Below are 144,179 nucleotides of genomic sequence, written 5' to 3' on the forward strand. Positions count from 1 at the left end.
ATTATTTCACACATTGTACCTGACCGGTTGCATCATCGCATGGTATGGCAACTGCTCAGCATCCGACGGTAAGGCGCTACAGAGGGTAGTGCGTACGGCCCAGTATATCACTAAGACCAAGCTTCCTGCTATCCAGGACCTCTATACCAGGCTGTGTCAGAGGAAGACCCAAAATTGTCAAAGACTCCAGCCACCCAAGTCATAGACTGTTCTCTCCACTACCGCACGACAAGCGGTACCGGAGCGCCAAGTCTAGGTCCAAAAGGCTTCTCAACAGAAGCTTCTACCCCCAAGCCATAAGACTGCTGAACAACTAAGCAAATGGCTACCTGGACTATTTGCATTGACCCCCCCCCCCCCCCACCCCCTCGCTGTTTATTATCTATGCATAGTCACTTTACCCCTACCTACATGTACACATTACCTCAACTAACCATATAGCCTAGTTATTTTATTGTGTGACTTTTTAAAAAACTTTTGTTTATTTAGTAAATATTTTCTTAACTGCATTGTTGGTTAAGGGCTTGTAAGTAAGCATTTCACGGTAAGGTCTACACCGGTTGTATTCTGCGCATGTGACAAATAAAATTAGATTTGATTTGGGCTGCCACTCAGAAGAATTTAAAGAAATAACATTACAAAAGAAACATAACTACAAAGTATTGATCCTTTCGATCATATAAAGTTTAAGAAATAATATATTAAATATATAGAGGAAAAGAAAACAAAAAAAGTTTTTTAAAAACAAAAAAACAATCCTATTGTAAACACACGGGTTCCCCCTAAAACATTCTGCAACGAGTGGTCAGTCTCCACAGGTCATAAGGTAGTGGGGTCAGATATCAAGTAAAAAATGTAAAAATATCTGTATTTTCAGGAGTTGTATAACAATTGAGGATAAGGATTTGTGCCTGCTTGGAGTTGTGATCATAGCTTGGTCTTGTGACCACTTGACTCCTCCTTTGTCAAGACGGCACTTTTAGAGCGAGTTCCTTTCCTATCGACCAAGCCCCGCCTCCACAACCCCTGAGGGCCCGTGGCGTCCATGGCAATATCTATGAGGCGGTCTGGGAGGAGCCAGCGGAGGAGGAGCAGGAAGAGGAAGTCGAGAACAGCAAAGAGGGCAAAGATGGAGCCTGCCACGGGGCCACAGTGGGCCCTCAGTCTGAGCAGCCGTCTTTCCAGAGGAAGAACCTCCTTCCCAGCGACGCAGTCATACACCTGACAGAACAGAGAGAGCATAGACACAGTGTTAGTATCAATGAATTAGACCTCATCAGTATCTCAGTCAGTGTCAATAAAAGGTATTATGAAAGTGTATCATAGTGTAGATTTATGAAACATAATAAAATAGAGAGTATGTAAGCATGTATGAGCCTACCTTCTCTGTTCTCTCTGCGACGTTCCTCCAGGTGTACAGGGTGCGGACGTGGGCGTGGATGGTGGCGGGGGAGGCAACGCGGCCCGATAGTTGCCTAGCGATGACACTCTCCAGGCCGGCACACAGAGAATGCACAGTGGGCTCGCACAGGGTGATCAGATGCTCAGGCAGAACCTCTGGGATCCCTCCAACACGCGTACTTACCACCTACACGCACACACACAAAATTATCAGATCTCAAACTCCCTCACATTACAAGCATACTCTACATCTAAACACCCACATATATGCAAAGTTCACCTCGTTGCCCCATTCATCTTAATGGACAAACACCCACTCAATCCACCATGCTTCTCATTAGACTATCCCTGACTTACACCCAACCAGTCCCAGGTTTCAACCACTTTATCTCAAAGTGCACCAGCTAACGTATACAGTACCTGGCCTGTGTTGTGATAAGGGATGAACCCACCTGTAGTCCACAGCTGGCTCCCTCCACTATGGCCATGCAGAAGGCCTCAGTCAGGGAGGTGTTGAGGAAGATATGTCCCTGGACCAACACCCCACGCACATCCTTATGCTCCAGGGCCCCCAGGAGATGCACCCTTGGGAGAGAAGCAAATCAGACACATGTAGTACATATAAACACATACAACCACATACATACACACACACCACTGTATAATTGTACCTGTCGTGTAGTTGGTATTTCTCTCTCACTTCCTCCAACACGATTCTCTTAGGTCCCTCTCCACCAATCAGAAAATGTAGATCTGGATGTTTCAGACAGAGCTCTGGGATGATCCTTCCCAGAAGATCTATTCCTTAAAAAAGGGAAAGAGCAGGGAATGACACTTCACACTCCTACAATCATACCTACAGGAACTGTATGTAATAATAAATGACATAGATCAAGTTTTTGCTACATTTATCATTATATACAGTATAGTCTCACCCCTCCCTCCCTACCTTTGCGGTAGACGAGACGGCTGATCACAACGATGGTGATCCTGTCGTCATGCCGTTGGGAGGGGTCGGGGGTGAAGTCTCTGGGGTCGACAGCATTGGGGATGACAGAAACAATCTCGGGGTCAAGCCCTGCCCTGAGCACTGTGTTCTCCTTACTGGTGTATGACACGCACACAATGTGATTGGTGTCGCACAGAGATACAGTCAGCAGCTTATTGGTCAGCACCGAGCTGACGTCAGCAAAACCGAAGAGGGAGTGGTCAGTGAACACCTGTAAACAGAAAACAACCTTTAGTTATTTATACTAGATGGACACATAAAAAGCTACTTCAGGAATGTGATATGTTACTGCCTTGCCGTAGGTTGCGTCTGCAATGGCAACCTATTCCTATAGTGCGCTACGTTCGGTCAAAGGTAGGCTTAGTTTCACCACCCAAAACACCCTCTCTGCTAGACTGATACCCACCGTGTTGAGGCCCATGGTCTTGGCGTGGAACAGTGCATCGTGACCCATGGCGGAGAAGGAGCTGTGGGCGTGCACCACGGTGATGCGCTCCCTGACGAACACACAGCGCAGTAGTGGCAGGCTGTGGAAGCAGGTGGTGACGGTGGACTGGTTGTACATCACCTGCAGGGGCAGGTAGTAGACCTTGAGCCCGTTGGTCAGGTAGCGGACCCCCTTCCTGCAGCCGTAGGTGTGGGTGGCGATCACCACCTTGTGGCCCTTCTCGATCAGACACTGGGATAGTTGGTAGATGTGGCTCTCCACCCCTCCCATGTTGGGGTAGAAGAAGTCTGACACCATGCAAATGTTGTGTTTCCTGGTTGGGGCCTGGGGAGTTACTGTGAGCCCGTCAGGGTGTCTGTTTGCTTGGGGGCCCCCAGGAGATGCAGCCACCCCCCTCCTTCGCTGGCCCATGGTGGTGGAGTGCTGTGGTTGTGTGCGTCACTCATACAGACGTTTCACATGTAGAGCAACAATGCACCTGTGTAAATAATAAAATATATATTACAATGGCTAGCTACAACAACACAATCTGCTCAGACTAGCCTAGGACTCAATTTAATTACTATATCATACACTTTGGTAATGAAGCTTATAGAAAGATGATCTTATGAATAAGCGGTTGCAAGCTAGCTAGTCGAGATATCATCTTTGTAGTGGCTTATACACTGAGTGTACAAAACGTTAGGAACACCTTCCTAATATTGAGTTTCACCCCCTTTTCCCCTCAGAACAGCCTCAATTCGTCAGGGCATGGACTCTACAAGGTATTGAAAGCGTTCCACAGGGATGCTGGCCTATGTTGGCTCCAATGCTTCCCGTAGTCGAGTCAAGTTGGCTGGATGTCCTTCGGGTGGTGGACCATTCTTGATACACACGGGAAACGGTTGAGCGTGAAAAACCCAGCAGCATTGCAGTTCTTGATGCACTCAAACCGGAGCGCCCGGCACCTACTACCATACCACGTTCAAAGGAACTAAAATCTTTTGTCTAACCTATTCACCCTCTGAATGGCACACACACAATCCATGTCTCAATTATCTCAAGGCTTAAACATCATTATTCAACCTGTCAATCTACACTGATTGATGTCACTTGTTAAATCCACTTCAATAGGGGATCATAGCTTTCACCTGGTCCGTCTATGTCATGGAAAGAGTAGGTGTTCCTAACAGTGGCGGTGCGTGGGTAAGATCACTGAGGAAGCCAGAAAAAAAGGCCATCATACAACCTGTGTAGTGACAATTGCGTTGTTTGCTCTATAACCTGTTAATTCATATGCCTTGCGACCGTGATATTTAGGCCTAAAGGCTGAAACAATTAGACACAGTGGTAGAATAAATTCAAAGAAACCTTTGTTTTATCACAAAACCGGATAGCAACCTCTGTCCAGTTTAGTCCACAAATCATAAACTTTTTCAGGACCCTGTCTTTCAAAGATAATTCATAAAAATCCAAATAACTTCACAGATCTTCATTGTAAAGGGTTTAAACACTGTTTCCCAAGCTTGTTCAATGAACCATAAACAATTAATGAACATGCACCTGTGGAACGGTCATTAAGACACTAACAGCTTACAGACAGTAGGCAATTAAGGTCACAGTTATGAAAACTTTGGACACTAAAGAGGCCTTTCAACTGACTCTGAAAAACACCAAAAGAAAGATGCCCAGGGTCCCTGCTCATCTGCGTGAACGTGCCGTAGGCATTCTGCCAGGGGGCATGAGGACTGCAGATGTGGCCAGGGCAATAAATTGCAATGTCCGTACTGTGAGAGAGAAGCCTAAGACAGCGCAACAGGGAGACAGGACGGACAGCTGATCATCCTTGCAGTGGCAAACCATGTGTAACAACACCTGCACAGGATCGGTACATCTGAACATCACACCTGCGGGACAGGTACAGGATGGCAACAACTGCCCGAGTTACACCAGGAACGCACAATCCCTCCATCAGTGCTCAGACTGTCCGCAATAGGCTGAGAGAGGCTGGACTGAGGGCTTGTAGGCCTGTTGCAAGGCAGGTCCTCACCAATCATCACCGGCAACAATGTCGCCTATGGGCGGGCACAAACCCACCATTGCTGGACCAGACAGGACTGGCAAAAAGTGCTCTTCACTGACGAGTCGCGGTTTTGTCTCTCCAGGGGTGATGGTCGGATTCACGTTTATCATCGAAGGAATGAGCGTTACACCGAGGCCTGTACTCTGGAGCGGGATCGATTTGGAGGTGGAGGGTCCGTCATGGTCTGGGGTGGTGTGTCACTGCATCATCGGACTGAGCTCGTTGTCATTGCAAGCAATCTCAACGCTGTGCGTTACAGGGAAGACATCCTCCTCCCTCATGTGGTACCCTTCCTGCAGGCTCATCCTGACATGACCCTCCAGCATGACAATGCCACCAGCCATACTGCTCATTCTGTGCGTGATTTCCTGCAAGACAGGAATGTCAGTGTTCTGCCATGGCCAGCGAAGAGCCCGGATCTCAATTCCATTGAGCACGTCTGGGACCTGTTGGATCGGAGGGTGAGGGCTAGGGCCATTCCCCCCAGAAATGTCCGGGAACTTGCAGGTGCCTTGGTGGAAGAGTGGGGTAACATCTCACAGCAATAACTGGCAAATCTGGTGCAGTCCATGAGGAGGAGATGCACTGCAGTACTTAATGCAGCTGGTAGCCACACCAGATAGGGGGAGTCAAAATCAAAAGTAACAGTCACTATGTTCAGGGACACAGATTCATACATTTCTGTTAGTCACGTGTCTGTGGAACTTGTTCAGTTTATGTCTCAGTTGTTGAATCTTGTTATGTTCATACAAATATTTACACATGTTAAGTTTGTGGTAAATAAACGCAGTTGACAGTGAGAGGACGTTTTTATTTGTTGCTGAGGTTATTACATGTAACAGACAGCAACAACAGCATGGTCAAGCAAGTTAATGTTTCCGGATTTTACGGACCACTAAACAACTATTGATTTAGAACCACAGAGAGTTACCGCAAGTCGCAAAGAAAACAGTAGCTGCCTCCACCATTCCAGCACAATTTCAACTTCAACATGATCAAATCACCTCTGCTTAGTCTAATACAGTGACAACTAAAAGATACCAAAAACAATTTATTCCAATCAACGTAAGCAAAATAAAATGTGGCTGTCCATGGTTCTGTCTGCGTGAGTATGTGTGAACGCAAGTAGAAAATATGTTGACTCACCCTACTTGTAGAGAAACGCCAATGCCATCCTCCTCTCTTTCATGTTGACGAAAAGGTCTATCACTCAGCCATACAGTACACACTTTTATTTTTTGTTGTCCTAGGCTACCTGGCTAAAATGCTTACTTGCTAGCCTAATTCCATTCACGGGCAACTTTAGCCTGTTACATGCTGAATGTCCATCCTCTCAGGCCAGGGGCACAACAGTGCATTAATTAATCAGAATCGCCATTATAATCATTGGCTGGTATGGAGAATTAAGTAAAACCACAAGACCAAATACCTATCTCCATCCATGGATAATTTAGGAAAGGGACAATTTTAGCTAGCTAGCCACCAGAGGGCTACAACACAACGAGATACAACAATTCAAGTTGTTTCTGTCAATGATGTATGCTCTCAATGCGATTTGATAGGAGGGATGCCAAAATCCAAGCTGGCTATCCTTGACACTTTTGAGCTTGCTCAGTTTAGCTTAATAATTAACGCTGTTAAAAAAATATATTTTTAAAGACCGATCAATCGAGGCCAAATGCTCGCTGGCTTCCGTTGCATTCCAATCAACGTTATGGGCTGCAACAATGTCATACTGGTTTGGACCTGACAGCATCAGATAGATGGCATACACGTAGAGAGACAGATGTTCGCTGTTTAGTTTGCGCGGATGCTTTTTCCGGTGAGATGCATTTTCCGGTGAGATGCATTCAGCTTCTTGCGAATTGAAGGACAATTATGAAACACAGAGAAACGAAATATACATTATATGCATTTTTCTCAATTTTGGGGGGGAAGCCTGGCTTCCCTTGGCATCCATGAATACAGCCATGGCTCCTAATCTTTGTACAGTGTAGATAACCCATTCGTTTGTAACTTGGAGGTAACGTTAATTACTGTAACTTTTTAGCTGGCTAGTTAACGTTAGAAAATAAGCTAGGTACGCTAGTATGTTTGCTATGATGCTGCAAAGGACATTGAGGGTTCAGACTTGAGACTACGACCTTACCTTCAAAGCAAAGAGAAATGTATTTTTGTTTTATATAAATCAACAATTTTGTCCCAGTGTATCGTCAATCAAAACAACACACTTCCTGCTTCGCGTCATCATGTCACAGATAGAACAATAAGACAGATATTTCACTGGATGTATTAATGTGAAGCATCCGGTTGGCGTTTCCACTCACTAGCAAATATGGTAGTGAGAGGTGCTTACTGGCGCGTAGTGGGAGAAGAGGGAACGAGATGGATTTTGGCCGACATTCTGCTAATTTTCTCATCGATTAAACATTTGATCACAATACACTTGTTATGAAGTGTTATTCTTTGCAAAAATTGTTTTTAAATCGCGCTGTTTGGGAGTGCAAATCCGAATTGAGTTACTGCACAAGGGACTTCATCGTAGATGTTCCCTAACGAAAAATGCAGACGTCTACTACAACGCGCCAATAGGATATCGCTAACGCGTGCTTGGCCCTGCCCACCTGCTTGCTTGTTCTGCCCACTATGACTAACGACAAGCTGTGGTCTATCTTGGTTTCGTTATAAAATATTTGATCACGTCTTCTTCTTATAATTATTAGTCTTCTCGTTGGATTTATTGGCGAGCTACATGCAAAAATGTTTGTCGCCTCTAACTGGACGGGGGTTAAATTCACAAAATAAAAGTTTATTCCACTACAGGGAAAAGAAAATGAACATTAAAACACAAACTACGAAAGAATTTACCCCCCCTCCCAAAAAAAACTATTTATATATAGGGTTGGACTGCACGAGTCAGTAATCCATGTAGCTCCTCAGATGTTAAAAGGAAAGGTTCACCAATTTTGAAAGTTATATGTTTTTGTGATCTATCGATTTCCCTGGGTCATTTAATGTTTTCCTGTGTATCTGAGTTTTTGGGTCTCTAGCAGGCAGAAATGTGGCTGGTATGACAATGCACTGTGATAAAGTCACTCTCACTACCCTATAAGTTATTAGGAATACGACTTTTACATTGCAAAGACGTCTATCATACATGCCAGATTTTAATATTCCTACCTCGAGGAATGTGGAATTTAACATCTAGCACATTTGTCCTATGTGCCTGCCTCTTTACGCCTCGTTCACACCGACAGCATTTTGGTACACCAGAAGTACATTTCCAATGGAATGCTGCGTTTGCCTTGCAGTACTGCATTGCAGAGGCAGAGTTCTCCTTCCTTCCATTGACCAAACAATTAATCCTACAAATGTCGACCACTCCAGGAATTTTCTTTAGCATGTTAATGTCAACATTCTCTGACACTCCAGAACTTACTCCTTTGACAGGTACCCTGCTCCGTAGGTCAAAACATGACATAGGATAATCATTAACTCGATTGAGGCCCAGAAAATTATCCTTCTGATCAGCATAAACACACAAAATCAATACAAGCGCACCCCTTGTGATCTTCACTAACTGTACTGTACTCAAGGCTTTCTTTATCATTTTGGATACTCCCCACGGATCCACCAAATCGGGACCCAATACTCCCAGAAAACAAACTCCTACCAGAAACAATGGGGTAATACCAACACTAGAAGTTTCCTTTCCTACATTAGTTTAACTTATTTTTCCATTATTTTGGACATTCATACTTATTTCCACCATCATCAGATTCAAGCTCCATCTCGCATGACCTTCACATAGAGATAGATAGAGGACTCATCTTTGTACTGTATCTGTGCCATTTTAGCGCCAGACTGGAATATGTTCCCGGGATTTTTCCGATGACATTGAGGAGTACACAACACCAGTCACTGGCTTAATAAGTGCATCAATGACGTCGTCCCCACAGTGACTGTACGTACATACCCCAACCAGAAGCCATGGATTAAAGGGTAGAGCTGCCGCTGTCAAGGAGCTGGACTCTAACCCGGAAGCTTATAAGAAATCCCGCTATGCCCTCTGATGAACCATCAAACAGGCAAAGCATCAATACAGGACAAAGATCGAATCGTACTACAATGGCTTCAACGCTCGACAGATGTGGCAGGGCTTGCAAACTATTACAGACTACAAAGGGAAGCACAGCCGCGAGCTGCCAGTTGACACGAGCCTACCAGACGAGCTAAATTACTTCTAAGCTCGCTTCGAGGCAAGCAACATGGAAACATGCATGAGAGCATCCACTGTTAAGGACGACTGTGTGATCACGCTCTCCATAGCCGATGTGAGTAAGACCTTTAAACAGGTCAACATTCATAAGGCCGCAGGGCCAGACGGATTACCAGGACGTGTACTCCGAGCATGCGCTGACCAACTGGCAAGTGTCTTCACTGACATTTTCAACATCTCCCTGTCTGAGTCTGTAATACCAACAAGTTTCAAGCAGACCACCATACTCCCTGTGCCCAAGAACACCAAGGTAACCTGCCTAAATGACTATCGACCCGTAGCACTCAGGTCTGTAGCCATGAAGTGCTTTGAACGGCTGGTCATGGCTCACATCAACACCATTATCCCAGAAACCCTTGACTCACTCCTATTTGCATACCGCCCCAACAGATCCACAGATGATGCAATCTCTATTGCACTCCACACTGGCCTTTCACACCTGGACAAAAGGAACACCTATGTGAGAATACTATTGATTGACTACAGCTCAGCGTTCAACACCATAGTGCCCTGAAAACTCATCACTAAGCTAAGGACCCTGGCACTAAACACCTCCCTCTGAATCTGGATCCTGGACTTCGACAGGCTGCCCCCAGGTGGTAAGGGTAGGTAACACATCCGCAACGCTGATCCTCAACACAGGGGCCCCTCAGAGGTGCGTGCTCAGTCCCCTCCTGTACTCGCTGTTCAATCATGACTGCTTGGCCAGGCACGCCTCCAACACCGTCATTAAGTTTGCTGATGACACAACAGTGGTAGGCCTGATCACCGACAACGATCAGACAGCTTATAGGGGGGAGGTCAGACACCTGTCCGTGTGGTGCCAGGACAACAACCTCTCCCTCAAAGTGACCAAGACAAAGGAGATTGTGGACTACAGGAAAAGGAGGACCGAGCACACCACCATTCTCATCGACGGGGCTGTAGTGGAGCAGGTTGAGAGCTTCAAGTTCCTTGGTGTCCACATCACCAACAAACTAACATGGTCCAAGCACACCAAGACAGCCGTGAAGAGGGCAGGACAAAATCTATTCACTCTCAGGCGACTGAAAAGATTTGGCATGGGTCCACAGATCCTCAAAAAGTTCTACAGCTGCACCATCGAGAGCATCCTGACTGGTTGCATCACTGCCTGGTATGGCAACTGCTTGGCCTCAGACCGCAAGGCCCTACAGAGGGTAGTGCGTGCGGCCCAGTACATCATGGGGCCAAGCTTCCTGCCATTCAGGACCTCTATACCAGGCGGTGTCAGAGGAAGGCCCTAAAAATAGTCAAAGACTCCAGCCACCCTCTCTGCTACTGCACGGCAAGCGGTACCAGAGCACCAAGTCTAGGTCCAAAAGGCTTCTCAACAGTTCCTACCCCCAACCAATTAGACTCCTGAATACGCTGCTGCTATTATCTATGCATAGTCACTTTAAATCTACCTACATGTACATATTACCTCAATTACTTCGACTAACCGGTGCCCCGCACATTGACTCTGTACCGGTACCCCCGAGTTGACAAGGTAAAAACCTGTTCTGCCCCAGAGCAGGGCAGTTAACCCACTGTTCCCCGGGTGCCGAAGACGTGGATGTCGATTCAGAGGGGTTGGGTTAAATGCGAAAGACACATTTCAGTTGAAGACATTCAGTTGTACAACTGACTAGGTATCCCCGCTATTGTTATTTACTCCTGCTATTGGCCAGTCTCAGTTTTTGCCATGATGCTCCTGTACTGCCAGCATGTGAGCGATTGAAGCGGGGAGAACAGAACATGGCTTGGGTGGCTGGGGTCCCTGATGATCTTCTTGGCCTTCCTGCAACACCTGGTGTTGTACGTGTCCTGTAGGGCTTTGCGGTCTGCGGCGGCGGAGGAGTTGCCATACCAGGCTGTGATGCAACCCAACAGTATGCTCTCGATGGTGCTCCTCTAGAAGACTGTGAGGGCCCTCAGGGACAGGCCAAATCTCAACATCCTGAGATTGAATAGTCGCTGCCGTGTCTTCACTACGGTGTCCGTGTGGTTAAACGATTTCAGCTTCTCTGAGATGTGACGACGAGGAATTTGAAGTTAATAGGGAGGTTGTTTACCTGGCACCACGCCGTCAGAGTGCCTACTTCCTCCCTGTAGGCAGTCTCGTAGTTGTTGTTGATCAGGCCTACTACTGTCGTGTCGTCAGCGAACTTGATGATGGAGTTGGAACTGTGTGGAAGTCTAGGACCCAGTTGCATAGGGAGGTGTTCAGACCCAGGGCCGTGAGCTTTGTAATGAGCTTATAGGGCACTATGATATTGAAGGCCAAGCTGTATTCGATGAACAGCATCCTCATACAGTATATGCATTCATTTTGTACAGGTGGGTAAGGGCAGGGTGCAGTGCGTCATCCATGGATCTGTCAGGACGGTAGGCGAATTGGAGAGGGTTGAATGTGTCTGAGAGGGAGGAGGTGATATGGTCTTTGACTAGCCTCTCAAAGCACTTCATGATGACGGAAGTGAGTGCTATTAGTCGGTAGTCATTCACTTGTTACTTTCCCTTTCTTGGGCACGGGGATGATAGTGGACATCTTTAAGCAGGTGGGTATAGAGGCCTGAGCTAGGGGGAGATTGAAAATGTCAGAAACACATGCTCTGAGGGCACGTCTATAGATGTCTTCTAGGCTGGCAGCCTTGCGAGAGTTAACACGTTTGCATGACTTACATACGTCCTCAGTGGAGACTGAGTGTGAAGCCCATGTTGTCATAGGGGGCTCTCCTCAGCAGCTCAGGGTCATTGTGCTTGAATCTTGAGAAAAATATGTTTAGCTCATCCGGTAGGGTGGCGTTGGTAACCGCAATGTGGCTGGCTTTATTTTTGTAATCCGTGATCGTTAGGAGCCCCTGCCTCATATGCCTTTTGTGTCCGACCCGCTGAATTGCTCCTCCACTTTGTCTGGAGCCATCTTGATCAATATGTTTGACCAAACTATTGTCCCAGTCACCTTGCCCTGTTTATAAGCAGCGTCTTTCTTTCAGTTTTCCTACAAGGCTGCTATCAGTCCATGTTAAAAAAAAATAATAATACATTTGCCCCCTTTTTATCCCCAATTTCGTGATATCCAATTGCAAACTTTTCTCATCGCTGCAACTCCCCAACGGGCTCGGGAGAGGCGAAGGTCGAGTCATGCGTCCTCTGAAACATGACCCGTCAAACCGCGCTTCTTAACACCCGTCCCCTTAACCCGGAAGCCAGCTGCACCAATGTGTCGGAGGAAACACTGTTCAACTGACGTCCGAAGTCAGCCTGCAAGCGCCCGGCCCGCCTAAGGAGCCCCTAGAGCACGATGAGCCCCCCCAGCCAAACCCTCACCTGGGTCAATTGTGTGCCACCCTATGGGACTCCCGGTCACGGCCGGTTGTGACAGCCTGGGATTGAACCCGGGTCTGTAGTGACGCCGCAAGCACTGCAGTGCCTTTGACTGCTGTGCCACTCTGGAGGCCTCAAGTCCATGGTTTTTGATTTGGGTACGTTTTGAAAGATACTATCGGTGTCACGTAATCTTATATGCTTATAGCACCTCATTGCACTCAGACACTTAAATCACAACAAACAATCTGCAAGAACTGTAGGTAGCATCCTGACAGACAGACAATGAGAACCTCCCCCAAGTCTACAAGGTAAGGAATGAGACAAACAAACAGTAGGCTAGAATTACCAACTGTAAATGCTGGCCCTCAATTTAATACTGCCATAAAGTGACAGATTGTTATTATAAGGTTTATGGATAAAGGCTGAGAGATCAGTAAAAAATATATATATATATTTTGCCTTCAGTCAAAAGCCTTTCAGACAGCATGACACCAAATCCCTTACCCAAAAATTTCCTTTCATAGAACTCCTATAATTGATAGCAGAACTACTGAAAATACTTACTCTTGTCACTGGTGCATATTGTGATATGGGATCAGAGAGAATTATTTCTGGTGAAACTTTGAATTGATCTATTTATTTAATTTTTATTTTACCTTTATTTTACTAGGCAAGTCAGTTAAGAACACATTCTTATTTTCAATGACGGCCTAGGAACAGTGGGTTAACTGCCTTGTTCAGGGGCAGAACGACAGATTTGTACCTAGTCAGCTCGGGGATTCAATCTTGCAACCTTTCGGTTACTAGTTCAACACTCATCTAGGTTGATGAGTGATAGGATTGACAGTTTAGGGCCAGTTTCCAACAATTATCAATTCATGTTTTTAACGCAATACACTTTTGATGTGTGAGACAAAGTTGTGACACACCCTGAGCAGATCAGATCTCTGCATGTTCAAACCAAATCCTCCCATGCTTGACAAGTAATGTAATGAAAACAACAAATATCCTATCTGTACCCAACATTATTGACAGGGAAGGTTCAAACACTGAGCATAGCAAACATGAGGAACACCTTCCCATTATTCAGTTGTATCCCCCCCAGCAGAGTTGCAGTTCTTGACACAAACCATTGCACCTGTCACCTACTACCATACCCCATTCACAGTGTGATTTATTTGATTGGTGCTGTAGATCAGGGTTGGGCAACTGGTGGCCACCACCAAAAATAACTTTCTCTGTGTGTAGTACCAGTCAAAAGTTTGGACACACCTAGACATTCAAGGGTTTTTACTATTTTCTACATTGTAGAATAATGGTGAAGACATCAACACTATGAAATAACACATGTGGAATCATGTATTAACCAAAAAAGTGTTAAACAAATGAAAATATATTTTATATTTCAGATTCTTCAAAGTAGCCACCCTTTGCCTTGATGAAAGCTTTGCACACTCTTGGCATTCTCTCAACTAGCTTCACCTGGAATGCATTTCCAACAGTCTTGAAGGAGTTCCCACATATACTGAGCACTTGATGGCTGCTTTTTCTTCACTCTGTGGTCCAACTCATCCCAAACCATCTCAATTGGGTTGAGGTCGGGTAATTGTGGAGGCACTCCATCACTCTCCTTCTTGGTCAAATAGCCCTTACACAGCCAGGAGGTGTGTTGGGTCATTGTCCTGTTGAAAAACAAATGATAGTCCCAATAAGCACAAACCAGATGGGATGGCGTATCGCCGCAGAATGCTATGGTAGCCATGCTGGTTAGTTGTGCCTTGAAATCTAAATAAATTACAGACAGTGTCACCAGCAAAGCACCCCCACACCATCATACCTCCTCCATGCTTCACGGTGGGAACCACACATGCAGAGATCATCTGTTCACCTACTCCGAGTCTCACAAAGACATGTCGGTTGGAACCAAAAATCTTACATTTGGACTCATCAGACCAAAGGACAGATTTCCACCAGTCTAATGTTTATTGCTCGTGTTTCTTGGCCTAAGAAAGTCTCTTCTTATTATTGGTGTCCTTTAGTAGTGGTTTCTTTGCAGCAATTCGACCAAGAAGGCCTGATTTCAAGTAGTCTCCTCTGAACAGTTGATGTTGATGTGAACTCTCTGCAGAATTTATTTGGGCTGCAATTTATGAGGCTGGTAACTAATAAACTTATTGGACAGGATTTGGAAAGGCACACACCTGTTTATATAAGGTCCCACAGTTGACAGTGCATGTCAGAGTAAAAACCAAGCCATGAGGTCGAAGGAATTGTCCGTAGAGCTCCTAGACAGGATTGTGTCGAGGCACAGATCTGGAAAAGGGTAACAAAAAAATTCTGCAGCATTGAAGGTTCCCAAGAACACAGTGGCCTCCATCATTCTTAAATGGAAGAAATTTGGAACCACCAACACTCTTCCTAGAGCTGGCTGCCCAGCCAAACTGAGCAAATGGGGGAGAAGGGCCTTCGTCAAGGAGGTGAGCAAGAACCAGATGGTCACTGACAGAGCTACAGAGTTCCTCTGTGGAGATGGGAGAACCTTCCAGAATGACAACCATCTCTGCAGGACTCCACCAATCAATCCTTTATGGTAGTGGCCAGACGGAAGCCACTCCTCAGTAAAAGGAACATGACAGCCCACTTGGAGTAAAGGACTCTCAGACCATGAGAAACAAGATTCTCTGGTCTGATGAAACCAAGATTTAACTATTTGGCTTGAAAGCAAAGCGTCACGTCTGGAGGAAACCCGACACCATCCCTATGGTGAAGGATGTTGGTGGTAGCATCATGCTGTGGGGATGTTTTTCAGTGGCAGGGACTGGGAGACTAGTCAGGATCGAGGGAAAGATTAACGGAGCAAAGTACAGAGTGATCTTTGATGAAAATCTGCTCCAGAGAGCTCAGGACCTCAGACTGGGGTGAAGGTTCACTTTCCAACAGGACAACAACTCTAAGCACACAGCCAAGACAACGCAGGAGTGGCTTCGGGACAAGTCTCTGAATGTCCTTGAGTGGCCTAGCCAGAGCCCAGACTTGAACCCGATTGAACATCTCTGGAGAAGCCTGAAAATAGCTGTGCAGCGACGCTCCCCATCCAACCTGACAGAGCTTGAGATGATCTGCAGGGAAGAATGGGAGAAACTCCCCAAATTCAGGTGTGCCAAGCTTGAAGCGTCATACTCAATAAGACTTGAGGCTGTAATCGCTGCCAAAGGTGCTTCAACAAAGTACTAAGTAAAGGGTCTGAATATTTTCGTTTTTTATTTGTAATAAAAAGGGTCCTCAGATCCTCAAAAAGTTCTACAGCTGTACCATCGAGAGCATCCTGACTGGTTGCATCACCGCCTGGTATGGCAACTGCTCGGCCTCCGACCGCAAGGCGCTACAGAGGGTAGTGCGTATGGCCCAGTACATCAAGGGGACAAGCTTCCTGCCATCCAGGACCTCTATACCAGGCGGTGTCAAAGGAAGGGCCTAAATTTGCCAAAGACTCCAGCCACACTAGTCATATACTGTTCTCTCTGCTGCCGCACGACAAGCAGTACCGGAGCGCCAAAAGGCTTTGTTTATTATTTATTTATTTATTCCTTTTCCTCCCCAATTTCGTGATATTTAATTGGTAGTTACAGTCTTGTCCCATCGCTGCAACTCCCATACGGACTCGGGAGAGGCGAAGGTTGAGAGCCATGCGTCCTCCAAAACGCGACCCGCCAAGCCTCGTTACTTCTTGACACACTGCTCACTTAACCCGGAAGCCAGCCACACCAATGTGTCGGAGGAAACATATTCCAACTGGGGACCGTGTCAGCGTGCATGCACCCGGCCCACCACAGTAGTCGCTAGAGCGTGATGGGACAAGGACATCCCAAGGCCAAACTCGCCCTTAACCCGGACGACGCTGGGCCAATTATGCACCGCCTCATGGGTCTCCCGGTCGTGGCCGGCTGCAATACAGCCCGGGATCCAACCCAGATCTGTAGCCTTAGACCGCTGCGCCACTCAGGAGGCCCAAATGGCTTCTTAACAGCTTCTACCCCCAAGCCATAAGACTACTGAAGCTGAGCTAATCAAATTCCTACCTGGACTATTTGCATTGACCCCCCCCCCCCTTTTTTTACCCTGCTGCTACTTGATGTTTTATCTATGGATAGTCACTTTACCCCTACCTACATGTACATTTTACCTCAAATACCTCGACTAACCTGTACCCCCGCACATTGACTTGGTACCAGAACCCCCTGTATATAACCTCATTATTGTTATTTTATTATTGCTCTTTTATTTTTTACTTTAGTTTATTTAGTAAATATTTTTCTTAACTGCATTGTTGGTTAAGGGCCTGTAAGTAAGTATTTCACGGTAAGGTCTACCTACACCTGTTGTATTCTGCGCACAATTTGATTTGATCCCTACTGTAGATAAGAGGCACCTTGTGGTCAACTCCTGGTGCTTCATCATTTTGGTAATCAGCAGCAGGGATGTAATTCCTGTCTTTTCAGATCTTCTTTTAGGCCCTGTGTCACACTAAAGAGGAGGAATGCCTCTTCATTTTCAGAACCTTCAACCTTCATACATTGTTGTTATGCTACTTTACTTTGCATTAGCGTTATTTGCCAATGCGGGTATTGAGTGTCTGTAGGCCTATGCAACAGCCCTAATTTAGTCAGACACAATCCATCATTGGTGGTGTCAATGAAAATCACCCACTGGGCAAAAACTGGTTGAATCAATGCTGTATCCACCGTCATTTCAACAAAGAAATTCTATGAGATGACGTTGAATCATGGAAAATGGATTGAATTTGAAAAAAGTAATCAACGTTAAGGAATTTAGTATTTTTTTCACCCAACTTTGAACCTAAATGACATGTTATGTTGATTTCACATTGAATTCACTTTAGTAGACAACTCAACCAAATTAAAATCAAAACTAGACGTTGAACTGACGTCTGTGCCCAGTAGGCAGTGATTCCTAACTTGTTCTGGGAAGTTGGACTTAAAACAGATTTCTTCATGTGAATTAAATGTATAAGTCAAATAACTTTGACTTTGTTACATACTTTTATTATGCCTCTGTAGAGACATTTTCTCTATGATCTTTTTTTATGGCCCTTGTATATCGAATTACTCAATGTATACTGAAGATGTCCTCTGAGGATTGCACAAACAGGCTTGTCTGGGCAGAGAGAGGGAATTTTATGTTCTAATGACAGTTCCCTCAACAATACTGGACACGCAGGGATTTTTCCCATGTCCCACGTCACTGTTCCAACAGATGATCAAACTATACAAACCAGGAAGTGGCTAACACTCTCACATCCACCTTTTCAAATTCGATTATTGGATTGTATCTTAAACATAGTCTCTCAAGAGACAATGTATTTGATCATGAAACTGCCAGGACATATACAAATACATCTGTCAAGGATGTATAGATTTTAAGTTATTATTAGTGGGATATTTAGATTTAAAGCACATAGTAGATGTACAGTATGATGATCCAGTTAATACAATCTATGGCCTTTAGCCCATAGAAACGCTTTGAATAACGCATTTATAAATGGCAAAAAAAGACAGTCAAAAAATGTATCACAAGGAATAAGGTTTTGAAGTATCTGCCCTATATCTAGGAGATATAAGAAATGTCAGGAAATATTTTAGTTTTTTTTTTACATATATTTAACTCCTTATTTTTGTTAGCACAAAACTACCACCACACTTCCATTCATTTGTATGTGTTACCTTCAGACGAGTCCCGTGACACTTGTGGAGTTCATAGAGCAAAACAGATTATTTATTATGTTACTTAGATTGGGTGCGTCCATAGACTTAAGGACACGCCTTTGATTACTGTAACACGCAGATAACCTATTATCAGTATGAGTGTGCCCGGCGCTCCGTGTACAATATATAGCTACATCGTTTAATATCTATCAATCAGACACACATGCCCATTATAATAATAGTAGGCTATAGATACAATTATATCTATAAAACTTGTGACCAAAATGTATAGAGAGCTCCTTCTTTTGCAGCTTTTAGTCCATAGTATTGCTTAACTTGAAACCTTTATCTTTGTGAACAAGAATACAATATACCCATCTACTCTAGTTGAAACCATGCCCAAAAAAGCTCAGCAAGGTTGATTTGTGACGATGAGTAGGCTGAGATACCCACGGCATGACTGCATATGGATGGCATGCCACAGGTAAGTCAATCATTTAATGAGATTTTTAATGGTCTCAAAAAAAGTACATATCTAGTGGAAAATATGTCTTAACTGTATTGAGGTAATCTCAGACAGAGGGATGATTAGAATGTATCATTTAACACAGCATTTATGTCATTTAATATAATATATTATGGCATTTAATATAGTGTTTACTTCCTTAGAGTCTAAGACAATGGAGGGGGGGGGGGGGGGGTGGGTGATGGTTGCTGATAATGGGCCTCTGTACGCCTATGTAGATATCCCCCCCCAAAAATTAAAAATCTGCAGTTTCCAGCTACAGGTCATTTACAACATTAACAATGTCTACACTGTATTTCTGATCAATTTGATGTTATTTTAAATTGACAAAATATTGCTTTTCTTTCAAAAACAAGGACATTTCTGAGTGACCCCAAACTTTTGAACGGTAGTGTGTGTACGTGTGTGTGTATATATACAGTATATCACAAAAGTGAGTACACCCCTCACATTTTTGTAAATATTTGAGTATATCTTTTCATGTGACAACACTGAAGAAATGACACTTTGCTACAATGTAAAATAGTGAGGGTACAGCTTGTATAACAGTGTAAATTTGCTGTCCCCTCAAAATAACTCAACACACAGCCATTAATGTCTAAAACGCTGGCAACAAAAGTGAGTACCCCCCAAAGCGAAAATGTCCTAATTGTTAAACAAATTTGTTAAACAAATCTAAATATATTTGAGATTCTTCAAAGTAGCCACCCTTTGCCTTGATGACAGCTTTGCACGCTCTTGGCATTCTTTCATCCAGTTTCATGAGGTAGTCACCTGGAATGCATTTCAATTAACAGGTGCGCCTTGTTAAAAGTTATTTTGTGGAATTTCTTTCCTTCTTAATGCGTTTGAGCCAATCAGTTGTGTTGTGACAAGGTAGGGGTGGTATACAGAAGATCGCCCTATTTGGTAAAAGACCAAGTCCATAGTATGACAAGAACAGCTCAAATAAGCAAAGAGAAACGACAGTCCATTATTACTTTAAGACATGAAGTTCAGTCAATCTGGAAAATTTCAATAACTTTGAGAGTTTCTTCAAGTGTAGTCGCAAAAACAATCAAGTGCTATGATGAAACTGGCTCTCATGAGGCCCGCCACAGGAATGGAAAAACCAGAGTTATCTCTGCTGCAGAGGATATGTTCATTAGAGTTACCAGCCTCAGAAATTGCAGCCCAAATAAATGTTTCACAGAATTCAAGTAACAGACACATTTCAACATCAACTGTTCAGAGGAGACTGGGTGAATCAGGACTTCATGGTCAAATTGCTGCAAAGAACCCACTACTAAATGAAAGTCTCTTCTTATTGGTGTCTTGGCCCAAGAAACATGAGCAATGGACATTAGACCGGTGGAAATTTGTCCTTTGGTCTGGAGTCCAAATTTTTGGGGTCCAACCGCCGTGTCTTTGTGAGACGCGGTGCGAGTGAACAGATGATCTCTGCTTGTGTATTTCCCACTGTAAAGCATGTAGGTGGTGTGGGGGTGATTTGCTGGTGACACTGATTTATTTAGAATTCAAGGCACACTTAACCATCATGGCAACCACAGCATTCTGCAGCGATACACCATCCCATCTGGTTTGGGCTTAGTGGGACTATCATTTGTTTTTCAACAGGACAATGACCCAACACACCTCCAGGCTGTGTAAGGGCTCTTTGACCAAGAAGGAGAGTGATGGAGTGCTGTATCAGATGACCTGGCCTCCACAATCCCCCCAACCTCAACCAACCTCAACCTGCTGGCTTTCCCCACCACCACAGAAAGCACTGAGCTGGGCTGAAACACCTGCATTTGGGAGCTGTCTTACTCAAGAAAACAAAAAAAGAGACCATGTTTGTATCCGGCTTTATTAACTCAATGATACATATATATTTTTTACATTGTTTGCAAACTGATATGTGACACGTATTAATGCCAAAATAACATGCAGATCAGGCAAGCCCCCCCAAAAATGTGTGGCTCAAAAGCTCCACCTGCCATGAATGACGGGTCGGCACTGGCTACTGTTATCATGCAGTTTTGGTGTAGCCACTTCGCTGTTGTTGGTAGAACAGAATAATTAATGCCGTGGTCTTCCAACATGACCGCCAGGAGGCATCGTTTACATGAAAACTAATAATTTGGTCTAACATAAAACCAAATTGTTTGAATCCTCAGCATGATTCAAATGGTTCAGCAAAGTAGTCACTTCCTACTGCAGCTTCCTTATGTGACCAGTGACATTATAAGGGGTTTTAATAGCACAGTAGGGGCTCCCCCATTCCAGTTTGACATTTACATAGGGATATCTTGTTTAGACCAGACATATCTACATTAGACCAACACCAGGAACATGCAGTATACAGTGACAATCATGGGCATTTTTACAGTATTCTCTTTGAACATCAAGTCAGAACCGTAGAATAAATAACGGGGCCAAATAAGCAGACAATAAAAGCTCTTATAATATTCTATGATTACATTTCTAGGCTACATGTGCACCACCAAGTCAGAACAGTAGGCGAAAGAGGGAAAAAGGGACCAAATTATTAACGTGAGGCACATGGGCTACTAACAGCTTACTACACAACACACACGTAATATTACTTTCTTAGCTACAGTATACATATCTCCCTGGCATATTACATCATTTATGCATCAGTATAAAGTATCACCTGGTTGTGCTCACTTCCTTACAAACCACTCATTGTTGAATTTGCAATTTCCAACTTCTTGTGTAATGTTTATGTCCAATGGCCGACGAGCACCGATACGTTTGATCTGTATTGGAACACAGGAGTGATGGTTGCTGATAATGGGCCTCTGTACACCTATGTAGATATTCCATTAAAAATCAGCCTTTTCCAGCTACAATAGTCATTTACAACATTAACAATGTCTACACTGTATTTCTTTAAAAACAAGGATATTTATAAGTGACCCCAAACGTTTGAACGGAAGTGTATATTTAAAAAAAAAAAAAAATGTTGACATTGTTTGCAAACTGATATGTGACACGTATGAATGCCAAAATAACATGCAAAACAGGTGTAACAGTTTAACTTTACGTCCGTCCCCTCGCCCATACCCGGGCGCGAACCATCAACAACAGTCACACATCAACAACAGTCACCCACGAAGCATCGTTACCCATCGCTCCACAAAAGCCGGGAACCACTACTTCAAGGTCTCAGAGCAAGTGACGTAACCGATTGAAAGGCTATTAGCGCGCACCACCGCTAACTAGCTAGCCATTTCACATCCGTTACACCTCACCCCCCTTCAACCTCCTCCTTTTCCACAGCAACCAGTGATCCGGGCCAACAGCATCAGTGTAACAGTTTAACTTTACGTCCGTCCCCTCGCCCGTACCCGGGCGCGAACCAGTGACCCTCTGCACACATCAACAACAGTCACCCACGAAGCATCGTTACCCATCGCTCCACATAAGCCGCAGCCCTTCCAGAGCAAGGGGAACCACTACTTCAAGGTCTCAGAGCAAGTGACGTAACCGATTGAAAGACTATTAGCATGCACCACCGCTAACTAGCTAGCTATTTCACATCCGTTACACAGGCAAGCCCCCCCCCCCCCCCAAAATGTTTTTTCTAAAAATGTGTGGCTCAAAAGCCCCACCTGCCCTGAATGATGGGTCGGCACTGGCCACTGTTATCATGCAGTTTGGGGTAGTCACTTGGCTGTTGTTGTCAGAACAGAATAATTAATGCCGTGGTCTTCCAACATGACCGCCAGGAGGCATCGTACGTCAAGCCCTCTATAGGCTATGCAGAGCCTTGGTCGAGACCACTCAGGTCTATCATCTGTGCTTACATAGACCCGACACCTGATGACAATCAAACAGGACACGACCCAGACCAGAACGAAAAGTTTAAAATTTTGGACCTGGTCCCAAGTCAGGTCTGGAGTATTCAGGTGGACCTGTGAAGACCTCTAAACTGGAGTTACCAGAATTTGCTTGACATTTGTAAATGGAATAATCCTTGACATTAGTCATCCCATGACATGGTCTCTTAGTTCACAGCAAGCTACATAACAATAAGCAATTAACACAATTCTCATGTCCAATTCTTCACACAGAGAATTAAATTCACAATTCTAAGTAAAATAACATTGACTATTTACATGAAAACTAATAATTTGGTCTAACATAAAACCAAATTGTTTGAATCCTCAGCATGATTCAAATGGTTCAGCACAGTAGTCACTTCCTACTGCAGCTTCCTTATGTGACCAGTGACATTATAAGGGGTTTTAATAGCACAGTAGGGGCTCCCCCATTCCAGTTTGACATTTACATAGGGATATCTTGTTTAGACCAGACAGATCTACATTAGACCAACACCAGGAACATGCAGTATACAAAATGCATAAAGACAACGATGGCTGTTCAGTCATGTATCAGCTGTATAACTACAGTAGTCTGGTTTGATTCTGCTACTCTTCTTAGAAATATGAAAGCACCTGTACTTTAAGAAGTGAGTAAACTCTACAATTGCAATACACAGGCTCCCTTTTTTGGGGGGGGGGGGGGGGGGGGGGCTTCGTTCACTGAGTCTAGCTCACGTTCGGTCCATTGACCACAGTCATTTCTCCCATCATGCTGTTCTTCTCTTCTCTTTTAGTTCCTAAACCTTGTCTCCATGGCCACATTTTGTACTCTGCTCTCGTCATCATATTCGGAACTCAGGGTTCAGTTCAGTGTCACTGAACTAGGGAAAACCATGATTAACCACTTTCAGGCGCCGTTTGCCTCGTTGCATAACACCCAAAGAATAGTTCAGACATGACGGCACAACACATTGCTCAATGTTGCTCCAAGTTCTACATTGAACATTGAACACAGGCCTTATTTTAAGTTTCAGTTCCTCTTATCATCATCCCTCCATTTTGTTGTCTGCCAGTTGAAGAGAGATTGTTGCATCAGAGGGGGAGACGCTTCACACATTCAGGCAGAGTCATCTTCATACACATTAAACGACTGGGTCACGCCTCTTTCCTGCCTCTCTGTGTCTCTGCTTCTTCAAGAGAAAAACAAAAAACATTTCTCACACACAAAGTCTGAAATGCTTGTTCAATTCACAACTCTATTCAATCACTATTTAAGAACTATTTTATTAGTACGTTTTATTTCTAACTCAAACACAATGGATTAACTATTGAACTTTGCTCTCTGGTTTGTTACCAGACGCTGTTTTTTTCCTAGATCCAAACAGCATTAAACACTTGGCCAGAAATCCTGGCAAATAATGAGGGGAAGGGCTCACCGTTGACCTTTCACGTCGGCAACATCTAGTTAGTAAGAACACCAGCAGGACTCCCACAATAAACATCACAATCAGGCTGACAGCCACAACTGCTGCAACCTCTACTTTATAATGACCACTATGTTCCATGGGCACTGGAAAGGAGAGAGGAAACAGAAAACATATGAATAGTGAATATAAACTATGACACGCTCCAAAAACATGTTTTAGATAAGAGAAGGTGAAGCCAAAAAGCTGTCAGAGGAAGAATTTGAAAAGTCAGACCTCTTGGTGTAACTTGACCTGTGGTGAGAAGGCTTTCCAACAAAAACTCACACTTCCTCCCAACATGCCACAGCAGTGTAACTTCTTTGTTGACTTACTCGTCAACACATCACTGTGGATTCTAGCTCCTTCATTTTTTATCCAAACATTTTGTTCAGTCAGAGGAAACACTGTTCCCTACTCATTGGTAATGCTAATAGAGATAATACTGTTGTTTCTCTGTAGTTTCACTCTAGCAGAGTTAAGGGTTTTCCCTGTTGTGTTTTTATGCCTGGGCTTTCCCTATCTTTCCCCCACCCTCAAGCACCCACTCCTAGCTTTTCATTCTCATGTATTCCCATGCAGATGTTTTAGGACTTTATGTACAAGCCGAGACCCAAATCAAAATCATTCAATGTATTCACCCTGGTGGTGAAAATCCAGACCCTGACTACCATGATATACTGCTACTGGTTAGTAGATCTACTGGTATCACTAGTCTCCTGTACTCACTAGGTTTTTGATTGCAGCTGGAGTTGGAGGTGAGGTTGGAGGCCAAGGCTGTGTTCTCCACCACACACTGCAGTTTTTCACCCTCACTCAGCTCGATGGTCAGGTTGCTGGTCAGGCTGTAGAGTCCTGTAAAGTTGTCCAGGTGGGTCACATCCCTCCTGGAGGGGTTCACCAGAGGATGTCCTTCCAGCTCCCAGTGAATCTGGCCCTCTGGATAGCCCCCAGAGGCTTTACACTGGTACACCCCCGACCCCTCTCCCCCTCCGGAACTCACCGAAGCCTGGTCTGAGACGAGGTCCATACAGACACTGTAGCTCGCTGAAGAGGAGAGAGGAGATAATCAACTACAGCGTACCTGAAATTGAGTAATTTTTTAAGTAGAAAAGAAAGGAAGGGAAGTAAACAATGAAATCAACCGATGGCTGAATGACTGAATGAACAAACAAACCAAATGACTTACCAGCCACATGTAGAATGACTTTTTGGTAGACAAAAGCGTTGGCTGTAAAGGAGCATTTGTATGTCCCGTTGTCTGCCACAGTGATGCCTGAGAGGAGCAGCGAACAGTTGTCCTTCTCTTCATTTAGAAAGAGACTGACCCTGTTTTCATATCTCGTCCCTATGGTTGTGTGGTTATTACTTCCATCATGATAGAAAACGGTGGTATGCTCTTCTAGCTGCCAGATAATTGTCTTCCTCACATTTCTATTTACGCAGGGGCAATGCAGGAGGACCTTCTGTTTCACAATTCCTTTCAAACCTGAGAGGGCTAGAAGACAAAAAAACAGGCCTTTGAGTAGTTTCAATTTCTCAAGGTTAATTTCCAATAGTTTTTGCCAAGTTGTACTTGTCTGTAACAAGTTGGAAAATGGCAACAGTGGCTTAGAAAAACTCCCCTTGGAACCGAGGAATATAGGAAACGAGAAGAGCCAGACTCTTAAGCAGCAATGGGCAACTTTGATGGGGGTGGGGGCCACAAAAAAATCTGAACTCATCATAAGGGGCTCACGGGTCTGCATACCCACATCTATACCAACACATGCAGTCAGAGATGGCCCTAGCCTTTTGGGGGCCTGTCATGCAAAATAGTGTCCCCCCCGCATCACAATGGCATTTGATGAGTTATAGCTTCTGTTGCTAGAACTTGCAAAATTCTGACTGGATTACGTAATGAACCAAAGCATCCGTTGCTATGCTGGATGCTTGGCTCTATTTTACCTTGTAGCGGTCGCGAAGGAAGTAGGACGCAGCCTGTACCTCAGAATTGCTTTCCAAGGACAGTGTTTTTAATGGTGACAACCTGCTGCTTCAGAAGACCGAAAAGACTGGAAAGAGAATACTCTTTCTTTACCATATCTTTGTCTTTATATAAGAAAATATGAAGAAATATGAGAAATAATTTAAGCTGTTTTTGGATTGACGTTGCTAGCTACTGTACTTACCTCAGCCTGCCTAGTCAGCTAGCCAGCTACAGTAACTAGCTAGCCAGACAGTTTTATTTAGTTAACTGTAACTGTTATTGTAGCTTTTTGTTTGTATGTAGCTTGCACTTCAATGGCATCCCTCGAGGAGATTTTCTTTTATCTTTCCAACCAGGTGAAGTACTATGAAGGCACCACTGATCGACAAGAGGCGCCACATTCAGAGAAATTCACAATTCAGAGTAACGTTAAGCTTAGGGCTAGGCCCCTTTTTTCCTCCACTTCCTGTCTGAATGACGTGCCCAAAGTAAACTGCCTGTAGCTCAGGCCCTGAAGCCAGGATATGCATATAATTGGTACCATTGGAAATAAAACACTTTGGAGTTTGTAGAATTTAAAAAAAAATAATGTAGGAGAATATAACACAATAGATATGGTAGGAGAAAATCCAAAGAAAAACCAACTGGATTTTTTTTTTGAGAGAGAGAGACCATCCTCTGAGAAATGTCATATTGAAAATTAGCTCCCTGGATGCTATTCCTATGGCTTCCACAGGGTGTCAGCAGTCTATGTTCAAGGTTTGTAACTTCAAAAACGAATAAGAAATATCAGTTTTAGTAGAGGGACACAATCTTGGAAATTAGTGATTGAGCGCGCCATGTAGTCATTACCACCTGCTAAAATCGGTTTCCTATTGAACATACTTCTTTCCAAAATAAATATTATAGTTTGATTACATTTGAGGGTATCTGAGAAGTAAATAGAAATGTATTTTGACTTGTTGAAACAAAGGGGAAGATTTTCGGATTCCTTTCTCTGCATGTTGAACGAGTGGATTACTCAAATCGATGGCACCAACTAAACAGACTTTTTGGGATATAAAGAAGGATTTTATCTAACAAAACGACACTACATGTTATAGCTGGGACCCTTGGATGACAAATCAGAGGAAGATTTTCAAAAAGTAAGTGAATATTTTATCGTTATTTATGAATGTATGAAACCTGTGCCGGTGGAAAAATAGTTTGATGTGGGCGCCGTCCTCCCCAAAAAATTGCATGGCATGTTTTTGCTGTAATAGCTACTGTAAATCAGACAGATTAACAAGACTTTAAGCTTTCAGCCGATATAAGACACACATGTACATAAATGTTTAAAATCCATAATATTTATGATTATTTATTTGAATTGCACACCCTCCAGTTTCACCGGAAGTTGTCCCGCTAGCGGGACACCGATCCTTAAGAAGTTTTAACTGGACTGATTTAACTATGTACAACCATTTTCCATCTAGCTAGTTGGTCATCTACATTTTGCTAGATATACATATAGTAGTTACACGTCTGTCATGTTGAGGTATCTAGCGATAAGTTAAACCTAATCAATCAACTGGATAGGTGTAAGCAATTAACGGTAATTCCAAATGCCCTTAACTAGGTGTCATCGCTAAAAAGACAGAGAGCAAGAGGGAGAGAGGAAGAAAGTGAGAAACGATGAAAGTGAGAGAGAGGTTGGAAGAGAGTGGAAGACAGACAGAGAGAGAGAGATGTAGAGAGAAAGGATGAAAGTGAGAGAGAGGTTGGAAGAGAGTGGAAGACAGACAGAGAGAGAGAGATACAGTGGGGCAAAAAAGTATTTAGTCAGCCACCAATTGTGCAAGTTCTCCCACTTAAAAAGATGAGAGAGGCCTGTAATTTATCATAGGTACACTTCAACTATGACAGACAAAATGAGAAGAAAAAAAAATCCAGAAAATCACATTGTATGATTTTTAATGAATGTATTTGCAAATTATGGTGGAAAATAAGTATTTGGTCAAATACAAACAAGCAAGATTTCTGGCTCTCACAGACCTGTAACTTCTTCTTTAAGAGGCTCCTCTGTCCTCCACTCGTTACCTGTATTAATGGCACCTGTTTGAACTTGTTATCAGTATAAAAGACACCTGTCCACAACCTCAAACAGTCACACTCCAAACTCCACTATGGCCAAGATCAAAGAGCTGTCAAAGGACACCAGAAACAAAATTGTAGACCTGCACCAGGCTGGGAAGACTGAATCTGCAATAGGTAAGCAGCTTGGTTTGAAGAAATCAACTGTGGGAGCAATTATTAGGAAATGGAAGACATACAAGACCACTGATAATCTCCCTCGATCTGGGGCTCCACGCAAGATCTCACCCCGTGGGGTCAAAATGATCACAAGAACGGTGAGCAAAAATCCCAGAACCACACGGTGGGACCTAGTGAATGACCTGCAGAGAGCTGGGACCAAAGTAACAAAGCCTACCATCAGTAACACACTACGCCGCCAGGGACTCAAATCCTGCAGTGCCAGACATGTCCCCCTGCTTAAGCCAGTACATGTCCAGGCCCGTCTGAAGTTTGCTAGAGAGCATTTGGATGATCCAGAAGAAGATTGGGAGAATGTCATATGGTCAGATGAAACCAAAATATAACTTTTTGGTAAAAACTCAACTCGTCGTGTTTGGAGGACAAAGAATGCTGAGTTGCATCCAAAGAACACCATACCTACTGTGAAGCATGGGGGTGGAAACATCATGCTTTGGGGCTGTTTTTCTGCAAAGGGACCAGGACGACTGATCCGTGTAAAGGAAAGAATGAATGGGGCCATGTATCGTGAGATTTTGAGTGAAAACCTCCTTTCATCAGCAAGGGCATTGAAGATGAAATCAGCATGACAATGATCCCAAACACACCGCCCGGGCAACGAAGGAGTGGCTTCGTAAGAAGCATTTCAAGGTCCTGGAGTGGCCTAGCCAGTCTCCAGATCTCAACCCCATAGAAAATCTTTGGAGGGAGTTAAGTCCGTGTTGCCCAGCAACAGCCCCAAAACATCACTGCTCTAGAGGAGATCTGCATGGAGGAATGGGCCAAAATACCAGCAAGTGTGTGAAAACCTTGTGAAGACTTACAGAAAACGTTTGACCTCTGTCATTGCCAACAAAGGGTATATAACAAAGTATTGAGATAAACTTTTGTTATTGACCAAATACTTATTTTCCACCATAATTTGCAAATAAATTCATAAAAAATCCTACAATGTGATTTTCTGGATTTTTTTTTCTCATTTTGTCTGTCATAGTTGAAGTGTACCTATGATGAAAATTACAGGCCTCTCATCTTTGTAAGTGGGAGAACTTGCACAATTGGTGGCTGACTAAATACTTTTTTGCCCCACTGTATGTAGAGAGAAAGACAGCAGTGCAAATGTAATTAGACTTTAGTATTTCAACAACTCTTCTCTTCCAACTTGTTAGGCAATCATTTGTACCTACAGGGAAGAATGGCCAGCCACACGGAGGGTGATTTTTACTAAGGAGGAGAAGGAGGCCGTGCTGAGCGAGATGCATGCTGGCCATTTCAAATCAAATTGTATTAGTCACATGCGCCGAATATAACAGGTATTCACCTTACAGTGAAATGCTTACTTTCGGAGTGAAGTGCATGATTGCGAAAATCAACCTACGCTTCTTCTGACAGGGAATTGTCAAGGAGGTGGACAGTGGGGCAAGTTAAATAACCTTTTGTTTATCAATCACATTCTATTATATCTGAAATTATGATTTCAATGAATGTCATATCAGAGAACACACAACGTTTCAATTTGTCACTTTTTGCTTAAAAAGGTCAGTACCTGTCTAGCCTGCCAGAAGTTTGAGAGGGTGAAGACTGTGGCGCTGCAGTTGCAGCCCATCAAAGTTGTTTCACCATGTCATATGATCGGTAAGTGTCCCAAATCAAATCTTGCCCTGATAAATTGTTTTGTAATGGTTGCTTTATTTGACCAAAGCAGAGTTCAATATTATAGAATGTGTGTGTGTGTCAGTATCCTTACAAATATGAACATCTGCATACTGTATGACACAGATAAGATAAAAGCAACCTTCTCCAACACTTTAAATGTTAGGGGTGGACCTCATTGGACCCTTCACCAAATCCAGGAATGGCAACAGCTGGTGTCTGACGGCAACTGATCACTTTACCAAGTGGGTGGAGGCAATACCCATTAATGTCGGTAAAGGAAGAGACATCCGGACGAATTACTTGGTTTGGAAGAAGGACGAAAGGAAGGCGAGACCAAGGAAACCTCACTGCTCTTTCGCTCCTAGCTGGGGTCACCATCTGCTAAGGTGAATATAAAAATAATCTCATAACTATTTGCATTTGCACACAAATTAAGGAAACTAAAACTAGCTTCAGGTTAACACTGATATTTTTATCTGTCTTCCTAGGGTTACCTCGGTGGAAGCCAACAATCTTCTCCAGTTGGACGGTCGACCACTGAAAGTACTGACGCCCTACACTTCGGTGAAGCCCAATAGACAAAGTATGTTAAGCTTAAGTTGACATTTGAGAAAGCAAGAAATGGTAGTTATATTGAGCTTATAAAAATGTACCTCTTCAATTTACCTCTCCAAATTACTTTAAGACCATCGATTGTCCAAGCCCCCCAGGAGGTATCCCATCTACCAGAACCAGCGAGTTCGGATCAGTCTGATTCTCTGAGCTCTGAGTCGGGGGACCAGTATGAGGTAGACTATACCTTCCAAAAGTGTTGAAAAGTATATACCCTGAAGGCACAGTGATGCCAAAACGTTGGTAAATACCCAATAAATTACTTGGAGTTTATATATGGAGTGTGCGACGCTCTTTATTTTGATAGTGAAAAGTACATACCTCCCATTTATAACACTGGACTAATCCAGTAAAATGTTTTTCCAGTAAAGTGTAACCTGTGTGTTTGCTTGTTTACGTCTCTGTCCACTCCAATGTTCCCTTTAACTTCTGTTCTCCAGGGCCTAGGGTCCCAGAGAACCGTTTTATTGCTCTATCAATATGTGAGATACACAGATGAACTAAAAACACTAGCACTGCAAACACTCAGAACAAAGAGAGCAGCAGTGCCTGGACAGTCTCCCTCTTCAAGTCCCCCTGCCGAGACTGGCTGCCTGTTGAGAACAAGTGACAGGCAGAACCTCCCAACCACACAGCAACCACCTCCTCTATATTCCACACACCAGAATTCAGTATTTTAGTCAATGATTGCCATGTGAGTGTACTAAAAATCTGTGAAAATACACAACTGTATCAAAAAATATCAAAGTTTATGTATTAAAATGTTAAATATTGCCAGGTTGGTTTTCACATCTGTTTCACAAGGTGTTCATTATTGTAAGTTGTAAGGTTTCCTTTGATGGTATTTATTTGTTCCACATTATTCATTGTTCTATCCTAGGACCTACAATAGATACATATATATTCAACCACAAGGGTGTACTAACAAAAATGAATCATAAGAGGTCTTTTTCTTTATGCGGATGACTCTACACTTCTGGTGTCTCACAAAAGTAAAACTATGTTGGAGAGCATACTTAGCACAGAGCTTACTAACCTTAGCAAATGGCTTGGAGATAATAAGCTATCTCTGCACTTAGGGAAAACTGAAGCAATTCTTTTTGGATCCAGACCTAAATTGTGTAGGTTGTCTGAAATCAGAGTGGAGTTAGGGGGTGAGGTGCTGACTACTAAAACCTCTGTTAGCTACTTGGGATGTATCCTTGATGGAAGCTTGGGAGGTGTGAGCATGGCCACTAAAGTGCTAGGGAAGGTTAATGCCAGGACTAAGTTTTTGGCTAGAAAGTCCAAGCTGCTTGATAAGGACTCCATGAAAGTGCCAGCTACTGCCCTCATTCAATGCCATTTTGACTATCCTAGTACTTCCTGGTTTGGGGGCTTATCTAAACTTATGAAGGGGAAGCTCCAGATAGCCCAGAATAAGTTGATCAGGATAGTATTGAAGGTGAGTCCACGTACTCACATAGGCAGGAGCTGCTTTCAGGAACTAAACTGGCTGCCTGTTGAGGCTAGGGTGTCCCAGATTAGACTAGGTTTGGTTTACAGGAGTATTTATGGTCCTGCGCCCAGATATCTAAGTGATTACTTTCCTCGTGTTAGGGATGCACACAATCACAGCACCAGATCAGGTGTTGCTGATGTGTGCTTATACAGGTACGTTCTTGTATACTGGAGCCTCAGAATGGAATGAGTTGCCTCTGCCTATAAAAACAACATCCTCTCTGGACAGCTTTAAAAAAAAGAAAGTAAAAATATGTTTGATGTCTTCTGTGCCCATATGAATAACCCCTATGATGTAACTGGAATGATGAGATAGAAGAAGAACATTATGTTTTTGTTTTATTATTTCACTGCCATACTGTGTTTGATCTTGTCTAGCCATCTTGTCTCAAGAGGACCACAATGGAAATAAGTCCCAGACTTTATTGTGTGTTATCCTCGATGATTTTATTCATGTGCATGTATGCACTTAAGTTTTATGTGTGCTTGTTTTTTTTTTTTTAAATGGTCGAATTAATAAACTAAACTAAAACCGAAATTATATTATTTCAGTGTAGACAAGGGAAGGGCAGGTTAAAAACATGACAGCCAGACAAGTCAGTGTATGAATCAAACGGATTTGCATTTGAATGGAGTGGATATTGCTGACTTTGTGATCTGTAAGGTAAGTAACTTTAATGTGTCAAGCAGATGGCACATTTTCTTTGCCATTTCTGAAACATAGCAACGTTTAAGACATGGATTTAAAGTTGTAATGTTAACAAGGTATCCAAAAGTAGTTCGAAGTAATATTTTCATTTTATTAGCTAAACAAAACTTGTTTAAACAGCGACATTTTTTGTGGAAATCAGCCAGGTTTACATAGTTATGATAAGAACGTAATTTAGGCTGGAATGATATCCAAAATTCTAATCATTAGGTCATCACACCGTTGATATAGCAACGGACGCTAATAGTTTATCGAATCCCATTGAGACGCAGAGGGGGACACTTTTTGGCCGGGGGACATTATTGTTCTTGCGTACAGAACATTTTACCGGCCCCCTTTGCATGGGGTGTAGCAAAAATGTTGTAGTTTTACAGCAAGTTTGTTACATTTCCTGCTGCACCACCAGTTCTGTGAACATAACCTACTGGAGATGGTCAAGAATACATTTTTGCACTTTGCATAACATTCTAGTAAAAACAAAGTAAATATATACAACAACTTGAAGGAGTCATTTCGACAATTGACAATATGCTGCTGTATTCTGATTTCAATTGCTGTAAAATCTTGTACTGTGACCACAAATGTGATTTTAACTCATAACCTCTTGGTCGCTAGCAACCTGAAATGTGCAGTCTACAGTGCAGCTACACCACCAGATATGTGAGTGTGAAAGAGATATGGCCACACACTTGTTGGCAAGAATGCATTTCTGAACTTTGTTAAAATTAGCTAAATATGGTCAAATTATCAACACCAGCGTAACATCAAAACTAGCAGTGCTAAAGGACACTTGACGTAGAGCAGGGCTCTCGAACCCTGTTCCTGTAGAGCTACCATCCTGATTATAATAATTAGCTGGTTGATGAACTAAATCATGTCAGTTATAATTGGGGTTGGAGTGAACACCTACAGGAGGGTAGGTCTCCAGGAACAGGTTTGAAGAGCCCTTTACGTAGAGTATACAACACCCTTGGTTGGGAATGCATTGGTTCATACTAATTTCTTGGAACATACACAGAACAAAAATATAAACATAACACGTAAAGTGTTGGTCCCATGTTTCATGAGCTAAAATAAAAGAGCCCAGACATTTGTCATAGGCACAAGAAGCATATTTCTCTCATTTTGTGCACAAATTTGTTTACATCCCTGTTAGTGAGCATTTTTAATTTGCCAAGATAATCCATCCACTTGACAGGTGTGTCATATCAAGAAGCTGATTAAACGGCATGATCTTTACACAGGTGCACCTCGTGCTGGGGACAATAAAAGGCCACTCTAAAATGTACAGTTTTGTCACACAACACAGCAGGAATATCCACCTGAGCTGTTGCCAGAGAATTGAATGTTAATTTCTCTACCATAAGCCACCTCCAAAGTTATTTTAGAAGATTTTGCAGTACGTCCAACCGGCCTCACAACCGCAGACCACGTGTATGGCGGTGTGTGGGCAAGCGGTTTGCCGATGTCAATGTTGTGAACAGAGTGCCCCATGGTGGCGGTGGGGTTATGGTGTGGGCAGGCATAAGCTATGGACAATGAAAACATTTGCATTTGATCAATGGCAATTTGAATGCACAGAGATACCATGATGAGATCCTAAGGCCCATTGTCGTGCCATTCATCTGCCGCCATCACCTCATTTTTCAGCATGATAATGCATAGCCCCATGTCGCAAGGATCTGTACACAATTCATGGAAGCTGAAAATGTCCAAGTTCTTCCATGGCCTGCCTACTCACCAGACATGTCACCCATTGAGCATGTTTGGGATGCTCTGGATCGACGTGTACAACAGCGTGTTCCAGTTCCCGCAAACACCCAGTAACTTCGCACAGCCATTGAAAAGGAGTGGAACAACATTCCACAGACCACAATCAACAGCCTGATCAACTCTATGCGAAGGAGATGTGTCGTGCTGCATGAGGCAAATGGTGGTCACACCAGATACTGACTGGTTTTCTGATCCACGCCCCTACCTTTTTTGAATGGCATCTGTGACCAACAGATGCATATCTGTATTCCCAGTCATGTGCAATCCATAGATAAGGGCCTAATGATCTTATTTCAATTGACTATAATTGAAATTAACTGTAACTCAGTAAAATCTTGGAAATTGTTGCATGTTCGTTCAGTATATATTAACACACCAAAAATAAGGGTATGGTTAGGGTACACTACAGTGTTGTTACCTGGGGTACAATAAGGTCAAAGATACATTTCACAGGTACACATATGAACTTGCATTGTACAGTTTGGTACCTTGTAGGTATAATGGGACATTTTTCTACCCAATATTTTGAATATAAGGTACGATCATCACTGTACTTTGATAGGAGTGGGCAATGTACTGGTGGGGCTCATAAGCATATTTGCCGCGTGGTCAAATATATGTGTATTTGTGCCAACTGTCAGTGGAAGTGTTATAGCAGTTTACAGTAAGTGTTATGCCAACGCAAGTAGAGCACCTCGTTTGACACCTCCCAAGTCCATGGCCCACCCCAGACCCCCTTCAGCATCCAGAACCAGCACCGGACTAGCTGCCTGAGGAGGAGATGACGGAATGCAGGCCTTGAGGCGAGTAGAGTACTGCAGAGGCGAGCCTTACTCCCGCTACCCTTGGCCTGCAGCCCTCTTCCCCTGCCTTTATTTATTTATTTTTGCCCTCCTCAGGCCACCACCAACCAGACCAGGACCAGCCAATTGCCAACCACCTGGAGCAGATCAGGCTGCATTACCACCAGAACCAGAGACACCAACCTACGCCTGGAGCGAGCAGACCACAGGGGAGTGCCTCCATTGACCTATGCGCTTCCAGGTGTCCGCTTGCTCTGAGGTTTGTCCTTCCTCCTCCTGCAGGACAATAGCAGACCAGACAACACCCAGACCAGAACCAACTGCCCAGCCATTATCTGCAGAATCTGTAAAGGGGACCATCCCACCTCGGACTGTACTTCCACACGACCCTGCAACCTGTGCAGGAAAGGGGAGCACTTCTTCATAACCTACAGCAATTCCTAGGCCGGCAGGGCAATGGCCAACGCCACCAACCTCAGTAGCCCAAATCCCACCCCCTCCACCAGACAACAACGAAGACCCAGAACCAGACCCATACCTTAACACAGCCCAACCCACCACCCAAGATGTCTCACAAACAGCCCCCACCTGTCACCAGGCCAATGGACATACCCTCCCCCATCATCTCTCCCCCTTCCTCCCACAACACCTATCCCCCTCACAGAACCAGACCAGAACCAGGAACCATTCATCACCACACCAGAAGAGGCACAGAGGAAGGACCAAAGATCTAGACCTAAACCCAGAGCGGGCAGGCCACAGGGGAGTACCATCACTGACTTCCGGGTCCTGGGCTTCCAAGTGTATCGGCTTGCTCCTCAGGTTTCCCCCCTCCCATCTGCAGATCCAACACCAGTCCCAGTTCCAGCACCAGAACAGGCGCGGAGGAGGGACCAAATATATAACTTTCACTCAGAGCAGGAAGACCACAAAGGAGTACCACCATTGATCTCCAGGTCTTCCTTGTGGGTCTGTCCGCTCCTCAGGTTGTCTTTCCTCCCCTTTGCAGATCCAGCACCAACCAGGTTTCCAATACCAGACTAGTTGCGGAGGAGTGAAATCTAGTATATCCAAGCCTTCTAATTAATTTTTGGTTGGAGAAAGGGTTTTGGCTCGATGTTGTTACCTGGGAGATCCATTTGAAGTCTGAAAATTGAAACTACGAAAATTGTGGATGAGTTGGATAAGGTGGTGTCGGTGAGAGTAACGAGAGGTGGTGTCACGCCCTGACCGTAGAGAGCTTTTTATGTCTCTATTTTGGTTTGGTCAGGGTGTGATTTGGGTGGGCATTCTATGTTCTTATTTCTATGATTTGTATTTCTGTGTGTTTGGCCGGGTGTGGTTCTCAATCAGAGGCAGCTGTCTATCGTGGTCTCTGATTGAGAACCATACTTAGGTTGCCTTTTCCCACCTGTCTGTGTGGGTAGTTGTCTATGTGTTGTTGCCTGTCAGCACTCATTTTTGTATAGCTTCACGGTTCGTTTGTTATTTTGTTAGTTTGTTTAGTGTTCGTTCTTTAAATAAATTAGTATGTACGCATCCCACGCTGCGCCTTGGTCTCCTCTCTTTGACGGCCGTGACAGGTGGGTTTATTTCGTTTTTTTGTGTATCTATGAAACAGAAGGAGGGTGCTCTAAGCCTCATGAAGATATCGGATTGGAATGTGTTGGGTGTGGATCTTTGAAGCAGGGTGCCTATCAAGGGTGTTATTGTGCACACAGACTGACCCACATAGTGGATGTAGTGAAGAAGCCCATTCCATCAATTCTATAGTTCTTTGATGAAGAGTCTCTCCCTTCTCACGTGAATACCAAATTTGCATACATTATTTCATTTATAGCTAGTCACCATGTAATTATAATACTCCATTTCCTACCAGACCATCATGTCAGTGAGTGTGATGGATTAGCTACAGTAAGTTACTGTGAATTGTATTATAACCCACTTGTACCAAGTTGAAAGTAAAAAATAGAAAATGAAAGATGCACTATGCAGACATCGCGTCGCCATTTCATGGTTTCTAAAATTCGAATAGTTCACCTAATTTCAATTTGTGACAAAAAAAGCAAGTATAGCGTAGATAATCATTGTACCATCTAAACTAGAGGTCGACCGATTAATCGGAATGGCCGATTTCAAGTTTTCATAACAATCGGAAATCGGTATTTTTGGGCGCCGATTTTTTATTTATTTATTATTTTTTTAATCTTTATTTAACTAGGCAAGTCAGTTAAGAACACATTCTTATTTTCAATGACGGCCTAGGAACAACGGGGCAGAACGACAGATTTTTAACCTTGTCAGCTCAGGGGATTCAATCTTGCAACCTTACAGTTAACTAGTCCAATGCTCTAACACCTGATTACATTGCACTCCACGAAGAGCCTGCCTGTTAGCGAATGCAGTAAGCTAAGGTAAGTTGCTAGCTAGCATTAAACTTATCTTTAAAAAAACAATCAATGACTGTCATTGCTCCAATGTTTACTTAACCATAAACATCAATGCCTTTCTTAAAATCAATACACAAGTTTTTATTTTTAAACCTGCATATTTAGCTAAAAGAAATCCAGGTTAGCAGGCAATATTAACCAGGTCAAATTGTGTCATTTCTCTTGCGTTCATTGCACGCAGAGTCAGGGTATATGCAACAGTTTGGGCCGCCTGGCTCTTTGCGAACTAATTTGCCAGAATTTTACGTAATTATGACAACATTGAAGGTTGTGCAATGTAACAGGAATATTTAGACTCATGGATTCCACCCGTTAGATAAAATACGGAACGGAATAAACGTTTTGTTTTCGAGGTGATAGTTTCCGGATTAGTCAAAGGTATATGGTTTAGAGAGAAATAGTCGACGTGTTATAATTCCTGTAATAACTTGCGGCTGTACTTGAAAGGGGTTCCTTCGTTATTTTACCGTTCATGTCTTCCATAGAGAATGTCTTGATCTACTTCAAATAAGGTCTGTGTTTCGTGCAGGCTTAAACCGCCTCGACGTTTTGATACCCGTGTAAATCTCACTAGGATAAGGTAACGTTTGTCAACATATTTTCATAAATGCACTCTACAAAAAAAATGATCTTCGCTTATATTTAGCCAATATTGATCAGAGTTACCTTGTCCTATGGATATCTACACAGTTATAAAATTGGCACGGTGGTGTAAGCCTACACGAAACACAGACCTTATTTTAAGTGAATCTAAAAATATCCTATGGAATAAATGAAGGAACCGCTTTTCAGATTTTGCTAGAAGGTGTCATGAGAATTATGACTCGCACTGGTTGTCAATTCTTACCATGCCCATTATTAAAATAGGATTTCCTGCATATAGAAATTAAAGTTTTTGTTTTCAACATTCATCACAGGTAACTTAAACTCTATTTTTATTCAAACAGTTGAGAGTATTTGTCTGCTAAGCAGACTCAGTATCATTGTCACTTCAGAGCTGTGTGTGTATTTATGTATTATATTAAGTTAAAATAAGTGTATTCAGTATTGTTGCAATTGTCATTATTACAAAAATGTGTGTATGATAAAAAAAAAATTTCTAATAAATCGGCCGATTAATCGGTATCGGCTTTTTGTCCTCCAATAATCGGTATCGGCGTTGATAAATCATAATCGGTCGACCTCTAATCTAAACCACTGTGAAATATATATTCCATAACCCAAAAATATTGTATTTTCAGCTGTTTGAAACTTGTGTACAAAAACGAAAGTAAAAGACGCAAAAACAAAACTTGCGCACGGGAAGCTTAGAAAGTGCGCATAGAACAGATCTACTGCGTCTTAGACTTGCTTTCAATGGCAATGACAGATTCATAACTCACATTTCTATGTGAATTTGGTCAAGTCGCCCAAAAAGTTACATATTGCAGATTTAAACATTAACCTCTTATAAACCAGCTGCCAATAGCTACTGGAAAATGCACAGTATCCTCTTAACTGAATCTCTTGAATGTCACAAGTTCTTAGAAAGAATGCAAAACTGACAATGTCAAAAAAGGTGATAGACCCTCATCAATAAAACCACTAACTGGTACAACATTTCCACTGACGGCTGGCACAAATACAACATATATTAGACCATGCCCCCAAATATCCTAATAAGGCCCGCCAGCACATTACCCCACCTACATTTCAAAGTGCAGCAATGACTGTACCTAATATTGCATCTGTAACCAAGTTGCAAGTGGGAAAATACAACATATGACTGGGAAAATACACTTGAACGGCGATCCAACTGGTAATTACGAGTGGGAATCGAGTCTATCATCCCTGACTTCTCCCCCATGCTGACCGCTGACTTTGACTAGCAAGGAAATTACCTCAATAACAGCATTTTCGGCAGCTAAATGTAACAAAACATAATTTATGAAAAGCAATTTGTTAATGTGTTTTTCACTATAATTTGTTTACAAGCATGAAAGCTGTACTTTTAGTTTATGGTTGACGCAGCTTGTTGGCCATTAGCCAAGTGCCGTTTCCCAATGATTTCATAGTGGGTGAATGCATCTAACTGGTATTTACAACTGGTAAAATCCCATCTCCGACATGGTTACGAATGCAGCTTTCGATTTAATATATACTGTCCCAGTCAAAAGTTTGGACACACCTACTCATTCAAGCGTTTTTATAAATCTTTTACCATTTTCTAAATAACACATATGGAATCATGTAATAACCAAAAAAGTGTTAATCAAAATATATTTTATATTTGAGATTCTTCAAAGTAGCCACCCTTTCCCTTGATGACAGCTTTGCACACTCTTGGCATTCTCTCAACCAGCTTCATGAGGTAGTCACCTGGAATGCATTTCAATTAACAGGTGTGCCTTGTTAAAAGTTATTTTGTGGAATTTATTTCCTTCTTAATTTGTTTGAGCCAATCAGTTGTGTTGTGACAAGGTAGGGGTAGTATACAGAAGATAGCCCATTTTGGTAAAAGACCAAGTTCATATTATTGGAAGAACGGCTCAAATAAGCAAAGAGAGAAATGACAGTCCATTACTTTAAGACATGAAGGTCAGTCAATCTGGAAAATTAAGAACTTCGAAAGTTTCTTCAAGTGTAGTCGCAAAAAACTATCAAGAGCTATGATGAAACTGTTTCTCATGAGGACCGCCACAAGAAAGGAAGACCCAGAGTTTCCTCTGCTGCAGAGGATAAGTTCATTAGAGTTAACTGCACCTCAGATTGCAGCCCAAATAAATGCTTCAGAGTTCAAGTAACAGACACATCTCAACATCAACTGGTCAGAGGACTGCGTGAATCAGGCCTTCATGGTCGATTTGCTGCTAAATAAAAAGACTACTAAAGAAAACCAATAAGAAGAGACTTGCTTGGGCCAAGAAAAGCACAAGCAATAGACATTAGACCGGTGGAAATCTGTCCTGTGGTCTGATGAGTCCAAACGTGAGATTTTTGGTTCCAACCGCTGTGTCTTTGTGAGACGCAGAGTAGGTGAACAGATCTCCACATGTGGTTCCCACAGTGAAGCATGGAGGAGGAGATGTGATGGTGCTTTGCTGGTGACACGGTCAGTGATTTATTTAGAATTCAAGGCACAACTAACCAGCATGGCTACCACAGCATTCTGCAGCGATACGCCATCCATCTGGTTTGCGTTTAGTAGGACCATCATTTGTTTTTCAACAGGACAATGACCCAACACACCTCCAGGCTATGTAAGGGCTATTTGACCAAGGAGGAGAGTGATGGAGTGCTGCATCAGATGACCTGGCCTCCACAATCACTCAACCCAATTGAGATGGTTTGGGATGAATTGGAAGACAGAGTGAAGGAAAAGCAGCCAACAAGTGCTCAGCATATGTGGGAACTTCTTCAAGACTGTTGGAAGAGCATTCCAGGTGAAGCTGGTTGAGAGAATGCCAAGAGTGTGCAAAGCAAAGGGTGGCTACTTTGAAAAATCTAAAATATTCAAAAGGCACTCGCACATCTGAGCAATCTTTTTTGCAGGTGCATGGTAACAGTTGAACAAGATGAAGGAAAAAGGAAACCGCACACTGCTCTTGATAGTATCACTGATCTTTAATAAGCTTACGTATCGGCCTCACGGCCTTCGTAAAAAGCTCTGACGAAGGCCGTGAGGCCGATACATAAGCTTGTTAGAGATCAGTGATACTATCAAGAGCAATGTGCGGTCTCCTTTTTCCTTCAATAATCTAAAATATATTTTGTTTTACACTCTTTTGGTTCTTTCATAGTTTTGATGTCTTCACTATTATTCTACAATGTAGAATACAAATAAATAAAAACCCTGGAATGAGTAGGTGTCCAAACTTTTGACTGGTACTGTATATACAGTTGAAGTCGGAAGTTTACATACACCTTACATCTTACATTTAAACTCAGTTTTTCACAATTCCTGAAATTTAATACTCGTAAAAATTCCCGGTCTTAGGTCAGTTAGGATCACCACTTTATTTTAAGAATGTGAAATGTCAGAATAATAGTAGAGAGAATGATTTCTTTCAGCTTTTATTTCTTTCATCACATTCACAGTGGGTCAGAAGTTTACCTACACTCAATTAGTATTTGGTAGCATTGCCTTTAAATTGTTTTACTTCGGTCAAAAGTTTTGGGTAGCCTTCCACAAGCTTCCCACAATAAGTTAGGTGAATTTTGGCCCATTCCTCCTGACAGAGCTGGTGTAATTTAGTCAGGTTTCTATGCCTCCTTGCTCGCACACGCTTTTTCAGTTCTTCCGACAAATGATCTAAAGGCTTGAGGTCAGGGCTTTGTGATGGCCACTCCAATACCTTGACTTTGTTGTCAAGCCATTTTGCCACAACTTTGGAAGCATGCTTGGAGTCATTGTCCATTTGGAAGACCCATTTGCGATCAAGCTTTAACTTCCTGACTGATGTCTTGAAATGTTGCTTCAATATATCCACATAATTTTCCTGCCTCATGATGCAATCTATTTTGAAGTGCACAGTCCCTCCTGCAGCAAAGCACCCCCACTACATGATACTTCCAACCCTGTGCTTCAAGGTTGGAATGGTGTTCTTTGGCTTGCAAGCCTCCCCCTGTTTCCTCCAAACATAATGATGGTCATTATGGCCAAACAGTTCTATTTTTGTTTCATCAGACCAGAGGACATTTCTCCAAAAAGTATGATCTTTGTCCCCATGTGCAGTAGCAAACCGCAGTCTGGCTTTTTTATGGCGGTTTTGGAGCAGTGGCTTCTTCCTTGCTGAGCGTCCTTTCAGGTTATGTTGATATAGAACTCATTTTACTGTGGATATAGATACTTTTGTACCCGTTTCCTCCAGCATCTTCACAATGTCCTTTGCTGTTGTTCTGGGATTGATTTGCACTTTTCGCACCAATGTACGTTCATCTCCAGGAGACAGACCGCGTCTCCTTCCTGAGCGGTATGACGGCTGCATGGTGCCATTGTGTTTATACTTGCGTACTATTGTTTGTACAGATTAACGTGGTATCTTCAGCCGTTTGGAAATTGCTCCAAAAGGATGAACCAGATTTGTGGAGGTCTACAATTTTTTCTCTGAGGTCTTGGCTGATTTCTTTTGATTTTCCCATGATGTCAAGCAAAGAGGCACTGAGTTTGAAGGTGGGCCTTGAAATACATCCACAGGTACACCTCCAAGTGACTCAAATGATGTCAATTAGCCTATCAGAAGCTTCTAAAGCATGACAATTTTCTGGAATTTTCCAAGCTGTTTAAAGGCACAGTCAACTTAGTGTATGTAAACTTCTGACCCCCTGGAATTGTGATGCAGTGAATTATAAGTGAAATAATCTGTATACAATTCTTGGAAAAATTACTTATGTCACGCACAAAGTAGATGTCCTAACCGACTTGCCAAAACTATAGTTTGTTAAGAAATTTGTGGAGTGGTTGTAAAATGAGTTTTAATGACTCCAACCTAAGTGTATGTAAACTTCTGACTTCAACTGTATATATTGGGTAGAAAATGTTCAATTATACTAGATTATCCGCACATGTATCCTAACAGGTACCAACCAGTACCATGCAAGTTCCTATGTGTACCTCTGAAGGTCAGTACTTCACACTATAGGACCACAAGGTCATGGTCTGAGTAAAGCTACTATAAAGAATTAACTAAATTCATTCAGGAAATTATTTGTCATAACTATAGAAGAGGGTATATATTTCAGTTAATCACAATTGATTGAAGTGTTATTAAGCATGCGGAAGGAAATTACCAAAGGACCTTTGGAAACCAAAACAAATGACCTTCACCTCAGAGTCATGTCTCACTTAAAAATATACTAAATATTACACACGCACGTCTTTTATATCTCAATACAGACTGTTAATCAAGCAGAATCTTAACTATTAGTTGTTGTTGCCTCTGTCACACCCACACATCTTCAGTTCTCCTTTCTATTCCTCCTCCTGTATGTGTGTGTCACACAGTGTCTATACATTAACATCCCAGTTGTCCATCCAGGAGACTATTTCTGCCCTTTTCACCTAAACAACCCGACACTCCCATCTACGCAAACACAGCCTCTCTAACCTCACGTGAACCTCCCCCTTGTTAAGTCATAAAAAACAATATATGACTTTTGCCAAGGATAAGTTTATCCCAGCAGGTGGATGTAGAAAGTGGGACTACGGTTAAGTAAACAATAGAGGTCGACAGATTATGATTTTTCAACGCCGATACCGATTATTGGAGGACCAAAAAAAGCCAATACCGATTATTGGAGGACCAAAAAAGCCGATACCGATTAAATCGGCCGCTTTTTAAAATGTATTTATTTGTAATAATGACAATTACAACAATACTGAATGAACACTTATTTTAACTTAATATAATACATCAATCAAATCAATTTAGCCTCAAATAAATAATTAAACGTTCAATTTGTTTTAAATAATGCAAAAAACTAAGTGTTGGAGAAGAAAGTAAAAGTGCAATATGTGCCATGTAAAAAAGCAAACGTTTAGAACATGAGACCATATGAAAGCTGGTGGTTCCTTTTAACATGAGTCTTCAATATTCCCAGGTAAGAAGTTTTAAGTTGTAGTTATTATAGGAATTATAGGACTATTTCTCTCTATACCATTTGTATTCCATATACCTTTGACTATTGGATGTTCTTATAGGCACTTTAGTATTGCCAGTGTAACAGTATAGCTTCCGTCCCTCTCCTCGCCCCTACCTGGGCTCGAACCAGGAACACATCGACAACAGCCACCCTCGAAGCATCGTTACCCATCGCTCCACAAAAGAGCAAGGGGAACAACCACTCCAAGTCTCAGAGCGAGTGATGTTTGAAACGCTATTAGCGCGCACCCCGCTAACTAGCTAGCCATTTCATGTAACTAGCTAGCCATTTCACATCGGTTACACCAGCCTAATCTCGGGAGTTGATAGGCTTGAAGTCATAAACAGCTCAATGCTTGAAGCACAGCGAAGAGCTGCTGGCAAACGCACAAAAGTGCTGTTTGAATGAATGCTTACGAGCATGCTGCTGCCTACCACCGCTCAGTCAGACTGCTCTATCAAATCTTTGATTTAATTATGACATAATAACACACAGAAATACGAGCCTTAGGTTATTAATATGGTCAAATCCGGAAACTATCATTTCGAAAATGAAACGTTTATTCTTTCAGTGAAATACGGAACTGTTCCGTATTTTATCTAACGGGTGGCATCCATAAGTCTAAATATTCCTGTTACATTGCACAACCTTCAATGTTATGTCATAATTACGTAAAATTCTGGCTAATTAGTTCGCAACGAGCCAGGCAGCCCAAAATGTTGCATATACCCTGAAACTGTGTGCAATGAACGCAAGAGAAGTGACACAATTTCCCTAGTTTAATATTGCCTGGTAACATGAATTTCTTTTAACTAAATATGCAGGTATAAAAATATATACTTCTGTGTATTGATTTTAAGAAAGGCATTGATGTTTATGGTTAGGTACATTCGTGCAACGATTATGCTTTATTCGCAAATGCGCTTTTGTTAAATCATCCCCCGTTTGGCGAAGTTGGCTGTCTTTGTTAGGAAGAAATAGTCTTCACAGTTCGCAACGAGCCAGGCTGGCCCAAACTGCTGCATATACCCTGACTCTGTTACACAGAACGCAAGAGAAGTGACACAATTTCCCTAGTTAAAAGAAATTCATGTTAGCAGGCAATATTAACTAAATATGCAGGTTTAAAAATATATACTTGTGTATTGATTTTAAAGAAAGGCGTGGATGTTTATGGTTAGGTACACATTGGTCAACGACAGTGCTTTTTTCGCGAATGCGCTTGTTAAATCACCCTTTTGACAAAGTAGGCTGTGAATCAATGATAAATTAACAGGCATCGCATCGATTATATGCAACGCAGGACAAGCTAGATAAACGAGTAATATCATCAACCATGTGTAGTTAACTAGTGATTATGTTAAGATTGATTGTTTTTTATAAGATACGTTTAATGCTAGCTAGCACCTTACCTTGGCTCCTTGCAGCACTCGCATAACAGGTAGTCAGCCTGCCACGCAGTCACCTCGTGAAGTGCAATGTAATCGGCCATGATCGGTGTCCAAAAACGCAGATTACCGATTGTTATGAAAACTTTAAAATCGGCCCTAATTAATCGGCCATTCTGATTAATCGGTCGACCTCTAGTAAACAATGTGAGGAATGTTGTGTCAGTGGAATAACACACTCAGCCTTGGCTGTTGTTCAATGCCACAGACAGATTGTAAGTGCCCATTTGTTATATATAGCCGTGTCTGGCTAGCACTGAGCCTTCTCCTTAGACTGAAAATGATTAGAGGTCATCATGGGAGCATGTGCAAATCTTTTGCATTCATTTGGGACATACAATAGTTGGTGGTGCAGGTGGTGTTTGGGATAATCTTTGACATCTCATGTTTTGAGAGATTAGAAATGATGATAGATTATTACTTTCAACACATACAAAGTAACAAACAGTTCTTCAAATTCAATAGCGCATAAGAGATTGTATTAAGTAAACAGAGTAATTTGAAAGTGGAGCAACACTCCCAGGTGAGCTATTTGAAGCGGAAGTAAATTAAATTGTTGCCAGATCTGTTGTGGATTTCAAATGTAGAGCCAGTTATTAACGCGTATCGTCTTTATGTAGGTCACAAACGAACGGCTTCTAACAATGAACAACCGATATGTTCTGAAAAGGTATAATTACTTAATCAAAGAAATATAGAAGGTGTAGTATTAGTGTATTTGATTTCATTACATAAAAATTATGCCAAAGCAACAAAAGACCATATTACAATAGCTCTATCAATCTACAAAACAGACCAGCCTGGATAGGAATTCAAATTTGACTTCATGAACATCATAGCTGTCCAAGAACACTAAACACAGTATATCCTACATCACTGAGAGTTATGCAACTATAGATAAGAGACAGCCAGACAGTTAGGTTGACTTCTATCATCTCCGGATCATAAATCGTCTACAGATATCTAAGGAATAGTTATGTTTTCCATGGGTTTGCCCAAATGCTACTGGCTTGCTGATTTCCCCCGTAGCTCTTCAACAGGGACCGTTTAGCACATTTTAGAGTTGATCTTGGACTCAACTCAAGTCTCTTACTGCCCTGAAACTGACAATGCAGCAAGACAGCTATAATGAGACTTTTTGACCTGAATAGAATTCATGGAATAATACATATTTGTTGGCTCAGATGAGGAGGATATCTAGTGACACATTAAAATCAGAATATTCCATGTTGATATGGCAAGTTACTTCATACCCATGCCAAATTATACTGACACTAACTCTCTCGCTCTCATAAAATGCTGGACATTGCACTCATCACGGTCACACATCCTATTCATCTGCCGAATTCTCACCTCCTAATAACGTGTTTCCTATCTTTCTCCACACACACATACGAGGAGGAGTAGATAAACAGTCTTTATTGAGATACAAAGTGTGTGTGTACGTATGTGTGTACATGCGCATGTGTGTGTGTGTGTGTGTGTGTGTGTGTGTACATGCGCGTGTGTGTACATGCGCGTGTGTGTGTACATGCGGGTGTGTGTGTGTACATGCGGGTGTGTGAAAAAAGGTCTAAAGGAATATCAGAACAAGGACACATAAAAGAGGATTTGAAACCAGAAATAATGACCTTCACCTCAGAGCCATGTCTCACTTGAAATCCAGAGAATGAGGATGTTACAACAGTTTGTCCATAACTCTACAAGCAATTGTGATTTATTGCTGTCCATCACCCCTCCTAAACTTTGACTACGTCTATGCCGTCTACTGAGGCTATGAGAATAATTTACCTGAGGCAGAGATGAAGACAGCTGCTAATCCCAGGACAGTCCACATGACAAAGTGTGTTCTGCAGGAGAAAATGTATAAATATGTCAGGGGGGGCTTGCTGATCAGAATGTGAAGGACCATAGCTAATTAAATCCCAGATTGCATTACAGGACAGGTGGTGGGTTGATATTGACTGATAATGGATATCTTTATTTTCACAATATTGTTTGGAACATAAATGTATAAAGAAGACATTGTCCAATCCAAGCAATGCAAACCCATTTGTTCAGCGGTCTGTCTAATCACATTCTTGACTGAGTCTACAATCCATACACTGTAGTTAATAATGGTGCTACCTATTGCAACTTCTAATCCATTTGACATTTGCAATATATTTCAATAAATGTATTAAAATCTATTTCATGGACTTAATTGTTTTATTTATGGGTAAATCTATTTGAATTCAACCACTTTTTCACAGCATCCATTTTTGATTTAAACAAAACTTTCCATACATGTTTGCCTATGGAAGAAGTGGTCAGAAAGTGACTTTTTGGACCTGAATGCCAAAGCATTCAGGAGAATGGTGCTCAAAATGTACCCAGCATACCATGAGACATCAATGGAAAATATACATAGTTGGAGTTTGATAAAATTTAAAAGCTTACAAACATGGTTGTCAATCCATTTGATAATTTCTTGAAAAATGTTTTTTATTTAACGTTTACGCGTTTTTCGATAATTTACGTTAAACTCCGATGTGTTTCTCTTCAAATTTCGATATGTTGTAGTTTTTACTTCATCTGAGGTTGTGTTGTGCCCGCTATCGGTTGAGACACAATCATAGCGTAATTTCATTTCTTCCCACACAGACGAAATGACATTAACTTTCATTTTCTGACTACGGATCACAAAGTATGTTGCATAAAATTATCATTATTAAATTTACCTGTATGTTTCCATTTTCTCCAGACGAGATCAGTTGTGTGTGTGTATCCCAGTTGAACGACACACGTGGAATGCATAAAAGTCACGAGTGTCGGTTGTCGGTTATTTTTTATATATATATATATATATTGACGTCAAGCTTCCGCAAAGAAAGATTGCGACAACAGCATTAAAGTAGCCTACATAATATTGACTTGCACGGTCACAGGTGGGAAAGCCAAATGTGTGTTCACCAGACAGTTAACGCTCGTGCGAGCCTGAGTTCAAGGCAATGGGATTATTGGGATTTCCGATTTCAAATCAAATTGTATTGGTCACATGCATGCGGATGTAGCAAAATGCTTGTTTGAATGAATTTGCTCGGGAAATGTAATTTATGAACCCTAGGCATAGGCCCTATCGACTGGTAAAACTGGAATAGCCGACATCAGCTTCAATGACCACACCAACACCATTGTCTTCTCATAATGAGCCAAATAAATTAGTACAGTAATTACTTGCACAGGCATAAATTAACTGTGGCATTACAGCACCTGCCACCAGAGAGGAGTAGATCTGCATTTTACGCAGAGAGGTCATCAGTGCCTCAACCAAGAACCAAATCTCGGGATTATGGACCAATTGCTTGGGACAGTGTAAAAATTCAATATTTGTATTTAAAGTTAAAATAATTGACAAATAAAATGTAATTAGACCTAATGAAGTTGATATGATTGTGGTGCGTTCTCAGCCCCCTCCTGTACTCCATGTTCACCCACGACTGCGTGGCCATGCACGCCTCCAACTCAATCATCAAGTTTGCAGACTACACACCAGTGGTAGGCTTGATTACCAACAATGACGAGACAGCCTACAGAGAGAAGGTTTTTTATTTCACCTTTATTTAACCATGTAGGCCAGTTGAGAACAAGTTCTAATTTACAACTGCGACCTGGCCAAGATAAAGCAAAGCAGTGCGACAAAAACAACAGCACAGAATTACATATGGGATTTGTCACATGTGCCGAATACAACAGGTGTAGACCTTACAGTGAAATGCTTACTTACAGGCTCTAGCCAATAGTGCAAAAAAAGGTATTAGGTGAACAATAGGTAAGTAAAGAAATAAAAACAACAGTAAAAAGACAGTGAAAAATAACAGTAGGGAGGCTACATACAGACACCGGTTAGTCGGGCTGATTGAGGTAGTATGTACATGTAGATATGGTTAAAGTGACTATGCATATATGATGAACAGAGAGTAGCAGTAGCTTAAAAGAGGGGTTGGCGGGTGGCGGGACACAATGCAGATAGCCCGGTTAGCAAATGTGCGGGAGCACTGGTTGGTCAGGCCAATTGAGGGAGTATGTACATGAATGTATAGTTAAAGTGACTATGCATATATGATAAACAGAGAGTAGCAGCAGCGTAAAATAGGGGTTGGGGACACACACAATGCAAATAGTCCGGGTAGCCACAAACGTACAGTCAATAACACAATAGAAAAAGTATATGTACAGTGTGTGCAAATGTAGTAAGATCAGGGAGGTAAGGTAATAAATAGACCATAAAGACAAAATAATTACAATTTAGAATTAACATTGGAGTGATAGATGTGCAGATGATGATGTGCAAGTAGAGATACTGGGGTGCAAAAGAGCAAAAAAAATGAATAACAAAATGGGGATGAGGTAGTTGGGTGTACTATTTACAGATGGGCTGTGTACAGGTACAGTGATCGATAAGCTGCTCTAACAGCTAATGCTTAAAGTTATAGAGGGAGATATAAGTCTCCAGCTTCAGTGATTTTTGCAATTCGTTCCAGTCATAGGCAGCAGAGACCTGGAAGGAAAGGCGGCCAAATAAGGTGTTGGCTTTGGGGATCACCAGTGAAATATACCTGCTGGAGTGCGAGCTACGGGTGGGTGCTGCTATGGTGACCAGTGAGCTGAGATAAGGCGGGGCTTTACATAGCAAAGACTTATAAATGACCTGGAGCCAGTGGGTTTGGTGACGAATATGTAATATTTATTCTAAGTCAGAACCGTCTAAGTCAGAACCGTCCAGAGTAGTGATGCTAGTTGGGCGGGCGAGTTGAAGAGCATGCATTTAGTTTTACTAGCATTTAAAAGCAGTTGGAGGCCACGGAAGGAGTGTTGTATGCCATTGAAGCTTGTTTGGAGGTTTGTTAACACAGTGTCCAAAGAAGGGCCAGATGTATACAGAATGGTGTCATCTGCATAGAGGTGAATCAGAGAATCACCAGCAGCAAGAGCGACAACATTGATATATACAGAGAAAAGAGTTGGCCCGAGAATTGAACCCTGTGGCACCCCCATAGAGACGGCCAGAGGTCCGGACAACAGGCCCTCTGACTTGACACACTGAACTCTATCTGAGAAGTAGTTGGTGAACCAGGCGAGGCAGTCATTTGAGAAACCAAGGCTATTGAGTCTGCCGATAAGAATGCGGTGATTGACAGAGTCGAAAGCCTTGGCCAGGTCGATGAAGACGGCTGCACAGTACTGTTTTTTATCGTTATGAGCGTGGCTCAGGTGGCTGAGGTGCACCCATGACCAGCTCAGAAACCAGATTGCATAGTGGAGAACGTACGGTTGGATTCGAAATGGTCGGTGATCTGTTTGTTAACTTGGCTTTTGAAGAATTTAGAAAGGCAGGGCAGGATGGATATAGGTCTATAGCAGTTTGGGTCTAGAGTGTCTCCCCCTTTGAAGAGGGGGATGACCGCGGCAGCTTTCGAATCTTTGGGCATCTCAGACGATACGAAAGAGAGGTGGAACAGGCTAGTAATAGGGGTTGCAACAATTTCAGCTGATAATTTTAGAAAGAGAGGGTCCAGATTGTCTAGCCCAGCTGATTTGTAGGGATCCAGATTTTGCAGCTCTTTCAGAACATCAGCTGTCTGGATTTGGGTGAAGGAGAACTGGCGGGGGCTTGGGCAAGTTTCTGTGGGGGGTGCAGAGCTGTTGGCCGGGGTAGGGTTAGCCAGGTGGAAAGCCTGGCCAGCCGTAGAAAAATGCTTCTTGAAATTATCGATTATCGTAGATTTATCAGTGGTGACAGTGTTTCCTAGCCTCAGTGCAGTGGGCAGCTGGGAGGAGGTGCTCTTATTCTCCATGGACTTTACAGTGTCCCAGAACTTTTGGGAATTAGTGCTACAGGATGCACATTTCTGTTTGAAAAAGCTAGCCTTAGCTTTCCTAACTGACTGTGTGTATTGGTTCCTGACTTCCCTGAAAAGTTGCATATCGCGGGGGCTATTCGATGCAGTACACCACAGGATGTTGTTGTGCTGGTCAAGGGCAGTCAAGTCTGGAGTGAACCAAGGGCTATATCTGTTTTTAGTTTTTTTTTACATTTAATGGGGCATGCTTATTTAAGATGGTGAGGAAAGCACTTTTAAAGAGCAACCAGGCATCCTCTACTGACGGGATGAGGTCAATATCCTTCCAGGATACCCGGGCCAGGTCGATTAGAAAGGCCTGCTCGCTGAAGTGTTTTAGGGAGCGTTTGACAGTGATGAGGGGTGGTCGTTTGACCGCAGACACATTACGGACTCAGGCAATGAGGCAGTGATCGCTGAGATCCTGGTTGAAGACAGCAGAGGTGTATTTAGAGGGCAAGTTGGTCAGGATGATATCTATGTGGGTGCCCATGGTTACGGATTTAGGGTTGTACCTGGTAGGTTCCTTGATAATTTGTGTGAGATTGCATCCATCTATCATCTATCTTAGATTGTAGGATGGCTGGGGTGTTAAGCACATCCCAGTTTAGGTCACCTAGCAGTACAAACTCTGAAGATAGATGGGGGGCAATCAATTCACATATGGTGTCCAGGGCACAGCTGGGGGCTGAGGAGGGTCTATAACAAGCGGCAATGGTGAGGGACTTTTTTCTGGAAAGGTGAATTTTTAAATGTATAAGCTTGAATTGTTTGGGCACAGACCTGGATTGCATGACAGAACTCTGCAGGCTATCTCTGCAGTAGATTGCAACTCCGCCCCCTTTGACAGTTCTATCTGGTCAGAAAATGTTGTAGTTGGGGATGGACATTTCTGAATTTTTGGTGGTCTTCCTAAGCCAGGATTCAGACACGGCTAGGACATCAGGGTTGGAGTGTGCTAAAGCAGTGAATAAAATAAACTTAGGGAGGTTTCTGATGTTAACATGCATGAAACCAAGGCTTTTACGGTTACAGAAGTCAACAAATGAGAGCACCTTGGGATAGGTGTGGTGCTGGGGGCAACAGGGCCTGGGTTAACCTCTACATTACCAGAGGAACATAGGAGGATTAGGATAAGGGTACAGCTAAAGGCTATAAGAACTGGTCGTCTAGTGCTTTGAGGACAGAGAATAAAAGGAGCAGATTTCTGGGCATGGTAGAATAGATTCAGGGCATAATGTACAGACAAGGGTTTGGTAGGATGTGAGTACAGTGGAGGTAAACCTAGGCATTGAGTGACGATGAGCGGTTGCGTCTCTGGAGGCACCAGTTATGCGGAGACCTCACCTGGCTTCTGTGGAGGAGCTATCTAAGGCATTTAAGGCGGGGCTGGGGGCTCTATAGGGAAATAAATCAATAATAATAACTAACCTAAACAGCAGTAGACAAGGCATATTGACATTAGGGAGAGGCATGAGTAGCCGAGTGATCATAGTGTCCAATGAGCAGCAATAGATGAGTCAGGGCGCTGTTCGGTAGTCGCTACTACGCTAGGTGAGCTGGAGACACGGCGTTCAGAAAGCTAGCGGGCCGTGGCCAGCAGATGGATCTTCGGCGACGTTGCAACGGAAAAGCCTGTTGAAACCACCTCGGACGATTACATCGGCAGGCCAGTCGTGATGGATCGGCAGGGCTCCGTGTCGGCAATAAATGTTCCAGGCCAATTGGCAAAAGAGGTATTGTAGCCCAATAATTAGCTGGTGGACCTCTTCGGCTAGCCTGGAGATGGGCCTAGCTCAAGGCTAACTGGTATTTGCTTCGCGACAGACGTTTGCCAGGAGTAGCCTGGTGAGGGCTCTCGGAGTGTGGTGTCAGGACAATAACCTCTCAATGTCACATGAATTGACGCTGGAGAGACGAAGCAGGTACGGGGAGTCAAACATTTAATAAGGAACGGACATGGAACGAGACAGGAACAGCATCAGCACAAGGGTAACAAAGACAAAAACAATGAATGCATCAGCAGGGAACAGAGCAGGGGAATCGACAAATATAGAGGAGGTAATAAACAGGTGATGCGTGAGTCCAGGTGAATCCAATATCGCTGATGCGCGTGACGAGGGAAGGCAGGTGTGCGTAATTGATGATGGCAGGAGTGCGTGAGGCAGGGCAGCCTGGTGCCATCGAGCACCAGGTGAGAAGAGCAGGAGCAGACGTGACAGTACCCCCCTCTAGCGGCGTCCCACCTGGGCGAACCGGCCGAGACATGGGCACTGGGCAAGCCGGTTGGGGCATGGGAGCCCGACGATCCGGGAGAGGTAAGGACGCCTGTCGATCCCCCTGCAACGAGGGAGCCCAATGATCCGGTGGAGCGTGACATGGGATGGAAACCTCTCGAGCCAGCCAGGGTGTGAAAGCCTGACGGGCTGGCTTAGGCACCCCCGGTTCCATCGGCGGCGGAATCCACCCCGACGTCACCAAAAAATAAAATAAAAATTAAAAAACTCCTGGGCCAGCTGGGCGAACAAGACCTGGCGATCCGGCTGAGGCCCGACGTGGTATGGGCGCCTTCCGAGCCAAGCGGGGCAAGGAAACCTCTCGAGCCAGCTAGGGCGTGGAAGCCCGACGAGCTGGCTAGGCACCCCCGGTTCCATCGACGGCGATCCAGAGCCGACGTCACCACCAAACGGAACGCCAGTACTCCCCGATGAAGCAGGTACGGGGAGTCAAATATTTAATAAGGAACGGACATGGAACGAGACAGGAACAGCGTCAGCACAAGGGTAACAAAGATAAAAAACAATTAATGCATCAGCAGGGAACAGAGCAGGGGAACTGACAAATATAGGGGAGGTAATAAACAGGTGATGAGTGAGTCCAGATGAATCCAATATCGCTGATGTGCATGACGAGGGAAGGCAGGTGTGCGTAATTGATGGCAGGAGTGCGTGATGCAGGGCAGCCTGGCGCCCTCGAGCGCCAGGGGGGAAGAGCAGGAGCAGACGTGACACTCACTCAATGTCAACAAAACAAAAGAGATGATCGTGGACTTCAGGAAACAGCAAAGTGAGCACCACGTTGTGGGGTCTGCACAACACATCACCGGGGGCAAACTACCTACCCTCCAGGACACCTACAACACCCGATGTCACAGGAAGGCAAAAAAGATCATCAAGGACAATAACCACCCGAGCCACTGCCTGTTCACCCCGCTTCCATCCAGAAGGCGAGGTCAGTACAGGTGCATCAAAGCTGGGACCGAGAGATTGAAAAACAGCTTCTATCTCAAGGCCATCAGATTGTTAAACAGCCATCCCTAGCACAGAGAGGCGGCTGACTACTTACAGACTTGATATCACTGGCCACTTTAATAAAAGGAACACTAGTCACTTTAATAACGCCACTTTAAGAATGTTACATATCTCATCTCATATGTATATACTGTATACTGTATCCTGCCCTGCTAGAGCTGCCCCGGTCAACTGTAAATGCTGTTATTGTGAAGTGGAAACCTCTAGGAGCAACAATGGCTCAGCCGCAAAGTGGTAGGCCACACAAGCTCACAGAAAGGGAGCAGGGGAAACGCATTCTCTGGAGTGATGAATCACGCGTGACCATCTGGCAGTCTGACAGACGAATCTGGGTTTGGCGGATGCCAGGAGAAACGCTACCTGGCCCAATGTATAGTACCAACTGTAAAGTTTGATGGAGGAAGAATAACAGTCTGGGGCTGTATTTCATGGTTCGGTCTAGGCCCCTTAGTTCCAGTGAAGGGAAATCTTAATACTACAGCATACAATGACATTCTAGACGATTCTGTGCTTCCAACATCGTGGCAACAGTTTCCTGTTTCAGCATGACAAATCCCCCGTGCACAAAAGTGAGGTCTATACAGAAATGGTATGTTGAGATCTTGTGGAAGAATTTGACTGGCCTGCATATTGGCCATATACCACACCCCCTTGGGCCGTATTGCTTAATTATACATCTCAACCCTCACCTATTACTCTACAGTACTTCCCAATAGGAGCTGCCATATACCACACCCCCTCGGGCCTTATTGCTGTATTATACATCTCAATCCTCACCTATTACCCTACAGTACTTCCCAATAGGAGCTGCCACCCACCCACCTCTTCCCCCACACTAGTTTCTTCCCATAGTACTTTCTCGCGGTGACAGGCTTTGGAGCAGCTGGCCAGCCTCGTTGTCGCTCTCCATCATCCTATGCTCGTAGCACGCACCGTCGCCAAACGGGAGTGCACGGGAACGGGATAGAGGCTCATACTAACGGATATATCTGAATATTTTCAAGAGATTGGACAGAACTGATTTAGGGTCAACGGCATGGTCGAGCGAACAGCATTTCTGTTGTTATGGGTGGCGACCTTGACGCTGACATCGGAGGTAAGTAAAAGGGAGGAAACTGGAGCCTTCATAAGGTATTTCCCCTCACTGTAGCAGCGGAGGATACGGGTGCAAAAACAGGAGTGGAAATAACGGAATTCAGACCAAGGGTGAATCAAGATTGCATTTGTTTGGATACATTAAAAAAATGTTTGAAATGACGTTGATAGCCTACAATGGTTTTAAGACACCATACGTGTCAACGCCATAGATTTGATTGCGATTAGGCTACATTCCTTTTCCATCTTGTTCCAACCACTATTTTTCTGATCATTGCGGCCTGCGTAGTGGCGAGAAGAAGCTTGTTTTTTAATCTCTGTCAGCCTAATTGTGGAATAGAATATCATAATGCGTAAAGCAAAAAACCTGACTAAACCTATTATTTTTTAGGCCTATTTGGACTACACGTATAGTTGTCAACGACACTGGATTGACAGTTTGCCACTGTAGATTATTAAAGGGGTTCAGAATTACACAAGCATGTTTGTTCAGTTTTTCTTCGGATAGACCACTATTTTAGCCTTCCAAATATCTAAACGAAGATGATAGGGCCTTTATTGTGCGATTGCGTTTGTTTTACAGGTGTAGCCTACGTGTATGCAGATCTGGTATTTTACAAGGGTGTGTGAGCATTCTGTAGAATATAGAGCAGATTTTCGTTTAGACCTGATAAACAAACAAGATAATTAGGTTTACAACCCCCCCCCCCCCCCCCCCCCCCCCAGATCAATGTCTAATTGAACACACAAAAAAGTTTTGAAAAAAAGATGGTAGGTGGATGATGGTTACCGCAATAGAAGATTAAGCCATAGGGTTTCACAGAAGTGTCCCTTTTTTTACCTCACCTGCACATCATTATTTTTCTTCTTTTACCTTTTCCTTACACTCCATTATGTACAGTTAAACTAAACTCATTATCATTTGAATAAAGCAAGATTTTAAATCCCAGCAGCCTTTAAAATAAAGTTCAAGAGCAAACGGTTTTCAATAGTTTGTAATATAGATTTTAAAAAAAATAAAAAAATTCATTGGACTTTAACAAATGACAATCATTTAACACAATGGCATTTTCAAAAAAAAAAATATTGACACTGAGGTCGCAAATTAATCCCACCCAATTAAATTTGAGCATAGCTCGTGAGCCCACCTCTGATACTGTTCATGCCGTATCCAGACCCCACCGGTAACAGAGAAGAGCTTGTTACAGAACAAGCCTTCGGCATCCCCTTCTTTTAGGGTGTTTGTTGTGGTTTTGGAACCTGGAACAAACTTTTTCAGTGGCGCCACAGCTTTCTTCCGTGTCACTGGTTTCTTTCTCCCTTTGCTTTCCCTTCTCTCTTAGTTTTTATTGCCTTGTCCTCCAGGAACCTTGTGAAGTGAGGCTGTCAGGACTGTAGCCGACTCAGCCTTTCTTTTCCCAGGCCTTGCCTCCTGTCTCCTTGGCATGGGGGACAACTCCAATATGACCTCTGCTGCTGTTTGTTGTAGAACTGGTACTTTTAACAAAAACAAACAAACAAACAAATAAACAACAAGAACTCGTGAGTATTGGTTCAAAAAACAATTATTTCTAATCACTCTATATGCTACTATATATTTCCTAAAATTAGTGCTGATGTTTTTTCTTACCAACATTCGGAGCAAGGTCACTGGAGACATGTGGGTGCTGGGGGTGGAGGTTGTGGTGGCAGTTGATGTTGTGGCAAGGTTAGAGGTCATGATTGGGGTGAAGCCAACAGCTCGAGCCAGACTGGTTGCTTGTGGGATATGGATGGAGATTTCTGGGTGTTGCTTAATAAAACCGTAAAACTAGCCTATGCCTGCCAACCGCCTTTCTTTATTGAATGTGTTTTGCATTACCATGCTGGCCTTCTAGGCAGAGTTGCAAAGAAAAAGCCATATCTCAGACTGGCCAATAAAAAGAAAATATTAAGATGGGCAAAAGAACAGACACTGGACAGAGGAACTCTGCCTAGAAGGCCAGCATCCTGGAGTCGTCTCTTCACTGTTGACGTTGAGACGGGTGTTTTTGCGGATACTATTTAATGAAGCTGCCAGTTGAGGACTTGTGAGGCCTCTGCTGGTGGGGTCTCAGTTGGGGCATGGTTTAAAATATGTTGTATTTGTTCCAACCGTCAGTGGAAATGTTGTACCAGTTGAAGTGGTTTTATTGTTATGTTGATAAGGGCTTCTAAAGCCATGATATCATTCTGATTCCCATGTGATATAGACTTTTGAGTGACTAGAATGTCACCAAAAATAAATAATACATTTCTCTCATGGCTAACTACCAAGAAGTTTAAAAATACAGACTAAGTGGGTGGGGCTTGCCTTGGCTCTTTGAAACGCCTGTGTCAAGCAACTTGGATGCAGTTTTGCAGTAAAATCATCTCAAGCTAATTTGGAGATACTCAAACAACATAAAAATTGCATCAATGAGTGGCCGCCTGAGTGGCGCAGCAGTCTAAGGCACAGCATCGCAGTGCTATAGAGGCTTCACTACAGATCCAGGTTTGATCCTGGCTTGTGTTGCAGCCGGCCGCAACCGGGAGACCCATGAGGCGGTGTACAATTGGCCCAGCGTCGTCCGGGTTAGGGGAGGGTTTGGCTGGCCGGGATATCCTTGTCCCATTGGACTCTAGCAATTCCTGTGGCGGGCAGGGTGCATGCATGCTGACCCAGTTGGAAGGTGTTTCCTCTGACACATTGGCGTGGCTTCCGTCCGGGTTAAGTGAGCAGTGTGTCAAGAAGCAGTGTGGCTTGGCAGGGTTGTGTTTCGGAGGATGCATTGCTCTCGAACTGCACCTCTCCTGAGTGGGAACAGGAGTTGCAGTGGTGGGACAAGACTGTGACTACCAATTGGGGAGAAAAAGGGGTACAACATTTGTTATAAAAAAATTAACATTGCATCAATGATGTCAATGTTTTATACATCTCCCATTTGGCATGTCTCTTGCTATGCAGTTCACAGTTGACCTGACAACTGTCAGAGTTTTGTATGACCCTTACCCACCTTTTGTTCCATGCTGGCCTAAGACCCAGCTAGCCAGTAACTAGCTAATACCAGACACATATGAAGACCTAGCTAGCCAGTAACTACACCAGACACAGATGAAAGGGGAAACATTTAAGTATCTTTGCCATAGTTGAATAAGGTACAATTTTTATTATATTTGCTGACACCCTAGAGTCAGATTTTGGCACCAGTAGAGTAGGTAACTAGCTATATTAACCACACCCTTCTCCAAATTCCTTCTCTGATGTTGGTTTCAAAACAGTACTTATTTAAATTAGGTAAGACAATATCATGTTACGATTAGTGTATTAAAATGAAAGTTAGGGTGATGCCTCTTTATTCCCTTAATAATCCCACCTCCTGAGTCCAAGTGTTTGACACGAGAGGGGACCAGTAGCTTTATAATGAAACTTTATCAATGTAGATCAATATCAAACAATTTCATGAAAAACAATCTTTAAAGTTTATGAACAGAGAACATTAACTGGGATGACATTCCCATTTATGGGAGACCAAAAAGAGCTAGCTGAAACCACACCTCAAATAAGCCACGCCTTTTACAGTATGTGTAAGTGATGTGCATGTTGTCAACAGAAGTCAGTGAAGGCATTTTATAGAAATCACACCTTCAAGTTGTTGTATATAGTTACTTAATTTTTACTGCAACTAGCAGAAATGTATTCTTGACAATCTCCAGTATGTCTACAGTCCTGGTGCACAGCAGGAACTTCAGGTAGCTAGCATCCAAGAGTTTGTGAGTTAAAATCCCAAGTGAGGTTGAGTCCTAAGTAATCCGCACACTGTCCATTAACACCTAAATGTATCTGTAAAAATACAATATCTAGTTGTAGATTTACCATATTTGCACTGAAACTAGACAAAAACCAAGGGACCATGACACAAAGCTCTACAAATGTCCTTGGGGACATCCCTAGAACAAACTGGGAATTAGACAAAACCTGTAGTGGACCATGACTGTTAAAAGTGAATGAATGTCAATTGTGCCTTTCAAAGTAAAATGTTCTAAATTACATTTGACACCTTAGTTTTCACATTTGCAGTGTCATTGTATCACATGTTGAAATTTTGCGTCAGAATGTTGTCACATTTATTTCACTTGAGATTGTGTTTTCACATGTTGTCAGGTGTAGTTTGATGTTATAACATATTTAAATTGTGTCCCCATGTTTTCACATTAATTTCAGATGAGATCATGTTCTGACGTGCTCACATGTTGTCATGTGTAGTTTGATGTTGTCACATGTTGCTTCACATGTTATCAAATTAAATCACATGAGATCAAATGTGTTCACGTGAAATTCATGGTTTTTTTTCATAAGGGTTCTCTGACACCTCGGGTCAACTTGTCTCCAGAGTGACAGGTCAACTTCTCGCTCTAGTGGTGTGTAGGGTTGGCTTCAGGGTGAAAAGTGCTGGTGGGAGGCTGGGAGGGAGTATGATACTGAACACTGACACAGAGTAGTAACATGCTTCATTGCTGCGGAACACACTGGATGTCTCAGCTGCTGGGATTACGGCAGAGAAGAGGAGGTCAAAGAGAAGTGGTTCTTACTCTCTGCTATAGTGCAGCCTCTCCTGGGGATGTCACCTTCCCTGAGACAATGGGACCTGAAGTCAACTGTCACCTAGCTAGCTAGTAAATGTTAGTTGGTACCGTAGTGCCAGTCAGCCAGTGGCAGGTATCATATAACATCTAGGCAAGGTTGGAACAAGGCAAGCTACACAAGCATCCTCTTTCCTAAGCATAACAGACACTCCCAAGGTCCTAACATTGTGGAATGTGGTTTCTGTTACTCCTGTTGAAACTGACCCCGTCAATAACAAGGACTTTTCTTGGGATTGTTTTACTACCTGGCTGTCACATAGCCTACTGTATAAATGTTGAGTGACTAAAAGCAGGCTAGTCTGTTACGTACCATGGCCAAAGTGTAGTTACAGTACTATCTTTGTCCCAGCTACACTACTGTTACATGGCTTTCTCCTCTCCCCTCGTTCTTAAATTCCTACACAGAGCGTTGACCAGCACCGTAACCTAGTTCAATGTGCTGACTCAGGCCTGACAAATCTATACTGAACAAAAATATAAATGCAACATGCAACAATTTCATATGTTACAGTTCATATGAGGGAATCAGTCAATTGAAATAAATACATTAGGCCCTAATCTATGGATTTCTCATAACTGAGAATACAGATATGCATCTGTAGGTCACAGATACCTTAAAACAAATGGGCCTCACAATGGGCCTCAGGAACTAGTCACTGTATTTCTGTGCATTCAAATTGCAATTGTGTTTGTTGTCCATAGTTTATGCCTGCCCATACCATAGTCCCACCGCCACCATGTGATGAGGCACTCTGTTCACAACGTTGACATCAGCAAACCGCTCACCCACACGAGGCCATACACATGGTCTGCGGTTGTGAGGCCGGTTGGACTTACTGCCAAATTGTCTAAAACAACGTTGGAGGCAGCTTATGGTAGAGAAATGAACATTCAATTATCTGGCAACAGCTCTGGTGGACATTCCTGCGTCAGCATGCCAATTGTATGCTCCCTCAAAACTTGTGACAAAACAGGCCTTTTATTGTCCTCAGCACAAGGTGCACCTGTGTAATGATCATGCTCTTTAATCAGCTTATTGATATGCCACACCTTTCAGGTGGATGGATTATCTTGGCAAAGGAGGGATGCTTGCTAACAGGGATGTAAACAAATGTGTGCACAACATTTTATAGAAATACAGTTTTTGTGCATATGGAAAATTTCTGGGATCTTTTATTTCAGCTCATGAAACATGGGACCAACACTTTACATGTTGGGTTTATATTTTTGTTCAGTGTAGATAGTGTGTCTTAATTCACTTCATTTCATCAAGAGTTAAGATTCTAGGACCCTCTACCACCTGCAACCCTGCTGATGCTGTGTCTTTCTGTTGCCATGCCAACAGCATTGCTGTTGAGAGTGAGACACCATCTTGGAAATGCTACCTTCTCCCCATCGCATCAGTTGTTTCTGGCATCCCACCACCTCCTCATAATATCAACTTCCATTCAGGCACATTGTAAGATGATAGCTATGATTCATGATTGTGTTCCTCGTGTCAGCCATGTTCCATCAGGGTCCCTTAAAATTAAACGCACACACTCACGGATACACCCACGCACGCACAAGACATAAAAAATAAAAAAAAGACGCAGTTAACCGGCAGTGACAATGAGCTTCCCTGCAGGTATCATGCAACGAGCACCTAGTGAGAGAAAAGCACACTCCCTGAACTCCACAGGGTGTTAGGTCATAAATAAATAAAAATACACCAACAACAGCATCTACTGAGAACTGTTTAACTGCTGCATAAAAGGACAACGTGTGCTTCTATAACACATGTATTGCATACAAAATGGCAACCATGAATATGGGGAGAAAAGCTGTAGCAGATTTTCCCAAGTTTATGTGGTTATTATTATTTTATTTTATTTTTTAAAATTTTATCCCATTTTATCCCCAATTTTCGTGGTATCCAATCGCTAGTAATTACTATCTTGTCTCATCGCTACAACTCCCGTACGGGCTCGGGAGAGACGAAGGTCGAAAGCCATGGCGCCTCCAACCCGGAAGCCAGCCGCACCAATGTGTCGGAGGAAACACCGTGTACCTGGCACCCTTGGTTAGCGCGCACTGCGCCCGGCCCGCCACAGGAGTCGCTGGAGCGCGATGAGACAAGGATATCCCTACTGGCCAAACCCTCCCTAACCCGGATGACGCTATGCCAATTGTGCGTCGCCCCACGGACCTCCCGGTCGCGGCCGGCTGCGACAGAGCCTGGGCGCGAACCCAGAGACTCTGGTGGCGCAGCTAGCACTGCGATGCAGTGCCCTAGACCACTGCGCCACCCGGGAGGCCCCCCCATGTGGTTATTATTAATCATAATCTGCTACACTACAGGCTGCAGAAATAACTAAGGCCTAGTTTTTTCAAAGGCAAACAGCACCATCTTTGCTTTGGTAATTTACCAGCAGAATGGCAGCAGGATCCTGTTTGGTAGTTTGCAGCATCTGTACTTTCGGATGTGCGCAAGACGAAAAGGAGAGCTAGACGGCCAGCTACAATGAAACTTCCTCCGATTGCATCACGGAATGAAAAACGATCCCAGAATGCTTTGTGTTTAGCTCAGTTAGAAGGGGGAGGTAAAAGGTATAAACTAAACACTAAGGGATAGACAAAGTGGATCTATCTTTATACAGTTCTCTGTTTCCACCTCCCTCTCTGACACACACACACACATTTTCTAGCGCTATCTGTCTGTGTCTGACGTTCCCTCTTGCATACATTCTATATTTCTCTCTTTCTCTCTTTCTCGCTCTTTCTCACCTAATGCTTCTGAGCTCGTACTTTCCTATATGAACAACACTCCCCATTCACTCAGGACACAAACACAAGAGCTCATACAAGCACATAGTCACATAAACACACACTGTATGCACAGTTCTCAGTGCTGTTGCCTGTTTGCCTGTCAGTGATTTAGTAGATTGCTCCGGCCAGCCGGCCTTGCTAAGTGGCTCAGAGTAGTGTTAATGCTTTTTTAATCATAACTGAAATGTGGCATTACACAATGATTCACAGAGGCTGTGACCCTCAAAGCATATTAGTCCTTTATGCTGTGTTGGGAGAGTGAAAATGTGTTAGTGTGTGTGTGTGTGTGTGTGTGTGTGTGTGTGTGTGTGTGTGTGTGTGTGTGTGTGTGTGTGTGTGTGTGTGTGTGTGTGTGTGTGTGTGTGTGTGTGTATGAGAGTGTGTGAGAGAGAGAGAGAGGGTAACACCATCTCTTTTGGTCTCTCTCCTCCATCCCTCCAGGTGCCATCTGATGACTCAGTGGCTCTGCTAGCGGAGCCTCAGGTGGCCATGTTCTGTGGGAAGCTCAACATGCACGTCAACATCCAGAGTGGCAAGTGGGAGCCGGACCCCTCCGGCACCAAGAGCTGCATCGGAACCAAGGAGGGCATCCTGCAGTACTGCCAGGAGGTTGGAGGAGAGGGAGGGAGGGAGGGGGGAGGGAACGGTGGCAGAGAGAGGAAAGGGTGAGCGGTAGGAAAAAGAGAAATAAAGAAAGGTATAAGGAGAGTGGAAGATATAGGTGTGGAACCGGAATGAAATTAGGGCGAGAAAGATAAACAAGGCAGATCTGAGGTAAATGTCGTGAATATTACACCAATACAAAACAACTGTGTGAAGTCTTGGACATTCATTGAACCCTGCTCCTTCCCCAGGTGTACCCTGAGCTCCAGAGCACAAACGTGGTGGAGGCCAACCAGCCAGTCAGCATCCATAACTGGTGCAAAAAGGGACGCAAGCAGTGTCGCAGTCACACACACATCGTGGTGCCCTACCGCTGCCTGGGTAAGCTGTGTATGTGTGTGTGCTTGAGTGTGTGTGAGAGACTCCGTAATCTGTGTATGTTTTGCAGTTGGGGAGTTTGTGAGTGATGCGCTGCTGGTTCCTGATAAGTGCAAGTTCCTGCACCAGGAGAGAATGGACATGTGTGAGAGCCATCTGCACTGGCACACCGTGGCTAAAGAGGTGAGGACACATGCTTTTCACTTCATTTTCACGCCATTCTGTTGTGTTCAGGTATGTTCTTCCCCAGTCTCTCCTCCCCAGTCTCCCCTCTCTCGTATTCTCTCGCTATCTCTCTCGTATTCTCTCCTCTTCTATCTCTCTCCTATATCTATCTAGTATTATCTCCTCCTATCTCTCTCGTTCTCTATCTAGTTCTCTCTCTCTCAATTCAATTCAAAGAGCTTTGTTGGCATGGGAAACATGTTTACATTGCCAAAGCAAGTGAAATAGATAATAAACAAAAGTGGAATAAACAATATAAAATGAACAGTAAACATTACACTCAAAAAAGTTCCAAAGGAATGGAGACATTTCAAATGTCATGTTATGGCTATATACAGTGTTGTAACGATGTGCAAATAGTTCAAGTACAAAGGGAAAATAAATCAACATAAATATGTGTTGTATTTACAATGGTGTTTGTTCTTCACTGGTTGCCTTTTTCTTGTTGCAACAAGTCTGTGTAATCTGGGGGAAATATGTCTCTAATAGGGTCATACATTTGGTAGGAGGTTAGGAAATGCAGCTCAGTTTCCACCTCATTTTGTGGGCAGTGTGCAGATAGCCTGTCTTCCTTTGAGAGCCAGATCTGCCTATGGCAGCCTTTCTCAATGGCAAGGCTGTGCTCACTGAGTCTGTACATAGTTAACGCATTCATTCATTTTGGGTCAGTCACAGTGGTCAGGTTTTCTGCTACTGTGTACCCTCTGTTTAGGGCCAAATACCATTCTAGTTTGCTCAGATTTTTTGTTAATTCTTTCCAATGTGTCAAGTAATTATCTTTTTGTTTTCTCATGATTTGGTTGGGTCTAATTGTGTTGCTTTCCTGGGGCTCTGTGGGGTCTGTTTGTGTTTTTTGACAGAGCCCCAGGACCAGCTTGCTTAGGGGACTCTTCTCCAGGTTCATCTCTCTATAGATGAAGGCTTTGTTGTGGAAGGTTTGGGAATCGCTTCCTTTTAGGTGGTTGTAGAATTTAACAGCTTGGATTTGGATAATTAGCGGGTATCAGCCTAATTCTGCTCTGCATGTATTATTTGGTCTTTTACATTGTACATGAGGATATTTTTGCAGAATTCTGAATGCAGAGTCTCAATTTGGTGTTTGTCCCATTTTTTGTGTACATTTTTGGTTAGTGAGTGGACCCCAGACCTCACAATCATAACCGATTCAAGTATTTTTAGCTAGATCCTTTTGATGGCGTAGAAGGCCCCTCTTGCCTTCTCTCTCAGATTGTTCACAGCTTTGTGGAAGTTACCTGTAGCGCTGATGTTTAGGCCAAGGTATTTATAGTTGTTTGTGTGCTCTAGGGCAATGGTGTCTAGATGGAATTTGCATTTGTGGTCCTGGCAACTGGACTTTTGGAACACCATTATTTTTGTCTTACTGAGATTTACTGTCAAGGCCCAGGTCTGACAGAATCTGTGCAGAAGATGTAGGTGCTGCTGTAGGCCCTCCTTGGTTGGGGACAGAAGCACCAGATTATCAGCAAACAGTAGACATTTGACTTCAGATTCTAGTAGGGTGAGGCCGGGTGCTGCAGACTGTTCTAGTGCCCTTGCCAATTCGTTGATATATATGTTGAAGAGGGTGGGGCTTAAGCTGCATCCCTGTCTCACCCCACGGCCGTGTGGAAAGGAATGTGTGTTTGTTTTTGCTAATTTTAACCGCACACTTATTATTTGTGTACATGGATTTTATAACACCTTACCATCAATTTGTATAACAGACCCTCATGCCAAATACAGTCTCAAGCTTTTTTGAAATCAACAAAGCATGAGAAGACTGTTTGACTGTCAGTTAGTTTACAGGGTGAATATGTGATCGACCAGCACAAATCGGTCTTATGTAGTAGAGACTCAGAGCTACAAAATTGTATATCATACACTACAGTTGAGGAACAATAGGAAAGTAATTTTGCTTTGAAAGTAGATCAAGTTGTAAACTCACTTTTGAGAAAATGGCCTTTGAATGTTTTGGTACTACTATTGGAGAGCCCTTCTTTGTCTACACCCATTCAGCATTGTTCACACCCTCTTAAGCTTTAGCCCCACCCATTTCTTTAAGGGTTGATCCGAGCGTTCTGTACTAACAGCAGGTAAGCACCCAGGCTAACTTGCTAACCACTTCCAGACATCTAAGTGAGCGATAACAGCTCACTGCACATTACTCGCCCTAGCAGAGCTGGTTCTGACCACAACAGCAGTCAAGCACCCAAGCTAACTGGCTAACATTGGCCAGCTTGCTAGCTACTTCCAGACACATAATGAGAGAACACCCCACTCTGACCATTTTCTCACCCTAGTAGAGCTGGTTAGGCTGTTTTCATGTTATCCAGAGCGTTGGTGACTGTAACTGTGCTGCTGGCAACAATTTAATGACGCTTTTTTGCCAACGTTTACTGACACCGGCCATATTCAATGGGTGTTCTGGCACTCTAAGATAAGTATTTTGTTAAAACAAAACAATGAATGTAAACAATGAACCATAATCCTAACTCATGACGTTACTACCCTGCATGAATCTGCAGGTAGCTAACCAATCAGGTTCAATGTTAGCTAGCCAACATTAGGCTATAACTAGTCAAGCAAATATGTCTGATAAACGAAGACTAAGATCATACACATAACGTTAGCTAGTGGGCCAGCCAGCTAACGTTAGCTAGCAAACAGTACATTAACTTGTAATGAAACCACTTTCTATCAAAATTAGAAACATGTCATATCTGAAAATGTAGCAAGCTAGACTATCTTACCTGTATATATCATGGTTGGACACGTCTCCTGTCAGATGCCATGTTTGCCCTTAGTTTGAAGATGTAATCCAGAGACAGGTGTTTTCTCCATCTCCTTCGCTATCATACTCTAATTCCACTGATTTCAAAACTCGGTCTTCCAGAAAGTGGAGAGCATACACATAACGTTAGCTAGCGAGCCAGCCAGCTAACGTTAGCTAGTTAACAGTATACTTTAACTTGATATTAAGTTTATGCAGTTTTACTACGCGATACATTTAAAAAATAAACTGTGTTAGACAGGATTACCTAGACATACTGACCAGCTCAAATAGACAGAAGTGTGCTATATGGCAGACCAATCCAAACTAATCTCTCGGCATGTCCAGCCCACTCATTATCTTAGCCAAGCATGGTTAATGGGAAGGTTGCTGACTTTTTCTGTGGCTAAACCAACTAGGCTTCGAATTTAACAATTGTATTTGTATTTACAGATGGCTTACAATTTTGTTATTAAGGCACATGAAGTTCACATGATCGAGAAGGTATTTCTGCCAAAAAACACATTTGATAAAAAAACAAAAGGCTCTGCTGTGAAGTAGTGACCTGCGACATGCACCTAGTTTCCTTAAACGGGTCACATGCGTGGTCTGTCGTATGGTAATTTAGTAAAAAGCCAATTTGACATTTGCTCAGTACATTGTTTTCACTGAGGAAATGTATGGGTCTGCTGTTAATGATAATGTGGAGGATTTTCCCAATGTTGCTGTTGACGAATATCCAACGGTAGTTATTGGGGTCAAATTTGTCTCTACTTTTGTGGATTGGGGTGATCAGTCCTTGGTTCCAAATATTGGGGAAGATGTCAATTGGAATTTGTGGTCTGTATAGTTTATCATTTCATTTAGGATACCATCAACACTACAGGCCTTTTTGGGTTGGAGTGTTTGAATGAACTACTGGACAAAATACAATGTAATTGGAGAATCCAGTGGGTTTTGGTAGTCTTTAATAGTTAATTTTTTTATTTGAATTTGATCATGTATGTTTTTGCTGTTTGTTATTTGTTATAGAGGCAACAAGATTGGAGAAGTGGTTTATCCGTCTCCGTTTTGGATAGGTTGTTCTTTGTTTAGTGTGTTCCATTTTTTCCCAGAAGTGGTTAGATTCTATGGATTCTTCAATTACATTGAGCAGATTTCTGATGTGCTGTCTCCTTTTTCCGCAGTGTATTTCTATATTGTTTTAGTGATTCACCATAGTGAAGGCGTAGGCTCAGGTTTTCTGGGTCTCCATGTTTATGGTTGATAGGTTTCTAAATTTCTTTCTTAGGTTTTTGCATTCTTCAACAAACCATTTGTCATTGTTGTTCATTTTCTTAGGTTGTCTGATTTACATGTTTTGATTTCATAGGAGAGCTGAGACATCAAATATACTGTTTAGGTTTTCTACTGCGGAGTTTACACCTTCACGTTTTTTCCAGAAAGTTGTCTAAAGGGGATTTAATTTGTTGTTGCCTAATAGTTTTTTGGTAGGTTTCTACACTACATTCCTTCCATCTATAGCATTTCTTAATATTATGCAGTTTCTTTGGCTTTGATGCCTCATGATTGAATATTGCTCTGTTCAAGTAGACTGTGATTTTGCTGTGATCTGGACTGACTGTGAATGCTCTGAGAGACTGTGTTGAGGTCAGTGATAAAGTAATCTACAGTACTACTGCCAAGGGATGACCTGTAGGTGTACCTACCGTAAGAGTCCCCTCGAAACCTACCATTGACTATGTATAGACCCAGTGTTCGACATAGCTGCAGGAGTTGTGACCCGTTTTTGTTGGTTGTTTTGTCATAGTTGTGTGTAGGGGGGCATATTTGGGAAGGAATGCTGTTACCTCCAGGTAGGTGTCTGCTCCCCTGTGTGCTAAGAGTGTCAGGTTCTTGTCCTGTTCTGGCATTTAGGTCGCCACAGACTAGTACATGTCCCTGGGCCTGGAAATGGTTGATCTCCCCCTCTAGGATGGAGAAGCTGTCATCGTTAAAGTATGGGGATTCTATTGGGAGGGGTATAGGTAGCACACAGAAGGACATTTTTCTCTGTTAAGATAATTTCCTTTTGAATTTCTAGCCAAATGTAAAATGTTCCCTTTTTGACTCATTTAATAGAGTGGGTTAGGTCTGCTCTATACCAAATTAGCATATCCCCTGAGTCTCTTCCCTGTTTCACACGTGGTAGTTTGATGGATTGGACTACCAGCTCTCTGTAACCTAGCAGGAAACCAGTGGGTCCGTCTCCTCAATACCATGTTTCTTGTAGGATGACAATGTCTGTATTTCCAGACATTGGCCAAAGTCAGATGACCTTAGACCTTGTATATTCCAGGTTGAGATAGTACAAGCTTTGTGTTCCATAGTGTCTAGTGTTTTCGTGTGATTTAGGCTCGGACCATTACAGTAGGTGTGAGCAGAGCATGTTGAGCATCTGATACATACCTCTTAGGTCGTAGGATGGTGCTTGGGCGGGTTATTAGTGGGGGTTGGGCCTGTTGCTCTGCTCACAGCCTGGGCATATGTGCAGCTGTCATGTTGAGGTCCTTGCTGCAGGGGTGGGGTGGGGGGGGCAGAAGGGGCATAAGAGTGATCTGGGGGGGCCTATATTGGGTGTGGATAGTGGTTGACTGGTTGGGATGGGGATGTGGTGCTGTGGTCTGTGTGTAGGTCCTCTTGGTGTGGATCCTCTTGGTGCAGGTCCTCCGGGGGGTTCTCGCAGTTCTGGGAGGGTGTCTCACTGGTCTGGGCAGGGTGTCTATTTCTCTGTTGCTCCTGTGTGAGGTGCTGGGGCTGCGGTTGAGGGTGATGTCCTTCAGGGTCCTGGCAAAGGTGGGGACTGCTGCCTTGTAGAGGTTGACCTGGTTGTAAATGCTGTCCAAGTCGGAGTGGTGGGCCAGGTAAACATTTGGTTTTGAGGCACAGTCCCGGCAGGGTGAAAACCAAGTTTTCGTGGTAGCAAGGTAGAGGTAACCACATGTGTGTTGTGGAAAGTGAAAGAGGCTTTTTCAATGCTGTGGCCACCCTTTCCTGCTGGGCTGTCAGGTCATTTGTACCTGTGTGTATTATGATGTGGCTTTTCTGTGTCCTCAGTGGGTGTGGGGGTATTGTGAGGAGAGCTATCCTGTGGGTGAACGGGGCCTGCTGTTAAAACCTCTACTTCATCACCCTCCCGGATCCGGGATCCTCATCATCAAAAAAGCTGACTAGCATAGCCTAGCCTAACGGGACAGGGATATCATATAATATAATTTTCATGAAATCACAAGTCCAATACAGCAAATGAAAGATAAACATCTTGTGAATCCAGCCATCATTTCCGATTTTTTAAATGAATAAGTAGCAACGATTCACCAGAATCTCCGGAGATATTTTGGACACTCACCTAATCTGACCAAAGAACTCATCATAAACTTTACATAAAAATACTTGTAGTATGGCAAATGAAAGATACACTGGTTCTTAAGGCTGTGATCAAGGTCTGAAGTGGGCTGTTCTGTTGGCTTCTCTAGGGGGGTGGCTAGCTCTCTCATGAGTGGTTCATTGTCGCACCTCAGCTTTCTCACCTCCTCCTGTAGTGCTGTTAGCTGGGCTGTGTGTTCCTCTCTCTCCTCCTCAAGTTCTCTCACCTCAGACCGGAGTGTAGCCAGCTCTCTCAGGCAGCCATCTCCACCTTCAGCTCTCTGGGTACTGTAGGGGGGTAGGTGTCGTGCTGGTCTGTTTTGTGTGTCTGTGCTGTCTGAAGTGTGGAGCTCTCTGAGCTCCACCATGTCTCTCTCCAGCTCAGTGAATTTATCCTATCAATGATGGATGAGCAGTGCAGTTGTAGGACCTAGGTGTGTTCAGTGCAGGGGGGGCGACTATCCTCGCCTGCAGGACAGTTTGAAGAGGTGTGATCAGACTCGCTTGGGGTGGATGAGTCATCACCAAGAGAAAGCTTCTCCTGCCGTGCTCTCGCTTTGATTCTGTGGAAGTCCTTTTGGAAATGTATGAAGTTGCACTGCACCACCACCGTTCCATTCTTGTACAGGTTGACAGAAGGTCTCAGTCTCAGGGTCCTTGTTTTCCAGTATTCTGATTTTCCTCTCTCCACCAATACCCTCTCTCTTAAAAGTGGGGTAGTGTGCTGTTATCACTGTGTGCCATCCCCAGGGATGGTCTGTGTTGAAGATTAGGTTGCTTACGTTTCCATTTTTGTAGCAGTCAGCAAAAAGTGTCTCTGGATTGTCCATGAGGAGCTTCTCTTTGTACTCTTTCCGTGCCTTCTCATTTAATATCTTTCTTTATCCTTGTATCCCTTTATCTCTCTCTCTCTCTCTATCAATTCAATTCAATTCAAGGGGCTTTATTGGCATGGGAAACATGTGTTAACATTGCCAAAGCAAGTGAGGTAGATAATATACAAAAGTGAAATAAACAATAAAAATTACACATACAGAAGTTTCAAAACAATAAAGACATTACAAATGTCATATTATATAGATACAGTGTTGTAACAATGTACAAATGGTTAAAGTACACAAGGGAAAATAAATAAGCATAAATATGGGTTGTATTTACAATGGTGTTTGTTCTTCACTGGTTGCCCTTTTCTTGTGGCAACAGGTCACAAATCTTGCTGCTGTGATGGCACACTGTGGAATTTCACCCAGTAGATATGGGAGTTTATCAAAATTGGATTTGTTTTCGAATTCTTTGTGGATCTGTGTAATCTGAGGGAAATATGTCTCTCTAATATGGTCATACATTGGGCAGGAGGTTAGGAAGTGCAGCTCAGTTTCCACCTCATTTTGTGGGCAGTGTGCACATAGCCTGTCTTCTCTTGAGAGCCATGTCTCCCTACGGCGGACTTTCTCAATAGCAAGGCTATGCTCACTGAGTCTGTACATAGTCAAAGCTTTCCTTAAGTTTGGGTCAGTCACAGTGGTCAGGTATTCTGCCACTGTGTACTCTCTGTTTAGGGCCAAATAGCATTCTAGTTTGCTCTGTTTTTTTGTTAATTCTTTCCAATGTGTCAAGTAATTATCTTTTTGTTTTCTCATGATTTGGTTGGGTCTAATTGTGCTGTTGTCCTGGGGCTCTGTGGGGTGTGTTTGTGTTTGTGAACGGAGCCCTAGGACCAGCTTGCTTAGGGGACTCTTCTCCAGGTTCATCTCTCTGTAGGTGATGGCTTTGTTATGGAAGGTTTGGGAATCACTTCCTTTTAGGTGGTTGTAGAATTTAACGGCTCTTTTCTGGATTTTGATAATTAGTGGGTATCGGCCTAATTTTGCTCTGCATGCATTATTTGGTGTTCTACGTTGTACACAGAGGATATTTTTGCAGAGTTCTGCATGCAGAGTCTCAATTTGGTATTTGTCCCATTTTGTGAAGTCTTGGTTGGTGAGCGGACCCCAGACCTCACAACCATAAAGGGCGATGGGCTCTATGACTGATTCAAGTATTTTTAGCCAGATCCTAATTGGTATGTTGAAATTTATGTTCCTTTTGATGGCATAGAATGCCCTTCTTGCCTTGTCTCCCAGATCGTTCACAGCTTTGTGGAAGTTACCTGTGGCGCTGATGTTTAGGCCGAGGTATGTATAGTTTTTTGTGTGCTCTAGCGCAACAGTGTCTAGATGGAATTTGTGGTCTTGGCGACTGGACCTTTTTTGGAACACCATTATTTTGGTCTTACTGAGATTTACTGTCAGGGCCCAGGTCTGACAGAATCTGTGCAGAAGATCTAGGTGCTGCTGTAGGCCCTCCATGGTTGGTGACAGAAGCACCAGATCATCAGCAAACAGTAGACATTTGACTTCGGATTCTAGTAGGGTGAGGCCGGGTGCTGCAGACTGTTCTAGTGCCCGCGCCAATTCGTTGATATATATGTTGAAGAGGGTGGGGCTTAAGCTGCATCCCTGTCTCACCCCACGACCCTGTGTGAAGAAATGTGTGTGTTTTTTGCCAATTTTAACCGCACACTTGTTGTTTGTGTACATGGATTTTATAATGTCGTATGTTTTACCCCCAACACCACTTTCCATCAATTTGAAAAGCAGACCCTCATGCCAAATTGAGTCGAAGGCTTTTTTGAAATCAACAAAGCATGAGAAGACTTTGCCTTTGTTTTGGTTTGTTTGGTTGTCAATTAGGGTGTGTAGGGTGAATACATGGTCTGTTGTACGGTAATTTGGTAAAAAGCCAATTTGACATTTGCTCAGTACATTGTTTTCATTGAGGAAATGTACGAGTCTGCTGTTAATGATAATGCAGAGTATTTTCCCAAGGTTACTGTTGACGCATATTCCACGGTAGTTATTGGGGTCAAATTTGTCTCCACTTTTGTGGATTGGGGTGATCAGTCCTTGGTTCCAAATATTGGGGAAGATGCCAGAGCTAAGGACGATGTTAAAGAGTTTTAGTATAGCCAATTGGAATGTGTTGTCTGTATATTTGATCATTTCATTAAGGATACCATCAACACCACAGGCCTTTTTGGGTTGGAGGGTTTTTATTTTGTCCTGTAACTCATTCAATGTAATTGGAGAATCCAGTGGGTTCTGGTAGTCTTTAATAGTTGATTCTAGGATTTGTATTTGATCATGTATATGTTTTTGCTCTTTATTCTTTGTTATAGAGCCAAAAAGATTGGAGAAGTGGTTTACCCATACATCTCCATTTTGGATAGATAATTCTTCGTGTTGTTGTTTGTTTAGTGTTTTCCAATTTTCCCAGAATTGGTTAGAGTCTATGGATTCTTCAATTACATTGAGCTGATTTCTGACGTGCTGTTCCTTCTTTTTCCGTAGTGTATTTCTGTATTGTTTTAGTGATTCACCATAGTGAAGGCGTAGACTCAGGTTTTCCGGGTCTCTATGTTTTTGGTTGGACAGGTTTCTCAATTTCTTTCTTAGATTTTTGCATTCTTCATCAAACCATTTGTCATTGTTGTTCATTTTCTTCGGTTTTCTATTTGAGATTTTTAGATTTGATAGGGAAGCTGAGAGGTCAAATATACTGTTAAGATTTTCTACTGCCAAGTTTACACCTTCACTATTGCAGTGGAACGTTTTACCCAGGAAATTGTCTAAAAGGGATTGGATTTGTTGTTGCCTAATTGTTTTTTGGTAGGTTTCCAAACTGCATTCCTTCCATCTATAGCATTTCTTAATGTTACTCAGTTCCTTTGGCTTTGATGCCTCATGATTGAGTATTGCTCTGTTCAAGTAGACTGTGATTTTGCTGTGGTCTGATAGGGGTGTCAGTGGGCTGACAGTGAACGCTCTGAGAGACTCTGGGTTGAGGTCAGTGATAAAGTAGTCTACAGTGCTACTGCCAAGAGATGAGCTATAGGTGTACCTACCATAGGAGTCCCCTCGAAGCCTACCATTGACTATGTACATACCCAGCGTGCGACAGAGCTGCAGGAGTTGTGACCCGTTTTTGTTGGTTATGTTGTCATAGTTGTGCCTAGGGGGGCATATGGGGGAGGGAATGCTGTCACCTGCAGGCAGGTGTTTGTCCCCCTGTGTGCTGAGGGTGTCAGGTTCTTGTCCAGTTTTGGCATTTAGGTCGCCACAGACTAATACATGTCCCTGGGCCTGGAAATTATTGATTTCCCCCTCCAGGATGGAGAAGCTGTCTTCATTAAAGTATGGGGATTCTAGTGGGGGGATATAGGTAGCACACAGGAGGACATTTTTCTCTGTTAAGATAATTTCCTTTTGAATTTCTAGCCAAATGTAAAATATTCCTGTTTTGATTAATTTAATGGAGTGAGTTGGGTCTGCTCTATACCAAATTAGCATACCCCCTGAGTCTCTTCCCTGTTTCACACCTGGTAGTTTGGTGGATGGGACTACCAGCTCTCTGTAACCTAGAGGGCAACCAGTGAGTCCGTCTCCTCTATACCATGTTTCTTGCAGGATGACAATGTCTGTATTACCGATTTCTTTGGTGAAGTCCGGGTTCCTGCTCTTTAGGCCAAAGGCAGATGACCTCAGGCCTTGGATATTCCAGGATGATATAGTGAAGGCTTTTTGTTCCATAAAGTGTCCAATGTTGTTGGTCGTGGTTTGGCCTCAGGCCAGTAAGTGTGAGCAGAGCCTGCTGAGCATCTGGTACATGCCGTTGGCTTGGGCGAGTGTAAGAGTGGGGGTTGGGCCTGTTTGCCCGCTCACTACCTGGACGTATGTGTGACTTCCATGTTGATGCCCTCTTTGCGGGGGTGGGGTGCATGGGGTGGGCAGGAGTGGCATAGGTCTGATCTGAGGGGGCCTAAATGGGATGTGGGCATGGTTGATGTAGGGGGGTGTTGATTGGTTGGGGTGGGGGTGTGGATGTGTCTGGGGGTGCTGTGGTCTGGATGTAAGTCCTCTTGGCGTGGGTCCTCTATGTGTAGGTCCAGGGGGGGGGTCCTGCAGGTCTTGGAGGGTGTCTCGCTGGTCTGGGTGGGGTGTCTATTGATCTGTTGCTCCTGTGTGAAGTGTTGGGGCTGCGTTTGAGAGCGATGTCCTTTAGAGTCCGGGCAAAGGTGGGCACTGCTGCCTTGTAGAGGTGGACCTGGTCATAGAGGCTGTTCAAGTCCAGGGTGGAGTGGTGGGCCAGGAAAACATTTGGTTTTGAGGCACAGTCACGGGAAATGCTTGCGTTTACCCGCTGTATTGTAGCAGGGTGTAAGTCTTTTCGTGGTAGCAGGGTGGAGATAACCACTTGTGCATTGGGGAATGTAGAAGAAGCTTTTTCAATCACTCCCTTCAGTGCTGTGGCCACCCTTTCCTGCTGTGCTCTCAGGTCGTTTGTGCCTGTGTGTATTATTATGTGGCTAGGTGAGCCTAGTTTGTCCTCAGACAGAAGGTCTAGGGCGCGCTGGGTGTTTGGACATCAGAGTTTAGACACACTGTGTTTGGGAAAAAGTTTTTTTTCTTCTATATATTTCCCATTTGAGTCCATCAGGAGAACAATCTGTGTCTTGTGTTTGTCCTCAGAGGGCGTGGGGGGGTTGTCAGGAGGGCTATCAGGGTGGCTGACAGGGGTGGTGCTCAGAGGGGGTGAGAGCTGCTAGGCTTGGGGTTTTTCTTTTGTCTGTTCTGCTGTCATGTCGACTCTATGGTCAGGGTCTGGTGTGGACTGTTCTGCTGTGGTGTCGAGACTTTTGTCGGGTGCTGAGGTGGGCTGTTCTGCTGGCTTCTCTGTGGGGGTGGCCTCCTCTCTAGTGGGTTGTTCTCTGTCACACGCCGTCCCCCTCAACCTCTCCTCCAGCAGTCTGATCCTCTCCTCCATCCCCCTCACCCTTTCCTCCAGCAGTCTGCTCCTCTCCTCTAGTGCTCTGTTCTGCTCCTGCTCCTGCTCTTTCTCCTGTTGAAGTTGTCTCACCACTGTCCAGAGTGCAGATATGTCTCTCTCCACCTCCAGCACTCCGGATCTGGTTAAGGGGGTGTTGTTGTGCTGGACTGTTGTCTGGGTCTGTGCTGACTGGAGTGTAATCACCTGCTGTTCTAGCTCCACCTGCCTTACCTCCAGCTGGGTGAATTTATCCTTCATTTCAATGAGGGAGAAGTACTCTGTGCTGGGAGGTTGACTGTCTGCTGAGGGTTGCTCGTCTGTGGGGTTATATGATGAAGAGGTCTGGTCTGACCCGCTTGGGGTGGGGGTATCTTTATCAAGGGAGAGCTTCTCCTGCTGGGCTAATTCTTTGATTAGGTGAAAGTCCAGCTGAAACTGTTTGGGGTTGCCCTGTACAAATACTGTTTCAGACTTATAGAGACTTATATTAGCTGACTCTGAGTCCTCGTTGTCAAGTATCCTGAGTTTCCACCCCTCGTAAACACTCCCTCTCTTAACAGAGGGGTAGTGTGCTAATACAGCACTGTGCCATGCCAGGGGATGGTCTGGTTAATATAGCACTGTGCCATGCCAGGGGATGGTCTGGTTAATATAGCACTGTGCCATGCCAGGGGATGGTCTGGTTAATATAGCACTGTGCCATGCCAGGGGATGGTTTGTGTGGAAGATAAGGTTGCTGATGTTCCCATTTTTGTAATAGTCAGCAAAAAGTGTCTCTTGATTTTCCATAAGGAGCTTCATTTTGTGATCTTTTCTTGCCTTATCATTCTTTACATACACAGGGTACTGCATTTTAATTACCTCTGAACAGCGGGAGGCAGCTTCTAAGGCCTCTCCATTTGGTTGGGGTAGACTATTCGACTCTCCTGCCATTGTTGGGCTAATGGGCTTTGACACCTCTCACTTGACACGTCAGTGCTAGTTGAAGCTGTATCAAGCTGGCAGAATTATGTTAGCATTCAGTCCTTATAAAGTAATGTCATGTATTTTTCTTCTTGGCTTTTGGAAATAGAATACAGTTTCAGACTAAACATTACTCACTCAGTTCCAGGTTGGGTGGTGTTTTCAGGTTTCTGTTGTTTTCCAGAGAATTTGCTGTATAGAATAATAATCCTTGGTAGTTGGGAACCTTTCAGGTGATTCCGTAATTCCGTCCAAAATCAGGTTGTAGATTTTGAGTTTTGATTTGAAGTGAGGGTTATGTTGTAGAGGGTAGCATCCTGTATGTGTTCCTGACAAAAAATCCAAGTTCATCTAACTCTAAATCTATCTTTTTTAAAGAAGATGCTGAAAAATGCAGGAGCTCATCTGATCGTGACCTCTGCTCTGTTTCTCTCTGTCTCTCTCTCTATCTTTCTCTCTATTATTTTCTCCTCCTCTCTGCTCTCTCCATCTATCTAGTATTCTCTCCTCCTCTCGCTCTCTCTCTCGTATTCTCTACTCCTCTCTCCATCTATCTAGTGTTCTCTCTATCTATCTAGTGTTCTCTCATCTATCTAGTGTTCTCTCTATCTATCTAGTGTTCTCTCATCTATCTAGTGTTCTCTCTAACTATATAGTGTTCTCTCATCTATCTAGTGTTCTCTCTATCTATCTAGTGTTCTCTCATCTATCTAGTGTTCTCTCATCTATCTAGTGTTCTCTCATCTATCTAGTGTTCTCTCATCTATCTAGTGTTCTCTCTATCTATCTAGTGTTCTCTCTATCTATCTAGTGTTCTCTCTATCTATCTAGTGTTCTCTCATCTATCTAGTGTTCTCTCATCTATCTAGTGTTCTCTGTATCTATCTAGTGTTCTCTCATCTATCTAGTGTTCTCTCATCTATCTAGTGTTCTCTCATCTATCTAGTGTTCTCTCATCTATCTAGTGTTCTCTCTATCTATCTAGTGTTCTCTCTATCTATCTAGTGTTCTCTCTATCTATCTAGTGTTCTCTCTATCTATCTAGTGTTCTCTCTATCTATCTAGTGTTCTCTCATCTATCTAGTGTTCTCTCATCTATCTAGTGTTCTCATCTATCTAGTGTTCTCTCTATCTATCTAGTGTTCTCTCATCTATCTAGTGTTCTCTCATCTATCTAGTGTTCTCTCATCTATCTAGTGTTCTCTCTATCTATCTAGTGTTCTCTGTATCTATCTAGTGTTCTCTGTATCTATCTAGTGTTCTCTGTATCTATCTAGTGTTCTCTCATCTATCTAGTGTTCTCTCTATCTAGTGTTCTCTCATCTATCTAGTGTTCTCTCATCTATCTAGTGTTCTCTCTAACTATCTAGTGTTCTCTCATCTATCTAGTGTTCTCTCTATCTATCTAGTGTTCTCTCATCTATCTAGTGTTCTCTCATCTATCTAGTGTTCTCTTATCTATCTAGTGTTCTCTCATCTATCTAGTGTTCTCTCATCTATCTAGTGTTCTCTCTATCTATCTAGTGTTCTCTCTATCTATCTAGTGTTCTCTCTATCTATCTAGTGTTCTCTCTATCTATCTAGTGTTCTCTCATCTATCTAGTGTTCTCTCTATCTATCTAGTGTTCTCTCTATCTATCTAGTGTTCTCTTTCCTTTCTCTCTAATATTCTGGGAGAGTGTGTGCTGTGCTGTGGTCACTCAGCAATTTTTTGTCTCCATCCATCCATTCCTGCAAGCCTGAATCCTCTCATCCTATCCTACCTCCTTCAATTATTTCACCCAGAGCTATAATTGTAAGAAGTCAACCAGAGCTATAATTGTAAGAAGGTTCTTTTTTGCATCATATGATTGTTTTTTCCTGACCATGTGACCTGACCAGGAAACCGTCTAGAGATATGCAATTGCGTGTAAAGACCTGTGTAGATTCTTTCAAATTACTATTATTATCAGTCCTGTGGAGACCGCACCATGAATCTCCATGACTACGGCATGCTGTTGCCATGTGGCATCGACCTTTTCCGAGGGGTGGAGTTTGTGTGTTGCCCGGCAGACACGCATCGCGAGTCAGAGAGCGTCGAGCTGACTGAGTCTGACGTGTGGTGGGGCGGAGCCGAGACTGAATACACCGATAACGGGTATACACACATGCGCACATATGCACACACACACACACACACACACACACACACACACACACACACACACACACACACACACACACACACACACACACACACACACACACACACACACACACACACAAAGGCACAAGCACGGGTGCATACAGTCAAACACAAACACACAGACAATTAAGCACACATATATAATCTTAAATGCTTACTCAAGTTCATAAACCAGTGGTTAAACACTTTTGACAGATAACCTTCACAACCAGACTACACACACTCACGAACACCCACCCTCCCTACAGCATGCTTCACCAGGCGGATCAGGGGGCTGCCACCACTGAGGATGATGAGGATGCCTTCGATAGGGACGAGGACGGTGACGGTGATGAGGATGAAGATGATGTGACTGACAAACGGGACAGTGGTGAACGCACCTCCAACATCGCCATGACAACTACCACCCCGACCACCACTGAGTCGGTTGAGGAAGTTGTCAGAGGTAAGAACACGCCATGGATGGAAAGAGAGAAATACTTGTTGGTTGGTTTGTGGAGATGGATAAGATGGAGTGTGTACGTTTGAACATGTTATGTTCATGTTATGTACCCAAGCAGTGTGTGTGTTTGTGTGTGTTTGCTCTGTGTGTATGTGTACATACCACGTGTCGTGTGTTTAAGAGTGTGTGTGTGTCTCTCTGAGGTATGTAGGGCATGTGCTGAGTCGGCCCTCTGTGCCCCTTACCTTGGGCCTTGTCCACCCTGCTGTCTACCTTTCTGAGCCGGCTGTCTGTCTGACACCGTCTACCTGTCTGTCTGATGTCTCTTATGACACTTGGAGCATAAGTGATTCAGTGGGGTTGGGTTAAATGCGGAAGACACATTTTGCTTGAATGCATTCAGTTGTTCAACTGACTAGGTATCCCTCTTCCCTTATGTACTACCAGCTCTGAAAGGGGAAAATGTTTCTGTTCTAGATTAAGCAACACGTTGGTCAATGAAGGAAAATGGTCAATAAAAAAACACTGCATTTAGACCTTTTATTGGTCTTTAATTTTCCTGAGTCCAGGGTCTGAGTCCAGGGTCTGAGTCCAGGGTCTGAGTCCAGGGTCTGAGTCCAGGGTCTGAGTCCAGGGTCTGAGTCCAGGGTCTGAGTCCAGGGTCTGAGTCCAGGGTCTGAGTCCAGGGTCTGAGTCCAGGGTCTGAGTCCAGGGTCTGAGTCCAGGGTCTGAGTCCATCTCAGCTATTCAATACTGTGGGAAGTGCAGAGGGTTCCTATCAATATAGTCTGATCTAGTGGGTGTACAGACAGAGGTTAACCTTTCGATTACGTCATTCTGGTTTAAAAAAGAGATAGAGACTTTAAGAAACACCTGAGAAATGAGGAACTATCTAAGCAGGAAAATAGCCATCACACTCCCTCCCTCACTTAACCTTTTACTGCTTTCGCAACAATTCTCTTACTCACTCCATCACATACTAACCAGCTCAATAACACTGGAGCTTATGAGTCTCGTGTGTGTGCGACAATATTTATGTCTAGTGATTTATGCTGGTCTGACGTGTGTGTGTGTGTGTGTGTGTGTGTGTGTGTGTGTGTGTGTGTGTGTGTGTGTGTGTGTGTGTGTGTGTGTGTGTGTGTGTGTGTGTGTGTGTGTGTGTGTGTGTGTGTGTTAATGAGTTCATGTCCTAACTGGCTTAACCTAACAACAGCAGTCTCTCTTCATATGACTGTATCAGTGTGGGTCAGTGGGTTGAGTCTGTTTTCCTGTCCCTCTCTTTTCTGGTACTTTCCGCCCAGTTAAGCACAACATTCCTCAGCGGGAGAGGATGACTCAGCGCCTGCCCTGATTCACTTATCTTATCTCCAGTCTCCCACATCACACACAAACACACACACACACGTCAAGGCAAACAGATATATGACCTGTCACTCGCTGGCTGACAGACTTAGCTGCTGTAATCTATCTGTGCCACCAGACAGGACTCCAACGTCTTAGTACAGTTTTATATTACAGTGGCAGATAATGCAGACTTGTGGGAGGAGGATATGTCACTGTTTAACAGTTAACTTCTCTCTCTGGACCCTTTTGTGGACATCCACTTTCCGCTCTACCGCTCCTCCCCTCTCCCCCAGTGCCCACCACGGCCCCTCCCCCCCCTGACGCAGTGGACCATTACTTGGAGTCTACCGGAGACGACAACGAACACGCCGACTTCCAGAAGGCCAAGGAGAGTCTGGAGGCCAAGCACCGCGAGAGGATGTCCCAGGTGTGTGTGTTTGAACTAGAGAGAGTCAGTCAGTCAGTTTTGTCACGTCACCACATTAACAGCGAGAATAGTTATATTCTGCCCATAACACAGCATATCAACACACACACACAGGGTGACGATAACTGACCTTGGGTTTGTGATGTGATGATGCAAAGGTTCCAAATGAACAATGTTACACATTCCCAGTTACCCCACCAAGTCATATTAGGGGCAAAAGCACTGGTGTACGTATGTGTGTATATGAGAGAGAGAGAGAAGTATCCCTTCTCTGATGTGAACTGAAAGGTGTGTTTTCTGATGTCTCTCTCCAGGTGATGAGAGAGTGGGAGGCGGCAGAGAGACAGGCCAAGAGTCTCCCTCACGCTGACAAGAAGGCTGTCATTCAGGTACCTGGGCTGTGTGTGCACGCGCAGTGTATATAGTTTTTATTTACCCTTAATTATGACATGGAGTCATACTGAAACCAAGGTCTCTTTTACAGATGAGCCCTGTATACACATCAATACACATGCGTGCCTATGTGCGTGTCAGTAATGTGTGTGTGTGTATACTAGTGTGTATTAATGTTTCTGTGTGCTCTTGTGTGCAGCACTTCCAGGAGAAGGTGGAGGCCCTGGAGCAGGAGGCAGCAGGAGAGAGACAGCAGCTGGTTGAGACCCACATGGCCCGGGTGGAGGCCCTGCTCAACAGCTGCCGTCGCATGGCCCTGGATAACTACCTTAGCGCCCTGCAGGCCAACCCACCCAGGGTATATACAGTATATACTGAACAAAAATATAAACTCAACATGTAAAGTGTTGGTTTCATGAGCTGAAATAAAACATCCCAGAAATGTTCCATACGAACAAAAATATTATTTCTCTCAAATTTTGTGCACAAACTTGTGTTTCATCCCTGTTAGTGATCATTTCTCCTTTGCCAAGATAATCCATCCACCTGACAGGTGTGGCATAGTAAGAAGCTGATTAAACAGCGTGATCATTACACAGGTGCACCCTGTGCTGGGGACAAAAAAAATACCTCTCAAAAATGTGCAGTTTTGTCACACAGCATAATGCCACAGATGTCTCAAGTTTTGAGGGAGCATGCAATTGGCATGCTGACTGCAGAAATGTCCAACAGAGCTGTTGCCAGAGAATTGAATGTTAATTTCTCTACCATAAGCCACCTCCAAGGTTGTTTTAGAGAATTTGGCAGTACATCCAACCAGCTTCACATCCACAGACCACGTATATGGCGTTGTGTGGGCGAGCTGTTTGCTGATGTCAACGTTGTGAATAGTGTCCCATGGGGTTATGGTATGGACAGGCATAACCTACAGACAATGAACACAATTGGATTTTATCAAGATAGTGTCAAGATCCATTGTCATGCCATCCGTCGCCATCACCTCATGTTTCAGCATCTGTACACAATTCCTGGAAGCTGAAAATGTCCCAGCACCTGTTGCTGACAGGTGTATAAAATCGAGCACACAACTATGCAATCTCCGTAGACAAACATTTGTAGTAGAATGGCCCGTACTGAAGAGCTCAGTGCCTTTCAACGTGGCACCGTCATAGGATGCCACCTTTCCAACAAGTCAGTTCGTCAAATTTCTGCCATGCTAGAGCTGCCCTGGTCAACTGTAAGTGTCATTTTTGTGAAGTGGAAGCGTCTAGGTGCAACAACGGCTCAGCCACGAAGTGATAGGCCACACAAGCTCACAGAACAGGACCACCAAGTGCTGAAGCGAGTAAAATGGGTCTGTCCTCGGTTGCAACACTCATTACTGAGTTCAAAACTGCCTCTGGAAGCAATCTCAGCACAATAACTGTTTGTCTGGAGCTTCTGCTTCTGCCCATAAGAGTAGCCGCACACAAGCCTAAGATCACCATGCGCAATGCCAAGCGTCGACTAGTGTGGTGTAAAGCCTGCTTCCATTGGACTCTGGAGCAGTGGAAACGCGTTCTCTGGAGTGATGAATCACGCTTCACCATCTGGCAGTCTAACGGATGAATCTGGGTTTGGCGGATGCCAGGAGAATGTTACCTGACACAAAGCAGAGAACCAACTGTAAAGTTTGGTGAGAAGGAATAATGGTCTGGGCCTGTTTTTCATGGTTCGGGCTAGGCCCCTAAGTTCCAGTGAAGGGTAATCTTAACTCTACAGAATTCAATGACATTCTAGACAATTCTATGCTTCCAAATTTGTGGCAACAGTTTGGGGAAGGCCCTTACCTCACAAGTCCTCAACTGGCAACTTCATTAAGTAGTACCCGCAAAACACCAGTCTCAACGTCAACAGTGAAGAGGCGACTCTGGGATGCAAAGAAAAAGCCATATCTCAGACTGGCCAATAAAAATTGAATATTAAGATGGGCTAAAGAACATAGACACTGGACAGAGGAACTCTGCCTAGAAGGCCAGCATCCAGGAGTCACCTCTTCACTGTTGACGTTGAGACTGGTGTTTTGCGGGTACTAGTTAATGAAGCTGCCAGTTGAGAACTTGTGAGACGTCTGTTTATCAAACTAGACACTCTAATGTACTTGTCCTCTTGCTCACTTGTGCACCCACTACTCTTTTTATTCTGGTTTGAGCTGTTCTGTGAAGGGAGTAGTACACCGCGTTGTACGAGATCTTCAGTTTCTTGGCAATTTCTCGCATGGAATAGCCTTAATTTCTCAGAACAAGAATAGACAGACAAGTTTCAGAAGAAAGTTCTTTGTTTCTGGCCATTTTGAGCCTGTAATCGAACAGACAAATGCTGATGCTCCAGATACTCAACTAGTCTAAAGAAGGCCAGTTTTATTGCTTCTTTAATCAGAACAACAATTTTCAGCTGTGCTAAAATAATTGCAAAAGGGTTGTCTAATGATCAATTAGCCTTTTAAAATGATAAACTTTGATTAGCTAGCAAAATATGCCATTGGAACACAGGAGTGATGGTTGCTGATAATGGGTCTCTGTACACCGATGTAGATATTCCACAAAAATTCAGCCGTTTCCAGCTACAATAGTCATTTACAACATCAACAATGTCTATACTGTATTTCTGATCAATTTGATGTTATTTTAATGGACAAAAATTGTGCTTTTCTTTCAAAAACAAGGACATTTCTAAGTGACCCTAAACTTTTGAACGGTAGTGTGTGTATAATATATATATAGATACTGTATATAGATATACATATTGTCTATATATATATATCTATATCTATCCCTAACCGTGTATAATGTACACAGATACTCACTCATTACATACTGTACATATTCTCTCACTGTGGATACCCACTGACCAGTCATTCTCACTATAATCAAACACATCCTCACTTGTCCACACACGTTGTCCACATCAATACCTCTTATTTCTCTCTTTCTGTCTCTGTCCCGCTTCTCTCACTTTCTCTCTTGCTCTCTCCCTCATTTCACTTTCTTCTCCTCCATCCCCTTCTCCCCCTCCCCCCACCCTCTCCCCCTTAGCCTCGTCAGGTGCTGGGCCTTTTGAAGAAGTATGTCCGTGCAGAGCAGAAGGACAGACAACACACCCTGAAACACTACGAACACGTCCGCATGGTCGACCCCAAGAAGGCTGCTCAGATCCGACCCCAGGTACCCCCACTCCCCCCAACCACTATAATACACTACACTACCCATAAGCCCCTATGCTTACCCTTCAACCTACTATAATACACTACACTACATTCAGCCCATTCATTCACTCTGTGTCCCGTGTAACTCCTTTGACCTCAGCACTTCTGACTTCCAGGTGATGACCCACCTGCTTGCGATTGACGAGAGGATGAACCAATCTCTGGGGCTGCTCTTCAAAGTGCCCAGCATGGCCAACAAAATCCAAGACCAAGTTTGTGAGTGTCCACCCTACTCTTACCCATATACTGCAGTTTCATGTTATTATTCAGTCCATACACAGTGTAATACTATATTGTGTTATTACAGAGATAATGTACCTACTATACCTTTTCCTTTCTGGCTTGTTCATTCTGTCTCCTTTTCCTTCTATTTTCCCCTTCTGTCTCTGTCTCTGTGTGTGTAGCGATCCTGATGCAGAGGGTTCAGTCAGAGCTGTCTCAGCAAGTCTCATCTCTGCAGAGTGATGAGAGGGTGAGTTTTACACACAGGCATGCACACTCTCATTCATAAAAATGTTACAATCTCTCCTATCTCACACACACCAGGGCTGGGACCAATTCAAATGGAAGGCAGTCAATTCAGGAAGTGATTTTAATTTAAAAAATCTAAAATATAACTGTTATTGAAGTTTACTTGACACACACACTGAAAGTCAGTCATGTGTATCCTGTGTTTGCAGACTGATGTCAGGGTGAGCTATGGGAACGATGCCCTGATGCCTGACCAGGCCTACAGCTCTGCCCCTCTGGACCCTGGCATGGGCCTGGACAGACTCGGCTTCATCCACCCAGAGAGTTTCAACCAACCCAACACCGACAACCATGGTAACACACTAACACAACACAACACACTAACACAACCAGCCTAACACACAGCCTAGAAAACCACGGAAATACACACACAGAACAGCTGTTTTGTGCATTATTTATTAAATTGGTCATGCTCTAAAGCTTTTTGTCAGTGAGTGTTTCCTCTGTTAAAACAGTTGAGCCTGTTGACGCTCGTCCAGTTCCAGATAGAGGTCTGCCCACTCGGCCTGGTAAGTGTGTGTGTGTGTTCCTATAGTATGTGTATGATTGTGTTTATGCTGTATGGGTATGTTTGCGGTTTCTGTTGTGTTTGTCTCTTTGATTATGTGTGTATGTTTGTATGGTGTATGATGCTCTCTCTCTCTGTGTGTGTTGAGTCTCTGCTCTGAGGCCTGAGGAGTTCCCTGAGGTGCGGATGGAGAAAGGAGAGCAGCAAAGCGCCAGCTATGAAGTGCATCATCAAAAATTGGTACGGAAACATTCAGTACCTATACACTGGTACAGGTTCGTACATGTATACATCACAAACTGGCTCAGTAGTTCACATGTTTATGATAGAAACGGGAACATTTCTATAATGGCTTATCTGTGCATTGGAGACTTGTAAACACAGTTCTCATCACAGTCTATACCTGCAGAAACACTCAACAAATACTCACCATATCCAGTTGACAGGTGTTGTGTTGATTATTACCAGGTGTTCTTTGCTGAGGATGTTGGCTCCAACAAGGGTGCCATCATTGGGCTGATGGTGGGTGGGGTTATCATAGCGACAGTCATCGTCATCACTCTGATCATGCTGAGGAAGAAGCAGTACACCTCCATCCATCACGGAGTCATCGAGGTAAGACAGAGTGTGTGTGTTTGCATGCGTGTGTATTCTGTACCTGTGTGTTAACCTGGTGTGTGTGTTGCAGGTGGATGCTGCAGTGACCCCAGAGGAGCGACACCTGTCCAAGATGCAGCAGAACGGTTATGAGAACCCCACCTACAAGTTCTTCGAACAGATGCAGAACTAAGGAGCTACTCTTTGATCCCTCACTGACCCTGAACCCTCCTTAACCCCTCACACCTAGGCCCCGTTGCATATTGGTCCCTAAACCCTTCTCCTAGCTCCTACTCTTATTTTCAATGGATCTTAAAGGACTTGATAGGTGAAACCAGTATGACTGAAGCTCCACGTAAATATATTGGGTTAGAAAGAGCCGTGGTCATATTACTTATAGCCACCCAGGGGTAGTGAAGGCCAAGGGGCTAGGAGCCAAAATGGAACCAAGCCACACACTCTCCATCCCTTCCTCGTAGAGTGCAGCACATCAACATCCATAGCTGCCATTAGTCAGACAAGGGTATCCTTCTTCACCTACACATTTTTAGCCAATCACAGATGAGATCCCGTAGCGTTTGTACAGAATAGAGAAACACATTGATTTATCTGTCCATGTATCTGTGGGTTGGTTGGCCCTCCCCCATAGTACAGCACTCACATCTCTAAGAGGGCTAAACAGAGGCCTCATATACACCTGTAATCTTCCTCGCTCTGAAGCACTCTCCTCTCCCCCTCCATCTCTCCTACGCACTCCTCTCCCACTGCTCCTCTCAGATGACGGCTGTGCTGTTTTTGGTGATGACATAACAGCTCTTAGTGCTAGCGAAGGGAGGATGGGCTCAGTCTACCCTGAGCTCCTCTCTGCAGGATTATATCCCAAGAGTTTCAGGTTTGTTTTTCAGGTAAAACATATATACAAAAAATATACACTGCTCAAAAAAATAAAGGGAACACTAAAATAACACAGCCTAGATCTGAATGAATGAAATTTTCTTATTAAATACTTATTTCTTTACATAGTTGAATGTGCTGACAACAAAATCACACAAAAATGATCAATGGAAATCAAATGTATCAACCCACGGAGGTCTGGATTTGGAGTCACACTCAAAATTAAAGTGTAAAACCACAATACAGGCTGATCCAACTTTGATGTAATGTCCTTAAAACAAGTCAAAATGAGGCTCAGTAGTGTGTGTGGCCTCCACGTGCCTGTATGACCTCCCTACAACGCCTGGGCATGCTCCTGATGAGGTGGCGGATGGTTTCCTGAGGGATCTCCTGCCAGACCTGGACTAAAGCATCCGCCAACTCCTGGACAGTCTGTGGTGCAACGTGGCGTTGGTGGATGGAGCGAGACATGATGTCCCAGATGTGCTCAATTGGATTCAGGTCTGGGGAACGGGCGGGCCAGTCCATAGCATCAATGCCTTCCTCTTGCAGGAACTGCTGACACACTCCAGCCACATGAGGTCTAGCATTGTCTTGCATTAGGAGGAACCCAGGGCCAACCGCACCAGCATATGGTCTCACAAGGGGTCTGAGGATCTCATCTCGGTACCTAATGGCAGTCAGGCTACCTCTGGCGAGCGCATGGAGGGCTGTGCGGCCCCCCAAAGAAATGCCACCCCACACCATGACTGACCCACCGCCAAACCGGTCATGCTGGAGGATGTTGCAGGCAGCAGAACATTCTCCATGGCGTCTCCAGTCTCTGTCACGTCTGTCACATGTGCTCAGTGTGAACCTGCTTTCATCTGTGAAGAGCACAGGGCGCCAGTGGCGAATTTGCCAATCTTGGTGTTCTCTGGCAAATGCCAAACGTCCTGCACAGTGCTGGGCTGTAAGCACAACCCCCACCTGTGGACGTCGGGCCCTCATACCACCCTCATGGAGTCTGTTTCTGACTGTTTGAGCAGACACATGCACATTTGTGGCCTGCTGGAGGTCATTTTGCAGGGCTCTGGCAGTGCTCCTCCTTGCACAAAGGTGGAGGTAGCGGTCCTGCTGCTGGGTTGTTGCCCTCCTACGGCCTCCTCCACGTCTCCTGATGTACTGGCCTGTCTCCTGGTAGCGCCTCCATGCTCTGGACACTACGCTGACAGACACAGCAAAACTTCTTGCCACAGCTCGCATTGATGTGCCATCCTGGATGAGCTGCACTACCTGAGCCACTTGTGTGGGCTGTAGACTCCATCTCATGCTACCACTAGAGTGAAAGCACCGCCAGCATTCAAAAGTGACCAAAACATCAGCCAGGAAGCATAGGAACTGAGAAGTGGTCTGTGGTCACCACCTCCAGAACCACTCCTTTATTGGGGGTGTCTTGCTAATTGCCTATAATTTCCACCTGTTGTCTATTCCATTTGCACAACAGCATGTGAAATGTAATGTCAATCAGTGTTGCTTCCTAAGTGGACAGTTTGATTTCACAGAAGTGTGATTGACTTGGAGTTACATTGTGTTGTTTAAGTGTTCCCTTTATTTTTTTGGGCAGTGTATATATATGTCATCAGAAATATGTAAATGAATAAATATCGAATGATTTTATTTTGTGCAAAATGTATTGAAACAAGGCTCTAACTATATGTAGTGCATGGTGATATTGATGACGGATATACATAGAGAACCTGGCTCCTGTCGTGGGGACTGGGCCTCGTGCACTTAGCAGGATAGAACATTTTAGTGTCTTCTTTGATCTTGTGATATGAAGAAAAAAAAAGTATTTTGAATCTGGTTTTTGTTGTCACGGAGACATGCTTTAAATAGAATCTGTGTTCTCCTTTGTTTTCTACCCCCCATGCCTCATTCGGTCTTAGCTGCATGGGCTGAATGCTCTATATGTAATATAATATGAAGTGTAATAGTATCTGAAAGGAAGTTGAATGTGTTACTGTTTGCGTTCTATGCACTCATTTAGAGTCAGATTATTTACTGGTATTACTGCTCTGTTTATCGGCATTCCCTGTCTGTTAACTGATATTCCATGTCCATAGAATTGTGTTTCAGCTCCATTCCTCATTTTATTCCAGAAATCTCAGTATTTCACCCTATCTTTCCAATTCATATATCATCTGTGAATATCTATGAATATAATTTATGGAAACAGAAATAATTAATATTTTTCTCAGGCTTTCACTCTTTTTCTATCTTTCTTTCCCTCTCTGTCCCATAGACCCCACCCCCCCAACAGCCCTGCTCCCCATCCCTTCTCTATCACTCCCTCTCTCTGTCCCATAGACCCCCCCAACAGCCCTGCTCCCCATCCCTTCTCTATCACTCCCTCTCTCTGTCCCATAGACCCCCCCCCCAACAGCCCTGCTCCCCATCCCTTCTCTATCACTCCCTCTCTCTGTCCCAGACTCCCCCCCAACAGCCCTGCTCCCCATCCCTTCTCTATCACTCCCTCTCTCTGTCCCATAGACCCCTCCCAACAGCCCTGCTCCCCATCCCTTCTCTATCACTCCCTCTCTCTGTCCCATAGACCCCCCCCAACAGCCCTGCTCCCCATCCCTTCACTATCACTCCCTCTCTCTGTCCCATTGACCCCCCCAACAGCCCTGCTCCCCATCCCTTCTTTATCACTCCCCCTCTCTGTCCCATAGACCCCCCCCAACAGCCCTGCTCCCCATCCCTTCTCTATCACTCCCTCTCTCTGTCCCATAGACCACCCCCCCAACAGCCCTGCTCTCCATCCCTTCACTATCACTCCCTCTCTCTTTGTGCTGTGTCGGCGCTTTGGAGTTGGTGTGTAAGAGAGAATTAGATTAAGTTGATAGAGAGAGGGGGCGGGGATTGAGTGTGATAAAGTCACCTTTCCTATCATCACTCTTGCACACACACATTCCCTCCAGTGTTTGATACATGCACAGTGTACCTATGTGTTCCATGGTGGATATCCCCCTTTTTGCTTGTCTGTCATCTCTCATTCTCAGACCTCCTGGTTTTAAAAGCAGAGGCTAAAGAAATACTGACCTCAGACCAGTTTATTGATGGTAAAATTGATCTCCGACCAATGCGTGCGAAGCTAAAAACAGGGACCTGGGCCCAGAGTCACAAAACTCGTATTGTGCAAAAACTTCAGGAAAATAACCTCGTAAGTGCAATTCCTCAACAATCTTATTTTCTTGCCATTTAAAAAACAAAGATGTCTAGCTAGCCATGGCAACCGTGTTAACATATTCCTTACTGAAAATACTGTTCTAAAACATGTTCTTGGATTTAAAATAATCAATACTGAAACTTTCAGATGAAGGTTGAGTGAATTAAATATGTTCAATTGCTTTCATGAGCTTTTTCTCTCACTGCCCTGAGTTTAAGACAAGGGTTTAGCTATATCTTGAAATTAACATTATTTTCAAGAATCTAATTTAAAAATTCTCAAGGCAAAACATAAGAAATAGCGCAATTTCCCCCCCCAATAACCTTTGAGGAATAGCAACTTAATTTTCTTCTTAAATCTATAGTTAAGAATACATTTAAGGTTTTGTGAATATGGGCCCTGATATGAAGGGCACAACGTCAATGTTTATATCAGATGTCATTGTCTGTTAAGTAGTGTTTGTTACATTTCTATCTGCAACATTCAGAATGTTTCACCTCACTGAACACACCCCAGATCTGGGATCAGTATTTAGAGGCAGTAGTAGAGACCAGACATACCCCCTCCCAAAATTAAGTCAAACTACAGCCTCCAATAGACATGAATGTGACATTCATATTGTGAAATTATTCCACAGATCTACACACACACACAAACTGAATCAGGTAATTGTGTTGTCAAGGATACTCATGCTATCTTTCATTTGTTAATTCTGACTTTCGTTGTACCTTTACAAAGCTTTCTACACACCCCATCAATAAAAAAAATGTAATGTACATACAGATCTCTGTTCATGACAGAGCTTGACTCCTGTGTGAATGACAAGTGTTTTATATAGGAGGAACAATAAAACATTTGAACACGTTATCAGGGCGCAAAAGAGTGTGTTTGTGCATACACATTACATTGGAGCAATGTTACACTGAGTCCTTAGGAAAAAACTTGAAACTTTATTCCCCCTGGAGGACAGAAAATGTCCAGCTCATCAGGGAAAAAGACACTCAAAATAAAATAGAAAACAGATCATTTATAAATGGAAAATATGAAAATACACTGTCCTTGTGGCTATCAAAAACATGGAGAACCGGTATATACAATGGAAACGATACCAAGCTACAAGATAAAGAAAAAAAATATGCAAAGCTCATATTTCAAACACAGACACTTCTTCACTCAAACGCTCATGCACACACACACACACACACACACACACACACACACACACACACACACACACACACAATATCCATAGACACTCCCGCCCTGGTTAAAATAAAATAAGAAAACAACCTCCCCATCCTGCCTCAGCCCCATCTCCAATCAAACCCAAAGGAGTAGGATGAAGTTGCCCATAGACACTGTTTTAAGGTCAGTTTATCATTTCCACCTTCTAATGGTTAAGCTTAGGGCTGGTCATAGTAGTCTGATCCTAGATCTGTGCCTATGGGCAACTTCTACCCTTATCAAAGAGCCCCAGGCTCCTCCCCCTCAGCTGTCCTGTGCGGAGGCGTACACAGTGGTGATGGGCTGGCCAATTCCGTGCAACTGAATGCGGGCCAGCTTCTTCTGCTCACACTCAGTCACCAGGTTGTTGAGCTCAGCAGCACTGTAGCCAATCAGAGTCCTCAGGTCACACACAAACTTGTAGACAAAACGCTTGCCCTGCACCTTGCTGATCATGTCCCCGTCATAGTAATACCTGAGAAAATAATCAGATGAAGTATCCTTTTACACTCATACCTGTATAGGGGTTGAAAATGGCAGATTTGTGCACCTAAATTGGAATGCAGTGGCTGTACACTAACATGCTATAAAATGGCCAGAGCCCAGGCTCTACGTTTCACAGCGCTGTATGGGTTTTGACTGACAGCTGTTCTGAACTTGAGCACTGCACGCGACAAGAAGTTGCCCACATCCCTCCCGCTAATTGGGCAACTTTTGCAAATGTTTTGTTATTGGAGTGAGAGAAATGCTGTAAAGAAGACTCAATGTATTTTGAAAGATGAGATGTTGATTATAATAAATACCGCTGTGATGCCATAGAAGCAATCCAAACCATCCAAATGTGCACTACACATTTCCATATCATAATTCAAAAGGCACTTGCACACCTGAGCTATGTTTGTTGCAGGTGCATGGTAACAGTTGAATAAGATGAGGAAAAAATAAGAAACCTGCACACTGCTCTTGATAGTATCACTGATCTTTAATAAGCTTACGTATCGGTCTCACGGCCTTCGTCAGAGCTTGGGAGTTTTTTAAATTTATTAGCACCCTTATGTAGACATAGCTCCACCCACATCCGTTCCATGCATCGAATGGGGTTGAGTCGAGGGAAAATACGTGTTACAAAATATAACAATGTGCATTTCAGAAATATTCTAATAAAAGTGTTTACATAAAACATGTTTGTAAAACCACGTGGTCCTCATTGTGGTTTTACAGACGTGTTTATGTAAACACTTTATTAGAATATTTATGAAATGCACATTGTTATATTTGGTGGATGGAACAGATGTGGGTTGAGCCATGTCTACATAAGGGTGCTAATTCTTATTTTTTCTTCTCACATCTCCATAAAACACTCATGTCATTTACAGTGTCAACGTTTATGACCACTATATTCCAGGTACAAGATGACATGGCGTCATAACCTGGGTTGTTCTGAACAGAATATATCAGTCTATTTTTAAGATAATTTGTTGTGGAACACACACCTGAATCTTTCTATGCGTACCAAAACATCTCTGAATTGCCTTGTGAAAGCCTAACACTAAGACTGGATTTTATAACTTAGCTAGTCATGTTGGCAAAAGAACAAGCTTTCAAATGATGGCCTCCTGACCCAGATTGCGATTTCAATGGGCCGTTTTTGGATTGTGTAAACAGTAATTGTGTGATGGGGATACAGGGTTGTGTTCCAAACAAAACAACTACAAGTGTGCTTGCTCTAGTTCCTCAACGGCACAGCTATGAGAGCTCAAAAAAAGCATATTATAGTTCAATACATTTTTTCATAAAAGTGCATTGAAATTACTTAGGAATTGTGCACTTTGGAGAAGTGTGTGGCCACTTAGACACCGGTTAGTCCTCTCAAACCTTTGTAATTTGTTTTCTTCTTATGTTGCACCTTCCACGCACCTTCCACACATTTTACAGGAATATCCTAATCATGTGACTGAATGTATTCACAGTATGTTCATATTTAGCTATCAACAAATGCGGCGAAAAGTACAGTAAATGTAAAATGGCCAAAAAGTTTACAGTGTAATGTTTGAATTCAGACTTGTGTCAGGTTAACTGTTGTTTACGCACATTTGGTCTAATCATTTTCCCATAACCTCCAAACTGTTCCCTTTCAATTGCTACCATGCTTATGCATATGAATTTCATATTTCTTCTGTAAGAAACCTTTCAATTTAGCCCTATCATAGGCCAAAGGGCTCAAATGAAACAAGACAAGAGAGTTCAAGATATAAGATAAGAAATTGAATTTATGCAACGGAAATTTAAGAAAGGGAAATGGGAAGAAAAACAGGCCGATTGACATACCTGAGTGCTCGGCTGAGTTTCTCGTAGTTCATGGTCGGCTTGTTCTTGCGGTGGCCCCATTTCTGGGCCACCAGTTCAGGCTGGTTGAGTTTGAACTCCCCCTCCTCTCCCACCCAGGATATACAGTCTCTAGCATCCTTATCAGTCAACAGCTCCAACAGGAACTGCCACAGCTGGATCTGACCATTGTTACCTGCAAGGACAGGTGACAGGACGTTTGTATGTGTGTGTGTGTGTGTGTGTGTGTGTGTGTGTACATCCACATCAGATTTGAGCACATACACCATTAAGGCACTCAGAAAAAAAACATCAATACTTATGCTCTTCAGGTGTACGCACACATGTATGCGTACCTGTGCGGTTGCCAGGTGAGCTGCGTTCCTCTCCTCCGGAGATGCGGGGTGTTTTGGGGCCGCGGCTCTGCTTCAGCACCTTGATGGTGGTGTGCGAGGTCGGCACAGCGGCCGGGATGATCTGGACCTCTGGTGGCGGAGACAGAAGGTTCAAACACTCAAAAACATACATGATTGAGTTAGACACTGATCTATGGTCAGTTTGGTGTTCCTAATTAAAAGCGCACACCCAGAGAAAATGATTTAATGTGGTGGGTGCTGACTAACTGTAAACTATAAAAAAAATAAAAAAATGTTTCGGAATATATTACCTCCCGGTAATTTATTGGGTAAAAACAACAACTCACACAGAGGAAAGATAGTGTGGTAGGTGCATTCAGGGTGACAGTGAGTCAGAGAGGGAGGAAATAAACGTACGTTGGTCAATGGTGACTGTGGCCTCCTGGCCAGACTGGTCCTGACTGGCCAACACATCTGTAAAGAACAGGGACAGATACAGTATGAGCTAAAACCAACTTCAATTAACATGCTTGCCCAGGCTCTCAATCCCCTTGTCCTAGCCTCTATCCCTTCAGAATTTTCAGATCTGAACACACTGGGAACAAACTGGTTGAATCAATGTTTCCACATCATTTCAATGAAATCAACATGGAATAGACTCCCTGTAGCCGATGTGAGTAAAACCAGACGGATTAACAATACGAACACTCAAGAGCATGCGCTGACCAGTTGGCTAGTGTCTTGACTGACATTTTCAACCTCTCCCTTACCCAGTCTGTAATACCTACATGTTTCAAGCAGACAACCATAGTCCTTGTGCCCAAGATCGCGAAGGTAACCTGCCTAAATGACTACTGCCCCATAGCACTCTCAAAGCATTTCATGGCTACAGATGTAAGGCTGGTCGTGGCTCACATCAACACCATCATCCCGGACACCCTCGACCCACTCCAATTCGCATACCGCCCCGACAGATGATGCAATCTCTATTGCAATCCACACTGCCCTTTCCCACCTGGACAAAAGGAACACCTATGTGAGAATGATGTGTCCTCCAAGCTCATCACTAAGCTACGGACTGAACACCTCCCTCTGCAACTGGATCCTGGACTTCCTGACAGGCCGCCCCCAGGTAGTGAGTGTAGGCAACAACACATCCGCCACGCTGACCCTCAATGCAGGGGCCCCTCAGCGGTGCGTGCTTAGTCCCTTCTTGTACTCCCTGATCACCCACGACTGCGTGGCCGCGCACAACTCCAACACAACCATTACGTTTACTGACGACACGACGGTGGTATGCCTGATCACCGACAACGATGAGACAGCCTATAGGGAGGTCAGAAACCTAGCATTGTGATGCGTGATCAAGACAAATTAGCTGATTGTGAACTACATGTAACAGAGGGCCAAGCACGCCCCCATTCACGTTGACGGTGCTGTAGTGGAGCGGTTGAGAGCTTCAAGTTCCTCTGTGTCAACATCACTAAGGCCCTATCATGATCCAAACACACCGTAACAGTTGTGAAGAGGGCATGACAACGCATCTTCCCCTTCAGGAGGCTGAAAAGATTTCGCATGGGCCCTCAAATCATCAAAAAGTTATACAGCTTCCCCATCGAGAGCATCCTAACTGGCTGCATCCCTGCCTGGTATGGCAACTGCTTGGCATCTGACCAGAAGGTGCTACAGAGGGTAGTGTGTAGGGCCCAGTACATCACTGGGGCCGATCTCCCTGTCATCCAGGTCCTCTATACCAGGCGGTTTCAGAGGAAGGCCCTAAAAAAATGGTCTGACTCCAGCCACCCAAGTCAGACTGTTCTCTCTGCTACCGCACGGCAAGCGTTACCGGAGCGCCAAGTCTAGGACCAAAAGGCTCCTGAACAGCTTCCATCCCCAAGCAATATGACTGCTGAAAAGCTAATTAAATGGATACCCTGACTATTTGCATTGATACCCTTTTTTGGGGGGCACTGACTCTACACTTACAATCCAACACACACTACATATGCTCACGCACAGGCACAGACACGCATATTGACACCACACACACATTTTCACACACACTGCTGTTCTGTTTATTACATTTTACATTTAAGTCATTTAGCAGACGCTCTTATCCAGAGCGACTTATTATCTATCCTGATAGCCTAGTCACTTTTACCCCTACCTATATGTACCTCAATTACCTTGTATTCCTGCACATTGACTCTGTACTGGAACTCCTTGTATATAGCCTCGTTATAGTTATTTTACTGTGTTACTATTTCCTTTTTTGATTGTGCTATTTTTTTTGTCATTTTTAACTCTGCATTGTTGGGAAAGGGCTCGTAAGTAAGCATTTCACAGTAAAGTCTACACCTGTTGTATTTGGTGCATGTGACGGCAGGTAGCCAAGTGGTTACAGCGTTGGGCCAGTAACCGAAAGGTTGCTAGATCGAATCCCCGAGCTGACAAGGTAAAAAACTGTCGTTCTGCCCCAGAACAAGGCAGTTTACCCACTGTTCCTAGGCCATCACTGTAAATAAGAATTTGTTATTAACTGACTTACCTAGTTAAATAAAAATTAATAAATGTGATGAATACAATTTTAAGTGATGTCTGTTCTCAGTGGGAAGGGACCAAGCATGTGTAAACAATATGGTTATTATGGCTCTACTTAGGCTAGCCCTTAACCCTAACACACTAACTCAGTGACGCTCACACTTGCGAAGCAGCTCCAGGTGGCTCCAGAGGATCTCTCCACTGGGGACCCTCTGCAGGAACTCGTCCTGGGTGAAGGTGCAGAGATCGCGACCCGGGATGTGAATCCCTCCCACCTCCATCTCGTCAATGCTGAACTCCTTCATCACCCACACTGCCCAGTGGATCACCTGGTCTGCCGTCCACTGTACTGGGTCTGAGAGGAGAGACACATTACAAGACTGTGACGATGCGGACTACAGCTTTTTTGTCTGTTAAAAATGTCAAGGCAACTGCAGCGGCCTCATTTTGTACAATGGTGTGTAACTGCCTGATTAATTATGTTTTTGTGTTTCAGAGTGTGCGTGTATCTGTGTTGTGTCTTATTCATGTGTATGTGTTTCAGTGTGTGTACTCATCACCGTAGGGTATCCCCAGGCGGACCTGCTCCTTGCGGTAGCCCTCCAGTGCGGCGGCCCAGCGGGTCACCTGCTCCGATGTGTCGTCTGACAGGGAGGAGCGCTCCACTGCGATCAGCTGGCCCTCCTCCTCCATCAAGGTGCCCTCTTCCCCTGCTGCATCTGGGTCGATCACCACCTCCACCGTCTCCACCGGCTTCACAATCTCCAGGATGTTCAGCTTTTCCTCGCCTGGATGAAAGGAGGCGGGGGGTGAGTGGAGGTTAGAGTGTGATTCAATACTATCGACAGTCTAATTGTTATGGTGCAACATTTGTGTGCGTCTATAGTTTGGGTGCCTGGGTTTTGATAAAGTCTTAGTGCAGAGTCTTATGTGTGTACCTGGCTTGGTGATGATCTGTAGGCTGAGTTGCACTGTGCCATCGGTCTTCACTCCCTGATCAAAGAGGCTGTGGTCTGGATGTAGCTGGAAAGACAGAAAGAAAGTGGACAGGAGAGAGAGAGAAAAGGACAGATTAATAAGAGAGGAGGGAGCAAATGGGAGGGTCAGAAAGGGAGATCAAAATAAATTAGATAATGCTAAACACATTTCTCCATCAAATGATAAAACTCTAGAACACATGAGACTCTCCATTAGTATCAGGTCTGATCAGGTTGGACAGATATTTCAACCCCTTAAATACAGGCCTCTATCAGTACCTGGATGTCCTGTAGACAGATCTCATATCCGTCCAATGGCATCTGGATACGGGGCTCCAGGAGCTTCTTCAGGTTACCGATTGGCTCATTGATGTCGATGTCCTGTTGGATCAGATCGGCTGATGTGATGGTCTGCTCCTCAACCCTGAAAATGACACAACCACACAAATAGTAATGTTAAGTCATCAGTAGTAGGGAGGGAGCTGGGTTTGAATTGACGGGCTTATGGGTGCCTTTTCACATTGTAAAATATATCACACACCCCTCCTCCAGACACTCCTGTTTCTCCTGTCCATCGATCTCGATCTCTATCATCTCCTCGGTCTCACTTTTAGACATCGCTGTACACCAAGATTAAACCTATTCTGAGGAAAAGACAGGCAGGGGGTAAGTATCAATCAACATTTAGATTAACATAACATCTGAAAATAATTGATGTAAAAACACATACAATGGCTTCACATCAGATATCATCAATTATAAACCAGGTCATTTGAGCCCTGGATGCTGATTGGTATATTTAAGCAATAAGGCCCTAGGGGTTGTGGTATATGGCCAGTATACCATATGGCCAATATACCACAACTAAGGGCTGTTCATGGTCACAACGCAACATGGAGTGCCTAGATACAGCCCTTAGCTGCGGTATATTGGTCATATATCACAAACCGGGAGGTGCCTTATTGCTATTATGAAACATGTTACCAACGTAATTAGAAGAGTAAAAAAAATAAATGTTTTCGTCATACCCGTGGTATATTGTTTCATATACAATTAAAATAACATTGAGGAATAGCAACAAAATTGTCACTTTAGTCAAACATTTAGTGAATTACCTTGAATGCATTTCATGAAAAGTGGCATTTCATAAAAAATAAAATCTACAAGGTTCATGACCAGTGACTGGCAGTTCTGATGAATAGAGTTCATCGGTTTCTCATTGGGCGGCAGAGAGTTGTGTGCGCTTAAGTACTAACTCCAGGGCGAGGCCTCTCCAACGTATAGGCCTTGCGGTGGGCCATTCGTTTATAAATCATGACATAATATATTTAACGCCCTTGAAAGCAAACACTTCGTGTATATATATATCGGTACGAATGCACACTATACGCGTAGCATAGCTCTACAATGTTGTAGCAATACAAAGCTCGCTAGCCAGCATATTTGTCAGCGATGTTACGTGGAGGGGTGAGGCAAGCGCCAAACCGGGGTTGGGTCTCATGTGAAATACACAATTGATACTGACTGTAAAAAAAGTATTCACTAAAATAACTGATTTAAATGTCGATGAAAATATACTATGAAACTTATAATCTGGAAAACTTTGAAACGGAAATGAGAGAAACGGAAACAAAACAGCAGAGGGGCAAATGCAAAGAAGCCGGAAATCCTGGCTAAGTTTACAGTGTTGTCTAGACTTCCGAGAGCGGTGAGGGGAAAATTCCGGAGTAATTTGCTCGATTATAAATTTATATTTAGCTAGCTATAACAATAAGAAAGCTTATTTATATTTGGCTAACGGTATAACGTATCAACACGGCGAACAACTGGACCGCGCAAGCTGTCGTTGGCATTAGCTAGCACTATACCTAGCTAGCTAACGTTAATAGCAAACGTGTCGAAAGTTGGATTTGGGATTTGGGGTACATCGTAGGCAAGTCATTTTAGAAATATATTTTGTAGTTGTGAAGTCGTCTGAAAACTATTCATTTCAGTAGTATTTAGGATTTGATGTTATTGTTTTTAGTTAGGTTAATGCATCCACCATGGCATGTGGTATAACGTTAGCGGATCAACAAGCTAACGTTAGTTAGTACCTAGCAAACATAGTTTGATACAAAAAGCGGGAAGACCGATGAGGCATAGTAAAAGGAGATACACTTCCTGTCATATGTTATGGATTTCATATATCTAAATTAAAAATAGTTAATACTCATACCTCTTCAAATGTACACTCCACGATAGTGGACTTGCTATGAGTCGATGTAGGATAACAAGCTAGCTAGCCTTCACTCAAATCGAATTCATGCAAGTTTTTGGTCAACGAGGGGGCGGGGACAAGCTTGCCTTTTAGACAGACCAGCGTTTACTCTTGTAAGCAAATACATCATGATATGTGTGAATTTGGTTGTAATTAATTATGTGTATGTATGTGATGTTTGAAAGCAAGATTAATTATTGATTTTTAGCATTTAACCCACTTGGAACAACAGGCTGTTGTAGATAAGAACAGTCGCTGTATGCTTGCATTTATGTATTGAAATATACCAGCCATCCTTATTCCACAATGTCCCTCCCATAGATATCCTAGTAAATTCTAAATTTGAATATGTTATTAATAAAATCCCTAAACAAACATGTAAAGTGAATGAGTTCTTATTACAGAAGGATGTTATTCATTTCAAAGTATTATCTAGTATACACTTGCACTTGACTCCCCCCCCCCTTTCTAGATCTGACTTTGCTGATACATGTAACTACTTTATTGAGGAAAAGTGTACTTACTATGCCTGTGATATGTTATCTTAAGATGAATGCACTAACTGTAAGTCGCTCTGAATAAGAGTGTCTGCTAAATGACTAAAATGTAATTATCTAAGTAGTATCCTTATGCTGCAGTGCCTGTTCATAATGAATACATATTGTATGTAATGTTGATATATCTAGTCACCAAGAATACTAATCTTGTACCAGTAAGTGACATCTGCATAATGCTCAGACACCTCAAACATGCCCACTCCAAAAATAACCCTACCAGTAGACATTTCCCAAGGGAAGAAATCATTTGATGGGGTGTACGGTAAGCAAGGAGTGGGTGGTAGGCAATAGACTGATTTCAGACTGGGCAACACATTCAGTAGCCATGATCAAATCAAATTGTATTTGTCACGTGCTGAATACAACAGGTAGACCTTACAGTGAAATGCTTACTTATAAGCCCAACCTCTTAAGGATCCGTCCCCTTTTTTTTCTTCAATTTTTGCCTAAAATGACTCAAATCTAACTGCCTGTAGCTCAGGCCCTGAAGCAAGGATTTGCATATTATTTATACCATTTGAAAGGAAAAACTCTTGGAAGTTTGTGGAAATGTGAAAGGAATGTAGGAGAATATAACAGAATAGATCTGGTAAAAGATAATTCAAAGAAAAAACGAACTGTTCTTTAGAATTTTTTTTGTACCATCATCTTTGAAATGCAAGAGAAAGGCCGTAATGTATTATTCCAGCCCAGTTGCAATTTAGATTTTGGCCACTAGATGGCATCATTGTATGTGCAAAGTTTTAGACTGATCCAATGAACCATTGTATTTCTGTTCAAAATGTAGTATCAAAACTGCCCAAATGTGCCTAATTTGTTTATTAATAACTTTTCATGTTCAAAATTGTGCACTCCCCTTAAACAATAGCATGGTATTCTTTCACTAAATAGCTACTGTAAATTGGACAGTGCAGTAATATTAACAATAATTTAAGCTTTCTGCCAATATCAGATATGTCTATTAGAGGTCGACCGATTAATCGGAATGGCCGATTAATTAGGGCCGATTTCTGCCTTGCCTGGTTCACCAACTACTTTGCAGACAGAGTTCAGTGTGTCAAATCGGAGGGCATGTTGTCTGGTCCTCTGGCAGTCTCTGTGGGGGTACCACAGGGTTCAATTCTCTGGCCGACTCTTTTCTCTGTATATATCAATGATGTTGCTCTTGCTGCGGGCGATTCCCTGATCCACCTCTACGCAGACGACACCATCCTGTATACTTCTGGCCCTTCCTTGGACACTGTGCTATCTAACCTCCAAACGAGCTTCAATGCCATACAACACTCCTTCCGTGGCCTCCAACTGCTCTTAAACGTTAGTAAAAACCAAATGCATGCTTTTCAACCGTTCGCTGCCTGCACCCGCCCTCCCGACTAGCATCACCACCCTGGATGTTTCCGACCTAGAATATGTGGACATCTATAAATACCTAGGTGTCTGGCCAGACTGTAAACTCTCCTTCCGGACTCATATTAAACATCTCCAATCCAAAATCAAATCTAGAATCGGCTTTCTATTTCGCAACAAAGCCTCCTTCACTCACGCCGCCAAACTTACCCTAGTAAAACTGACTATCCTACCGATCCTCGACTTCGGCGATGTCATCTACAAAATAGCTTCCAATACTCTACTCAGCAAACTAGATGCAGTTTATCATAGTGCCATCCGTTTTGTTACTTAAACACCTTATACCACCCACCACTGCGACCTGTATGCTCTAGTCGGCTGGCCCTCGCTACATATTCGTTGCCAGACCCACTAGCTCCAGGTCATCTATAAGTCCATGCTAGGTAAAGCTCCGCCTTATCTCAGTTCACTGGTCATGATAACAACACCGACCCGTAGCACGCGCTCCAGCAGGTATATCTCACTGATCATCCCCAAAGCCAACACCTCATTTGGCTGCCTTTCCTTCTAGTTCTCTGCTGCCTGTGACTGGAACTGCTGCCTGTGACTGGAACTTGCAAAAATCGCTGAAGTTGGAGACTTTTATTTCCCTCACCAACTTTAAACATCTGCTATCTGAGCAGCTAACCGATCGCTGCAGCTTTACATAGTCCATCTGTAAATAGCCCACCCAATTTACCTGCCTCATCCCCATACTGTTTTTATTTATTTACTTTTCTGCTCTTTTGCACACCAGTATCTCTACTTGCACATGATCATCTGATGTTTTATCACTCCAGTGTTAATCTGCTAAATTGTAATTATTCGGTCCTATGGCCTATTTATTGCCTACCTCCTCATGCCTTTTGCACACAATGTATATAGACTCTTTTTTCCCCCTACTGTGTTATTGACTTGTTTATTGTTTACTCCATGTGTAACTCTGTGTTGTTGTCTGTTCACACTGCTTTGCTTTATCTTGGCCAGGTCGCAGTTGTAAATGAGACCTTGTTCTCAACTAGCCTACCTGGTTAAATAAAGGTGAAATAAAATAAATAAAAAATGGTTGATGATATTACTAGTTTATCTAGCGTGTCCTGCATTGCATATAATCGATGCGGTGCGTATTCGCGAAAAAGGACTGTCAATGTGTACCAAACCATAAACATCAATTCCTTTCTTAAAATCAATACACAAGTATATATTTTTAAACCTGCATATTTAGTTAATATTGCCTGCTAACCTGGCTCGTTGCGAACTCTGTGAAGACTATTTCTTCCTAACAAAGACAGCCAACTTCGCCAAACGGCGGATGATTTAACAAAAGCGCATTTGCGAATAAAGCATAATCGTTGCACGAATGTACCTAACCATAAACATCAATGCCTTTCTTCAAATCAATACACAGAAGTATATATTTTTAAACCTGCATATTTTGCAAAAAGAAATCCAGGTTAGCAGGCAATATTAACCAGGTGAAATTGTGTCACTTCTCTTGCGTTCATTACACGCAGAGTCAGGGTATATGCAACAGTTTGGGCCGCCTAATTTGCCAGAATTTTATGTAATTATGACATAACATTGAAGGTTGTGCAATGTAACAGGAATATTTAGATTTATGGATGCCACCCGTTAGATAAAATGCGGAACAGTTCCGTATTTCACTGAAAGAATAAACGTCTTGTTTTCGAGATGATAGTTTCCGGATTCGACCATATTAATGACCTAAGGCTCGTATTTCTGTGTGTTATTATGTTATAACTAAGTCTATGATTTGATAGAGCAGTCTGACTGAGCGATGGTAGGCAGCAGCAGGCTCGTAAGCATTCATTCAAACAGCACTTTCGTGCGTTTTGCCAGCAGCTCGTCGCTGTGCTTCAAGCATTGAGCTGTTTATGACTTCAAGCCTATCAACTCCCGAGATTAGGCTGGTGTAACCGATGTGAAATGGCTAGCTAGTTAGCGGGGTGCGCGCTAATAGCGTTTCAAACGTCACTCGCTCTGAGACTTGGAGTGGTTGTTCCCCTTGCTCTGCAAGGGCCGCGGCTTTTGTGGAGCGATGGGTAACAATGCTTCGAGGGAGGCTGTTGTCGATGTGTTCCTAGTTCGAGCCCAGGTAGGGGCGAGGAGAGGGACGGAAGCTATACTGTTACACTGGCAATACTAAAGTGCCTATAAGAACATCCAATAGTCAAAGGTATATGGAATACAAATCGTATAGAGAGAAATTGTCCTATAATTCCTATAATAACTACAACCTAAAACTTCTTACCTGGGAATATTGAAGACTCCTGTTAAAAGGAACCACCAGCTTTCATATGTTCTCATGTTCTGAGCAAGGAACTTAAACGTTAGCTTTTTTACATGGCACATATTGCACTTTTACTTTCTTCTCCAACACTTTGTTTTTGCATTATTTAAACCAAATTGAACATGTTTCATTTTATTTGAGGCTAAATTGATTTTATTGATGTATTATATTAAGTAAAAATAAGTGTTCATTCAGTATTCAGTATTGTTGTAATTGTCATTATTACAAATACATTTTCTTTTTTAATCGGACGATTAATCGGTATCGGCTTTTTTTGGTCCTCCAATTATCGGTATCGGCGTTGAAAAATCATAATCGGTCGACCTCTAATGTCTATGTCCTGGGAAATGTTCTTGTTACTTACAACCTCACGTTAGCTCAACCGTCCCGTGGAAGGAACACCGATCCCGAAGAAACAATGCCGTTTTAAGGAAATGCAAAAAAAAGTAAGAGATAGAAAAAACGAATAATTAAAGAGCAGCAGTAAATAACAATAGCGGGGCTATATACAGGGGATACTGGTACAGAGTCAATGTGTCAATGTGCTGGTGTCAAGGTAATTGTGGTAAATAGGTACATGCAGGTAGGTTTATTAAAGTGACTATGCATAGATAATAACAGAGTAGCAGCAGTGTATGGGGGGGGGGGAGCTAGGTCCAAGAGGCTGTTTAGAAGCCTCTTGGACCTAGACTTGGCGCTCCGGTACCACTTGCTGTGCGGTAGCAGAGAGAACAGTCTATGACTAGGGTGGCTGGAGTCTTTGAGAATTTGTAGGGCCTTCCTCTGACACCGCCTGGTATAGAGGTCCTGGATGGCAGGAAGCTTGGCCCCAGTGATGTACTGGGCCGTACGCACTACCCTCTGTAGTGCCTTGCGGTCGGAGGCCAAGCAGTTGCCATACCAGGCAGGGATGCAACCCGTCAGGATGCTCTCGATGGTGCAGCTGATCTCAGGACCCATGCCAAATCTTTTTAGTTTCCTGAGGGGGAAAAGGCTTTGTTGTGCCCTCTTCACGTACATCAATCAATCTCACAATATCTCACAATATATTACAGTTATAAGCCAATTTCAGTGTTTGTATTTTATCTAGCTAAAAGGCCAGTCAAGTTATGGGGCATATCAAGATTACCTACAAAGTTTAACGATAGCCTTGATTTCTATGCGCAACAGAGCTCCCCTGATCATTTCTGATAAGATGGGCCACTTCATTTAATTCAAAAATATTCATGATTGATTGATGCATTGCTTGCTGTTTGGGGTTTTAGGCTGGGTTTCTGTACAGCACTTTGTGACATCGGCTGATGTAAAAAGGCTTTATAAATACATTTGATTGATGTACGTTGTAAGCTGTCAGTGTTTGGTACAGGGTGTAGTGTTGGTTTTCTATGCTCTCTGGTAGTATAAAATCAGTGCACAAACGAGACCGGAAGTGTATAATTTGTGGCGTAAAACGGGTATTCACACCAAAGATATCTATAAATAACCCAAGATAGTTAATGTGTGTCCTTTACAGTGGGAGCAAATTAAGCATAGTGCGCAGAACATTGGCGCCTTGTAGCATATATTTGCATGTTTCCGTTAAGAAAAAAAGCGCGCGTGTGCACAAACTCCATTCGACTTTGCACTCCTAGACAACGCAATTAAAAAAAAACTGGCAAAGCTTCAAGTCCATAAAACTTAGTGCACTGTGTTCGTAAAATATTATAGTTTTGGGAACAGACAAATTTATTGAGATCAGATGTTTAATTGATGAGGAAATTGGCAGAATGTTGGCCTAGTTCCATCCACTACCCGCTACTGGACTTCCTCTGACTACCATATTTGGTGGTGAGAAAACGTTCTAAACGGAGGCTTCAGCTTTATAGCCCATTTGACGTGTCTGGGTTACCCTTTCTGTCGGTGGTCCACATTTTACACTCTTTGGTTTAGTCGACATAATCGAAAATGGCGGAATACCTGGCGTCCATTTTCGGTACAGAGAAAGATAAGTGAGTAAAATGTTCTTATAGGCTTGCTTATTTGGTCAAACAATCATACGATCTAGGCCTACGATAACTTTCGCATTGCATTTGGCTGTCTAGGCTACTTACCTATGATATATCATGCAGCATTAGACGTTGTGAAACGTCAATATGTTAGCGTCTACTGTAGCTAGCTAACATTAGCATGGGGTAACATGTCGTTTGAACGTATGCACCGACCGTTCTTTTATAGCTCAATGGTGTGCACAGATGGATAAGGGATCTTTGATGTGTGTGTGCTGAGCAGTTTGTCAGTCCCACCTCTCTAAAAATGTGCATTAACTATATTATTGAAGTTAGCTAGCTAACCTGTTAAGACAATTTAGGCTTAGCTAGGGGCATTATTTCGTGTGAGACCAGGGAAACATGGGCAACTTGCTCTCTTTTCCAAATTAGCCAGCTAGGCTAGCTATACCAATTATTTATTTAATCTGTGGCTATACATTCAGTAACTAGCTAACGATAACTAGTTAGCTAGCTCCAAGTCCCAAATTCCTCCACTGATGCCCATGTTGTGTATCCAAGTTAAATAAATTGAGACAATAAGTTAACTAGGCCGTTCACAATTTTTTAACGTTAGTTGATTATGGGCCCTAGTTATACCAAGGTAAAGTTGGGTTTTATATTCACACATTCGGACATTCAGCAGACATTATCCAAAAGCCATTTAAAATGGTAAAAAAATCATTGTCACGTTAAAAATAGATATGCTTTATTATATTAATGTCTAGTATACTTTTACAAACTTTTGTTTTGAATAAAAAAAAATCCAGATTTGATGGAAAAACATACAATATTTAAAAGGCAATTTTAAAGCTGTATAAATCATTAACTTATTCACCCTTTGTCACAGTCATCAAACTATGTATGATTTATTCTATAAATGTCTAGCATACTTTTACAACCTTTGTTTTGAGGAAAAATTCCAATTTTGACTTGATAGAAATGCATAACATCTATAAAATGCCATTTTAAAGCTATATAAATCAATAACATTTTCACTGATTATGACAATCATCAAACTAGGTATGATTTATTCTATAAAATGTCCAGTATACTTTTACAACCTTTGCTTTGAGTAGAAATTCCAGTTTTGATAGAAATACGTAACATCTATCAGGGTTATCCTTGTATTATTTATCTGTTCTATTATCATTACTCTATTTTATTATTCTACTATGAGAGACACTAGATTCATACTATGACAGTTATTCACTTTAATAGGTACACATGTATCTGGCACAAGTCACGATTAAACTGATTTGGATTTCAAAGACTGACATTATTTGTACCTTTTTTTAATTTGACCTTTATTTAACTAGGAAAGTCAGGTAAGAACAAATTCTTATTTACAATGACGGCCTACTGGGGAACAGTGGGTTAACTACCTTGTTCGGGGGCAGAAGGACATATTTTTACCTTGTCAGCTCGGGGATTTGATCCAGCAACCTTTCAAATAAATAATGAAACATGCTCAATTTGGTTTAAATAATACAAAAACACAGTGTTGGAGAAGGAAGTAAAAGTGCAATATGTGCCATGTAAAAAAGCTAACGTTTAAGTTCCTTGCTCAGAACATGAGAACATATGAAAGCTGGTGGTTCAATATTCCCAGTTAAGAAGTTTTAGATTGTAGTTATTATAGGAATTATGACGCGTCGACTATTTCTCTCTAAACCATTTGTATTTCATATACCTTTGACTATTGGATTTTCTACTAGGCACTTTAGTATTGACAGCCTAATCTCAGGAGTTTAGGCTTGAAGTCATAAACAGTGCTGTGAAGCAAGCATTGCTAATAGCTGCTGACAAACGCAGTAAAGTTTGAATGAATGCTTACGAGCATGCTGCCGCTTACCACCGCTCAGTCAGACTGCTCTATCAAATCATAGACTTAATTATAATATAATAAACACAGAAATACGAGCCGTTTGTCATTAATATGGTCAAATTCGGAAACTATCATTTCGAAAACAAAACATTTATTCTTTCAGTGAAATAAAGAACCGTTCCGTATTTTATTCAACGGGCAGCATCCCTAAGTCTAAATGTTGCTGTTACATTGCAGAACCTTTTAATGTAATCTCATAATTATGTAAAATTCTGGAAAATTAGTTTGCAATGACCAGGCGGCCCAAACTATTGCATATACCCTGACTCTGCGTGCAATGAACGCAAGAGAAGTAACACAATTTCCCTTGTTAATATTGCCTGCTAATTTATTTTAACTAAATATGCAGGTCTAAAAAAATATTATTTTGTGTATTGATTTTTAAAAAGGCATTGATGTTTATGGTTAGGTACATTCGTGCAACGATTGTGCTTTTTCCGCAAATGCGCTTTTGTTAAATCATCCCCGTTTGACGAAGTAGGCTGTGATTCGATGATAAATTAACAAGCACCAGATTGATTATATGCAATGCAGGACAAGCTAGTTAACCTAGTAATATCATCAACCATGTGTAGTTAACTAGTGATTGTGTGAAGATTGATTTTATTTTTTTAACATATAAGTTTAATGCTAGCTAGCAACTTACCATGGCTCCTTGCTGCACTCGCGTAACAGGTAGTCAGCCTGCCACGCAGATTCCTCGTGGAATCAATTCTTGACATTTAATCCTAGTAAAAATTCCCTGTTTTAGGTCAATAAGTTGGGTGAATTTTGGCCCATTCCTCCTGGCAGAGCTGGTGTAACGAAGTCAAGTTTGTAGGCCTCCTTGCTCGTACATGCTTTTTCAGTTCTGCCCACAAATTGTCTATAGGGTTGAGGTCAGGGCTTTGTGATGGCCACTCCAATACCTTGACTTTGTTGTCCTTAAGCCATTTTGCCACAACTTTGGAAGTATGCTTGGGGTCATTGTCCATTTGGAAGACCCATTTGCGACCAAGCTTTAACTTCCTGACTGATTTCTTGAGATGTTGCTTCAATATATATACACTTAATTTTCCTACCTCATGATGCCATCTATTTTGTGAAGTGCACTAGTTCCTGCTGCAGCAAAGCACCCCCACAACATGATGCTGCCACCCCTGTTCTTCACGGTTGGTATGGTGTTCTTCGGCTTGCAAGTCTCCCTCTTTTTCCTCCAAACATAATGATGGTCATTATGGCCAAACACTTCTATTTTTGTTTCATCAGACCAGAGGACATTTCTCCAAAAAGTATGATCTTTGTCCCCATGTGCAGTTGCAAACCGTAGTCTGGCTTTTTTTATTTCAGTTCTGGAGCAGTGTCTTCTTCCTTGCTGAGCGGCCAATCGGGTTATGTCGATATATGACTCATTTTACTGTGGATATAAATACTTTTGTTCCTGTTTCCTCCAGCATCTTCACAAGGTCCTATGCTGCTGTTCTGGGATTGATTTGCACTTTTCACACCAAAGTACGTTCACCTCTAGGAGACAGAATGCGTCTCCTTCCTGAGCGATATGACGGCTGCGTGGTGCCATGGTGTTTATACTTGCGTACTATTGTTTGTACAGATGAACGTGGTACCTTCAGGCGTTTGGAAATTGCTCCCAAGGATGAACCAGACTTGTGGTCTACAATTTTTTTTCTTCTCTGAGGTCTTGGCTGATTTCTTTTGATTTCCCCATGATGTCAAGCAAAGAGGCACTGAGTTTGAAGGTGGGCCTTGAAATACATCCACAGGTACACCTCCAAATGACTCAAATTATGTCAATTAGCCTATCAGAAGCTTCTAAAGCCATGATATAATTTTCTGGAATTTTCCACGCTGTTTAAAGGCACAGTCAACTTAGTGTATGTAAACTTCTGCCCCTCTGGAATTGTGATACAGTGAATTATATGTGAAATAATCTGTCTGTAAACAATTGTTGGAAAAATTACTTGTCATGCACAAAGTAGATGTCCTAACCGACTTGCCAAAATTATAGTTTGTTAACAAGAAATTTGTGGAGTGGTTGAAAACGAGTTTTAATGACTCCAACCTAAGTGTATGTAAACTTCTGACTTCAACTGTATGTGTGCTTCTGTCAGAATTGTGGTCAAATGCATGTCAATTTAGCAATTGAACAAAAATCCAATTCAATTTGAAAATGTTCCTTATTGCAAAAGCATGTAACAGATTTTGGGTATTCCAGAACTGTAATTTACATGTAAATAAAGATAACCCTGTTTTATGTTTATAATACTGCAGATGAAATGCTCTGTGTGCCAGAGATGGTACCATTCAGCTTTTCTATGACAAATGACAAAGAAGGACTTCAACAAAACCAAAATAGATAATGATTGGATGGGGCCTCTTTGCTGCTTAAATTAGACACATATAAATAAAGGACTGTTGTGCCTTGTAACTACTTTAAAATGTGGAACTGTTGCACTAAAAATGCAGACATTGATTTGGCATACACTTTAAGATTGTAAACATTGTACAACTTTATGTAAACATTGTCTAACTTCATATAGAACAAATGGCACTTGAAATTAACATTTTAAAGTTATTGCAAGTTATTTTTATTTTTTTCTGAGACAATCACTGAATTAGTTGTTGATTTCTTCATCTTTAAATGCAATCTTTGAGTTTTTTTTTGTATTTCTATCAAATCAAAACTGGAATTTCTACTCAAAGCCAAGTTTGTAAAAGTATGCAGGACATTTATAGAATAAATCATACCTAGTTTGATGTTTCTGTGACAAATGGTGAATTAGTTATTGATTTATACCGCTTTAAACAGCATTTTATGTATTTCTATAAAGTCAAAACTGGAATTTCTACTCAAAGCATACTAGACATTTATAGAGTAAATCATACCTAGTTTGATTCTGTCATCATTGAAAACATTGATTTATATAGCTTTTAATGGCATTTCATAGATATGTATTTCTATCAAGACAAAACTGGAATTTTTCCTCAAAACAAAGGTTTTAAAAGTATGCTAGACATTTATAGAATATACCATATCTAGTTTTATGTTTCTGTGACAATCAATTTATTTAGTTATTTAAAAAAAAGAAAAAAAAAAAAAGAAAAGGCGTTTGATGAAAGATTGATTGTCAATGTACGAATGTGTGAATATAAAACCAACTTTACCTCGGTCCTAGTTATACTATCTGCTCTAGCTAGCTGATGTGACTTTGTTAAATCCAATGCAATTTGACTTTGAACATGCTGCTGTTTTCCAAACTTTATCACTTGATGGAAAGTTGCACATTTCATTTAATTTGCAGCTAGTTATGCATTTCAGGACTGTTTAGCTAGCTATTTATCTGCATTTTTCGTCCTTCAGGGTGAACTGTTCTTTCTACTTTAAAATTGGTGCCTGCCGCCATGGTGACCGATGCTCCAGGTTACATAATAAACCAACTTTCAGCCAGGTAAGTCAATTAGGTAAAGCAAACTTGTTTAAAATATTTGCTTCTACCAGATGTGCTGCATGAAAGGGAATAGCATGTGTAAAACTTCTCCTGCCAAGATGAAGTGGTTGTCATGCTCTAGGCTGGTTTGACAAATGGTAACCTCTCGTGGAACTATGCTGCATGACCAAATTATGCGAGATTTTAGTTCTGGTTTAACCAAGATTATTCAAATGGCCATTATCTTTGGTCTATCTTTGATCCAGTGATTGATGCTTTGTTTACCTTGTTCTTCTAAACAGAGACTGGAAAGGTTTATCAGCACTGGTTTTCAGATAGTGAAACAAAATAGTGGAATTGATTAACATTGAATTGGAGTGTTATTCAATGTTGTGTGAATAACCCTTTCCCCCACCATTAACATATTTTGATTCATTCTAGCAGAGAGATGGATGTGTGCTTGTTTGTGCATCAGCTGATTCCTTTTGATGAAAACAGAAGGGCTTTGTCAATAATCCTCTTGAATAATAACACTACTAAAAGATGAAAGTTTTGAGTTTGAATGTAGATCACTAAATATTGTACAAGTTAGTGTCCTAAATATATGAAACAGTGTGTTTTATGCAGCTATACTACTGACACAAGCACAGCGATATACACACTTCCTCCATTTTTGGTGGTCCAAGCCTGTTCAGCGGCCTCGCTTCGAATATCCAAAGCATTTTTTGCATCCCGCGTCTCAGTATACCAGACTAAAACATCTCAAACGACAGTGTCTCCCTGCTTTACCGTTTTTCTCTAGCTAGTCCATCATAAATTAACAGGTACTTTTTCTAACACCAATAGGACAAATAATTCCTAATCTTAGTAGGGCCAGGATGATACCAGTATCGCGATACTCGTTAGTGTCGTGGCAAGGAAACAAAACACAAAGCTGATTTTAACTTCGTCAGGAAAACAGCCCTAAGGTTGGAAACTAACATCATTATGGTGTCATCCAGAGTCACATAAAACATTTTCCCCAAGCTAAAGCACACAATATTTTACATACAGCAGGTTTTTAAAGGACCAAAGAGGTTGGTCTGCTTTTGTTTACATTTTTGCCAAGGATAACATATTGCGATACTGGCATTGTCACAACCCTCATTTTTAGGGAAATGTCTGCCCTGAATCTAGGTCATCCTCTCCTCCATCCCTTTCACTCGGTCACATTTTAAATATCTAAATAGCCGGAGAACTTGAATTGAGAGCTAGATTCACCCTGGGGTCCCATGAGTCGCTGTCTTACACTCCCTTATGTTTTTGGACAGTAATGCTCTTTTCTGTTTTTGTACATTTGTCACTACTCCAGCATACTCCAGCATTTTCATACATATCTGATTTACCCCCCCCCCCCCCCCCCCCCCATTTGAAGATGTCATAACTGTTTGGTGAAATTTCACTTATAGTGTACCAAAGTAGTCAAAAGTTCAGTATATGGTTCCCATATTCCTAGCACACAATGTCTAGCTACATCAAGCTTGTGACTTTACAAACTGGATGCATTTGCAGATTGTTTGGGGTTATGTTTTTCCCAATATGAACTGAACGATGACTGGAGTAATTTATCATTCTAAGTGATTTAGAAGTGTTCAGAAACATTGAGTAAATAATCTTGACAATGCCACGATTAAGAAAAATCATGAACAATGACGAGTGAGAAAGTTGGAGGCTACAACAAAGCATGCTAACCTCTCACCATTACCAATAATGGGGTAGATCAGCATTGTTTGATCTTTGTCCCTCTAACTTTCTCACTCATCATCATTCACAATTTCATTCATGATTATCTGTAATCGTGGTAGCATTCACATTCATGTTGAGGTGTTAACAAACATCTATTTTTACTTACAATATGTGACTCCAAAATGACAATACATTATTCACCATTCACTTCCTGTTGGACAAAATATAATCTGAAACGCAACCAAAAAATGCATCCAACCAGTGTTGCCAACTCCTCAGTAAGGAAAGTAGCTATTGGCTGTCCTAGAATTCGCTAAATGACGTCATCGCCTGATTTGCATAAATGGCCATGTGCATGTAATTGTGATGGATGCTGAAGGAGAGAGGAATAATGTTGTGGGAGAGACAAAAAGTGAGTAAAAAAACACCCTAAATATGTTTTGAACTACAAATTAACTTTCTTCTGTCGATTCTTGTTTTTTTTAATGTCACAATTTCAACCCTCCTTTAATCTGGGCTTGGGACCGGCAAAAGTGACCCAAAAGAGACACTCTGGCGGAGTTACTTAGATTTTTATTTAGGTTTTTTGTTTTTTAGCTTAGTTTTCTTAATTTAGTTTGGTTTTTAACCGTACGGTCCACTTAGGAGCCTACAAGTAAAGAGTAAAAACATGAACATTTTTAACCATAACATTTTTTATTTTTTTTTGTATACAATCTACATTCACAATCTAAATGGACCAAAAAGAGACAATAGAAAAAACTGTTAATGGCAATGTGAGAAAATTATGGTAACTAGTCCGGCCCTAATTCAGGTTAATTGTAAAAAAAAAAAAAAAAAAAAAAATGTAAGCCAGGGCGGGATCAGCCAGCGGCGGCTTCCCGCATGCGCGATTCATTTGCAGTCTGGACGAGGAGGGGTGAACATCTCCTGCTCTGACTGCAGCGCGAGGACTGGGCCGCCTATGAGTGCTTTGGGACAGGTGGGGCCCACGGCAGCACCTTCTGCTCGTTGAGAAGAGTAAGAACGATACGCAAGCACGTCAGTCTCCAAAAGTCTCCAATAACACCAGAAAAAGTCTCTAGATTTGTCGCTAGTCGCTTTTTTGAAAATATGTCGCTAGAGGGGTCTGAATACTCTGCATCCAACAAGTTTGTAGAGGCACAAGCTTGATGTCATTGTGTGCAAGGAATACCGACCAAATACTAAACTTTTGATTACTTTAATACACTATAAGTGACATTTGTTACATCTTCAAATGGGGGGACTAGATCTATAAAGAGCTTTTATTTCTAAACAGTAAATACGATGTGTATAAAAATACCCTCAAATAAAAGGTGATTTTATACTGTCACCTCATATGAAACATTTGATCTCAAATCCAACATGCTGGAATATAGAACCAAATTAAAAATGTTAGCATCACTATCCACACACATGTGTACATAGTGGAGTGTAATTCAGAAACAAATCTTTCTCTACACATAACATTGGATGAAAGGTGGCATGGCAATGCACTTCCCTCTGCATCTCCATTGTAATTGCTGGCCATGCCTTTTGCTAGAGATTCCATGCAGAAAGTTGCCTGCTTGAACAGACTGCAAATTGCTCTGGCCAGCCTCTGTTAGATCTGACCCTACCCTAGAGTGAGTTTTTCACTCTTTTCTCCAGGTTGTTGGCAGTCCTTTTTAGTTTTTTTGACAGCTCAAACCATTTGGCTAGATTATTGACATAGTCATGCGCCTGATGTCCCTCGTTGTAGGGATGTGACAACAACAACAAAAAAATCAGAAAATTCCATGTGAATTCACAATGCAGCTCTGCTGCTGCTAGCAACTGTTTGGGTCTCATGGTGCGTTCCTTTCAGATGGTTAAGCATGGCACCTGTACTACCTCGAGGGGATGGGTTAAATGTGGAAGGCACATTTCGGGTTGAATCCATTCAGTTGTGCAACTGACTAGGTATCCCCAAATGTTAACAATGATGGCGTAGTGGTGGACAGTTGACTCAAAAATAATTGATTCCTTGTTTCCTTGCACGTGAACGCTTATTTCTGAGTGTCAAGCAGAATCAACTCCTAAGATTCAGTATTTTTGGAACAGATGAGACTGATTTTAAATTTGTTGCTGCACTTCCAACAACACAAGCATTTGCATTTTGGTCATTTAGCAGACACTGAGAGCGACTTACTGGAGCAATTAGGGTTAAGTGGCCTGTACACGGGCACATCAACTTTTTTAAACCTAATCTGCTCAGGAATTCGAACCAGCGGCCTTTCAGTTACTGGCCCAATGCTCTTAACTGCTAGGCTACCTGCCAAATATTTCATAGCTAGCTAGCGAGGGGTACCGTATAGGCGGGTCGGCCACCAGGCAGACAAGTTAGAACCGTGCACTAGGCTTATCTTTTGGCAATCAAATGCTGTATCTCGCAATTTCTTGGCGTGCAATGTCTCGCAACTTCAGTAAAGCAGGGCCTATCATCAATTAATAGGCTAGGATATTCTATACGCAACAGACCGAAGACGAAACACACGCATATGTCTTGGTAATCTCTTGCATGCCAAATTCACCAAATTCGCCTCAAGTTTGCCTCTTTCTCTCTGGTTTTATTTAAATTGCACAACTTTCCATGTCTTTATAGCCGATACAATAGCTAGCACTTTTCCACCAGTTGGCCCTGGCAATGGGTTGTCTGAAGTGGTAGGATTTATGTGGCCCGTTCCCATCTCAAAGTAAGATGTATCCCTCTCACTGAACAGATTATTAGAACATAGCACATACATACTATAGGCTTCCTCTAGGTTTCCCTACAGCTCGCCTTACCTGCATGGGACAGAGAAAAGACACAAACTCCCCAGCGTGTCCACCGGTCAAGCACTCCTGCTTTATTTTGCCCTTACCCCTCCTACAGACTCAAGGTTCCTCTACATCCAGGGATTTTGTCTGCCCACCCTCTATAGGTTCTAGGTCTCGGGATTTGGTCTGCCCCCCTTCTATAGGTTCTAGGTTTCGGGATTTGGTCCGCCCCCCTCCTATAGGTTCTAGGTATCGGGATTTGGTCTGCCCCCCTCCTATAGGTTCTAGGTATCGGGATTTGGTCTGCCCCCCTCCTATAGGTTCTAGGTATCGGGATTTGGTCCGCCCCCCTCCTATAGGTTCTAGGTATCGGGATTTGGTCCGCCCCCCTCCTATAGGTTCTAGGTATCGGGATTTGGTCCACCCCCCTCCTATAGGTTCTAGGTATCGGGATTTGGTCCGCCCCCCTCCTATAGGTTCTAGGTATCGGGATTTGGTCCGCCCCCCTCCTATAGGTTCTAGGTATCGGGATTTGGTCCGCCCCCCTCCTATAGGTTCTAGGTATCGGGATTTGGTCCGCCCCCTCCTATAGGTTCTAGGTATCGGGATTTGGTCCGCCCCCCTCCTGTAGGTTCTAGGTATCGGGATTTCTTATTTTATTGATTAAACCTTTTCACATTTTAGCAAGAGGGGCCAAACAGTCCTCTACCTTCAGCACCACCTGTGGGTTAAAAATAAATTCTGTTTTAGTTTGCTATATAGCCAGTTTTTTTGGGGGGGGGGGTTTAGTTTTTGTATTTTTATAAACAATTTTTTGATTTTTCCCTCTGCAGACCATCGTGACCCAAAACATCTACCGTAACCCCCAAAACAGTGCGCAGACGGCAGACGGCTCCCACTGTAAGTGCCTCCGGTCCAGTCCTCTCAGCCCACCAGGTCATTCTAGCTCTCTCCCCCTCCTCAGATTTTAGGTCTGCGTCTCCACTGGCTTCCTGCAGGGCTTCGGAGGGTCTGTCTCAGCACTGGTAGCAGGGGGTACCACAACACTACCTCAACACTTTAGTATATCGCCAATCGAATCATTTTTTTTTTTTAAGTATTTAAAAAAAATCTATTGCCATTCAGGAGGTCTAAGCCTAGGTGTAGATTGACATGCCCTGATAGTGACATTGAAAAGGACTCAAAAAAATAATGCCTTGATCCCCACAATTCACATTGGATCTTTACAGTGAAGTTATTATCCACAGGAAATCTCCTCATCGTACCTGTTTTCTAACATTTATAGTGCACAGATGACTGACTTTAGGTATTTTTCAGGCGCTTTCAGAGAAGACTGACAACACACCCACTCCCCTAGTGCCCAACATGCGTTTGTGAATAGCTAGGTTTCCATCCAATTGGCGACATTTTATGCGAATATTCTCAAATCTGCGTAAAACAATGTATGCATTTTCCCCCATGAGATATTTTTCTGTTGCAGATGAAAGGCTGTGCGTGATGAGAGTGAACATAAAAATACCCTTTGCTGTTAAATGGGTTTCCATTGTATTTTCAACTCTACTGATGGTTTTCTCACAATAGAACGTGCGTTATAGCAAGTGTGCCCACTCTGGTATTGGCACGTGCTCTCTAGCAGCGCTATCTGCGCACCGTTGGCTAGAGCGCGTGTATAGCCTACATGATTACATTATTATTATTATTATGGACAAAAGAGCGAGATTATTTTTGTCAAACAGCAGCCAAGCATCGATAATCATGTCACCAGAATAAGACTCGATATTTATTAGAAAGGAGCATCAAGCTCATCACCTTGCACTTTCACCACCCTGTGAAGTTCATCATAACTTATTTCATCTGTAGTCTAATAAACTGCATGCTTTACCGACGAGTCGTAGTGGGAGGACCACACATGTCATCGCGTGACTCCCAAGTTTACTTTGATGTGATGGTTATTATATCAATATTTGCACTTAAAGCGTTTCCACCAGCATTTCTCGCATGATTAATTTTACCAACTCAAAAAGATCCCACCTTGTCTAGCGTATTTTGTTTTGTCGACATTTTGAACGTTTACTGAAAAATGTTTCCATCAGGCCTGTCGTGGCATTTATTTTATCCGACATGTACTTTACTCGCATAAAAAGGTTGGATAAGAACCTGGTTATAGACAGCAAAAAAATCTACATGAGTTACTGTCCAGACACAGAACAGTTTTGGATTTTAGTTTTAGCTCTTGCAATACTGCCGCCCCTATACGTTAGACTGATTCAGACGTCATCAGCCATATTGTAAATGGTACCCTGATGTTGAGCCCCAGCTAGCAGAGCTGATGCATTGCCACTCGCTTTCTCTAAGGTAAGTCGTGGGTTTGTGGTCTTGTTGCTGTCATGTATAACTGTTCTGTTTCTCAGCTGAGCAACTCAGAATGACTGGCAAAAAGTTAAAAATTTTAAAAATGTATTAAAAGGAAGAAATGATAACTAGTAGTAGAAACATCTTGGCATCGAATCACCTATGATTCAGCAAGTTCTAGAGGTCATTTCAAGCCTCAATGACCTGGTATGTAATGTTTGGGTAGGCAACATTTTCGGTTGTATTGGATTTTCCACCATAATTTTCCATAGGCAAATATTGTCATGCTGAGATTTTCACTACTTCCAGCTCCATCTCTTTCAGCGTGGACCAGTCCCATGGATCATCTTAACCTCTTTCAGTCATTCCTTCCTACCCTGTTCTGGGCCTGGTTGGGGCACAAGTACACAGTTTTGAGGGAGGGGGATGGGAGTAAATGCACCTAATTTAACTACCATTTTAGAAATCTGCCTGAAACTATCTCAAAAATGTACATTTTGTATTTCAGACCATTGCCCTCTTGAACATTTACCGTAACCCTCAAAACACTGCCCAGTCTGCCGATGGTTTGCGCTGTAAGTTTCCCACTTGTTAACAGGGACCTGTGGCACAAAATGTTATTATTTTATCTTTCTCTTCATTTGCCCACACTTCCTTTTGGGGGTGCCATCTGTCCTCTATCTGACATGTTAAGATTTATCCCTTAAACATGATCAGTGATATACATTCTCTGCCCTTTAGTGCTGCAATATACATGTAATAAAACAGGTACTAATGTTAAGTAAAACAAACCATGTATACTACCATTCTGGTGCTATGTAGTCAGTGTAACTGAAATAGTCCAAATTATGTTTTGATGCATAAAGTATGTTTCTATTAATTCAAAATCTAACACGTATTCTAGGAAAACATTTTATTCATCATTGTTTCAACTACAGCTTCACTCACAAAACACTTTTTATTAATTATATTCTAGAGGTTAACCCTGCTCTAGTCTCAGGTGGTCAAACTAATTTAGGATACATTTTTAGTTTTTTATTGTACTAAATGTGATTTGACACATGGGGTGTGATTTTGGTGAGTTGAGTGACTGACATTTGTGTTTAGGCCCCAGTGAGTCTCATTCCTTAGCATCAATTGACGGCTGTATTGTCTGTGCCAGACCGTACCATTACTACTTAGCCCTCACTGAATGTAACTAAAATTAGTCTCAAGACTGTCCTCTCATAAAGGTCAAATGTCCAGTCTTACTGTTGTCCTTGGTGTGCAGAGGCACAATGAACATGTTTTTCGCATTGTCTTTGCTGTCGTCCTTATTTCATATGTACTGGACTGTGTGCTATTAGATTGAATACATTTGTAATTCAGTTGTCCAGACTCCTAGGTGTTAGAAATATTTATCTTGTGCATGTAGTTTATGAAACCACAATGCTGATGTCACCTACTGTAACACATTGACTGGTCCCTGATGTGTGAGTTTCTCCCCTGTGGCCACTAGGTGCCGTCAGTGATGTGGAGATGCAGGAGCACTATGACGAGTTCTTTGAGGTGAGTCAGTGATGCGTCAGCGTGCGGTAGTAAGCCCATTTGAATGGTGTGGATGATGCAATTCAGGTCTACCTTGCTTCTCTTCCCCCTCCACATAGCCCATGTGGGAATCATTGTACAAAATACTGAAACAGAATAGAAATGTGTTTTGAGCATGTGTGGGAAATGCACTTTGAATTCAAATCCATTTGAAACTTAGTGTCTGTATTCACCCTTTTCTGTCAATCCCATTCTCTCCCTTGGTTTCTCTTGCTGTAGGAGGTCTTCACAGAGATGGAGGAGAAGTATGGAGAGGTGGAGGAAATGAACGTGTGCGATAACCTGGGAGACCATCTGGTCGGAAACGTATATGTGAAGGTGTGTCACTGACTGTGTGTGTGTGTAATGGTGGGTTTTGTGTACATTTGTTGACAACACGTTCTTCCTCTTCTCATTCAATCACACTGTCATTCTCAGCCTCATTAGAACCTACGTTTGCACACACACTAACTCGGTGATGGTCTCTGTGTAGTTCCGTCGTGAAGAAGACGCTGAGAAGGCAGTGATGGATCTGAATAACCGCTGGTTCAACGGTCAGCCCATCCACGCCGAGCTCTCTCCCGTTACAGACTTCAGAGAAGCCTGCTGCCGCCAGTACGAGATGGGGTCAGTACTCCACCGCAGGACCACACGTACACCATTTTCAGTTCAACATTGCATTGGTTGGGTTATTTCAACTATATAAATGCTGTAGCAAGGCTAATTCCTACCAATGGCACCAAATCCACACACCTTTCTCTGTTACACAGATTCGATTTCTTCATACAAGAGTTGCTGCCCCACCCATCCCCAGTGCACTAACTGAATTCTCTCACTCTCTACAGGGAGTGCACTCGAGGAGGCTTCTGTAACTTCATGCACCTGAAGCCCATCTCTAGGGAGCTGAGGAGGGAGCTGTACGGACGCCGCAGGAAGAGGGGGTAAGCTCAGGCTCTGAGAGTCAACGCTAATCATAAAACTTATGCTGCTTTCAAGTGTTCTCCGGAATGCACGTTTCTGCTGTGATAAAGTTTTTCACGTATGTTTGAGTGGGAAAGTTCTCATTTAGAGTTTAACTAGCTTCTTTTTTCCCCCTCTCTTCCTCAGAGGGGGGCATCATTCTCGCTCCCGTTCCAGGGAACGTCGTTCGCGCTCGAGGGACAGAGGAAGGGGAGGAGGTGGAGGTGGAGGTGGACGCGACCGCGAGAGAAGGCGCTCCAGAGACAGAGAACGCTCGGGAAGATTCTAAACTGAGCATCTACCAAACAGCCACCCCTCCCATCTCCATTATCACTCTCCATCCATCCCCAAATCCCTCTATCCTTGCCTCCATTGCGGCTTATCAATTCACCCTTGGCCCTTTCATGTAATTGTGTCCCAATGACAAATTAATTGGAATATGTTGGACTTGTTTTTTTTTTTTCTTATTTTTATTCAAGAAATGGAACACTTTCCTTTTCAATAAAAAAACTATATGATTTCTACACTTCTATCAATTTCTTATAAATAGTTACTCTGGAAAACAGAAAAAGTAATGTTTTTATAGTGAACAGCAATGAGTAATTGTTGTCTTGAGTCATGCTCTAGACTGGGCTTACTGTAAGTGAGGGAAGTTAAATACTTCCCATAGACTCCTCCCTGATTCCCAGTAACTTGACTCCCTCAGCTAATTTCTCACTCAGAACATGCTCAGCTGTGAACTGAGTGTTCACTTGGCTCAAAAAGACAGTTGCCATAGATATGAAGGATTATCTCCTAACCCATAACCATATCATACTCCTTTTTTTCCCAGTTTCCCATGCCAACACTTGCCTGTTTGGATTATGTCTACAAGTACATATTATTGACTGTGTTGACCTGTAATTTTGGATAAATGGACTTGGCTGGAGAGAGGACTCAAGGCCATGGTGTGGTTGAAGTAACACATTTAATACTGAATTCTTCTAGGTACATGTATTTACATTCAATATGAGAATGACAAGAGTGTGCAAAGCTGTCAAGGCAAAGGGTGTTTACGTTGAAGAATCTAAAATATATTTTGGTTTGTTTTAATACTTTTTTGGTTACTACATGATTCCATATGTGTTATTTCAAAGTTTTGATGTCTTCACTATTATGCTACAATGTAGAAAATAGTACAAATAAAAACCCTTGAATGAGTAGGTGTGTCCAAACTTTTGACTGGTACTGTAAGTAGTTTCCATTCAGAATTGACAGAAGCACAGTGCCAGAGACAAGAATACTGCCCCAGATGCAGAATTTCATATGGGAAGTGAACATGAGGTGGATGCAAAGTCTGAAAGTCAACTTTCATTTCAAACAGAAACCAAGGCTTTGTTCAGTGTGTGTTGGACTACAGGCTTTATGATTTACAAAGCACTCCACCTATCAATGACACAATATCCCATTAGTTTAACATGGTCTCTTCACCTCTGTACAGAGAACCCTATACAGTAATTGCCAGTACATCATGGTTGTTATTAAGTTTGATAACAGGAAGGCGGCCTACGTAATGGTTGTGTTTTTGTGCTGAAAAACAAATGTTATAGCTTGTTGAGAACCTGTACCATCATTCTTTAAACAGCATGCAGAAATGTCAAACAGGCTGGCTGTACCTACTCATCGGTAGACAGTGTTATACAACACCATTTAGAACAGCGCACGGGTGGGAAGGATAGAGAAATCTTGAGATGAAAAATGTATGTATGTCTGTAGGGAAATTGTATACACGATGTTAGATCTTGTGTGAGGTGTTGGAAGCGCTACATCTGGTCGTGAGTGGTTGTTAAAGTCACTGTAAGAATGCTTTGACTTGGCCTCCCAGATTAGACTGGAAGGGTGAGCTGGAACAGGGTGGGCTGTGTCCAATGATGTATACAGTGCATTCGGGAATGTATTCAGAACCCTTGACTTTTTCCACATTTTGTTACGTTACAGCCTTATTCTAATATGGATTCAATAGTTTTCCCCCCTCATCAATCTACACACAATACCCCATAATGACAAAGTAAAAACTGGTTTATAGACATTTTTGCAAAAAAACTGAAATATCACATGTAAGTTTCCAGACCCTTTACTCAGTACTTTGTTGAAGCACCTTTGGCAGCGATTACAGCCTCAAGTCTTCTTGGGTATGACGCTACAAGCTTGGCACACCTGTATTTGGGGAGTTTCTTCCATTCTTCTCTGCAGATCCTATCAAGCTCTGAGGTTGGATGGGGAGCGTCGCTGCATAGCTATTTTCAGGTCACTCCAGAGATGTTCGATCAGGTTCAAGTCCGGGCTCTGGCTGGGCCACTCAAGGACATTCAGAGACTTGTCCCAAAGCCACTCCTGCGTTGTCTTGGCTGTGTGCTTAGGGTTGTTGTCCTGTTAGGTGAACCTTCACCCCATTCTGAGGTCTTGAGTGCTCTGGAGCAGGTTTTCATCAAGGATCTCTCTGTACTTTGCTCCGTTCATCTTCCACTCGATTCTGACTAGTGTCCCAGTCCCTGCCGCTGAAAAACATCCCCACAGCATGATGCTGCCACCACCGTGCTTCACCATAGGGATGGTGCCAGGTTTCCTCCAGACATGGCACTTGGCATTCAGGCCAAATAGTTCAATCTTGGTTTCATCAGACCAGAGAATCTTGTTTCTCATGGTCTGAGAGTCTTTAGGTGCCTTTTGGCAAACTCCAAGTGGGCTGTCATGTGCCTTTTACTGAGGAGTGGCTTCCGTCTGGCCACTCTACCATAAAGGCCTGATTGGTGGAGTGCTGCAGAGATGGTTGTCCTTCTGGAAGGTTCTCCCATCTCCAGAGGAACTCTGGAGCTCTGTCAGAGTGTCCATCAGGTTCCTAGTCACCTCCCAGACCAAGGCCCTTCTTCCCCGATTGCTCAGTTTGGCCGAGCGGCCAGCTCTCGGTAGAGTCTTGGTGGTTCCAAACTTCTTACATTTAAGAAGGATGGTTGCCAGTGTGTTCTTGGGGACCTTCAATGCAGCAGAAATGTTTTAGTACCCTTTCCCAGATCTGTGCCTCTTTTCAAATCATGTCCAATCAATTTAATTTACCACAGGTGGACTCAAATCAAGTTCTCAAGGATGATCAATGGAAACAGGATGCAGCTAAACTCAATTTCGAGTCTCATAGCAAAAGATCTGAATACTCTGCCTACCTGGCAGTCCCAGAGAGCAAATCAAGTGCACCTATAGGCCTACCGCTGGCCAATCAGATAGCTCAGATCACCTTGTCTGCACAGTTTCCTCGCGTCATAGACTGTGCGCACAGCAAAGCTGATAATGTGAGGTTTTAAAACGTTTAAAACCATGACTTGAGAGACTCAACGAATACATCAAAGATCTGCAGTTTTCATGAGTAAGTTCATGTTTAAGTTGTTATTCAGCACTTTCAACGCTAACTTCCGCTCACGCTACAACCAGTACTGCAGCTGCAATGAAGGAGTATAGCAAAGTGCTTTGATAAGCTTCAGTTGTTATTATTAGCGGCTTGTGTCTTTTTTAATATCGAGGAATATTTTACTTTCTCTGGTCATAGGAGTAACAACATGAATTGGCGCAGAAATAAGGACAGTGAGTCGGGTCAGAGGAGGCCTCAACGCTGCTCCCTCCATCAGTTGCAGGCCATCGGTATATAAACATTTAAAACGCTAATTATTATGCTCAATCAGCTGTGCCTCACAAGTAATACAAGAAATTATCTATTACCCGTGTGATCATATACAGTGCGTTCAAGTATTCATACCCTTTGACATATTACACATTTTGTTGTGTGACAGCCTGAATTCAAAATTGATTAAATATATTTTTTTCTCTGCCATCTAAACACGATACCCAATAGTGAAAACCAATTTTTTTACATTTTTGCACATTTGTTGAAAATTAAATTAAGAAATATATAATTTACATCAGTATTATTTACACCCCTGAGTCAACGTTAAAATCACATTTGGCAGCGATTGTGAGTCGTTCTGGGCAAGTCTCTAAGAGCTTTGCATGCCTGGATTGTACAATATTTGCACATTCTTCTCTTAAAGCTCTGTCAAGTTGGTTGTTGATCATTGCGAGACAGCCATTTTCAAGTCTTGCCGTAGATTTTTTTACATCAAGTTTTTATTATTTCAATTCATAGGATTCATACAATAAATGTATAGACCTTTTTTTTTATTTTTTTATCCCCACCCCACGCCCCACCAGCGATCTGAAAGCATGCAAAATAAATCATTAGATAAAAACAAATACATTTATATTACATACTAAATCTACTGAACAATACATCATATAGTCTCAGAAATAGTATTAAATTATTTATACACATTCATGGATGTAAAGGCCCGTTGGTTAAGAGTTCAGAAATGTACGCTACTGCATTTTTCTATGTGTCTAGAGTGGACACCTTGGCCCTGTGGATCCTGGCTGTGGAGAGCTCCATAAGTACAATTTCCTTAAATGTGAGCAGCCATTGTCGCAATGGTAACTGATGAGGTGGATTCCGCAAACAGCTGTGGTTTCTGCCAACCACACTCTCCGTTGGCGTTCTGACAAGTGCAAATCAGTCATCACAAAGCAGCATCACTATTGGATCTAATGGTAGAATTTTATCTATAAGTACAGAGATGACATTGTTGACTTTCCCCCAGAATTCAACCAGATGCTGAAAAGTACCAAGGTCCCCTGTGGTGCAGAACACACATAATGGCAATGGACTGATACCCATGTGATGTCTTTTTTGAGGTGTTAGATAGGTTATATGGCAAAAGTAAAAATGTATTAATTGGGGTTTCTAGGTGACAAAATGTTATATTTGGAACTGCAAGTCCACCTAATGCTTTTCTTCATTGTAGTGTTGCATATTTAATCTGTGGTCTCTTTCTCCCCCAAATGAACTTCTTTATGACAGAGTCAAGTTTAGACCAATAGTCTACAGGAGGAGGCAGTGGAAACATGGAACTCATAAAATTGATAGGAGAGAGGACAATCATTTTAATAATTGAGATTCAAGCATGCAAAGAAGTGGACATAGCGGACCGTCTTTTTATGTATTTTTGGATATTTTCAAAGGTTTCTAAGTAGTTCTTCCTGCAAGTTGTGTGAATAGAGGGGGTTATGGTAATGCCTAAGTACAGTAGGTGATTTGTTTCTTCACTGGGATCATGGGTGGTAGTTGCACGCTTCCCATAGCTGAGTTAAGACGTAGAGCTGATTTAGACCAGTTGATCTTGTAACCAGACCATGAGCTGAATGCTGTTAAAATAGACATTATTGTCTGGAGAGATTTCTGAACGTTTGCGACGTAGAGCAGTATGTCATCTGCATACAGAGAAATTGCTTGTTCAGTTTGTTTGATTTTGATATGTGATGAAGGCTAATTTTTACGTATGCTTTGTGCCAGCGGTTCAAGAGCGCGAGCAAATGGCACAAGGGAGTCGGGACAACCTTGCTTACATCCTCGTTGTATGGTAAATGGATTAGAATGGGTAGTGCCAGTAGATATAAGTAGAAGGATTCACATACATGCTGCGAATCATACGTATAACTCTAGCCCCAAAACCAAAATGTTCAAGAACAACCCATAAATATTCCCACTCTAAGCGGTCAAAGGCTTTCTCTACATCTAATGATAACACAGCACATGGGGAATCCAGATTGGAAGCCTTAGCAACCACATGAAACAGGTGGCATGGGACCTCCTGAGTTGGCTGGAAACAAGGTGACCGGAAACATGACCAAATAAAAAACAGAGTACGCTATTCCCTCCGCAAGGCAATCAAACAAACTAAGCGTCAGTATAGAGACAAAGTAGAGTTGCAATTCAATGGCTCAGACACAAGAAGGTATGTGGCAGGGTCTACAGTCAATCACGGATTACAAAAAGAAAACCAGCCCCGTCGCGGACCAGGATGTCTTGCTCCCAGACAGACTAAATAAATTCTTTGCTCGCTTTGAGGACAATACAGTGCCACTGACACGGCCCGCTACCAAAACCTGCGGACTCTCCTTCACTGCAGCCGACGTGAGTAAAACATTTAAACGTGTTAACCCTCGCAAGGCTGCAGGCCCAGACGGCATCCCCAGCCGCGTCCTCAGAGCATGTGCAGACCAGCTGGCTGGTGTGTTTACGGACATATTCAATCAATCCTTATCCCAGTCTGCTGTTCCCACATGCTTCAAGAGGGCCACCATTGTTCCTGTTCCCAAGAAAGCTAAGGTAACTGAGCTAAACGACTACCGCCCCGTAGCACTCACTTCCGTCATCATGAAGTGCTTTGAGAGACTAGTCAAGGACCATATCACCTTCACCCTACCTGACACCCTAGACCCACTCCAATTTGCTTACCGCCCTAATAGGTCCACAGACGACGCAATCGCAACCACACTGCCCTAACCCATCTGGACAAGAGGAATGCCTATGTGAGAATGCTGTTCATCGACTACAGCTCAGCATTTAACACCATAGTACCCTCCAAACTCGTCATCAAGCTCGAGACCCTGGGTCTCGACCCCGCCCTGTGCAACTGGGTACTGGACTTCCTGACGGGCCGCCCCCAGGTGGTGAGGGTAGGTAACAACATCTCCACCCCGCTGATCCTCAACACTGGGGCCCCACAAGGGTGCGTTCTGAGCCCTCTCCTGTACTCCCTTTTCACCCACGACTGCGTGGCCATGCACGCCTCCAACTCAATCATCAAGTTTGCGGACGACACTACAGTGGTAGGCTTGATTACCAACAACGACGAGACGGCCTACAGGGAGGAGGTGAGGGCCCTCGGAGGGTGGTGTTTTAGGAAAATAACCTCACCCTCAACGTCAACAAAACAAAGGAGATGATTGTGGACTTCAGGAAACAGCAGAGGGAGCACCCCCCTATCCACATCGACGGGACAGTAGTGGAGAGGGTAGTAAGTTTTAAGTTCCTCGGCGTACACATCACGGACAAACTGAATTGGTCCACCCACACAGACAGCGTTGTGAAGAAGGCGCAGCAGCGCCTCTTCAACCTCAGGAGGCTGAAGAAATTCGGCTTGTCACCAAAAGCACTCACAAACTTCTACAGATGCACAATCGAGAGCATCCTGTCGGGCTGTATCACCGCCTGGTACGGCAACTGCTCTGCCCACAACCGTAAGGCTCTCCAGAGGGTAGAGGTCTGCACAACGCATCACTGGGGGCAAACTACCTGCCCTCCAGGACACCTACACCACCCGATGTCACAGGAAGGCCATAAAGATCATCAAGGACAACAACCACCCGAGCCACTGCCTGTTCACCCTGCTATCATCCAGAAGGCGAGGTCAGTACAGGTGCATCAAAGCAGGGACCGAGAGACTGAAAAACAGCTTCTATCTCAAGGCCATCAGACTGTTAAACAGCCATCACTAACATTGAGTGGCTGCTGCCAACATACTGACTCAACTCCTGCCACTTTAATAATGGAAAAATTGAAGAATTAATGTAATAAATGTATCACTAGCCACTTTAAACAATGCCACTTCATATACTGTTTACATACCCTACATTACTCATCTCATATGTATATACTGTACTCTATACCATCTACTGCATCTTGCCTATGGCGTTCTATACCATCACTCATTCAAATATTTTTTTATGTACATATTCTTATTCATTCCTTTACACTTGTGTCTATAAGGTAGTTGTTGTGAAATTGTTAGGTTAGATTACTCGTTGGATATTACTGCATTGTCGGAACTAGAAGCACAAGCATTTCGCTACACTCGCATTAACATCTGCTAACCATGTGTATGTGACAAATAACATTTGATCCGAGTAAAAACCCTGCTTTAGGTCAGTTACCAGATCACCACTTTATTTTAAGGATGTGAAATGTCAGAATAATAGTAGAGAGAAGGATTTATTTCAGCTTTTATTTCTTTCATCACATTGCCAGTGGGTCAGAAGTTTACATATACTCAATTAGTATTTGGTAGCATTGCCTTTCAATTGTTTAACTTGGGTCAAACGTTTCGGGTAGCCTTCCACAAGCTTCCCACAATAAGTTGGGTGAATTTTGGCCCATTCCTCCTGACAGAGCTGGTGTAATTGAGTCAGGTTTGTAGGGCTCCTTGCTCGCACACACTTTTTCAGTTCTGCACACAAATGATCTAAAGGATTGAGGTCAGGGCACTGTGATGGCCACTCCAATACCTTGACTTTGTTGTCCTTAAGCCATTTTGCCACAACTTCGGAAGTATGCTTGGGGTCATTGTCCATTTTTGGAAGACCAATTTGCGACCAAGCTTTAACTTCCTGACTGATGTCTTGAGATGTTGCTTCAATATATCCACATAATTTTCCTGCCTCATGATGCCATCTATTTTGTGAAGTGCACCAGTCCCTCCTGTAGCACAGCACCCCCACAACATGATGCTGCCACCCCGTGCTTCACAGTTGGGATGGTGTTCTTTGGCTTGCAAGCCTCCCCCTTTTTCCTCCAAACATAATGATGGTCATTATGGCCAAACAGTTCTATTTTTGTTTCATCAGACCAGAGGACATTTCTCCAAAAAGTGCGATCTTTGTCCACATGTGCAGTTGCAAACTGTAGTCTTGCTTTTTTATGGCGGTTTTGAAGCAGTGGCTTCTTCCTTGCTGAGCGGCCTTTCAGATTATGTCGATATAGGACTTGTTTTACTGTGTAAATAGATACATTTGTACCTGTTTCCTCCAGCATCTTCACAAGGTCCTTTGCTGTTGTTCTGGGATTGATTTGCACTTTTCGCACCAAAGCACGTTCATCTCTAGGAGACAGAACGCGTCTCCTTCCTGAGCGGTATGACGGCTGCGTGGTCCCATGGTGTTTATATTTGCGTACTATTGTTTGTACAGATGAACGTGGTAACTTCGTTTGGAAATAGCTCCCAAGGATGATCCAGACTTGTTGAGGTCTATAAAAAAAAAATCTGAGGTCTTGGCTGATTTCTTTTGATTTTCCCATGATGTCAAGCAAAAAGGCACTGAGTTTGAAGGTGGGCCTTGAAAGACATCCACAGGTAAACCTCCAATTGACTCAAATGATGTCAATTAGCCTATCAGAAGCTTCTAAAGCCATTCCATCATCTTCTGGAATTTTCCAAGCTGTTTAAAGGCACAGTCAACTTAGTGTATGTAAACTTCTGACCCACTGGAATTGTGATAGATTATTTCACTGTGTCTAAACAATTGTTGGAAAAATTACTTGTGTCATGCACAAAGTAGATGTCCTAACCGACTTGCCAAAACTATCGTTTGTTAACAAGAAATTTGTGGAGTGGTTGAAAAACAAGTTATAATGACTCCAACCTAAGTGTATGTAAACTTCTGACTTCAACTGTAAGTAGGACACGTGACATTCCGGCAACTTTGAGAAAAAACACTTTATATCGGAGTTGTCTCAAGATGGCTATGCATATTCATGCAATTAGGCTAATAGCATTGCATCTCTCTCCATTGAATACAGGCGGTTGATGTCAACCACCCCCATCAAATATTAAAAAATACATCTCATTATTGTAATGCATCCAAAGAACGGATAGGTGGGAGCGAGACAGCCCGCAGTGCCGCTTTGTGGACAACGACTACTATTGTTACAGTAGAGAAACATGTATCTTGTCAATATATTCATAATCTTTGTTAATAGATACCTGGCCAACATCCAGTGAGATTGCAGAGCGCCAAATTCAAATACAGAAATACTCAATATAAAAATTCAGAAAACAAAACATATTTTACATAGTTTTAAAGATTAACTTCTTGTGAATCCAACCACGGTGTCAGATTTTAAAAATGCTTTACGGCGAAAGCATACCTTATGATTATTTGAGAACATAGCCCAGCAGACAAATCATTACAAACAGTAACCAGCCAAGTAGAAGAGTTACACAAGTCAGAAATAGAGATAAAATTAATCACTTACCTTTGATGATCTTTATATAGTTGCACTCAGAAGACATTCATTTACTCAATAAATGTTCCTTTTGTTCGATAAAGTCTCTCTTTATATCCAAAAACCTCAGTTTTGTTCGCGTTTTCTTCAGTAATCCACAGGCTCAAACGCAGTCACAACAGGCAGACAAAAAATCTAAATTGTATCCGTAAAGTTCATAGAAACATGTCAAACGATGTTTATATTCAATCCTCAGGTTGTTTTTAGCCTAAATAATCGATAATTTTTCAACCGGACGATAACGTCGTCAATATAAAAGGTAAACATGAAAGGCACTCTCTCGGTCGCGCGCATGAAAAAGCTCTGTGACACGGCAGGGTCCACTCATTCAGACTGTTCTTACTCCCTCATTTTTCAGAATATAAGCCTGAAACAATTTCTAAAGACTGTTGACATGTAGTGGAAGGAATAGGAACTGCAATTTGACTCCTAAGTCAATGGATACTGTAATGGCATTGAATAGAAAACTACAAAACCCAAAATAAATCCTACTCCTGAATGGATTTCCTCAGGTTTTTGCCTGCCAAATCAGTTCTGTTATACTCACATACACTATTTTAACAGTTTTGGAAACTTTAGAGTGTTTTCTATCCAAATCTACCAAATGCATATCATATCTTCTGGGCCCGAGTAGCAGGCAGTTTTATATGGGCATGCTTTTCATCCAAAATTCAGAATGCTGCCCCCTACCCCAGAGAAGTTAAAGATAATATGCTGAATCGCTCCGCCATTTCCTGGTTGCTAAAATTCTAATAGTTTGTCTAATATCAATTTATTTGACAAAACAAGCAACGTATAGGCCTATTGTAAAGAATCATTGTACCATCTAAACCGCTGTGAAGTATATTTTCAATAACCCAAAGGGTGCATTTGTAAATTCACTCTGGCTATCTACTCCAATTTCAGAGCACACTCCTCTGTGTACCAGAGCGCAGAATAACTGAGGAATTTACAAATGCGCAACACCCATTGAGGGTGAGTTCGTAAATTCACTCTGGAGTGCCTGAGTGCGCTCAGAGTATGCTCTGGGGTTCGTAAATTCAGAGCATTGTAAGATTGTCCATTCTTAAATCCAGATGGTTCGTTCTCGGAGCGTTCAGAGTGCACACTGGACGCTCTGGCCAAGGAGTAGGGTTGATCCTAGCTCACAGCTTGAGTGCTTCACTGCTGTTAACTGGCTAAAGTTGGCTAGCTTGCTAGCTACTTCCAGACACAAATGAGAGAACACCTCGCTCTGACCATTTTACTCGCCTTAGCAGAGCTGGCATTGGTGACTGTAACTGTGCTGCTGGCAACAATTTAATTATGTTTTTTCCCCAACGTTTACTGGCATTGGCCATATTCAACGGGTGTTAAGCGCACGTAACTTAATCAGTTATTCTGCGCTCTGGCACACTTAGACGAGAGTGCTCTGATATCGCAGTAGATAGACAGAGTGAATTTACCAACGCACCCAAAATAGTGTATTTTCAGCTTTTTGAAGCTGGTGTACAAAACCAAAAGTAAAAGACACAAAAACAAAATGTAAGAAAGGGAAGCATAGAAATAGCCTACATAGAACAAATATACCGCTTCTTAGACTTGCCTTCAATGAGATTGACATATCTATAACTCACATTTCTATGTGCATTTGGTCAGTCTCCCAGAAAGTTACATATTGCAGCTTTAAATATTGTATTAATCAAATGTAAAAAAATATAATATGCACTCAATGTAATATGAAAATATATCACATTACACATTTAGTAATGGCAGAATGATATTTCAACTTCATGTTCAGTAACACTTTTGTATGACTTAAGTACATTATTTTATCAATAGGAGTGGGGGGAAAAGGTGCCTGTTGTGCATTGATAAGCACACCAAAGCACAACAAAGTCTGCATTAATGATAAGTAATCAAATATAGGTGGCACTTCTAAAAGCCTTTTTCACACAATAGCTGCTGAATTTGCAACATAACTTTTCTTTAATTTTGACCAGTTACAAGTAGGATTGCAAAGGGTCATACATTTTCCAAAATTTCTCCATGGGAAGTTAAGCCCGGGAATTTTGCTTAAATTCATCCAAAAAGTTAGCTTATAACAGTGAACCTTTTTTGTGGGATACACATAAGGCAATTCTAGGTCTTGTGGCATATTTTGGTTCAATGGAATTGCAACCCTCTTCATGCACAGTGCACTCCTCCATCACATGTACAGCTGATTCTCAAGATCTTGCACACAAAAGCCAAGGACTACATGCTTTCTGGTAAGTTTTAATTACAATACTGGGTGGGGTGAATATATTTTATATGACATACATGATTTTTTGTTAACTAGTAAATAGTAGCCTACAGCAAAGTGTGTTTTAAATCATTTCTAACTTGTTAACAATTTCTGCTAGTTAGTTTTTGCTACCATATGGGTTTTAGCTTGCTTGAGTCTGCTAACTGAGTGTTAATTCACCTGTTTCCATACATGTTTATTTTTAAAACATTTATTTTACAATGGAGTTGTTTAATCTAACTGCTTAACTATTTATCTGAACATGGAATTGTATTTGGTTTTTTTTTACAACATTTTTTCTCATCTTTACAGGAAAATGCCATGCAATTGCTCAAGCAATTTCTCCAACTGTCAACACATTGAAATGAATAGAGGACATATACCTGGAGACGCGTTGGTTGGGAATTGTGTGGAGGTGCGCGTTCGTGGGTGTGGTTTCAGAGCCGCGTACCTACTGTATTTCACAATTGGACAGCGAACTATCGTGTCCCAGCGTCTGTGGACTATGATTTACGCTTTAGCAGCAGGAGGACGAGCAATATCCACCGTTATAGTACGGATGAAGCCTGAGCTGGAATGTGAAGCTGAAGCTGGTTAGCCTTAGAAAACGTCTGCTATCCGGGATCTTTGGGACATCCATACCCCATTGAAGTAGAACTTTAAAATGGTTAAGGTTAGGTAAAGGTTATGGTTAAGGTTATAGTAAGGGTAGGTGTTAAGGATAGGGTTTAAGGGAACGTCCCAAGGACCCTGGATAGTACTGACCAAAATCCTTAGTAGATCCAGGCAGAGATATTTTTGATTAGATGGGAAACTCTATTGGAAGGAGTGAATGGGAGTCAATTGGGCACTAGCTTGAAATCTCAACATTAACATGAATAACGTGAAGCTAAAACATTACAAATATTTTCCAGAGATGTGAGATAATTAACTTGTTCTCTGTAATATCATATAGCTTTGAAATCGTGACATTACATACTTAAAAGGAAAATACTAGGCAGGTTTCTCAACTCATGGTGCCTTTAATTATTATTATTTTTAATATAACCTTTATTTAACTAGGCAAGTCAGTTAAGAGCAAATTCTTATTTACAATGACCGCCTACACATCTGGGACATCTGCGAACTCTGGAAAAAAAACTAAGTCAAATCATGGTCAGTGATCTTCAGGTCGGAGAGTCAGAGTTGTGCAGGATGCCAGTGTTTCCAACTTGGAATTCAGAGTTGTATGAACGTTTTAAACGATTTTCCCAGTTGGAGATAGTTTTTTCCATGAGTTCCCAGTTGACTTGAACGCACTGAAGTCGGAAGTCGAGGATTTCCGAGTATATATGTGAACAATGCATCATACCTTTTTAAGAAACGATTACGTGACGATTCCCTTAGCAACTGAGTGACGCAGATGACAACGGGAACATGATTGGTCTACAGTCTGCTGGGCGGAGCATGAAACGTTTCGCCATTCATTTACCTATGGATTCTTATCTCCTCCTTTTCTAATATCTCTGGTAGATCTATCTTGATTCTTATGTGCGCAAAGGCCCGACAAATGTGTAAACTCTGAAAATAGCCAGAAGAGCAAGACCGACAAAAGCCCCCACGGTAGCCAATCAACGCACACATCAAACAAGTACACTCGAATCAGATTGGACCGTTGTCACTCTTGGGCTGCTGGCAATGCTAATATAGTCGCATTCTACGAAAGATCTTTGAAATTGGATCACATACCGGTACATCACCACTAGCTACCTTAATTGACTCAAAGGTGAGTGAACATCAATGTTACTACCAAAGAACGATATTAATAACCATATAATTTTTATTTTTGAGTATTTTTTTGACTGATTCAGAACACTCCATCATTCCTCACGTGTGGCGCTTGAACATCATAGCGCTCTGTCTCTTTCCTACTTTTTCTAATCTATTGCAGTGTTATGTTATAGGGTTCATGGATTGTGTGGTGTCATGTAGAGTGACTTGACCATCTGAAACAACTGAGTGACATGAACAAGCATGATGAAATACCATTACAGTAGCATCATCAGTCGCGCTAAAGTAGCCTACTGTAGCCAACGCGGACAATGGTGGAGTCCTATTACGCTGGTTTGGGATGAACCGGGCAATGTCCTGTCAAGTCATCGGGCGAATGTGGGGCGGGAGGAGCGCCTTTCTCAAATCAATCGGTAATCTGCGCCGATTGGTCATGGTGTCAACAAGGCAGAATGGTGCATCGTCCAGAAACATACATCTCTTTTCCATTAACTAAATGTTGACTCTTCAAACTAGTTTTAATTGGGAAGGCAGATAAAACGTTTTTATCAAAAGCAATCACTTTTGCATGTGAAACAATTAATTACGTCACTTTTGTTTTTAGGCGTCTTCGCTATCCGCCAGAGCGGAGCACCTGGCTCACGACCGGGACGCATCCCTGTTCCAAAACGAATGCAATCACTTTTAACCCGGTTTAAACTCCTCCCACTAGGGTAACCCGGGCCAGGTAAACGAACCTCCTCAGTGTAAAATGCGGCGATTGCATCATCTATCTCATACGAAATTTTGTAGCCTAACAAAAAGTATAATTTGACATGCTGGTGAATGGAAGATGTATAGCATTTAGTAGCCTACGACGGAGGGGGGAAAAGTATTGCCTACAATAGAAAGGAGACATAATAGCAGCTATCAATTTGATGTCAGAATTTATCTTTATATCTAATGTTACATAAGTGTTTTTTAATAGTTAAGTCTGCACAGGTTTGTCTGTCCACTGTTGAACAGATTGACACTAAACCTATAATCAATAACTAGAATCATAAATGGTATGGCAACTGCTTGGCCTCTGACCGTAAGGCACTACAGAGGGTAGTGCGTATGGTCCAGTACATCACTGGGGGCAAGCTTCCTGCCATCCAGGACCTCTATACCAGACGGTGTCAGAGGAAAGCCCTAAAAATGACCAAAGACTCCAGCCACCCTAGTCATAGACTGTTCTCTCTGCTACCACACGGCAAGCAGTACCGGATCGCCAAGTCTAGGTCCAAAAGGCTTTTTAACAGCTTCTACCCACAAGCCATAAGACTCCTGAACAACTAATTAAATTGCTACCTGGACTATTTGCATTGACCCCCCCCCCCCACTACTCTCTGTTTATTATCCATGCATAGTCACTTTACCTCTACCTACATGTACATATTACCTCGACTAACCTGTGCCCCCACACACTGACTCTATCGGTACCCCCTGTATATAGCCTAGCTACTGTTATTTTAAAACATTTTTATTTTATTTTTTACTTCAGTTTAATTTAGTAAATACTTTCTTACCACAAATTTTTCTTAACTGCATTGTTGGGTAAGGGCTTGTAAGTAAGCATTTCACTGTATGGTCTACACCTGTTGTATTCGGCGCATGTGACAAATACAATTTGATTAGATTTTTTGAAATATGTATACACTATTAAATCCGTACTAGCTAGGTAGTGTAGCCTGTAATTGCGAAACATTTTACATTTGCAAATGGTATATTGGATTGGGGGAAATTACGTGCTTTAATTCCCACTTTGTAGACTGTAAGACCAGTGCATCCTGGTTTTGCCTTTAGATAGTAGGATAAATGTAGGAAAACATAATTTTTTTATGATCTGATATAGCTGGCAGACTAAATTACTATTCATTGAGGCTAAATTCACAATCTGGCACTCATACCATCAGGGCCACCTAATCATCCCCAGCTTCCAATTGGCTCATTCATCCCCCCTCTCCCCTGTATCTATTCCCCAGGTCATTGCTGTAAATGAGAATGTGTTCAGTCAACTTACCTGGTAAAATAAGGTTTAAATAGGTACAATAAAAAAACTAATATGATCCTTGGAAAAATGTGTAATATGTCAATTAGTCTGCATAGGCTTACTTGAATATTCAGAAAGCCCTATCAGTTTACCTATAGCAGGGATGGGCAACTGGTGGCCCCTCTTTTGTAGGCCACGGATCAATTCTCTTCACTGTCAAGAGGGGGACCGCTAAAATGTTTTGCTTGCAAGGAGAGAGCGTGCAGGGCACTCGACAAAATGTAGCCTAGGGCCCCCAAAAGGCTAGGACCGGCTCAGACTTCATGGATGGATGGGTACGCAGCCCCGCAATCCACTGCGGCCCCTCAATGATGAATTCAGATTGTGTTGTGTAATGTTTATGGCCGATGAGCACTGATACGCTTTATCTATAATTTCTCTTCATATGACTTGGTTTGAAAAGGATTTGCCAGTAGATTGTCGACGTGATTCATAGTAAACTGGACAAGCAGTCATTATTATCTAAAATTTTGAAAGTATGATGTTGACATGATCAATCAAGATTATAATAACATCCATCTGTGGTTACCAGGTTGTTAGCTAGCTAGCTAATGCTGTAACATGACTGAACAAGGTAAACGGCTCATGAACTGCCTGCAACATTGTTTATGAAAGTTAAAATGCGGCCCCCCCCAATATGCGATAGAAAGAAAATAACTAATCTGGGTTATAACATTTGAACAGTTTTATATAAACTGTTTTCCCTGCAGTAATGGTTCAAGCATGACTGTCAAGAATCTGCCCTCAGTGTATTTTCTATGGCACTCAGAGGCTGCAGTGCAGCGAAGTAATCGTTTGGAAAATTATTATTGGCGTGATTCTTTCTCCTAGGAGCAAGAGTGCTTCCAAATAAAAATTCCAGGTAGCACAGCAAAATGTTTAGGAGCATATGCAACCAAAATGGTAGCACTGTAGAGCCCTGCATCACATACATTGGAATGGGCAGTATCTGTTTCTGCAGACTGTGTGTTCTCCCACTCAGTATTTGTTACAGCACATGGACACTCATATCCCCATGTGGTCTCTCTCTCCCCACAGCCCCAGCTGTTGTTGGGGGCTGTCTTGCAGGGCCAAACACCAACATCCCTGCTTTATAGAGGTATTCAAAAGAGCACACCTAGGGTATTAATAGTAGCTGTAGTAAAAGGTAGTGTGTGTGGTGTTGCTGTGTTGGCCTCGCCAGCATCAGTGGCAGTAACTAAAGCTCAGAATGTTTAAGTTTCCTGGGTGTGCTCGTTGCAGCCTCATACTGAAGTACACAGTCTTGGAAAAGGTAAACACTGTTGCTTCTTATGCAGTTGTTGTCTGTGTGAGCTGGTCTGCATCATCATCATCATCATCATCATCATGTAACCAGCCAATCAGTGTGTGCCGGGCAGGTGTGTGTGTTCCTTTCCCTTAGCACTCATTAACAGCTGCTTTTAGAGTTGATGGATACAGACTGTGTGTGCCTATTGTCATTTCCATGTAAAAGGACCCATGAGCACCAATGTCAAGTTCATAGGAGTATATCAAATTGGGTGTCAAATAAAGCTAAGAGTATATTTTAGAGAAATTAAGGCATAGATCCATTTTCCATAAAAAATGTTTTTGTCATAAGTAAAGTCTTTGATTTCTGGTCAAGAAAACATCTTAAAAGATATTAGAAATACACCAAAAGACCCCGTCAACTAATATCAATACTTCTATATTTAGTTCTGGAGAAATTATTTGCCTTCTCTATGTTTAACTTCTCTACGCTACGGGATTATTTTCCTAAACAACCGCTGAATTGCAGGGCGCAAAATATTACTAAAAATATTTATAATCATGCAATCACAAGTGAAATATACCAAAACACAGCGTAGCTTGTTGTTAATCCACCTATCGTGTCAGATTTTGAAAATATGCTTTGCAGCGAAAGCAATCCAAGCTTTTGTGAGTGTATCAATCAATGCTAGAACAGCTAGCCCCAAATTACCATGGTCACGAAAGTCAGAAAAGCAATAAAATTAATCGCTTACCTTTGATAATTTTCGGATGTTTGCACTCACGAGACTCCCAGTTACACAATAAATGTTATTTTTGTTCGATAAATATTACTTTTATAACAAAAAAACGGCATTTGGGTTGCGCGTTATGTTCAGAAAACCAAAGCCTCATTCTGTTCAACGAAAATTCCAAAAAGTATCCGTAATGGTTGTAGAAACATGTCAAATGTTTTTTATAATCAATCCTCAGGTTGTTTTTAACAAACATAAACGATAATATTTCAACCGGACCGTAACCTATTCAATAAAAGAGAGAAAGAAAATGGAGAGCTACCCTTCTCGTGTGCAGGAACTAATCAAAGGACACCTGACTACGTTGCAACATCTCGCTCATTTGTCAAAATAAAAGCCTGAAACTATGTCTAAAGCCTGGTCACAGCCTGAGGAAGACATTGGAAAAGGAATCTGGTTGATACCCTTTTAAATGGAAGAAAGACGGGCAAGGAAACACAGATTAATTTTTTTATTTTTTATTCACTTCCGGGTTAGAATTCCTCAGGTTTTCGCCTGCAGAATCAGTTTTGTTATACTCACAGACAATATTTTGATAGTTTTGGAAACTTTGGAATGTTTTCTATCCTAATCTGTAAACTATATGCATATTCTACGATCTGGACCTGAGAAATAGTCAATTTACCTTGGGAACGTTATTAAAAAAAAATAATAATAATAATCTGACCCCTAGCGTCAAGAGGTTAAGAAACATTGCCTTGTAATTATTTTACCAAAACACCACTTATCGTTAATATACACTGCTCAAAAAAATAAAGGGAACACTTTAACAACACAATGTAACTCCAAGTCAATCACACTTCTGTGAAATCAAACTGTCCACTTAGGAAGCAACACTGATTGACAATAAATTTCACATGCTGTTGTGCAAATGGAATAGACAACAGGTGGAAATTATAGGCAATTAGCAAGACACCCCCAATAAAGGAGTGGTTCTGCAGGTGGTGACCACAGACCACTTCTCAGTTCCTATGCTTCCTGGCTGATGTTTTGGTCACTTTTGAATGCTGGCGGTGCTTTCACTCTAGTGGTAGCATGAGACGGAGTCTACAACCCACACAAGTGGCTCAGGTAGTGCAGCTCATCCAGGATGGCACATCAATGCGAGCTGTGGCAAGAAGGTTTGCTGTGTCTGTCAGCGTAGTGTCCAGAGCATGGAGGCGCTACCAGGAGACAAGCCAGTACATCAGGAGACGTGGAGGAGGCCGTAGGAGGGCAACAACCCAGCAGCAGGACCGCTACCTCCACCTTTGTGCAAGGAGGAGCAGGAGGAGCACTGCAGAGCCCTGCAAAATGACCTCCAGCAGGCCACAAATGTGCATGTGTCTGCTCAAACGGTCAGAAACAGACTCCATGAGGGTGGTATGAGGGCCCGACGTCCACAGGTGGGGGTTGGGCTTACAGCCCAACACCGTGCAGGACGTTTGGCATTTGCCAGAGAACACCAAGATTGGCAAATTCGCCACTGGCGCCCTGTGCTCTTCACAGATGAAAGCAGGTTCACACTGAGCACATGTGACAGAGTCTGGAGACGCCGTGGAGAACGCTCTGCTGCCTGCAACATCCTCCAGCATGACCGGTTTGGCGGTGGGTCAGTCATGGTGTGGGGTGGCATTTCTTTGGGGGGCCGCACAGCCCTCCATGTGCTCGCCAGAGGTAGCCTGACTGCCATTAGGTACCGAGATGAGATCCTCAGAACCCTTGTGAGACCATATGCTGGTGCGGTTGGCCCTGGGTTCCTCCTAATGCAAGACAATGCTAGACCTCATGTGGCTGGAGTGTGTCAGCAGTTCCTTCAAGAGGAAGGCATTGATGCTATGGACTGGCCCGCCCGTTCCCCAGACCTGAATCCAATTGAGCACATCTGGGACATCATGTCTCGCTCCATCCACCAACGCTACGTTGCACCACAGACTGTCCAGGAGTTGGCGGATGCTTTAGTCCAGGTCTGGGAGGAGATCCCTCAGGAGACCATCCACCACCTCATCAGGAGCATGCCCAGGAATTGTAGGGAGGTCATACAGGCACGTGGAGGCCACACACACTACTGAGCCTCATTTTGACTTGTTTTAAGGACATTACATCAAAGTTGGATCAGCCTGTAGTGTGGTTTTCCACTTTAATTTTGAGTGTGACTCCAAATCCAGACCTCCATGGGTTGATAAATTTGATTTCCATTGATCATTTTTGTGTGATTTTGTTGTCAGCACATTCAACTATGTAAAGAAAAAAGTATTTAATAAGAATATTTCATTCATTCAGATCTAGGATGTGTTATTTTAGTGTTCCCTTTATTTTTTTGAGCAGTGTATTTTCTAATTTCTCTCCCTCATGAGGAGGGAGGATAATACAAGTTCATAGAAGTAGCAAGTAAAGGTAGACCTACCAATTAGTTATAGTGTTTTTACTTATATCATGTTTTGTTTATGAATTATTAAGTGATTAAAACTCGTAATTATCTTACTGCAATTGAATTGGCTACAATGGGATATCATAGTAGTCACAGTTGGGTCACTTGCTACTCCCTTCCACTGGCATACTGTTATGTTCAGCTCATAACTGTTTTCTTTCTCTGAAAACAGTCTGGACAACCCCTCCTCCTCTCTTCAATGTCACCTCTCCCGGCTCGTACTAACACCTACCCAACCCATGAGCCCCCTCACTTTCCATTTACTGTAACCATCATCCGCACCTACTGAGCACTGACCGACACTGGACGTCCATGGACGTTGAAAAGTAGTTTACATTTTGTCAGTCCGCTCTGGCTGTGATTTCATTGATTTTTGGGCCGGACCGTGGTTCAACGTCCACTGACGGCCTGTATTTGGCCCAAACAACCACGTCCATGATTGGTGACCAGACCAAATCTAAACCAATCATCGACGTCTATGTTTCACAAGTTTGGACAGCACAGTACAGTAAAGAAAAGTAGAGTACAGTACAGTAGATCACACTAGAGCAGTGGTTCTCAACTGGTTTTGCCTCGGGACCCAAATTGAACCAGGTTGTCTCAGTCGCGACCCCAAGTTTCTTGTTGCGAAAAATAATCACCAAAGTACAATCTGGAAAACAGTTTTTAATGCTATGTTGATAGTAAATGTAGCAATTACATGACAAGGGAACAACATTTCCACCTCTTTCATTTTGATCATATTCTTGATGAAGAATGTTAATAAAGTCACTGGTTTGAAACCACAAAATCAACCAAAATAGCTCTGCTAATAGCTCTATATTGAAAATACTGTGATTTGAAGAAACATTTTTCAGAGATTAAATTATTAAAACATGTATGTTCATTATCATTTCTACACACTTTCTACCTGGTTTAAGTTCAGACTGGAGTATAACAAATATTTAATAAAATAAAACAATTTACACACTATATATATATATATATATATATATTTTTTTTACTCCAACACCTGCGACCCATTCAAAACTTCCTGCGACCCAAATTTGGGTGGTGACCCACCAGTTGAGAATCACTGCACTAGAGTACATTATAATGTATTGTACTGCACTCTACTGAATTATACTGTACTCTACTCTACTGAACTCCACTGTGATGTGCTGTACTGTGCTGTAGTGTGATGTCCAAACTTGTGAAACATAAATATCTACTATTGGTTCAGATTTGGTCTGGTCTGGACCAACCAAATTTGTTCTTGTTTGGGGGTTGAGCTCATTAGAATAATAGCAAGTTCGTAGAATAATACCCATGAATGCAAAGGATGATA

At 42.7% G+C, this 144,179-nt stretch overlaps 5 protein-coding genes across 14 annotated transcripts in view; 3 read left to right on the top strand and 2 right to left on the bottom strand.

The window, feature by feature from the left end:
• Positions 1 to 510: 510 nt before the first annotated feature.
• LOC120064181 (phosphatidylinositol N-acetylglucosaminyltransferase subunit A-like) lies at positions 511 to 48,828 on the bottom strand. 3 transcript variants are annotated; one of them, XM_039014573.1, is made up of 10 exons: positions 48,628 to 48,828; positions 47,699 to 47,757; positions 25,264 to 25,572; positions 24,804 to 25,121; positions 2,817 to 3,336; positions 2,351 to 2,621; positions 2,073 to 2,205; positions 1,854 to 1,986; positions 1,382 to 1,588; positions 511 to 1,221 (listed from the first exon to the last, which is right to left on the bottom strand). In XM_039014573.1, the coding sequence occupies exons 5-10, from the start codon at positions 3,267 to 3,269 to the stop codon at positions 928 to 930; spliced, it is 1,491 nt and encodes a 496-aa protein (XP_038870501.1). In that variant the 5' UTR covers positions 3,270 to 3,336; positions 24,804 to 25,121; positions 25,264 to 25,572; positions 47,699 to 47,757; positions 48,628 to 48,828; the 3' UTR covers positions 511 to 927. The 3 variants fall into 3 exon arrangements, with proteins under 3 accessions (XP_038870501.1, XP_038870503.1, XP_038870502.1); XM_039014575.1 differs by lacking the exons at positions 24,804 to 25,121; positions 25,264 to 25,572; XM_039014574.1 differs by lacking the exons at positions 24,804 to 25,121; positions 25,264 to 25,572; positions 47,699 to 47,757; positions 48,628 to 48,828 and adding an exon at positions 7,070 to 7,171.
• A 7,129-nt stretch (positions 48,829 to 55,957) lies between these two features.
• Positions 55,958 to 88,526, top strand: LOC120064178 (amyloid-beta A4 protein-like). The gene is made up of 17 exons (XM_039014565.1): positions 55,958 to 56,196; positions 64,089 to 64,256; positions 64,502 to 64,631; positions 64,699 to 64,811; positions 79,809 to 79,993; positions 80,290 to 80,486; positions 82,121 to 82,254; positions 82,569 to 82,643; positions 82,847 to 83,005; positions 85,722 to 85,850; positions 86,008 to 86,107; positions 86,296 to 86,363; positions 86,572 to 86,716; positions 86,878 to 86,931; positions 87,079 to 87,170; positions 87,399 to 87,545; positions 87,619 to 88,526. The coding sequence occupies exons 1-17, from the start codon at positions 56,137 to 56,139 to the stop codon at positions 87,718 to 87,720; spliced, it is 2,058 nt and encodes a 685-aa protein (XP_038870493.1). The 5' UTR covers positions 55,958 to 56,136; the 3' UTR covers positions 87,721 to 88,526.
• A 2,972-nt stretch (positions 88,527 to 91,498) lies between these two features.
• On the bottom strand, positions 91,499 to 101,380 carry LOC120064184 (GA-binding protein alpha chain-like). 4 transcript variants are annotated; one of them, XM_039014578.1, is made up of 10 exons: positions 101,274 to 101,380; positions 99,597 to 99,699; positions 99,335 to 99,479; positions 99,017 to 99,101; positions 98,639 to 98,866; positions 98,239 to 98,433; positions 95,955 to 96,011; positions 95,538 to 95,666; positions 95,185 to 95,377; positions 91,499 to 93,331 (listed from the first exon to the last, which is right to left on the bottom strand). In XM_039014578.1, the coding sequence occupies exons 2-10, from the start codon at positions 99,671 to 99,673 to the stop codon at positions 93,121 to 93,123; spliced, it is 1,320 nt and encodes a 439-aa protein (XP_038870506.1). In that variant the 5' UTR covers positions 99,674 to 99,699; positions 101,274 to 101,380; the 3' UTR covers positions 91,499 to 93,120. The 4 variants fall into 4 exon arrangements, with proteins under 4 accessions (XP_038870506.1, XP_038870508.1, XP_038870510.1 ...); XM_039014580.1 differs by having other exon boundaries at positions 99,597 to 99,694; positions 101,274 to 101,366; XM_039014582.1 differs by lacking the exon at positions 101,274 to 101,380 and adding an exon at positions 100,171 to 100,687 and having other exon boundaries at positions 99,597 to 99,694.
• A 6,072-nt stretch (positions 101,381 to 107,452) lies between these two features.
• LOC120064192 (splicing factor U2AF 35 kDa subunit) lies at positions 107,453 to 122,834 on the top strand. 4 transcript variants are annotated; one of them, XM_039014591.1, is made up of 8 exons: positions 107,453 to 107,557; positions 112,840 to 112,927; positions 118,264 to 118,330; positions 121,281 to 121,330; positions 121,589 to 121,687; positions 121,842 to 121,975; positions 122,194 to 122,289; positions 122,456 to 122,834. In XM_039014591.1, exons 1-8 carry the CDS (start codon positions 107,514 to 107,516, stop codon positions 122,595 to 122,597), a joined length of 720 nt encoding a protein of 239 aa, XP_038870519.1. In that variant the 5' UTR covers positions 107,453 to 107,513; the 3' UTR covers positions 122,598 to 122,834. The 4 variants fall into 4 exon arrangements, with proteins under 4 accessions (XP_038870519.1, XP_038870520.1, XP_038870523.1 ...); XM_039014592.1 differs by lacking the exon at positions 118,264 to 118,330 and adding an exon at positions 120,291 to 120,357; XM_039014593.1 differs by lacking the exon at positions 107,453 to 107,557 and adding an exon at positions 120,291 to 120,357 and having other exon boundaries at positions 112,894 to 112,927.
• Positions 122,835 to 136,075: 13,241 nt separating this feature from the next.
• Positions 136,076 to 144,179, top strand: part of LOC120064180 (cystathionine beta-synthase-like) — a 28,021-nt gene continuing 19,917 nt past the window's right edge. The window contains exon 1 of one of the 2 annotated variants that reach the window (XM_039014571.1): positions 136,076 to 136,321. The gene's annotated coding sequence lies outside the window, so the exon portion shown is untranslated. The remainder of the gene's footprint in view (positions 136,322 to 144,179) is intronic. The other variant, XM_039014572.1, reaches the window with a different exon arrangement.

Source organism: Salvelinus namaycush, chromosome 19 (genome assembly GCF_016432855.1).
Source record: "Salvelinus namaycush isolate Seneca chromosome 19, SaNama_1.0, whole genome shotgun sequence".
In the NCBI taxonomy this organism is placed as follows: domain Eukaryota; kingdom Metazoa; phylum Chordata; class Actinopteri; order Salmoniformes; family Salmonidae; genus Salvelinus; species Salvelinus namaycush.

Bases quoted from the DNA above. Each gene is read 5' to 3' on its own strand.
- LOC120064181 (XM_039014575.1), bottom strand. From the start codon at position 3,269: ATGGGCCAGCGAAGGAGGGGGGTGGCTGCATCTCCTGGGGGCCCCCAA. The intron at 2,622-2,816 runs GTGGGTATCAGT...TTCTGTTTACAG, and splicing joins AGACCATGGGCCTCAACACG to GTGTTCACTGACCACTCCCT. The intron at 1,222-1,381 runs GTAGGCTCATAC...CTGTTCTGTCAG, and splicing joins TCGCAGAGAGAACAGAGAAG to GTGTATGACTGCGTCGCTGG.
- LOC120064178 (XM_039014565.1), top strand. From the start codon at position 56,137: ATGGTCGAGCGAACAGCATTTCTGTTGTTATGGGTGGCGACCTTGACG. The intron at 82,255-82,568 runs GTGTGTGTGTTT...GTCTCTCTCCAG, and splicing joins ACCGCGAGAGGATGTCCCAG to GTGATGAGAGAGTGGGAGGC. The intron at 87,171-87,398 runs GTACGGAAACAT...GATTATTACCAG, and splicing joins AAGTGCATCATCAAAAATTG to GTGTTCTTTGCTGAGGATGT.
- LOC120064192 (XM_039014591.1), top strand. From the start codon at position 107,514: ATGGCGGAATACCTGGCGTCCATTTTCGGTACAGAGAAAGATAA. The intron at 118,331-121,280 runs GTAAGTGCCTCC...TGTGGCCACTAG, and splicing joins GACGGCAGACGGCTCCCACT to GTGCCGTCAGTGATGTGGAG. The intron at 122,290-122,455 runs GTAAGCTCAGGC...TCTCTTCCTCAG, and splicing joins GGACGCCGCAGGAAGAGGGG to AGGGGGGCATCATTCTCGCT.
- LOC120064184 (XM_039014578.1), bottom strand. From the start codon at position 99,673: ATGTCTAAAAGTGAGACCGAGGAGATGATAGAGATCGAGATCGATGGA. The intron at 99,102-99,334 runs GTACTGATAGAG...CTGTCTTTCCAG, and splicing joins TCTGTCTACAGGACATCCAG to CTACATCCAGACCACAGCCT. The intron at 95,667-95,954 runs GTACGTTTATTT...CTCCGCCACCAG, and splicing joins CACAGTCACCATTGACCAAC to AGGTCCAGATCATCCCGGCC.